Source organism: Vicugna pacos, unplaced genomic scaffold (genome assembly GCF_048564905.1).
Source record: "Vicugna pacos unplaced genomic scaffold, VicPac4 scaffold_140, whole genome shotgun sequence".
Lineage (NCBI taxonomy): Eukaryota > Metazoa > Chordata > Mammalia > Artiodactyla > Camelidae > Vicugna > Vicugna pacos.
Window position 1 is genome coordinate 434 of NW_027328820.1, and position 144179 is coordinate 144612.

Here is a 144179-nt window from a genome sequence, read left to right on the forward strand (position 1 = left end):
TCACGAGGTGTGGGGGTTTCATGCACAGATTAGAAGTAGGTACACACCCCACAGACAGAAGGTCTGTCTTCTCCAAAGAGGGACAGAGAGTGGTGACCGCGAGGTGGCGCTGTGTTGCTTGTTTTCTTGGGCTTGGTGGTTTCATATGCTAATAAGTAGAAGGACCAGCCTTAGGGCAAGGGGCTAGGATTCCCAGGGAGTTGGCCATTTCCCACCCTTTGACCTTTTGTGGCTATCATTGGGACTGCCATGGTGCCTGGGGCATGTTATTCACCAGGTTACTATTACAATGGATGTTTACTGAATCTCAAGATCTGCTAGAAGTTAAATCTCTTCATCCTGAGCCTCAAGGCCTATTGGGGGTTGAATCCTTCACCATTTTGATGTCAATTGCTGCGGCCTTCCTTGAATGGCTGTGCTCTTCCCCCTTCCATCCTGTATCACTGTGATGACACAAAGACAGCAAAGGCCGGGCCCTAACCGTGCTCCTGCATTTAACGGCAGGAGGTGTGGTGTGGGCTTATGATGACTCTGAGTGGTGAGAAGGATGTTTCAGATTTTCCCACGTGAGACATGGCGACTTACCAGCAGCCTCCCCAGATTTATCTCACGGGCATTATCGCTTGTGTTGTTATGGAAACAAAAGGCCAGCCAAGAAATAAGAATCACACAGAGGGTTGGAGTACTGAGATTTATTACGCTGGCGGGCTCAGAGGGGTTTCTTTTCCAAAGCTCTGAGCACCTCCAAGACGTGCACATGAGGTTTTATAGGGTTAATTACAAGTATGGGGCTAATACCCAATAAGGCTCAAACAACAAAAAGCAAGGAATCAGTACACTGAAGCTTATCAATTTGGAACAGATCACGTTACTGACAACTGTTGACCTTGGATTTTCGGGTTAGCTTATTAGCCCAGTAAACTGACACTAAACTTCATATATACCAGGTAGCCCAGCAAAACTTAGATCAGGAAACCGACACTTATCACACTTTGATTTGTGACTTAGCTTGTTAGGCCAGCTGTGGTTTTCCTTCAGTGTCACTTATCTTTTGAATTTTTCTTTTTTTCTTTTTTTTAATATTTAATCCAAATTTAATATCAGGGTTCTTTGGGAAAGAAATTTCTCTTTTTCTTTTCTTTGGTGATCTTTTAGGGGGGCAGTTAATTAGATGTATTTACCTGTTAGTGGAAGCCCTGGGGCTTCAACCCAGGACCCCGTGCACGCTAAGCACACGCTCTACCACCCGCCCCATCATCTTTTCTTTTTGGTTTCGCTGCCAAGAATCCTACAGCTGAATTTCTAGTCAGCCTTAACACTTGCCCTGACTTCATGGAATCCATTTTTATGAGTTTACTTCCCCCTGGTTTCATTTAAGTATTGAATCTCCATTTTCTCTTCACTCTCCGTTTTGCCTTTTGTTGTTATGGTTGTTAAGCTGTGTTTAACAGAATTGTTTAAATTCTCTTTTAGCAAGAGGCTGAATGTAAATAAATATGTAAGCAAACAGCACAATTAAATGCTTTTATACATTCTGAGCTGTTTAGTAGTAACTTAAAAACCGAATAGAATAGTAAAGTGATAGTATTTTAAAAATATTTTTTAATTTTTCATAAAAATATAGCTGATTTAAAATATGATATTAGTTTCAGGTGTACAATAGATGCTCCATTTATAGTTACTGTAAAGCATTGTCTGTATTCCCTGTGTTGTAAGATACATCCCTCTAGCGTGTTTACATTACACGTTGCAGTTTGTATAAGAAAGTTGGGTAACGCAGACTCTGGAACGTGGCTGTGTATGACTCAGGTTCACGCTCACCCTGCCTGTCAGAGCTCAGGCCTTCACTCCTTTCTGCAGGGGAGCGAGTGGAGGCAGCTCTCATCAGCGCTGTCACCACCCTCTGAGTGGCAGTGACAGCAGTGACTGTGTGTGGACGTGCAAATTGTTTTTCCAAGAGCTTTATATGCGTTTCTGCATTTAATAATTAAAGCCCTCCTGTGAGGAAGCGTTTTAAGTTTTTAATGCATAATACATTTTATTTTGATATTGATAGATTTCAAACCTCTGGAAAATTTACAGGAGTAGTACAATAAACGCTTAGATACAGTTCACTTTAAAGGGCACTATTTGGCTTTCTGTGTCTGGCTTATTTTAGCATAAAGTTTAAAGGTTCATCCATAATTGTAGCCTGAATCAGTACTTTATTCTTTTTGCTTGATAATATCCTTTTCCTTTGTTTTCGTTTTTGGTCTATTTAAAAATATTTTCATTGAAGTCTTGTTAGTTTATAATTTTGTGTTAGTTTCTTGTGTACAGCAAAACACTTCAGCTAAATAGGAACCTACCTGTATTCATTTTCATCCTCTTTTTAAACATAAGTTACTATAAGATATTAAATATATTCTCCTGTGCTATACAGTATAAACTTGCTGTTTATTCTTTACATACTCAGTATCTGCAAATCTTGAACTCCCAGTTTATTCCTTCCCACACCCTCTCCCCACTGGTAACCATAGTTTGGTTTCTATGTCTCTGTGTCTGTTTCTGTTCTGTAGATAAGTTTATTTTTTTGTTTCTTTCTATTTTTTTTTTTTTAGGGTCCACATGTGAGCAATCTCATATGGTATTTTCCTTTCTCTTTCTGGCTTACTTCACTTAGAATGACATTCTCCAGGTCCATTGATGTTGCTGCCAATGTCATTATTTTATTATTATTTTATGGCTGAATAGTAGTCTATTGGACAAATATGCTACAACCTCTTTATCCAGTCATCTCTCAGTGGACATTTCGGTTGCTTCCATGTCTTGATATTGTAAATAGTGCTGCTGTGTACATTGGGGTGTAGGTGTCTTTTTCAATTAGGGTTCCTTCTGGATATATGCCCAGGAGTGGGATTGCTGGGTCATCTGGGAGGTCAATTTTATGTCTTTAGAGGAACATCTATACACTTTTCCACAATGGCTCCACCAAACTGTATCCCCACCACAGTGCAGGTGTGTTCCCAATTCTCCGCAGACTTTCCAGTATTTATTGTCAGTGAACTTCTGAATGATGGCTATTCTGACTGGTGAGAGGTGATACTTGATTGCAGTTTTGATTTGCATTTCTCTGATAATGATATTGAATATTTTTTTATGTGGCTACTGGCCATTTGTACGTCTTCATTGGAGAAAGGTTTCTTTAGGACTTCTGCCAATTTTTGAATTGAATTGTTTGTTTTTCTTTCTTATTAAGTGTAAAAACTGTTTACATATTCTGGGAATTAAGCCCCTAGCAGTTTCATTTATTGTAAATATTTTCTCCCATTCCATAGGTTGGTTGTCTTTTTGTTTTGCTTACTGTTTCCATAGCTGTGCAAAAGCTTGTAAGTTTAATTAGATCCCTCTTGTATATTTTTGGTTGTTTTTCTATTGCTTGAGTAGACTGCTCTAGGAAAACATTGCTGAGATGTATGTCAGATGTTTTGCCTATGGTTGCTTCTAAGAGGTTTATAGTGTCTTGTCTACATGTTTAAGTCTTTAACACATTTTGTATTCATTTTTGTATATTCTGTGAGGGAGTAGTCTAACTTCAATGATTTACATGCAGCTGTTAAGTTTTCCCTACACCATTTGCTGAAGAGGCTGTCTTTACTCCATTGTATGTTCTCACCTCCTTTGTCAAAGTTTCAATGACCAAAAGTTTGTGGGCCTATTCTTGGTAAATGTGTTTATCCGTTCATTGATGGATGGATATTGTTAGTAACTTTTGGCTACTCTGAATGATACTGCTATGAATATTGATGTGAAATTTTTTATGAGAATATGTTTTCATTCTTTTGGCTGTACACTTGCCCCGCCATATCTGTAGTTTCCACTACATGAATCCAGATGGTTGATTGTAAAGGGACTCGAACATCCTTGGATTATGGTATCCAGGGTGTGGGGTTCCTGAAACCAACCCCCCAAGGATATTGAGAGATGACTCTATATGTAGGAGTGGAATTGCTGAGACATATAACTCTAAGCTTTTGAGGAAATACCAGACTTCTCCAAAGAAGCTGCAACATTGTTCCTTTCCCCTGGCCGCATATGAGGTTTCTCTGCCTCCTGAACGACATTTGTTATTGTCCATGTTTTGGTTATAACCATCCTAGTGGGTGTAAAATGAGATCTCATTTTGTTTTTGACTTCCCTAGTGATGCTGAGCATCTTTTCATATGATTATTGGCCATTTGTATATCTATTTAAATTCGTGGTAAATTTAAAAATTGGGTGTATTTTTTTGTATTGTTCAGTTGTAAGCATTCGTTATATATCCTGGATACTACTCTCTTATTAGATACATGCTTTGCAAAATTTTTCTTCTATTCTGCACATTGTCCTTTAACTATATTTTTTTAAACATTAAAACAATTTCTTTACAAGGGAGGTAGTTTGATGTAAAGATTTATTTTATTTTTTTGCAAAGCACGCACTCTCTGACTTGAGATACCCTTTTCCCCTGTCATTTCACTTTCTTGATGATGTCCTTTGTAAGAAAAAGGTTTTAGTTTTGATGAAGTCCAGTTTATCTGCTTTTTCCTTCTATCACTTGTGCTCTTGGTTTTGTATCTAGGAAACCAAAGCCTATCCTAGGCCCACAAAGATTTATACTGTGTCTTCTTTTAGAAAGTTTATAGGTTTAATTTTTACATTTCTGTCTGTGATCTATTTTCAATTAATTTTATTTGTTATATAAAATATGGGTGTTCAGATTCCAGATTGATTCTTTTGCCTGCAGATACCCAGCTGTCCCTGAACCATTAGTTGAATAGACTATTCTTTCAATGGAGTGTTTTTGGCCCCCTAGTGGAAAAGTGTCTGTAAATGTAAGTTTTTCCCCGTGGGTTTTTATTGTGTCTCTTAGACTTATTTATCCAAACTTATGCCAGTATCATACTGACTTAGTACTATAGCATTTTAGTACACTTTATAGTGAGTCCTCCAACTTTACTCTTCTTTTTCAAGGTTGTTTTTGCTGTCCTGGGCCCCTTGCACGTCCATGTGAATTTTGGGATCAGTTTTTCAATTTTGCATAGAAGTCAGCTGGAATTTTGATAGGGATTCCACTGAATATATAGTTCACTTTGAGGATTCTTAACATTTTTAATAATATTGTCAATCATTCCATGAAAATGGGATGTCTTCCATATATGTAGATCTTTTAAAATTTATTCTGGTGATACTTCAAAAAGTTCAATGTACAAATCTTGTAAATTTTTGTTAAATGTATCTCTCACTTTATTTTCAATGCTGTTGTAAATGGAAAGGCTGAATTTCTTATGGGTGGGACTATGTATCAATCTTCTTATTTGTAGAATTCCTTCACAACAAATACCCTTGGTATATATTTGCTACATAAATCTATCCACAACTATTCCCCGCCCCGTGTTATAAGAAACCAAGACCCAAGGTAAGCTACTTGAAAACACCTATGTGGAAGTGAGAAATGAGACCCTTGGGTGGGTCTTTGTGCAGATGATACTGAGAGCTTATTCTGAATGGCTTCTTCTTAATTACTTTTAAACAACCCTTTCAGTGTATTTAGTCAGATACATTAAGATTATGCCCTTTTGATGTGCGGAGTAGCTAAGACTATAATTTTCAAATAAATTCTAGTGAGAGTGTTGTACTTGAAACCTAATTTGCATCAATCTTTGAAGATTTATGTTTCAGGAGCTTTGACTAAAGAACAACTGTCTTTATTCTATAATGAGAACTAAATGCTCAAGCAACATGTAAGAGTTTGAGCAAACTGCCCCCGCCCCGTAGTGCTGGGTGGCTGCAGCTGTAACTGGAGTCAGCACTTACCTCTCCCAGTATGCTTGTGCTGATCTGCTCAAAGTGGTTCGTCCAACAGTTTGTCAGTAGTCTGTTGGACAAAGTCATAAAACATTGATTGAAGGTTGCTAGAATGCAATATATTCTTATTAATATTAAGTAAGCACATATTGAATGCTTACTGTATGATGGAATTGTCCCTCAGCCTCACATGAATATTATTTCTCTTGAAACCTCACATATTTCCTTGTTATTCTCACTTTACAGATAAGGAGACTGAGAATTAGGTCTTCTCTCTTTTGGGAGGAGCTCATTATTAATGATGGGCAGTTGTAAGGAAAAAGATATTGATTCATCATGAGAAAACATTTTTGTGAGAGTCAGCAATGAAGAAGATGAACACTGAAGAAGGTGATCATTGTTCGAGTGAGACAAGCCCTGGGTTGTGCGGAGTCAGCATCCCTGTCCTAGACACGGCACGTGTAGAGCTGCGTGGTGGGTGAGGCGGCGCGGCCGTGCAGGGAAAGCGGATGCTGGGGCCTTAGGCTGTGCTCAGGCCTGGTTGGGCTTTCTCCTAAGGGGAGTGAACCATCATTGACAGATTTTAAGTAGGAGAGTGGGGTGCTCTCATAGTTCATATTTGTCTTCTAGAATCTTTGGAAACATTTAGAAGGCTTGGCAGGAGATGATGTGATGAGTCAGAGTAGGGTGGCTGCGAGGTGTAGCAGTGTCCAATTTTCAAGTGGTTTTCAGGCCCAGGCTTGTGGCTTAGTAGCCGTGTCAGTTTGAAGGACGCACGCAAGGAAGTGAAACAATTTATCTAATCAATTGAAGCAGTGATGTACCCAACTCCCAGGACTATTGTGGAGATCCAGTGAGATACACTGTGCAGTGTGCAGTGTGGTCTGCAGCAGAGAGTCAGTGCTGAGTGAGTGCCAGTGAGTATCTGGTAGGTCAGTTGAGGGTAGTGGGACTCGGAGTCTGAGGATATCTGGTCCCTGAAGGAGGGGTCCATTCACATCTGTGAGTGATGGGCCTGAGTTGGGAGACGCAAGGAGACCTTACCCCCCGACCAGGGGCCCTGGTAAGGACGGCTATGGGAGGAACACCGTGAAGTCAACTCTTTGCATGTGGAGTTGGAGCTGCCTTTGAGACAACTAACTGCAGTGTCACGAGCTTAAAGAGGAGATCTGGGCCCAGGTTGTGCATTTTCCTAAAATCTCAACTCCTAAGGACGCTGAATTATTGATCACTGAACGTGAAGTCATACTTTAAAGGACAAACGAAAAGTAGTATTATCCCTGTCATCAAAGCTCACGTCTATTTATTCATCACTCACTTTGCTAATTGTGTACTTACAGAGCTCACTTCACCGTCCTCCCGTGGGCTCAGGCTCCACAGAAAAGAGCTGGTGAGACTCCCTCTTTTCTAGAATAAGACACATTTAGCTTGTAGCCTTCTGTACCTCGCCAGACTTAGGATATTAGTTTGTTGGTTTAATTGTATTTTCTGTTGGCCATGTCCTGACAGGAGAGAAATTTTACCTCATGGTCATGTTTCAATTAGCTGTTACTGAGAATTGCTGATCTGATACATAGTGTATGTATTATATTAACTTTGTAGAGTAGTTATCATTTTTCTGTCTTTGCCCGTTAATTTGTTTGCCCCTTCAGTGTTCTATTCTTTTTGGGGCCTTATTTTTTTTTTAATTAAAAAATGTCTGTTAGCAGTTAAAAAAAAAAGCAAAGAAAAAATGCACATGAGAACTAAATTTAGAAAATGTCTAGTGTGTTTTCTGTCTTGGCAATGGAGGGTTCTAGAAACTCCTGAAAACCTTCATTACACAAGTTCCTTAAAACGCTGATTGAGAAATAAAACCTTCCTTCCTCATCTTTCAAGCTGCACAACTCATTGTCAAGAAAGTGAGGGAAAATTCTCAGAAGCCAAGACAAACGAGAAAGCAGGGTTTCTGAGAGATACGTGAGCGTTAGAAGCCGTGGTGTGCTGGTGGGCTCCTGAACTGATTTTCAGTTGCCTTGACAGGAGGGAAGCAGGTGAGCCCCAGACCTCTCACACTAGGAGTTGGATGGGTGATCATAAAATGGGCCAAGCCCATCCTGAGAATCTTGGTTTACTAAAGGGTGAAATAGGAAAAAAAATTCCTCAAGACAAGAAAGTAAGAAAAGTCAATTTTGGTGGAAGAGGGGAAAAATAACAAATCCAAATTAAGGATATAGTTTAAAGCTGTTCTGGCATGAGAGTGACCACAAACTCCTGGCAGAAAACCACAGCTACTCCTTGATTGATAAGTTGTGTTTTGAATGAATCAGTGAACAGCAATTCCGAAAAAGGCCTCCAGAGTCTTGTGGATCAAGATACTGGACAGCAAACACCTCTCTTCCAAGGTCTCATTCAAATAACCAGAAAGGTTTTAAAGGAAACTAACAATAATCTGAGTTGTATTTATTGACATTACTATATGCTAAGAATTCAGAGGTGACTATGGAGTTGTCTCCTCTTTTATGGACCTTATTTTCTCTTTGGGGAGAAAAATGACATAGTTGGGTATCTTGGTGGAGGGAGGTGTTAGTCTGTTGCAATTAGCCAGGAGAGGAGATTAAGAAAACAGTGAAGGGTGGGTGAACTTTTTAGCTGAGGACAGTCTTGTTCACTTGGCTTTTAATTGCAGGCTCAATGAGCTGTCACTGGAGGGAATAGATCTTACGGAAGATGGACATAGCTCAAGCCTCTTTGGAATGGACAAGTGAACCTGGAAAAAGACAGTCAAATCTGTGCAGACATTAAAGTTCACTTGAACGTGCTCCATCCCTGAGCCAAAGATAGGACAAATATGCAGCAATTCTTGAGGACAGAAGAGTGGTTTTTAAGGTTCTCCAAGAATGAATCCCATGGAACCGAGATGGCCAGTTGTCAAACTGAGACTTTGTTCTTTGGACGGTGTACCCAGCAAGGGTATTGGCCTTTTATATGTTTCCATTTGTCTTTAATACATGTCTGTTGATGAGGGCATGGGCACAAATGTTTGACACCTTGTCGAGGCGATTTTGGATACCTGCCTAGAAGCACGGGCACAGTTGCGGCTGCTTCATACATCTTGCAGCCCATCCCTTTCCCCGGCTCCGGGATCACGGCAGAGTGATTCCTTGTTGACCTGTCCGTTTCCTCTGTGACATCATAACCCATGAAAAGACCGGAGGATATTAACTTGGCTTTGTTAAATTCAAAGAAACAGATCAAATATGAAGTCAGATTTGTTCTTTCCTATTTCAGTAGTACCATGGAGACGGCAGTTTGGGCAGCTTTTTGTAGTGTCCTGGAGGCTTTCTCTCTCAGCTTCTGGGCGCCTCTGTTGAAAACACTTCATAGCTCTCTGGCCTGCTGGAAAAGCACTCTGCCTGTTTTGCCCTGAAGATGTGTTCTGTTTATAAACTCATCTCTACTCCTTGGAAAACAACTCAAGAAAAACTCGGTTGGTTTTCCACCAGCCATGGGCAGGGGTGAGGTAAACCGTGTTATTATTTCATAAAATAATAGTAATAATAGTAATAGTAATATTAGTAGTAGTTGTAGTAATAGTAATAATAATAATAATAATAATAATAATATTAATAGAAGTCTTAAAACAGGACAGAGCACATTGGAGAGAGTCAAAAAATGCTTTCTGGCTTAAATCAAAAGTGATGACTAGTGATTCCATGGCTGCTGTATTTGCTAAGCTAATTACTCCTTTGCTCCATTACACATTTGTTTTATCTGAAAAAGAAATACAAGGAAATGGTTTAAAAAAAACTCAGAGAACAAAAATACACAAGTGAAAGATGTTTTCCCTCATCCTCTGTTCTTTCAGCCCTCTCTGGAGATGCCTCTGTTTACTATCCTTTGGGTGCTTTTCCAGATATGCTTTGCACATTCCCACCTATGTATGTAAATTCCTTTAAAATTTTAGTTATTTTTAACTTAAAGGGGTTTAAATCCTCAAGTGGCATCTGGCCGGGTAATATAACAGAACAAATCTGACTCCATATTAGATTTGTTCCTTTGAATTTAACCCTATGCTCTGTCACCTAGGCTTCATCTTGCTTGTAAAACAATGTTGCCTAGAGCCTGAAATAAACAGGAGACCCTATTCTGAAGGCTCTGACCTTTAAGGATATTTAACACTTTTTCATTCATTAAAAGATAGCAAATTGCAGAATAGAAAATAACGTTTCTTTTGTTGGAGGTTTACAGGGATCTGACCCACGCAGATAGCTGCAAGAAGAAAGGATTCTAACAAGAAGGAATTCCTACACTAAGAAGTTTGCACTAACCAAGCACATAGGAAAGGAGCCTGAATTGTGACTTGGGGAGATGGTTTTCCAGGACATTAGTTTGCCATCTAGGTCTACAGAAACTTGCTATTCCATGCCCCAACATCTGGTCTCCCAACTTATTGGCCTGTCCTGCACTGAGGAGAATTAATTTCGACTTGGTAACACTCCTATCTACCTAGAAAGCTGGGCACTGGAGCTGAGTGTTATGGAAACAGGCCAGCCAAGACAAAAGCACCAATCGGAGTGTTGGAGTACTCAGAATTATTATGCCGGTGGGCTCAGAGGGGCTTCGGCTCCGAAGTTTTGAGTACCTCCAAGACGTGCACATGAGGTTTTAAAGGCTTAGTTACAAGTAAGGGGGGATTAGCCAATAAGGCTCAAAGAACAAAAAGCAAGGAATAAGTACACTGGAGCTTATCAATTTGTAACAGATCACATTACTGACACTTGTTGAGCTTGGAATTACGAGTTAGGTTGTTAGGCCAATAAACTGACACTAAACTTCAGATTTACGAGATAGCCCAGCAGAATTTAGATCAGTAAACTGACACTTATCACACTTAGATTTGTGACTTAGCTTGTTAGCCCAGCTGGACTTTTCCTTCACATGAGGACAGCTCTCCCACACCCAGGGAACTACTGTGAGCCCTTGATGTTTCCACTAGGGTGGGGTATGGTTTACCCAGGAGGGATGGGGACTATGCACCAACACTCAGGCAGTCTGCTCTGTCTGGGGCTCTGATCTTGTACCATCCCGCTCCCCGCCAGCCCAACACCTGGGACAGTGGAGCTAAGGCAGAGATCCTGCCTGCCTGTTTCCCAGCGTGTAAAAGGGGAATATGTGCTCTTCCCAAGGTAGTTCTGAGCGACAACACCTGCGGGTGCTTGGTTCTCAGAGCAACAGAAAACCCAGCTCCGCGTGGGGGCAACGGGTGTGATCTCCCTAGGGTTTCTGCAGAAGCATCGGACGGAGGGTTGGATCACGGTGGTAAAATTGAGCTGCGGGGCTTGAAGGGTAACAGAAGGGTACAGAGGCAGGTCTGCCGCCTAGGGGTGCCCCAGAGGTAAAGCTTTTTTTCTCCAACTCCTCTAAGACCCTCCCTTCTCCAGATCCCTTCCTTCTCTCTGCTCATCCTGTCCATCTGTATCCCTCCAATTTTCCCGTCCTCTCCACCCGCTCCCATCTTCTCCCTCCCTCGCTGTCCCACCTTCTCTCACAGAACCCAGAGAGGATCGCTGGCCCTCCTGCGCATGCGCAGTCAGTGCCAAGTGGTCCGCTGGTTGGGAGCTCCATATCCGAGCCGGGGATCGGGCCCAAAGGCTTCTCAACTACGTCGCCCGGTAGGCCTTTGGTTCCTGCCTGGGGTCGGGGCCTCTGACTGTGGAAGTGCAAGGTGGGGGGCTCCTGGGAAAGGGGTCAGGCGGCTGCGGGAGGGCGGTCCGCCTGTCACAGACCCCAAGGGCGCTAGTCAGCCCGTGTTCAGATGAATTGCTCAGGCCAGACCCCTCTGCCAGCGCCACCTGCCCCGGCGTCCCGGCCACAGTGTCCAGGGCCTGGTGTACACCTGCCATCTCTCACCCAGCCGGGATCCCCTCAGTCCGCGGCTGGCGTCCCCTTCCCCTCTCCCTCCCGCTAGTCCTCTCCTCCCGGGCTTCCTCTTCTCGTCCGGCGGCCCGTCCCCGCCCCTGGGCGGGCTGTGTCCCGGGCGGGCGGGGTCTGCGGACCCGGACGGGGGCGGGCGCCTGGGACTGTGGCTGGGGCTGTCCTCCGAGCGAGGCTGCAGCCCGCGTCCCCCTCCCCGCTTTCCCTGCCCCGCGACCCCGGGGCTGCCCTGCTCTCCCTTTCCCGCTCCCTGAGGACCAGCTCTGTGGCGTGGGCGCTGCTACCTGGGCTGAAAGCCTCCGGCTCTAACGCCCAGCTTCTCCTGGTGGAGTCGGGAAAAGGGAGCGTCACTGCTAAGCGAGGTTCTGTCTCCCCCCTCCATGTTTCTGCCTCAGGTAAGTACCTTGAACACTTTCAGGTGTTATGATGGCGGTGCTTGTTGATGTCACGTGTTTTTATAGTGAGAGGGATTGCAGTGGTGAAAGCAGGGCTTGGTTCTGTTAAAAATGTGCTGAAGGCATGAGGCTGTGACATCCTCCTTCCTTCCCTCTCCCAGGGTGAAAGGAGTGATCCTCGATTTTCAAAAGATAGTTACAGTCCCTAACTAGCCCAGCCCAGCTATTGTGTGTTAACAGGAACAGCACCACCAGAGGCCTTGGAGACCCAGGCATATTGCAGTCCTAAAGTGCTCCTGGCATAGTTTGGCTTGTTTAGGTTTTTTGTTTTTCTTAAATTGTGGGACAGACTAGTGTATAAACTGAAAAATAATTGTCAAGAAATAATTTTCATAGGACAGTTTTATTGTGATATAGTTCACAAACCATGAATTCCATCCATTTAAATGGTACAATTCAGCAGCTTTTTGCATATTCACAGTGGTGCATCCATTATTATTCCAGAACGTTTTCATCACTTCAGAAAGAGCAGTGGAAATGAATGACCTATCCACCCCTCCCAAGTGGTGGTTCTAAAGAAATTTCTTGGCTATTCCTGACCATAAATTAACTTGTTATATTCCAAGAAAAATCTGGTAGGAATTCTAACCAGAATTGAAATGAATCTGTCTATCAAAACAGGAAGAATTTATAACTTTATGGCATAAACTTCTTCTACCCATGAATATATCTGGGACCCTATCTTTTCATCTGACCAGAGCCTGGCCCATGTGAAGTTCTCACTACTTTTTGGGCTTGTGAATGATGAGATTCTATACATCGTTAGTTGCAACTGTAGCCTTTCACAGAAGAGAAAAGTAACCTCAGTGAAGCAAGTGACTCTCTGATGGTCAGAAAGAATGACAGCCAGTGCTGGAGTGATCCAGTGGACTTGGTGTTTGCAGCTAGATTTCTCGACCACCTACAGTTAAGGGGATTAGAGAGTTCTTTTATTTTTTCTTAATGGCGTTGCATTTATTTTTACTTATTTTTTAAAATTATTTTTTATTTAAGTGTAGTCAATTTACAATGTTATTTTCAAGTGTGCAGCAGAGATTCAGTTATAAACATATGCATATGTATATATATATGTTTTAGATTGTTTTTAGTATAAATCACTACAAGAAATTGAATATAGTTCCCTGTGTTATATAGCAGGTCCTTGTCATTTATTTTATATTTACTAATTTGTATCTGTTAATCCCCCCTTTCCTGCCTGCTAAACACAGTTTGCATTCTATGTCCATGTGTCCATTACTAGGAGCACCGTTTTTCCTAGTAATATATGCTCTTTTGCTGCTTTCAGTTTCAGTAATTCCATCTTATCTGTGGGCGCTTTTCTTCTGGTGGCCTTAATGTGGTTTGCACACGTGGTAATAGAGATCTGTATTTGGGAGAACCCCAGGCCTCGTGTAGTCCCTGGTACAGAGTGCCCACTGAATTGATGCTTGAACTGGGAAAAAAGCACAGTAAATGTTGGAATTTCCACTATGGTTGAGAATTCTATAACCTCTTTTGACAAACTTAATATTGGCTGCACCCATTCTGGGTAATTTGGTGGAAATTCATGTTATGGTGGTGAAGAGACGGGGCCTTGTATGCTTCTTCTCTTTCTGTTTTCTAACACTCATTCTCCTGGGCCTTCCAGATCCTCCCCTAGAAGTGCCAGGTCTGGCTTGGTGCTGCACTGAGGCAATATTTGTTAATAAGGCCCTTTCCTCATCTCTTCTGAGCCTCCGGTTTTTTCTCTGCACAATGAGGGCTTAGACTAGATAACTACTTTTCAGTTTCTTTTAAAGCCATGTTTCCTTTGAGAAACAGAAAATGCAAATCTCTCCTCTCAAACCAACCCTTTAGATTTTGAAAAGTCCTCCAAGGAGTGACATAGCTCTTTGTGGAAAATGAATGTGATTGTGATTCCAGGTGACACAGAAAAGACTCTTCAGAGATTGATTGCAGGGAGAGGGCAGGAAAGGGGCAGTATGTCACACTTTCTAGTGTGAGCACTGGAGCAGGGGCTTGGATTTAAATACGGTGTCTGACGTGGCCTCTCTCTAATCTTGTAGAATGTGATAAACTTCTCTACCTCAGTTTCTTGATGTGTCAAGTTGGGGTGATAATATTTTAAGGCTTTTGTGAAACATTATGCACATAAGCCATTTGTGTATGGGTAGAAACAAGACCTGCTAGGGATTCAGGGATTTGTTTAAAAAAAAAAATCTTGTCCATAGCACTCTGTCTGTATGTATTTAGTAGTTCCTGAAGGGTGAGGGTGAGTCTAAAGTCCATCGTGGGACAGGTGGCCCATGGTAATCTGTGCCCCTGAATGCCCCCTCCTCCCCAGTCCTCTTCCTCAGTCCAGGATGAAGTTCCCTAGTAGATTTACTCAGAGGTCTTGTGAAAATGGCTATTCATTTTATTGTTTCACCAAGAAGGGCTGCCATCATGACCTCAGCCCTCCCCGGCCGCCACACCTACCCGGATCCCACCCCGGTCCATGTCCACTGGCCCCGCCAACGGCGCTGCCGTACGTTTACCGTCTGTGAGACGCCGCCCCAGAAAGGATGTCGGCCGCCGACTGACGCGGCCAGAACTAGTGGCCCGGCCAAGCAGGCCGCCATCCCCAGCAGCAAACACCGCCATGGTCCCGGGCAGCTGCACACTTCCGGAGCCCGCTGCCTGCCCCAGAAGCGCACGCCAGCCCTCGAGGAGCGCGGCGTCTTTATCCATGGCAACGCCGCGGGGCCCTCCCCTAGCGCTTGCGTCTGCGTCCTCCCGAGGCTAGACGTGCAAGGGCAGAACTTTCGGAGCCAATGGGAGCAAGGGCGCGGCCAGGACGGGGGTGGGGGGAGGCTTATGGGGCAGCTGGGCGGGGCCGGGGCGGGCGGGGCTGCGCGGAGGTCCTCAGCTGCAGGTGGCACCGGCCGGAGGCTGGGGCAATGCTGCCAACAGTGGGCGCGGCGGCGGGGCAGCGGGGCGGGGGCACCCTCACCTGTCTGTGTGCGGGGCTCAGCCTGGGCTCCGCGGCCTCCGCTTGCACCGGAAGTGGACCCAGGCTACCTGTGGGCAAGATAGAGGACTGAGCCCAGGCAGGCACGGCTGGCCAGGTAGGGCACCTGAAGTGCAGATCCGCCAGGCCGGCTGCCGGCCTTGAATACGCGCTGCTAGGCAGTTTCCAAGAAGACGGGATCTGTCCCAAGAGGGGAGGTAGGGCAGGGTGCCAGATGCCTGGTTGGGTGCGGTCTTACAGGAGAGCCACGTTGAGAGGGTGCAGAGCAGCCCCTGTGTTGGCGGGGCTAGGAATTTGGGGTATAGGGTGGGGATGATGTGTGCCATTCCCTGTGGTCTCCCAAAGAACTCGCACCCCCAAGCAAAGGACCCTGCTCCCTCCACCCTTCACTGCATCCCCTGCCTTCCCCAGCACCACCGCCCCTGCCCCCGGAGTGTCCCATGACCTCTCCCCACACCAGGCACCGTCCCTGTTACAGGTACTTATCTCCTGGTGGTTCCAGCCCAAGGGTGGGGGCTGTATCTAACCAGTTAGGATGCCTGGAGCCTTTGTATGAAACCTCAGACTATAATGCAGGCGTGCACAGAGGCCCCTCAAACAGGATTCCCTGCATTCCCTCCCCACCACGCACCCACAGCGCAGCTGCCACACCAGGCCAAGCCTGCAGGAGGACCGCTGTTCCCTCTCCTCCTGTCCCTGATCAAGAGTGCACCGCCCACACTGCTGGGTATTTAGTGGGCCTTAGAAGAGCAGCTGGTATTTTCATGGACAAATATTTGCTCTTTTGGGAAGAGTTGAGTGCAAAGGGATGTAGGGTATGCCTTTTCTGTTGTCCTGGAACTGGTGACTAGGATGCAAACTTAAGTCAAAGCAGTTTTTAGAGAGAGCCGCAATATATCTTACCCAAAGATCACTGTTCCCCTACAAAGGCAACACCACCTGGCGGGTGGGGTCCTGGTCCCTCTTTCTGGAGGTTGGGCTTTGCACCCTCCAGCTGGGACAGAGCCCGAAACAGCTCTGAACACGCTCCAACAGGCTTTCCCAGCACAAACTGCCTTTATTTTGAATCTGGCTGAAGGAAGAGGCTGAGAAATCTGGGTAAATCTTCCTGGGTGTAACCATGCCTTTTGTGCTGAATGAAAGAGCGGCTCTCCACATGCTAACAGCTTAGAACTGAATGTGTGTCGAAGCCTTCATGCATGTAGCATGTTGGGAACAGCGTTTCATGGTGAGGGGAACTCTATAACTTACATGTGTATGGGGAAGCCCTCACTCCAACAGGGTTTTCCTGCACAAACTGCCTTTATTTCGAAATTGGCTCTTGCTGAGAAATCTTGGTAAGTGTTCTTAAGTGTAGCCATGCCCATTATGCAGGATGAAAGAGCGGCTCTGCACTTTTTCACATCTCAGAAATGAATGTGTGTTGAAGCCGTCATTCATGTAGCGTGTTGGGAACACAGAATTTAGTGGTGAGAACTATGTAAATTACATGTCTATGATGAAGCACTCTCTCGAGCCGGGTATTCCAGTGCATACTGCCTTTATTTCGAAACTGGCTTCTCAGAAGCCTGTGGTCTCCACTGCAGGTCTGTCTCCAAACCCAGGGCCAGCATGGTAACTCTGCTCCCCCTGTCTATTCTGGAAGTTCTAGGTGTCCTCCATGGCCCTTCCACCATTATGTTTTTGGAAAACCCCGCAGATGGAATGGGCCTGAGAACAGGAGAGCTGGATGCCAGAAGCCACTGCCCAGTGTGAGGCTCCTGGGAGGGGCATCTCCTCTCCGTGGGCTCTAATCTAACCTCCCCTCTCCCCCACCCCCACCCCTCTCCTCCTGCATTTCCTGATTGATCCCTGGATAATGGTCCATACCAGGAATGACCTGGGAGAGGTTTTATGAGTCTTTAAGTGGAAAAAAAAAAGAAATCTTTAGACAAGTTACTGAAAGTAACTTCCAGCTTTACCGGGAAAGACCTCATTCCAATGTTTAAGGCTAGTTGACAGGGTGTCAAATTGCTTAACCACTCACATCTGAGCAAGTGCTACCTCTCTCTCCAGCTGCCCGCAGCATCCACCTGTGGCAACTTGGCCAAAAGAAGGCAAGAAAGCTCTTTCCCCTCGCCAGCACCAGCGTGGCTTTGGAGTCAGTGGAGGCTGAGAGAAAGAGCCCCGCCCTGAGGTTTGAGGGGCCTCCAGCCACAGCCAGAGGAGCGGGGGTTTTCAGAGTGGCCCAGCAGGGAAACCAGGCAAGGCCACCTGGCCCAAGTCTTCCCTGCCCAGAGAGCCCCATGAACTGCTTTGGGCCACACTCCCCGTTTGGGCCCCCTGCAAAAAGATACCACGGGAGCCACACCTGAGAATGCAGAAGGACAGCCCTTTAGCCTGGGGTCCCAGCAGGTGTGTCCTGTGAGACCTGTGGCCACATAAGTTCCTTGTCTCTCCAGGTCACTGAAGGGACTGTGCTGGGCATCTTGGTGGTCAGGGACATGGGAACACCTCTAAACTCTGAAGAAGGACAGAGAGACTCTTCCTGGAAGCAAGGATTCCAGGGAGACACCTTGCCCAGAACTGGGGGACTGTGTCCTGAGTAGACCCCTGGGAGGCAATGTGGGGCTGTGGGGTCCTCTTCTGAGAAGGGAGCAGGTGAGTTTTCCGGGGGTGGGGTCCTGCTTTGTCCAGATATGTCCTTGTGTAAGACTCATTTACAAACACCTCCAAGTCCACCTAGGGGTGGCCCCAGAGGTGGGGGTAGAGGAGGAGAGTGAAGGGTGCAGACTTAGGGCCCCCTGAGCCACCCAGGGAGCCAAGGGTCAGTGGGAACATCTTGGGAGTCTAGTGCAGGGGTGGAGGACGAGCACTAAGAACATGCCAAGTCATGCAATAAAGTGACCCGTGACCACGAGACACAGGTGGCCGTACACCAAAAGAGGCAGATAGAAATTTAGACCCAGGATCTGAGAACCTTGAGAGGGGCTGGAGGGTCCCAGGAACCCTCAGGAACAGCTCTTCTAGGGGCACAGACATCCCAATACACACATTTCTCATGGAAGCTTTTTGGGGTGCAGAGTGAGTTACCAGGATCCTGAACTTAGTATGGAATCACGGTTCCTGGCAATAAATTGCTGTCATTTGTCCCTGGACATGCACAGGGGAGCTGACTGCTGTGGGGGTCACTGCAGGACTAGAATCTTCTGGTGTCTGCTCTGTGACCACAGAAACCCAGGGGGATTTCTCAACAGGAGAACCTGGAGACCATGCCTGCAAGGACCACCCTCATGGGATGGCCAAGGAGCTCGTGGTACCCAGGTCACCAAGTGACGAAGTTGTGAGGTTGCCTGGGGAATCGTGGGGGCATGTAGATTTCTGAGGTCAGCACGTGGGCCCAGCACTGCTGGATGGTCTGCACAAAGAGGGGCCTGCCCTCCTGATGATGGCTCTTAACACCTGCAGGGAAACTGCTCCCAGGGCTCCTGGAGGTCCATATTGAGAGTGTCCTGCCAGCCTTGTGGGGTCACCTTCCCCTGATGCAGAAGCAGACCTCTCTCCCTTGAGGCCCAGGGGACACCTGGCTCAGGTGCCACCTGTGTGCCCTGGACACGCAGAGCCCCAGAGCTCTGGCACAGCCTGGGGTGTGGTGGTGTCCGGGCAAGAAAGGCCCTGGGAAGGGGGTCATTCAAGGGCAGAGGCCACTCTGCAGGGATGCTGGACCTGGCAGCAATGCACTGCTTCAGTACTCCCTTGGGTTGTGTCTCCAACCTGTGGGATGGAAGGACCACTCCTTCCTGCGGTGCAGTCGGGGGAACTAGATCCATCGTCAAGGTCAGCCCTGAAAATGGAGGCTGCGCTACCTCCATTCCTGGAAAGAAAATCAGTCCCCTCCAGTCCAGGTGATTCAGAAAGTCATTCAGCAATGTTCGGGGCCCCCACTTTAGGCTTTGAATTAGAGCTGAGCGGCTTAGGAGGCCAGATCCCTGACCGTGGCTCCAGGAGCAGGTTTTCTGCTGGGGGACAGGATCCTCACAAACACCTGTGTCTTTGTGGGACACTCCCCTCTGACAAGCTGGGAGGCAGGGTGCAGTTGTGGGAAATCGTGTTTACATGAGCAGAGGGCCACCATGTGGTGGGGGCACAGGAGACTGTGAGAATGAGTCCCACAGCCTTTCTGGAATCAAAAAACTGGCAAATGTGAAAAAGTGCATAATTTGTTTTATTGAACAGGCTGCTTATGTACGTTTGGAGGACCAGGTTCAATGACTCAGCATCCCTCCAGGACAATAGCCTCAAGAGAAGAACAGACAGAGCAGGAGGAGATCTGGAGTTTCTCCCAGGAATGAGGTGGAACAGGGATTTCTGCAGATTTGCAAGGAGTCCCCGACCACTGAGCATGGGGTTACAGCCCCACGAGCCCCTGTCATGTTTGGCTTGGGCTCTGGTTCTGGCCTGCTCATGTATTCTTCCAGCAGAGTTCCAGAAACTCAGAGGGTGGACTTAGAGGGGCTGCGTTTGGAACCTAGTGAGGAGTTGGAGGGTCCTTTATATTGAGTCCCTTCATCCTAATCACCGTAGCTGAAGCCCAACACCCCCCAGGCCCCCATGGTTGCCGTGGAGGGAGAACAAGCCTGGCAGGCGACCTAGGGGTCCCACTACTGTGTCCTTCCCTTGTCTTCTTTCCCTTTCACCCCGGAAGGTGTGATTGTCTCGTGTCATGGTGGCCTCCACAATGTCCCTCCCAGTAATCTCTCTTCTCCATCAGGTGGGGTTCCCAACCCCGCTCAGCCTTCTCTGCATGGATGCTGAAGGACCAGGCCCACCTGAAGTTCTGAGCTCGAGCAGTAAGGTGGAAACAAAGAAACCAATGGAAAAAAGAAGCAAGTGTTTGTGGCAAAGCTCCCCACCACAGAGAAGCTGCCCTGAGTGGAAGGGAGAGTGTGGGCATGCCCGTTTGTTTCCTATCTCCCAGTGCTCTTAGCTTTCTTATTGCCTACCTGCATGGTTACAACAAAATGATCTGCAAAACTGAAAATATTTACTCTCTTGCTTTTACAGAAAAGGCTGGCCAGCCTCTGGTCCGGTACCAGGCAAGAGATTGGAGTTCCTTTCCAGTTTGGAAACATCTTGGCAGGCCCAGGTTTGCAAAGGTCTTTAAGAGTAGTTACGGAGTTTTGCTTTTAAACTTTTTTACGGCTGTATATACTTGTGAGATGTGGTTGTGATGTATAATTCTGAGCCGGGATTTTCTCAAACTGTTTCTCACTTCTTATACCAGACATTCCTAAATTCCAAGTGGAACTGCATATTAAGGAAGCCATGGAATTTAGCAAAAGGATACAGATCTCATTTCCTTTTAAGCATCGGTGTACCTCCATCATGGCAGTATTTGTTATGTGTTATTGATAGGGGAACTAAGTAGTAAACAGATTAATAGAAAATAGGGGATTTTAGGTACACAGGTTCATCTTTTCAACATTGTTTGTAATATTTGCAGTTTAAGATGACCATTCCTGAGAAACAGGCAGCCTCTTAGAATGAAATAGCATTTCCTCTGAACCATAATTAATTTTTATTTTGTAGACAGCAGGAAGGGTAATAACACGTCACACATTTGGGGACGTCAAAGAGAAAATGTAACTTTCTGGGAGCGCACTCCCCCGCCTCCCCCTGCCCTTTTTACTGTCCCATTCTCCCTGGAAGGCTCTTTCTTATCTTCTGCTCATGGCTCCAGTAACTCTTTCTTCCTCCTTGTTCCTCAGCTGGTAAGGTTAGTTTTCTACTTTGAACAAGCAAACAAGCCAACAGAAGAGAAATTTCACAAGCAACTCCCAGCACATCCGCTCGCCTTCTGATGTCTGTGACCTCACTCTCGGTGCCCCACCGCTTATTAAAAGTGGCATCGAAAGCCAGTTCCTCCAAAAGTCCCCGAGGCCCCATCCCTCCCATCTTCTCTGGGTTGTCACTCCCAAAACCATCCTCTCTTTCACTGCCTCATCTATTTTGTTCTCCTGCTAGTTGGCACCATCAGTATATAAACGTCCATCCTCTTAAACCAACAGCACTCCTTGACCCTAATTCACCCCCACCAATTGCCACCCTGTGTCTTTGCAGCAAATCTTTAAGGAGTTGTTTAAACTCACTGTCTGCATCTTCTCTTGAGCCATCCCCTTTTACACCCATTCTGGCTTTTCGCCTGATCCCTCGCTCTATGGAAACTGCCCTGTCAAGGCCATCAGTGACCCCATGTTGCTAAGTATAGTGGTCAATTTTGACTCCTCATCATGTTTGGCCCCTCGGCAGCATTTGACCCAGCTCTTCCATCCCTCCTACCCCGTGTTCCTGCTTCACTCAACCCCCAGCCCATCTCTCTGTCTGTTTCTGCTTTTGGCCTGCTGGCTGGTCCTTTGCCAATGTCTCCTGTTTTTTCCAAACATATACTGTGGGTGTTCCCCAGGGTGGGCTCCTGGGCCTCTCCTCTCTCTCTCTGCTATTCCTTTGGTGGAAGCAACCCAGCCTTGGAAATTGGCATGCCATCAATTTCTCGATTTCTCCAAAATTCCCTGATTTCCCCTTTCCATCTGAGCCTTTATCCCTGAGACTCACATCACATTCTTTTCCTTTCATTCATCTTGCTTTCACATTCATACATATGTTCTACTATGAAATTACTTTTCCAAATTTTGAATCAGTACATATATATCATGTAAAATGCTCAAATATGTATTATTTCCACTAAGATGCTAATTCTACCTTAGAACATTTCTGCACTTCTGTATTTATGTGAATAAAGCGAATAGTATTTCTGCAAGCCTCATAGTTAAACACTGTTAGTTTGGGGCTATTATGTAACATGAAATAATGGTACATCAACATAGTCGTTTTTCATTTATTTTTATGTAACACCGAGATGACGTTTTTGCCCTGAAGACTGGTTTTATTGAAATTTTACCTACGTTACGGACAGTCAGTTTATGTGAAAGCCCTCATTTCTCCCCTTTTTGATATATGCTCCATTTGGCTATATATAACATATAACTTGGCATGAAACAAAATTCCCAAATCATTCACATAATACAATTAATATGTTTAATTATATTTTTTAAATGTTAAAAAGAAAAAGAAAACAGATTCCTCTACCTATTAGGCACTTCTGTGGCAATATGTAACACACCCCTTAACCATGACATTGAAGAACTGAGCTGATACCAGCCCCTTTCCACCTGCTCAGCCCCACCTTTTCCCATCCCCTTTCCCATCCGGAGAGGACATCCCTCCCATTGTCCAGGCCCAGATGTTGGAACCATGTCCTTTCTCTCTCTTTCTTTTACACTCACAGACAGCGAATCCAGCTTGTTAGAAAATTCTGGATATTCTGTCTTAATTAAATACCTGCTCTCTGCTCCCCGCCCTCCTAAGAGCCACCTTCAGCCTTTCCTGGATACCAATAGCCTTCTGTTTCCATCTTTGCTTTCCTACAATCTCTCATCCACACAGAGTCAGAGGGAGCCTGTAAAAACATACATTGGGGGTGGTGGGTGTTGCTCAGTGGTAGGGCGCATGCTTAGCATGCTTGAGATCCTGGGTTCAATCACCAGCACATTCATTAAAATAAATAAATTACTTCCCCCCAAAAAACACAAACACAAAAGCATAAGTTGGACTACATCACCCCTCCCCTCAAAACTCACTAAACGGGTCACCATGTCATTAGGAGCCAAAGTCGTCACAAAGGCCTCAGGACCCGGCGTGCTCTGCCTCTCTGCCCACACTCTCCCCCTCACTCTGGGGGCCTCTGGCTCCGGCTCTTCCTTCTTCCTCCGGATCTATTCTGCTTCAAGTTCATTACTCCGTGAGATCTGCCAGGATTGCCTTATTCTCTCCTGCCTGCCTCCCACCCCACCGCCATCACCCGAGTTTGCTCATATCACTCTTTTTTAAAAATTTATCCAAACTCTTGCTACCCCAACATGCTGCCTGTTTCCTCTGCTAAAATTCTGAGCCCCCAGTGATGGGGAGTCATGTCTATTTTGTTGACTGATAAAGCCCGAGAGCCTTGGGAACGGTCTAGTTAGGAGATTCCCGTATGTAGTAGGAGCTTATACACATTTGCTGAATGAATGTAGATGCCCTGGTCCAATCCAATGGAGCACTTCTGTGACGTGCTCAAAGAATAACTCTTCTTTCCACCTGAGAGGGGGTGACAACTTCCCTGGTGATTAAAGGCAAGAACTTTTTGCTTTATGCTGTTAACCTTAGGCGGGGAGACTGGGGGATCTTCATATATATTTTTAAATTTGGTTCACTCTGCAGTTGGTCTTTGGTCTCTGTATAATTTTGAGAAACTCTTTATAAGTGATCATTCTTTGATCAGATTGAACAGGTTCCAGGGGGAAGGACCAAGCCTGTCCCATCAGCCATCCTATGTGTCTTGTCCTGGGACCCAGTGGATGCTCAGCATGTAAGTGAACCGACAGGAGTGAGTGAAGAGATGGGAGCATCTCATTATTGTGGCGGATCTCTGTCCAATGCCTTGAGATTTGGGGAAGGGTTTACGAGTGCAGAAGGGAGAGGTCAGGTCCTCTGTGCTTTTCCTGAGTGCCCTGGCCTTACCCATTCCCCCAGCCCCCTCTGGGCAGCCAAGCCAAGGAGCTGGGCCACCAGGGGTTGTGCTGATCAATAATCCACCTTCACCCCAATTCCGGGGGTAGGTACACATGGTTGTAGACACTGGAGTCAGGTCCTTGGAGGAATTCCTCACCGAACTATGTTTTGGACCTTTTATTTTTCTCTAGAACCTCCAGCTGAAGAAGATTGTCTTAGACACATGAAAGTTGAGGACACCTTCTGTCCCCTCGCAACCCAGGTGGGCCTGGGAGTCTGCTTTTTCTATAGCCGATGGGCTCGTGTTGATTTGGGCATCCCTGTGCCTGAATTCCTGCAGTACACTCGGTGGTAAGGATGGGGGGTGCCTGGCAGGGAGGGAAGCGGGTTGGGAGACTGTACAGCTGGGCTGATGTTAACCTGGGGTGAGCGGGAGCTTGCTGATGCATGGCATCTCGGGGCAGGGAACTCTCCACACTCAAGAGGGGTTCCCACTCCCGCAGGGTCCCTTTGATCAGGGTGCTGGGCTGTCAGGGGACCACAGGGGTCCCAGTGAGGATTAGGGTGCCTTCAGGCAATGGGAAGTGTGGGGTCCAGTGGCAATTGAATTAACTGTGCACCCAAACCCAGCCCCCACCTCTTTCAGCCTGTTTCCTAATCTGCAAAACTGGAATGTTATTAAACATCTCGCGGGGTCATTGATGGGCTGGGACAGACTACACAGTCAGGAGCTGGAATTCTTCTGTCCCCTGATTGTTTGCCTTCTTTCTGACTATTTGCTCTCACAAGCTCAGTCTCTCTGTCTCTCGCTCTTTCACTTCTAAGTTTCTCTCATGCTCTGGTTTCATTTGATTTCCAACCACCGCCCCTCCCCTCCGCCAAACTCCAGATGAGTGAACTTGATTTCTATGTGTCAGTTCCAAATTCCCAGGAAAGATGCTCTGTCACCCTCTGGATCTGCTGTCCAACCCATGAGTTGTGGCCAGATGAGCGAGTCCCTCTGGGACCAGCAGAGTGTCTCTGCCCAGCCCCCAGCCACCACTGTGGGAGCACATAGCTCTCCGTGGAGGAAGTACTGGCTGTGACCTTGTGTCACTAAGTGTGAATTTATGTCTTCTCTTGAACCACCTTCATCCTCCTAAACAAAGATAAAAATTAAACACTCCCGGGATTTGTGTCATGGAACACTCAGGGTGGGGGCTAATGGGGCTGGAATTTCTGCTGTATTTAAGGGGCTACAGTGAATCCCCAACGAGAGCCTGCAAAGGGAACAGCACCAGCCCCACCCGGCACTTAGGGCGCTGAGTCTGCGTGACGGTGAGCCAGGCTTCTGACCACAGCTCAGGGGTCTGGTCTGACCAGTTAGCCTTTGAAACCAACCAGCTTTGGATTCCTCAATCCCACCCTGAGGTTTTACCTGAACCATCAGCTTCTGTATCTCTGAAGACAGATGCTGAGGACCCTTCACGTAAGCCGTTCGCACAGCCCTGTTCAGGCCTTTGTGCTGCACGGTCTGCCCGGCGAGCTGACCGAGGTTGGTATTTTACTGATGTTAGAAGTAGTCTGGTTTCCCGATGTACTGTTTCACTGAACAAGCAACAGAAGCCACTTCTCGCTGATAAAAGCAGAAAAGGGACATAATGAAAAGATACTGGGAGGGTGTGTGGAGTGGCCAGGACCGGAGCCAACCCAGGAGCTGTAGGAGGTGTTAGGGAGCCCCAGGCACCAGGCTGGGAGGGGTGCTACCGGGCCCCCTGCCACCCCAGAAGGGACCCCCCTCCACCCGACCCTCCACCTCACTCACTGCAGGTTCATGTCCCGGCAGGGCCAGGTCACACTGAAGCCACCAGCACACACCTCAGTTGGGGAGCTGGCCCCGTCTGAGCTGCGGGCCTGCCTGGTGTGGGGAGAGGCCCAGTTAGAGGAAGGCAGTTCTCCTACTGTTCCGAGTTAAGGTGCAAGTCAGTGCCCATCACTCAGGAGAGCCAGGCTGGACGGACCTCATTGTGGTGACTAGGCTGTCTGAGTTCACTTATTACTTTCTACGTTTGAAGGCCCTGGAGGGAGAAAAAGTGAAGGTTCTAGTACTTATTTTGTGTTTCCCACGTACCAGGTGTGGTAAGCAAGCCACTTCAGACAAGGCCCAGAGCAACCACGTAAATAGGCCATGGAGCAAGTCGTGCAGTCAGGCCTCTGTGGTCCCGAAACCCGGGTCCCCATCCGCTCCATAGTTACCAGTGGAAACTAGGGGGATTTATGGGACTGTGTGCTCCTGTGGGGGCTGGGATATGTGTGTTTAAGTCCACATCTTCAGAAACTCGGCTAGAACCACAGCCACTGATTGCACGGTGGCAGAGGAAGGAAGGATTCCAGCCTCTGGTCCAGCTCGTGTGGAGCTCAGAAGTTCTTCCTCCTGTCCTGAAAATAACACCAGATCTGAGGGAGCTGCAAACCCACTGCTCTTCTTAGATCCCAGAAGACTGAGAGGGAAAGCTGCTCCCAACTCAGAGAGGTTGCAAAGGGAACAGCGGGCAGGCTTGGAGAGTCACAGCTCCCAAGGCAGAACCTGCTTTTGTAAGAACCCTGGGGGCAGGCAGATTTAACAGGTCCCTGAGGCCAGCAGGAGGCTCAGTTTGGGGAAATCAGAGTGTGACAAGTCCAGGGGGCCAGTCAGAGGGGCCCCATGCTCTTTTTCATGTATTTTACATCCAGGACCATGTCCTGTTCTCAGAATGAAGGTCAGAGGATAACTCCTCATGCTTCCTGCCTGGAGAGGAGAAAATAACTGTATTGAAATACACCCAGAACATTCTGTTTCATTGGGGGAAGTTGTTTTTTGTTTGTTTTTTTAATGAGAAATTATTTTACCAGAGCCTAACCAACCTGGGAGAAGGGAAATCCCTTCTGTGTCACCCAAATTGGGGTGGGGGGAAAGAGACACACTTGTGGAGGTCACAGCTCAGGGCACAGGCTCAATGAGAACTAATCACAGGACTGCAGATGCCCTGCTCTGTCCCGCTCCCCCAACACCTTACCTCCATGTCAGTAGGGCCCGTGTGTAATAACAGGAATAATACTAACAGAAGTAAATGTCTCAGGAGTGTCTAGGGAAAACCCAAAGACAGCGGGGAGATGAAAACAAGGACACACAGGCTGTTTTAGCCTCTCACACCAATAGCTGTAGCAAACTACACACAGCCCAGCCCCAGTAGATAAACAGACAACCTCACAGAAGAAATTATTTATTTTGGTTCTCTTACCCAGTGCATTCCATGGTGCATCCTCGCCTAGAATTGAGTGGAAGCAAGTCCATCTCAGAAGGGACATAACTGAAGAGGGATGGCTTCCCAGACTCTGAGGGGCAGAGAGAGCACCAGCCTGGGTTAGAGAAAGGTGAGGGGTGGGGTAGGGTGTGGGCTGCCTTCTTCCCCATATAAGGAACCTTCCTGAGGCCAGCACAGTAGGAGGGAGGGCCATGGGGTGGAAGCAGCCAGACTTCATCCTGAGAACTGTTGGGATGCCTCAAAGGGACCATTCAGGTGCCCAAACTGGGCCCTGATTGAGGGAGCCAGTCGGTCTGACTCAGAGCCCAGGACTGAGGTGGGCTCACAGCAGGCCGGTATTACTTGGCCGGATCCATTTCACTTCTCCGAAGCCCTGTGTAAAACATGAAGCGTGGACGGCCTGGTGAGCACAGCTCTGCCCTCAAGACCGGTTTCAACTCCTCTCTTCCCAGAGAACAGCATCTCTGAACCCGTCCTGGGTGACCTCACAGAGATCACCCTAGTGGCCCAGGCTAGTGACCAGGAACATGTACCTTCCTGCAGGCAACCCCTGACGTCCACTGATGCATCATATACTGGCAAAGAGTGAGTCACTGTGCATTGGTCTAACAGCAGAGACTCTGCCAAAGGCCCAAGAGGTGGTGTGTGGGACATGCAGGGGTGCAGGAGTGTAAGCAGTGCAAAAGTGTAACTGGTGACAGGGGTGCAGGGGCTGTGGAGGGCGCAGGCATTTCAGGGGATGTGGGGGTGGAGGGATGCAGAATTGCAGAGAGTAGCAGGGGTGCAGAGGTGCAGGGAGTGTAGGGATGCAGGGAGGTGCTCAGGGACCTGGCCAGGATAAGAAGGCAAGTGCACATCCTTGCAGTCAGCCTGACCCCGGTAGGCTATTGCAATGCTTTTGGGCGGCGGCGGCGGCGGTGGCGGTTGGGAGGCTGCCCGGGCAAGCCGATCGATTTCTTCTCTTCCCTGCAGCCTGGCCTGGGGTGGGGCTTAGCCGCCGGAGATTCACCAGATGTTGCACTCCAGGTAAGCTTGCTCCTGGTAGGTGGGGCGGTTAGGTCAGAAGGCAGTGGCAGCGGCAGAGGGGCGGAGCGGGTCTACCCCTGGTGAACGGGTGGAATAGCTGCCTTGTCCCGGCTGCTGGGCCTGGGAGCGGCCTCTTCTTCCCCAGGTCGCCGGACACTCCTGTCCCACTCAGCTTGCTGAGTGCGGAGTGGGGGCGGGGCCGTTAAGGTGCGGGACCCACGGGGGGAGGGAGGCTGCCGCGGGGGAGCCGATCAATTCGCTCCGCTCTCCCCAGAGGCGGAGCCAGGGGCGGCTTCTGCTGCCCTAGAGGCGGGACGCGGGTCTCCAGATGAGCTTGCTCCTGGGAGGCGGCGGCGGAGGCGGCAGGGGCAGGGGATGTGTTCCAGGGAGTTGCTCCATTTCTTCTCTCCCCCACGGCCTGGCTTGGGGGCGACGCCTGCCGCCGGAGATTTGCCTGAGGTCCGACTCCAGGTGAGCTTGCTCCTGGGAGATGGGTGCGGTGCGGTCAGGGGGCTGGTAAGGTGGTGGCTGCAGGCATAGGGAGGCTGCCCCGGAGGAGATTGTGGATTAGCTCCATGTCTGCACCGCGTGGCCTGAAGGCGGCCTCTGCTGCTCCAGGTCCCGGGACACCCCTGTCCCACTTTGCCTGCTGGGGGCGGGAGGCAGGGTAGTCAGGGTGCAGGGGTGGCGGTGGTCGGGGGCCTGCAGCGGGGGAGCGGACCATTTGCTCCCATCTTCCCCGCGTCTTGTTCTGGGGGCGGTCGCTGTTGCCCTGTGTTAAGAGACGCGTGTATCCTAGTCGGCCTGACCCCGGGAGTTGGACTTGGTACTTTGGGGGTGGTGGCAGCAGCGGCAGGTTTTCCCATGGAACTTGTCCATTTGCTCCCACTTCCCCCCATGGTTTGCCCTGGGGGCGGTCCCTGTTGTCCCAAGTTCGTCGGACGTCCATCTCCAGGTCAGCCTGCTCCCTAGAGAAGGCCACTGTGAGGTCATGGGCAAGAGTGGTGGCTGCTGCGGGGGTAGGGGCTGCCTTGGGGAGCTGGTGGATTGGCTCCCGTCTCCCCGATGGCCTGGTGTGGGAGTGGCCTCTCCTGCCCCAGGTCACCAGACTCACGTGTCCTACTCAGCCTGCTGGGGGAGGGGCGCCCTGGGCGGTGCCTTTAAGGTGCGGGGGTGGCGATGGCGGGGGTAGAAGACCTGCAGCGCGGAGCCTGTCAATTTGCTCTCCTTTTCCCCGCGAACAATCCTGGGGGCGTCCTCTGCTGCCCAAGAAGCCGGATGCCCGTCTCCAGGTCAGCTTGCTCCTGGGAGACGGGCCCGATGCGGTCAAGGGGCAGAGGCAGTTGCGACGGCCGGCTGCCCCGCCTAATGGGGCCACTTCTTCTCCTCTCCCCTGACCTGGCCTGGGGACGTCCTCTCTGGCGCAAGATTCGCCTGACACCCCACACCGGGTCTGATTGCTCCTGGAAGGTAGGCGCGGTGAGATCAGGAGGTGGAGAGGACAGGGGCTGCCCCTGGAGAGCTGGAGGATAAGCTCCAATCTCTCTGCAGGCCTGACGTGGGGGCGGCCTCTGCTGCCCCTCGTTCCCAGGTCACACTTCTTCGGGTCATATTTCCCCGGGGTTGCGGTAGGGTGCGGGGGCGTCGGGGTGTTGGCGGGGGTATGGAGCCTGTCACTCGGGAGCTGGGGGTTTAGCGCCCATCTTTTCCGCAGATTGGCCTGTGGGCAGCCTCTGTTGCTCCAGATCGCAAAGCAATTTCCCTGACAGCTTAGCCACCAGAGGTGGGCAGGATGGGCTGAGAGGGCTGAGGCAGCCGCCAAGGCAGCGACGGAGGGGGCTGTCCCTGGCCAGCTGGTCAATTTGTTCCCATCTCAACCTTTGCTGCCCCAGTTTCGCAGAACGCCCTTCTCCAGTTTATTCTTCTCCAGGGAGGTGGGCGCAGTGCATGCAGCCCGAGGTCTGGGCTCTCCCTTGGGAGGGGCAGAACTCTCTTGTTCTCCTTTGTCTTTATTCTTCAGCGAAGTGGTTACTGGACGCAATTCTTAATTCTGAGAAAGTGTAGCCTGTGTTATGGAAGAGCTGCTGGACAGTGAGGTTTCTGGGTGGATTTTCACATCAGCTGATGCCCCAGGCAGGCAGGAAAGCTATTACTCAGAGCTTCTTAGTCTGGGGTTGGGGATGGCCCCGCCATCCTCGCCATGCTTTTTAAAAATGTGTTACTCCCCTCTTTTTCCTAGGTGAAATTTTAGGTTATTGGGTCTCAGATTGCTGGCACACTCATCCCTGTTCTCAGACATCTTTTAAACTTGGGTGAAGTGATAAGTAGGGGAAGATGCTTTACTGAAAGGTAAGAATACTTAAATTCGCATTAAAGCTACATTCTGTCAATCTTTCTAAAATGATTTTCCTCTGATTCTAAATCCACGACCTAGTGAATGTTGTACTCCTGTGTAAAATCATTGATCTTCACATCACATTTGTTGAGTGGTCAACGAGATTTGTTAATTAGATTATTCCTGAAAGGAAAAGTTCAGGCTTTTCAGAATTCCTTGTCTGATGTCACCCAGGCAGTCACAGTAGAAGACAGAGCTGATATAAAAATCCCTCAGCTGCCTGAACTGCAAAGCTTCTGGGATTACTGATCCCTGAAATGCAGGTGACTCTTGATGATAATCTGGGGGATGGTTTAAATGATCAGATTCTTCCAGTCCTATAAATGGGTTCCGTGGCCCCAGCCCCGGGAGAACTGGACATAAGGGCCATATCGTGTGTGGTGGGATGGGAAGGCAAGGTGTAAGAGCTGGAATCACTGAGATTCCACACTCGCTAAACACAGACTCCAGAGCCTAATTGTTGTCAGGTTCTGTTCTGGATTTGAGAGTGTGTTCATACATGATTCTTGCCCTTCTGGAGTCACTGCCTGGGTGGAAGTAACCTTTACATAGATCTGTGGAGGATGACATTTAAGTAGATGGGCTGTTATGGTTCTCAATGTGCCCAGGCTTGCTCTTCCAGGCACTCGTGGGACTAACGCGAGTCATGTTATTCACTCATTCACTGATTTATTACCCTTGAATTGATCACTCGTCCCACAGTAAGTGAAACAAGGTAACAGGAAGCTGAGTTTTGTCCCCTCTCCTATCACTGATTGTTTTTCAGTCGGGCGCCCTGCGTATGCATTGTGAAACGGTGGTATTTCGTGCCCAATGGGGCAGCACTGTCAGTTCTGAGAATCAGGGGAGACACATGGGTAGGACAGCACCCTGACACACATGGCACCCCCCATCCCGTGAGACAGAAATGTCGATGCTCAGGTGACCCGATGTAGACTGCGGTGCTAAACCTGAGCATGTTTAGTTATCCTGGTGGCTATGAAAATACAGACTACCAGTCGCTACCTCTGGAGACTCTGAGGGTGTGCACCCCAGGATTCTGCATTTTAAGAAGCACTTTAACGAATCCTGATGAAGAGATCTGAGTGTCCCACGGAGAAACACTGGTGTGCGAGGCACCAATATTGAGGATTCTCAGGGAACGATGTCTTTTTAGGATGGTCCATGGGCCCTCACTTTAGACTTTTGCCTTGAGTTTAATTTTATGTGTTCAGAAGTGATGTCTTTCAATTCCAGTGCATGTCAGCATGCTCTGTGCAGGGATTTACTCTCAGTAGATGGCAAAAACTATGATTCTTCAGGTCACCGAGCTACACTGTGAACGATATTTTATTTTGGTTTTCTTTGTAGCAATGCAGAGTCTCCCGAGAAGAGATTTAGACTCAACAGCTTTGTGTCAGACTTTGGAAGACCGCTGCTGCCCAAGGTGTTCTCTGGCAGTGCAATGATGAATCTAGGTCCCTCTTTCACTGCTACATCAATGAAGTGGACCACTTGGACAAGGCCAAAGCTGGTATCCCTACCATAGCCCTTTACAGTGTTATTCGGCTCCAGGAAGCCATCAGATGCAGCAGGTGGCCAGAGGAGGAGCCGAACAGACTCATGAAATGTGACATCCCCAACTTTATCAACACGGACCAGAACTCTGCCTTTGTGGAAGATGATTTCCTGATTTTGTAACTACCGATTGTTCTAGAAAATAAGCCAGTTGCCCAGAACTCCCACAAAGACTTGAATTGAGAAACGTGCTTTCTCAGGTATCTTTCTGAAGATGTGAAGTCTGTCTTTGTATGGAAGGAAGTCCCCTTTCACAAAACTGAATGTGTTTGTGTCTGAGAGAGGGAAATGGAGACAGAAAGACGAAGAAGCAGAAGAGAGCCCCCTCAGAAGAGATCTAGTTAAGGTGAGTTTTTGTGCCTTTAAAAAACATTTGGGGTTTTAGGGGGAACAAAGTATTTACACTGTCTTATTCTCCTCATTGGAAACCTTGGCCCCGTCGTCAGAGTCAGCGGCCTTGAACGGGGGTTGCACGCTGCGTTTCATCTGGCACTGCCACTTCCACGCTCTGCCTTTAGCACGTTGCTTTGCCTGTCAGGGTTGCCACCCTTTTAACTGTAAGGTGAGGAGTCTGGAGTAGATGATCCACCCCAGCTCTGCTGTTTTGCAAATTTCTGATTTCGTATTCGGATGAGTCTGGGATACACCCAGAGCAGTATAAACCAGGCCCTACCTCCTGCCTATTGCTGGGGCATCCCTCAGGTCTGTGCCTTCTACTCAACCCTTTACTGAGCCCAGCTTTTGTCAGGAGCCCAAGTGCCTACCGGGATGGCAGGGGACTTGTCTTTCGTGGTCACGGTGGCCAAGAATTCTATTGGTGTGCTGAAACAACTCTTCTGAGATCCTCCACCCACCCCTGCTCAAACCTAATGACAGCACTACGGTTCCTTTCCTAGGAGGAGGATCAATCCATGGTGCATTTTATGACAATCCTGTCCCCAGGGATGCACGGAAGTTTATCAGCTGAGTGAGGGGAGGTGCCTCTGTGTCCCTGTATCTCTGTCTGCTGACAGTTCACTGCCACCGGCTACTGAACAAGAAAAGTGCTATTCACCATGTTGTGTGTTTTCCAAATGTGTAGGTGATGGTCTTGTGGCTCGTGCGTGGGCTTTGATTTGGGATGGTGAAGGGCTTATAAATACCTCATCAACATGTATTCGAGGTGGCCTGGTGCCACACAGATTTGATTCATGAAGGCATCAAGCCTGCACACTGGTTTGGAAACAACTTGGTTTTGATCATTCACACTGCGTGCATGACTCGCTGCTAATCTCTGGGTGGTTTTTTCATTTCAGATTTATTCACCCCATGTCTTGCTTAAGCTGAAAAATACATTTATTTCACCAGAATTTTCTCTGATTCTTTGTTTACACACATCCAGTTTTTTTAATTCCTTTAAAAATGATTCTGTGTTTATAATGCCTCCTAATTTCTATCATCTCTATGTTGCCAGTGGCCTGAGACATGCACCAGATTTGATGCCGGAACAGTTCCACCAAAAGAAATCCCTTTGCCGTAATATCTTTTGAGGAAAATATTATTCTTTAAGGCTCTAACAGTAAATCGTAGAAGAAAGCATGGAACATTTCTTGTAGTTAATACATGTTCATGCGAAAAGAAATGATATTTTCATTAAACAATGTTGATTTTAATAACTTTTACAAATGTGAACATTATTATTCATAATTTAAGTAACCAGATAAAACCACAGTTATTTATTATGAAGATTGAAAACTATTTACATGGTCTCTTAATTAGAAGTAGCTTTATTAGAAGACTGAAGGGTATTTAAAAGATGGAAAAATACCCATGATGACACCATCATTTTTATTAACTAAATATCAAGAACTGTGCAGGGATAAGATTTAACCCTCTGCAAACTGCCAAGTTAGCATGAGGTAGTTTGTGGATGCTGCCAGAGGACAGGACACTCCCCCAGGATCAGAGACAAAGGACTCCCTGCCAGCACAGCAGGCAGCCTGTGGTTCAAGTTCATATTGGTTCCTGAGTTCCTTTCCTATTGCTGTTGTAACAAAGGACCACAGACTCAGTGGCTTAAAGCAATACACATTCATCTTCTCACTGTTCTAGGGTGCAGTAGTGCAAAGTCAATGTCAGTGGGCTAAAACCAAGGAGTGGCCAAGGCTAAGTTCCACACCTAGGCTCTTGGGAGGGATTCATCATCCTACCTTTCCCAGCTTGCAGAGGTGCTCACACTCCTTGGCCCAGGGCCCTGTGTCACTGTGACCTCTGCTGCCACTTTACATCTCTGTCTCTGACTATATAGATATAGAGGAAGAGTCTTCTACATCTGGTATGGACCCTTTTTCCTACATGGACATTGTATCCTTATTTATGTGCAGATGAAAACCCCTTCCCTCCAGGGTGCGGTGGCATCAGCTCACAAGATGACCACTCTGGGCTTTAAGTGTCCTCTTTGTATTGTCATCAGGGAACTTCTCTTTCCATAGTTAGCTCTGTGTTACTTTGTTGTTATATTTTACCCAGAATTACTGAAAGTTTTACTTAAAAGGGATCCTAATTAGCTCTGTTTACCTGTTTCCAGAGCTGAAAGCTTCAGTTCTAGAGTATCAGTTTGATTTTTCCTAAAAATACATTCCAGTATATTTCTCTGGTGAAAGTCTCTACCCTGTTATCTATTGTCCCATCATTTCCTTATTTTCTTGAATATATTAAAAGTATTTTATAGCCTTTATTGGTAACTCTGATGCCTACATCACCTGGGGTTTGCATCCTTTGTCTAATGCTCCTTATTCTCATGTTATCTGTCATATAGTCTGGACATGTTGCATGTCTAGAAATTCTTTATTACATGGCAGACATTGCAAATGAAAAATCCATGTTATCTTCTGTGAGAGCTTTTCTACCTTCCCGTTAGGCAGACAGTGTGAGGGACTGATCATGTCACTCCAATCAGGCGCTGAGGTGGATCAGGACTAAAGTGCCTTTTTTCTTAAAACAGCTTTGAGGTATACTTGGCAAAATAATTTTCACACGTTTAAAGTGTACAGCTTAATATGTTTTGACGTAAGAATATCCCCAAGGAACCATGACCACACTCAAGACAGTGAACATACCCATCACCCACAAAGCTTCTCTCCTGACTTTTTTTGTCCCTCCCTCCCTCCCCGTCTCTTCCCCTGGGAACCATTGATCTGCTTTCTATCACAACATATTGGTTTGCATTTTCAAGATCCTTATATGAATGGATTCATGCAGTATCTACTCTATGTTGTCTGACTTCTTTCATTCAGTGTAATTATTTTGAGAATCATCTGTGTTGCTGTATTAATAGCTTATTTGTCTTATAGTAGAGTATTGTTTAGTGCTGAGTTTTTACTGAAGAGTTTATTGTGAGCAGTGTTTGTATAGACCATCATTTCTTTCTGCATTTACTTCTTGATGGATGCATGGGTTATTTACAACTTGTGCTATTATAAATAAAATAGCAGTGAATATTTGGTTATAAGTCTTTGTATGGACATATGCTTTTCCTTTCTAAAGCACCAGATGAGGAATGTCTGGATTATATGGTACATAGGTGTTTACCTTTTTAAAAGAATCTGTTAAAGACTTTTCCAAAATGGTTGTACTATTGTAAATTCCTCGTGGTGTGTATCAGTTCTGGTTGCTCTACTTCCTTGCCAGCACCTTGTAAGGTCAGTCTTTCTAACTGTATTCATTCTAGTATGTATGTGAACTAGTATCTCACTGTGGTTTTTAAAAGTATTTCTCTAATCATTAATGACACCTTTAAACAGCATCTTTTCATATGCTTATTATCCATCTGGATATCTTTACTGAAGTGTGTTTTCTGGCCTCATTCACTCAGGTGTTTGAATTATTATTGAATTTTGAGACCTCTTTATTCTGGATCAGATACAAAGAGAGACCATTATCAGATATATGATCTGCAAATAGCTTCTGTCTATGGCTTGTCTTTTCATTTGCTTAGCAGTGTTTAGAAGAGCATTGAAGAGTCTTCATGTTCATAAAGTTCACTCTATCAGTTTCTTTTTAAAATAGATGATAGAAAAATTTGCCAAACCCAAGGCCATAAAGCTTAAGCCTATGCTTGTTCTCCTAGCTGTTTTATAGTTTTAGATTTCCTATTAAGATCTATGATCCATTTTGAGGTAAATTTTGTATATTTTGTGAGGTGTGAATCAAAGTTCATTTTTTTTTTTTTGCGTATCACTATCTAATTGTTCCAGCACTACATGCTGAAAAGATCCTTTCTCCACAGCATCCTTTTTGAGAATCAATTGTCTGTATAAGTCTTGGTTTAGTTCTGAACATTCTATTGTGTTCCATTATTCTATTTTCCTGTTTTACACCAACACCATAATTTCTGATTACTGTAGCTTTATAAAAAAAAAGTTTGAAAATCAGATAGTGCAAGTCTTCCAACATTGTTTTTCTTGTTCAAAGTTGTTTTGGATTTTTGGGATCCTTTGAATTTTTATATGAATTATAGAATAAGTTTTTAAATTCCTTACATCCTGTTCTGCCAAAATTCCACCCATGTCTTTGGCCGTCTCCAGAGCCACATTTTCTGAAGAAGTCTCTCTAGATCCCAGGTGAAAGGAATTTCTCTTTCGTCTGTGCTCAAATCACATTTGATATTATTTGATTCCATTTAATCATATTTGCCTGTATGTACTTGTCTGATCTTTCCAGCCATTTAGTAAATCTCAAAAGATTAGGACTCTTGACTTGGTTCCCTCTGTGTGCTGAGAAACTAGTTCTATGCTTTGCAGGAGTGAGCCCTGCAGTAAGAGGTATCTGCAGCACACATCTAGCTCATTGCTTGAATATTGTCAAGGAATTCTGCAGATTTAGAATTGTTTATTGATTGTTGTCTCCAAGACGGCTCAGTCTTTTTTATTTCTATTGCTACTGCTGCAGTTTCAAAGAACAATGGGCTAGTTATTTTGCAAATATCAAATCATACTCTAATTGTGTTGTCACGCAAATTATGTGCTGCTGTGTCTTAACAACCTGCTTAGTGTTCACAGGCTCCTTCACTCATGGAAAATTTGGGAGAATGTCATATCCTTAGAGATAGCAATGCTGTCTTTGGCGACCTGAGCAGCAGTATCTGAATTCACTCCTGCTATTTTTCCAGTGTCCCCTCTAGACCTCCTCCAGCCCTCCATGGGGGGCCCTGCAGTTCTGCCCTAGAAAAGCCTGTTGCTTCTCAGGAAGACTTCCCTATGAAACATAATCATGTCCTTCTTGTGGGGACATTCAGTCCAGAGACCTGAAAGCAGGGGAAAATGTTCAGCCTGCTTTTGGTAGAACCTAAATTCTTCCATACTTGTTAGAAGCAATTTCAATGAGGAAACTGTTTTGGCATCTAACAAATCAGCATAAATGACTGATGAGGAAGATCAGCTTCCCCATCCCACTCAGTCGTCATGTTGATGTGACACACACATTGGCAAACATTTTCCCCTGTGAGCAACGTAAAGTTCAAGACGTTATGAATGGCTTTTTATTTTTATTTCTTAGTCTTTCCACATTCACTGTGTCTCGTGAGATTATATGAATCCTGCTTATTTTCAGCCCAGCACTAAACTTTTTAAAAGGATCACGTGTTTAAAAGGCTAGTGGACAATTTTTTAGAAGACAGAAATCCTTAGATTTTGGTCCCAGAGTTGAATCTTGGTTAGTGGTGAATGAAAATTCCCGTTAAAATTTTAAATTCAGTGATATAAAGTCTTAAAAATAGTTAAATATTAGTCAATTTCATTAAACACTATAAGAGTTATTTACCTTTAAGCCTGTTTCTGGGGCAATTTTGCAATGATTCCCTCCCTTTATCGATTCCCTCTTTATCAGAATCCTTGAGAGGCCCCTGTCATCATTGTCAGTATCATCATTATCATCATGGAACTGATTCTTCTGGAAGATTCTAGGAAAATAAAGAGATGGACGGGATTATGTGTAGGTCAGTGCGTGCATGTACAATAAGAACAGCTGTCAGGCATTAGATGCAAGATACCCATTTCATTTAGGGGAGAATGTGGTCATGAAATCCTGATGTGGTGAATGAAGGAAGCGGTGGGAACAGGATAGTCAATGCAAAGGAGGAGGAAGTGAGTGAGTTGGAGAGCATAGATCCTTGGTTAGTTGATCAGCACATTGGTAAGAATGAGGGGAGTGTGATGGCAGAATCATGTCCCTCCCCGGCCACAGGGTAGCCACCTGTGACATGTTACTGTACATGGCAAAAGGGATGACAGATATTTTAGGATTAAAAATCTTAGAGGATTTCTGTCTCCTAAATTGTCTATTAGTTAGCCTTTAAACCCATGATACATTATTATAGATTAGTGCAGGGGCACAAATAAAAAGGATTCATATAATCTCACCAGACAAACTGAATGTAGAAAGGATAAGGAAGAAAAACAAAAAGTCACTTATAAGTGCCTTGAACCATAAATTGCTCATGAGGAAATGTTACACAAGGTGAATGTCACAGCCACATACATACTGCCTGAGTGGGATGGGACAAGGGGATCCTGAGATGAGACAATAGGGTGAGTAGTCTGGATTGTCCAGGTGGGCTGAATGTAATCACAGGGGTCCTTAAAATGGAGGATATTTCCCAGCTGAGTTTAAAATCAGAGGGAGGTGTAGCGATGGAGCAATGTTCAGAAAGGCTGCTGACCATGAAAATGGAGGAAGTTGAGGGGCACAAGCTAAGGAAGGTGGGTGACCTCTGTAAACTGGAAAAAAAAAAGGAAACATTCTCTTCTAGACCCTCTAGAAGGAAGGAACCCTGCTGGTATCTTGAATTTATCCCAATGAGAACTGTGTTGGATCTCTGACATCCACAGCCATAAGCTGATAAGTCTGTGCTGGTTTAAGCTATTAAGCTTAATGGAATTTGTTACAGTGGTAATAGGAAAATAACATAGTGAGTGGTAGTGTAAGGGATTAAAGGTCTAGGATGGGGTGTGGAGAGAATTCTGACATTTACACCTAAAAAACAACCAGGTGAAGTGGGAAGGTGTTTTAAGGAAGTCCTACCTGGCAGGGCTGTCAAGCAGACTGGAGTGAGCGAATCCTTGGAGTTAGAGGAATCAATTAAACCTCTACAAGGAAAATAAGAAATAAAATGTAGCAGGGCTTCAGTGTTAGTAGATGTAGGAATGGAAATGGGCAGAGAGATATAAACATTATTTTGAAATTAGCTACAGGTTTGATGACTGCATGTTTGGGAGAGTTAGCCGATGTGTGGACTGAATGCATCCCCTCAAAATCCATATGTCGAAACCTCATCTCCCAGGTTGATGATATAAGGATGCGGGGCCTTTGGGAGGTGATTAGTAGGATAAAATGAGGTCATGAGAGTATTGCCCTCATGAATGGTATTAGTGTTCTTATACAGGGCCCCAAAGTGCTTGCTTCTCTCTCCTCTCTGGGCCATGAAGATAGTGGGAAGACAGCCATCTTCGAGCTGGCAATCCTCTCCCAGATACATTGACCTTGAAAGCCTCAGCCTCCAAACCATAAGGAATATGCTGGTTGTTTAAGCCACCCGACACACGGTAATTTGTTACAGAATCCCAGACTGACGAAGACAGTGGAGAATGCCACTGCGTTTGGCACTGATTGCCTGGAGAATGCTGAAACCCAGGGAAGTGGGCAGCACAGACGTTTACTCATTTAATCCTGCCAACACTGTAGGGGATAGAGTCTACATTTTCCTCGCTATTTAAAAGGTAAGGAAAAAGAGGCACAAATAATAACAATGACAATGACAACAACAACAACAACAGCAACAATAATTTGTCCAAGATTCACACAGAACTCCCTGGAGGGAGAGTGAGAATTAATACTTATGCAGGCTGGCCCCAGAGCCCCTGCTCATAACTACTAAGTCAGATCACCTTGCTTATTTAGATCAGTTTTTTTTCAACTGTGATATGAGTGTACTGTGTCCAGTAACTTATAATTTCAAAATACCTCACTGTAAGGGAAACATTAGTTGCAGGCATTACAACCCACAGAAAGCTAGACATACAAAAATAACTTGTTAGGGCAAGATAACCAATAATGTTTTTAAATATTATACCTGCTGACCCTTTGCAATAAAGTGTTTATTTATAATTCTGTCTGGCTACAGAATAACATCATAATCCTGCATGTGGCTGGTGGCTCCCGTGTTGGACAGCAAGGGTCTAGAGAATTTAAATGACTTGCCCAGCCTTGCCCAGGAAGCTCGTGGTGGGATCAGAGCTATAGTCTGGGACTGTTCCTTCCTATCCACCAATTCCCTCATGGAAGTTTAGAAGCTTCTCCTTTGGTGCCCAGCTGTCTATCCGTACTTATGACATCTTGTCAGGTGCCCCGGCCTGCTCCTGAACATCAGCCAGAACCCACTTCTGCTCTTTTTTGGCCAGGTAATACCTTCTAGCAACTTCCATTGCCTTCTTGGCATCAGTTTTTACATGGAAGGGTAGTGGCTAGAGAAGGAAATGTGTCCACATGACAGGTTTTTCATAAATATAGTAGGAGTGGTCAAGAGAAGAAAACCTCAGGAATACGAGTGGAAGCAGGTCATTTAATATACCAAATGCGTACTTTCAATGTATGTTTGTGTTTCCGAGTCCACGCTTGTTCTACTCGTGCATTATAGTCCAACACATCAGGAGACAAGGATTTGGGGCAAGAAATAGCGGCTTTAATTTGTAAAGCCAGCGGAGAAGATGGTAGACCAATGTCCTGGAGAACCATCATCCCAAGTCAGAATTCAGGCTCTTCTTATATTAAAAAGGGGAAGCGGGAATGCTTGGTTGTTGCAAACTTGGTGTATGAATTCTTTGTTGTTAGAATCCTTTGTTCTTGCAGCTCTTCACCTGGGTCAGATCCGTGTAAACCTCCAACAAGCAAATGTTATTTTCTATTCTGTATCTTGTTATCTTTATATGAATGGAAAAGTGATAATATCCTTCAAAGTCAGAGCCTTGAGAATAGGGTCTCCTGTATATTTCAGGATCTAGGCAACATTGTTTCACAAAAGGTGCAGAAACAGCAAGACTAAGCCTAGGAAACAGGGCACATGTTTAAAGTCAAAGGAACAGATCTAATATGGAGTCAGATTTGTTCTTTCCTATTTCAGTAGTGCCATGGAGAAGGCACTGTGGGCAGCTTTCTGTAGGGTCCTGGAGGCTTTCTCTCTCAGCCTCTGTGCGCCTCTATTGAAAACCCGTCATCGCTATCTGGCCTGCTGGAAAACCAGTCCGCCTGTTTTGCCCTGAAGTTGTGTTCTGTTTATAACTCATCTCTACTCCTTGGAAAACAACTCAATAAAAACTCAGTTGGTTTCCCACCAGCCCTGAGCAGGGGTGAGGGATAGCATGTTATTATTTTATTAAAAAAATATATAAAAGAGTTTTAAAACAGCACTGGGCACATAGGAGAGAGACAATCAATGCTTCCTGGCTTAAATCGAAAATGATGACTCAGTGAGTCTATGGCTGCTGTATTTGCTGAGCTAGTTACTCCTTTGCTCCATTACACATTTATTTTAACTGAAAAAGAAATATATGCATATGGTTAAAAAAATTCAAACAGAGCAAAAAATACTCAAGTGAAAGAAGTTTTCCCTCATCCTCTGTTCTTACATGCCTCCCTGGAGATGCCAATGTTTACAATCCTTTGTGTGCTTTTCCAGATATGCTATGCAAGTTCCCACCAATGTATGTAAATTCCTTTAAAGTTTTACTTATTTTTAACTTAAAGGGATTTAAATCCTCAAGTGGCTTCTGCCACAGTAATAGAAAAGAAGAAATCTGACTCCATATTAGATCTGTTCCTTTGACTTTAACCCTGTGCTCTGTCTCCTAGGCTTCTTCTTGCTTGTAAAACAATGTTGCCTAGAGCCTAAAATATACAGGAGAGCCTATTCTGAAGGCTCTGACCTTTAAGGGTATTTAACACTTTTCCAATCATATAAAGATAACACGTTGCAGAATAGAAAACAACGTTTGTTTTGTTGGAGGTTTACAGGGATCTGACCCAGGGAGATAGCTGCAAGAACAAAGGATTCTAACAAGAAGGAATTCCTACACCAAGAAGTTTGCAAAAACCAAGCACATAGGAAAGCAGCCTGAATTCTGACTTGGGGAGATGGTTTTCCAGGACATTAGTTTGCCATCTAGGTCTACAGAAACTTGCTATTCCATGCCCCAACACTTGGTCTCCCAACTTACTGGCCTGTCCTGCACTGAGGAGAATGAATTTGGACTCAATAACACTTCTACCTACCTAGCAATTTGGACACTGGGACTGAGGGCAGCTCTCCCACACACAGGGGCCTACGGTGAGCCCTTGATTATTCCCCGAGGTTGGGGTGTGGTTTACCCAGGAGGGATGGGGACTCTACACCAACACTCAGGCAGTCTGCTCCTTCTGGGGCTCTGACATTTTACCTCCCGCTCCCTGCCAGCCCAACATTTGGGACAGTGGAGCTAAGGCAGAGATCGTGCCTGCCTGTTTCCCAGCGTGTAAAAGGGGAATATGTACTCTTCCCAAGGTAGTTCTGAGAAACAACACCTGCGGGTGCTTGGTTCCCTGAGCAACAGTAAACCTAGCTCCTTGTGGGGGCAACGGGTATGATACCCGTAGGGTTTCTGCAGAGACCTTAGCTGGAGGGCTGGGCCAGGGACGTAAAATATGAGCTGTGGGCAATGACGGGTAAGAGAAGGGTGTATAGGCAGGACTGCTGCCTCCTTCGGGGTGCCACAAGAGGTAAAACGCTTTCTCCCCATCTCTGTTACTCCCCTCCCAATTCCAGATAACTGCCTTCCCTCTGCTCCTCCTGTCCATGTGTCTCCCTCCACTTTTCCCCGCCTCCCCTCCTCCTCCCCTATTCTCCCTCCCTCGGTTCCCCTTCTCTCTCAGGACCCAGAGCGGATCGCTGGCCCTCCTGCGCATGCGCAGTTGCTGCCAGCTGGACCGCGGGTTGGAAGCTCCAGCTCCGAGCCGGGGATCGGCCCCAATGGCTTCTCAGCTCTGTCGCCCTGTAGGCCTTTGGCTACTGCCTGGGGCCGGGGCCTCTGGCTGTGGAAGTGCAAGGTGAGGGGATATCGGGAAAGGGGTGAGGCGGCTGCGGGAGGGCGGTCGGCGTGTCACAGCCCCCCAGGGCGCCAGTCAGCGTGTGTTCAGCTGGATTGCTCGGGCCAGACCCCTCTGCCCGCGCCACCTGCCCCGGCGCCCCGGCCACAGCTGCCCAGGGCCAGGTGTGCCCCTGCCGCCTCTTGGCCCAGCCGGGCTCCCCTCAGTCCGCGGCTGGCGTCCGCTTCCCCTCTTCCGCCCGCGAGTCCTCCCCTCCCGGGCTTCCTCTCCTAGGCCGCCGACCCGTCCCCACCACTGGGCGGGCTGTGTCCCGGGCGGGCAGGGTCTGCACACCCGGACGGGGCGGGCGGCTTGGGCTGGGGCTGGGGCTGGCCTCCGAGCGGGGCTGCAGCCCGCACCCCCCCTTTCCCTCCCCCCTAGGGCTGCCCTCCTTTCCCTTTCACCCTCCCTCAGGACCAGCTCAGTGGCGTGTGTGCTGCTCCCCGGACTGAGAGCCCCTGGCTGTAGCGCCCAGCTTCACCTGGTGGAGTCGGGAAAAGGGAGCATCAGTGCTGAGCAAGCTTCTGTCTCCTCCCTCAGTGTTTCTGCCGCAGGTAAGTATCTTGAACACTTTTAGGTGTTATGATGGCGGTGCTTGTTGATGTCACGTGTTTTTATAGTGAGAGGGATTAACAGTGGTGAAAGCAGGGCTTGGTTCTGTTAAAAATGAGCTGAAGGCATGAAGCTGTGATATCCTCCTTCCTTCCCTCTCCAAGGGTGAAACGTGTGACAGTCAATTTTAAAAAGATAGTTACAGTCCCTAGCTAGCCCAGCCCAGCTAGTGTGTGTTAACAGGAACAGCATCACCAGAGGCCTTGGAGACCCAGGGATATTGCAGTCCTAAAGAACTCCTGGCACAGTTTGGTTTGTATTGGTTTTTTGTTTTTCTTAAATTGTGGGACAGACTAGTGGTATAAAAAGAAAAATATTTGTCAAGAAATATTTTTTCATATAACAGCGTTATTGTGATATAGTTCACACACCATGAAGTACATCCATTTAAATGGTAAAATTCAGCAGCTTTTAGCATATTCACAGTTGTGCAACCATTATTATTCCAGAACGTTTTTATCACTTCAGAAAGAGCAGTGGAAATTAATGACCTATCCACCCCTCCCCAGTGGTGGTTCTAAAGAAATTTCTTGGCTAATCTTGACCATAAATTCACTTGTTACATTCCAAGAAAAATCTGGTAGGAATTCTAATCAGAATTGCAATGAATCTGTCTATCAAAACAGGAAGAATTAACGTCTTTATGGCACAAACTTCTTCTACCCATGAATATATTTCGGACCCTATATTTTCCTCTGTCCAGAGCCTGGCCCATGGGAAGTCCTCACTACTTGTTGGGCTTGTGAATGATGAGATTCTATACATCGTTAGTTGCAGCTGTAGCCTTTCACAGAAGAGAAAAGAAACCTCAGTGAAGCAAGTGACTCTCTGATGGTCAGAAAGAGTGACAGCCATTGCTGGAGTGATCCAGTGGACTTGGTGTTTACAACCAGAATTCTCCACCACCTACAGCTAAGGGGATTAGAGTGTTCTTTTATTTTTTCTTAATGGCGTTGCTTTTATTTTTACTTATTTTTTAAATTATTTTTTATTTAAGTGTAGTCAATTTACAATGTTAGTTTCAGGTGTACAGCAGAGATTCAGTTATAAACATATGCATATGTATATACATATGTTTTAGATTGTTTGTAGTATAACTCATTACAAGAAATTGAATATAGTTCCCTGTGTTATATAGCAGGTCCTTGTCATTCATTTTATATTTACTAATTTGTATCTGTTAATCCCTCCTTTCCTGCCTGCTAAATACAGTTTGCTTTCTATGTCCATGAGTCCATTTATAGGAGCACCATTTTTCCTAGTAATATATGCTCTTTGGCTGCTTTCAGTTTCAGTAATTCCATCTTATCTGTGGGCGCTTTTCTTCTGGTTGCCTTTATGTGGTTTGCACACGTGGTAATAGAGATCTTTATTTGGGAGAACTCCAGGTCTCGTGTAGTCCCTGGTACAGAATGCCCACTGAATTGATGATTGAACTGGGAAAAAAGCACAGTAAATGCTGGAATTTCCACTATGGTTGAGAATTCCAGGTTTCAATAACCTGTTTAGACAACCTTACTATTGGCTGCACCCATACTGGGTAATTTGGTGGAAATTCATGGTATGGTGGTGTAGAGACGGGACCTTATATTCTTCTTCTCTTTCTATTTTCTAACACTCATTTTCCTGGGCCTTCCAGATCCTCCCCCAGAAGTGCCCAGGGCTGGCTTAGTGCTGCACTGAGGCAATATTTGTTAATAACGCCCTTTCCTCTTCTCCTCTGAGCCTCCGTTTCTTTCTGTGCACAATGAGCGCTTAGACTAGATAAATACTTTTCAGTTTCTTTTAAAGCCATGTTTCCTTTGAGAAACAGAAAATGCAAATATCTCCTCTCAACCCAACCCTTTAGATTTTGGTATGTCCTCCAAGGAGTGACATAGCTCTTTGTGAAAAATTGATGTGATTTTGATTGCAGGTGACACAGAAAAGACTCTTCAGAGATTTATTGCAGGGAGAGGGCAGGAAAGAGGCAGTATGTGACACTTTCTAGTGTGAGCAACGGAGCAGGGACTTGGATTTAAATACGGTGTCTGACGTGGCCTCTCTCTAATCTTGTAGAATGTGATAAACTTCTCTACCTCAGTTTCTTGATGTGTCAAGTTGGGGTGATAATATTTTAAGGCTTCTGTGAAACATTATACAAATAAGACATTTGTGTCTCGGTAGAAACAAGATCTGCTAGGGATTCAGGGATTTGTTTAAAAAAAATTCTTGTCCATAGCACTCTGTCTGTGTGTATTTAGAAGTTCCTGGAGGGTGAGGGTGAGTCTAAAGTCCATTGTGGGACATGTGGCCCATATTTCTCCATGTCCCAGTTTACCCCCTACTCCCCAGTCCTCTTCCTCAGTCCAGGATGAAGTTCCCTAGTAGATTTACACAGAGGTCTTGTGGAAATGGCTTTTCATTTTATTGTTTCACCAAGAAGGGCTGCCATCATGATCTCTGTGGTCAGGTTTTGAAGGGCTGCCATCATGATATCTGGTAAGAATTCTATGCAATTTGGAGTTCCAATTTAATGAAAAGAAAAAAATTACAAATAGAAAATTAGAACAAGGGTGGTGACAGGGGCTCTTTTAAGTGGACACCATTAGCTTTGTTAGCTTCAGGTGCTGTGGCCTGTTGCCACGAGGACCCATCCTCTTGCTCTGAAGTTGGAGGGACTAGTGGGCTCAGTGGGAATGTTAACTGAGTGTATCTCATGGGCTGGGCATTGTCCTATTTGTACTGTGTGTTCCTTATTTGAGACAGTGAGCTCACCTAACCTCGATAACCTCTTTAAAATATTAGACTTTTAATTTTGAGATGTAATGTAGATTCCCATGTGGTAGTAAGAGATTATATGGAGAGGGCCTATGGGCCTTTTGCCCAGTTTTCTTAATGGTTCCATCTTGCAGTGTTGGGGTACAATTCATTACTGACTCACTAACAATTTGAGGTTTGTGTTATTGCCCTTATTTCTATTCACGATTAAACTGGGGCTTCGAGAAGCACGCAGGCCTGTCCAGGTCACCCACATTGTTAATGCAGAGTCGGGTGAACGTGGGCTTGGGATTTCCAGGCAGTACCATTATGATGGTTTGTGGCAGGGAGCAGCATTCACTTTGCTTGTTTATTCATTCATTCAACAAACATTTATTGAGTAAACTCTGTGGGTCAGATGCTTTCATAGAGTTATCTGATTCTTCAGCAGTACTGAGAATCAGGTAATGTTTATATTTTTTAATCTGAGAAAATTAGCTCTGAGAGGTTATAACCCCCCCAAAGGAAGTATAACTCATAAAGGAGGGATAGAACATGTGTACAGTCACCTCCTTTTATGCAGGTGGTACCCTATGCATTTTACATTTTCAAACATCCGTAATCCAGATATATTCTTGTAAGGCAAGGCTTTTTTTTTAATTGAAGTATAGTCAAGTTTACAATGTTGTGTCAATTGCAAGGTGTTTTTTGACTTTTGAATTAAAAAATACTTTTTCAGGAGGGAAATTAGGTGTATTTATTTGTTTGATTTTTTAAAATGAGGTACTGGGTTTTGAACCCAGGACCTCGTACATGCTAAGCATGTGCTCCACCAATGAACAGTACCCTCTACCCCAAGGCAAGTTTTCTTATCCATTATTATGAAGCTTAGGAGTTCAAATAAATTGAATAGGAATCCAGATCTTTTGATCCTACTGTGGTCCTTCTCTTTATATTCTGCTGAAGGGGGTTGGGGAAGCATTTCCTTTGTTCATTTCTTTATTCAGCATTTTTGAGCAGTGACTTTGCATCAGGGCCTTGCTAGGTGCTTGGAAATAGAAAATAAGAAATGACCTTTCTCTGCAGAGGCAGGAAGCCTAGACCAAAAGCTGGGTAATGTGATCCGAGCTACAGTAGCCATATGCAGACTCTGAGCACAAACTGTACCCTTGGATTTGCTTTGGCTTCCCTTGTCTTCTGGCTGGTACACACCAGGTCACCGCAACCCAGATGGGCCCGTAGCACACAGCAGAGAATGTACCTCGATCTCCTCTCCCCTCTCGGCAGGGCCTGCAACATGAGCATCCCTGACTACGTGCAGTGTGCTGAGGACCACCAGACTCGTCCCGTTGTGGTCCAATCCATAGAGATCATCTCAGAGGAGAATTTCTTTTGCATCTATCAGCTACTCACCTCGGTTAGCCATATCAGCCCTTGTGGCTCCCAGTGGACACTCTGTATCCACTACAGGCACCGCTATGTGCCCGAGAATCGGTGGAGCGTCTTCCAGAAACACCCCAAGGTCGTGGGCCTTGTCACCATTACCGAATGTCTCTCTGCCAAGGCCTTCGAGAAGCTCCACATGCAGAGGAGCTGTATGGTGCATCGCTTAATGACTCTCAGCTTTTTGTCTTTGTGCAGCATGGGGAGGTAGCCGAGCAGACACGCACCGACGTTGCCTTCAATCTAAGAGTACTGCAGGGTGGTGGAGAAGAGGATCGAGGACTTCACTGAGTCACTCTTCATCTTGCTCAAGTCCAAGTGGCTGGATGGTGGCCCCAAGAATTCTGGGGACAAGATCCCCCTCCCCTGCATCCCGTTTGAGAAGGAGGACTTCATGGGACTGGACACAGACAGCAGGTAAGTTTACCTGGAAGCCAGTCCACCTTGGCTGTGTGCTGGATTGCTTCCCTACATCCAGAAAGGGATCAGCAAGGAAGAAGTCAATCTTGTAGCCAAGGGGGGAGGGAGGTGCAGCCCGCCGGTTTCCAGACATTTCAAAGTGAATCCGCCTTTATTTCAGAGAGATCCTTTTAGGGTTAGTGTGGACACTTACTCCCGCTTTACAGCCAGGAACATGGTGGGACCCCTGGAGTTGCTGTCCAATAAAGTAGCCAAAGCCACATGCTAGGAGCACTGGGGAGGAGGCTGGACTCAGCTGAGATGTACTGTAGGTCAAATGCACATCAGACGCTGAGGCTTGTCTAGTAAAAGTACATAAACTATCTCTCTACTTCCTATATTGATTACATGTCAAAATAATAGTATTTTACATACAGTAGATTAAGTAAGATCTGTTCTTAAAATCACATTCTAGTATTTGTTTTTTGTTTGTTGGTTTGTTTCTTTGTTTCAAATTTTAAACGTGGCAACTGGGAAACTTTCTTTACATGGCTCTCATTTCATTTCTGTTGGGCAGCCTGTCCTGGTACATGCTCATCCCTTTGCTTATAGATGAGATGCTGAGCCCCGAGAGGCAGAACGAGGCGCTGGTTGAGCTGCGGCTGGAGCCGCTGTCACCTGCCTCCCAGGCCCAGCACCTTTTCAGCTCAGGCCGTCTCTTCCTGCCCGACAGCCACCATGCCAAGTTAGGACATCAGAAACACCGCCAGGGACTTCCTAATGAACTCCTTATGCAGGGAAAGGCGTATCACGGTGTATGGGACAGAGCAGGGAAATGTTCATTCCCACTTTGTCCCTGTGATTAAGTCAATGGCCCCACTTTGCCTCGGAAGTACAGATGAGCTCTTCTGGGCTGCCTACCCCCCACCTTCTGCTCTGTTTCCCCGTATATCTATCATGTTTTCCCTCGGGCTGAAGAGGGTGAGATGCCTTTGCCGAGACGTGGTCCCCCTTTGCTGGGGTGAGTGAGGGAAGCTGTGTCCCCCCGGCCTACGGCCTCGGTCCTTGAGTCTGGAGAGGGCTCATGGTGGTCCCACAGGTGGCGGTCAGAAGACCTGGCATGTGCTACCGGGCCCGCTTTGGAGGTGGTGCTCTGTGATTCTTGAACTTACCTAAGATCAGATCCTACTTTCTGGTTGTTGGTAAGTTGGAGGAGAAGATGCTAGGGAATTAATAAAAAGAATGTCTAGACCAGCCCTGTGAGTGAGAAGCACAGGGGACACTAGTCCCACCTGCGAGAGCCCACCTAGCAGGCTCTGGATGAATTTTCTGTTCCTCCCCAGAAATACCTCTATGGCTTAAGGAAGAGGAGAGGCATGTCGTGGCCATGATCTGTACTTGTCCTCACAGGGCCCTGTGATCTACATGCCCGCACTCCCCATCTGCTTCTTGGAGATGAGCTGGCATGTTTAGGAGCCTGGGCACTGCTGAGGGCATAGCTCCCAGCACCGTGCTACACAGAGTCTCGCTCCGTTCACCTCATCTGTCAACTCCTGCTGAGGCCCCAGACATTAGTCAAGGTAGGTGCATCAGCGAAACCTAAGCAGGGACCACCTTCTCCCCCTGGACAGACTGGTGAGTGAGCAGTGGAAGCCTGGAGCCCTGCCCCAGCCCCCACGCCAGTGCCACTTCTTTTGTCATAGGAGGCACTGGTGACATTTTTGCTCAACAAATGCTTGTCTCTGAGTCTGCAGACCCACCAGAGAATGCCAGCTTGTTTTTGCCTTTTGAAGTCTGCCCTTGGGACTTGGCGGAGTAGCCGGATGTGTACTTAGCCCACAGTGGTTCAGCGCATTAAACCTGCCTCGTTGTGGGTCTGTCTATTCTGGTACCATAAGGGCTCAGCCAGCATCTGAACGTCATTGAGATAACGCGGCCAGTGAGCTCGGGTCAAGCACATTCTCCTCCAGTCACTTTTACTCCATTGTTTCTTTTACTATTCCACAGTCATTAATTTTTTAAACAATGCTTTGGTGCAGGAGCAGAGCCTCATTCTCTCCTGCTACTCTTGGTGGAAGTGAGTAAAACGGTCCAGACTGAAATGCGACAATAATTTGTAGCTCAAAAGCTGCCTAGTCGCTTGTAGGTCGAATTTTGGTTAGGGGAGCTGAACACGTTGTGGTCCCCCGGCAGCGCCGCTCCCCTCAGGCCCCTGCTTTCCCTTGAGCAGGAGGTGAGGTTGGGCCTCACCATCCCCGCGTCCCTGGCCTCACACACTCACATAAATTCTTGTACATGCAGTCAAAATTATTTTTGTTCTTGTGTGATTCTAATTTTCTCTTGTTCCTCTTTTCCTTTTTCTTTACTCCTTTTTCACTTGTACTGCCCAGTGAGCATGTTGTTGCTTCTGAAAATGTGGGCTGTGCACACCCTGCATTGGAAATAGCCAGATTGCCCTCCGTACAGTCTCCATCGCTTTAAAAAGCAACAACTTAACAGCTGTTTTGATCCATCTATTATCTTAGTCATTTTTTATTTTCTAATTTTTTGGAATATTTGCTTTGTTAGCTCATCACCCACTGGTGTTTGATACCTGTTGAAATCCTTGCTTTTGAGGAACATGTTTGGTCCTCCTTTTATTTAATGACAAATGCGCCCTTATTAAATTTGTTTCATTGTTTTGAAGAAGTAAGATGTGAATTGATTTAGTCGGCTGCTCAGGGATTCTTTTCATGGAGTATTTAAACTTGTAAGGTCAAACTCTGCAGCATTTTGCTCGATTCCTGCTTTTACACAAACGTGCTCAGCACGCGGTTCCTGGCTGTCGCTGTGTGACGTGCGTGACGTCGCTTCCTGGCCGGCGGTCACTGGTGAGGATGTGGCCGCCACGGAGGTGACAGCTGCAGGGGACGCTGTTGGAGGAAGAGGTCACCGTTTGGTTCTTTAATTTTTTTTTTTGCATTCAACTTCCCCGTGCCATTTACTTTACTTTGCCTTCATAAAGGGGCAGAATTGGGTCTAAAATCCATGCCACTATTTTTTCCCTTTACGAGGCTGGTTTTTCTGAGTATCAGGACAACATGGCCTTCTCCTAAGTAGCTGGCTCACCTGGATCTGTTGGGCAAAGGGACTGCTAAAAGGGCCGTAGCTTCCTCTCTGCTCCAGCCAGTGGGCATTCAGAGCTGGGTCTGTGGTTTGCCTCAGCAGCCGTGCAGACCTTCCTGCCTCGGCCTTTACTTTTAACCCATGTTGGCAGTAAAGAGCTGAATCCGTTTCTGTTGCAGCTGACGCCCACCACGTGGGCCCCCTAACGTGTCGTTAGTTTGTGGTAGTCAGTCCCCAACACCCCAGTCAACAATGAAGGAAGATGATTTGTCCAACCCAGGACCTTGGATTCTCAACCCTACCCTGGTTCATCTCACCTGGTGGAATTGTTTGGCCACCACCATCATGCTGACCATGAGGCCTTGTTTCTCCTTTCATGCTCTGGTCCAAATGTGGACACTTCATTTTTCACTGAATTTGTCTCGCTTGAGACAGGCCAGAATATCTGAATGAGTCCATCACATTCTGGGTGGGGAACAGAACAGAAGTAAGTGTCGCAAGTAGATGGAGTCTAGGCTGTCCGGGTTGGCAAATGCAGGCTGGGATCTGTGATGGCTGGGCTGTACACTGGACACAGGCCTTTCCCATGGCTCCTGAGAGCCCATGAGTTGAAGTGATAACAGCCTTGCGTGGGTTCCCCCATCCTCATCTGCTAATTGGCAAGTGTGTCTGCTAATTAGGAGCTCCCCCAGACCTCGGGCCCTTCAAAGCTCAGACCATGGGAGAACCTTGAGTCCCTTCTCCTGGGCCTCCTGTGTGAGAATCCACTGCCTTCTGAGGTGAACAGCGGCAGGAGATGCCTCCCCCTCCAGGGAGCACCCTACGGAGGACTGTTAGTGCACCATGCTGTGAGCTTGTGTGTTTCCGGCCATGGTCCCTACAGAACTACACTTGAGATGGGCTTATTGATGGAGATAACAGGACTGATTCCAGGGCAGGGCCTGGGGGAGGGAACAGTGGAAATTGAATGTGACCTCAGACACCTCGGTGGGTGCTGGGGCTGTTACTAAAATGGGGAGTCTGGGAGATACCTGCCAGGAATGGAATTCCAGAGTAAATGGTGGACATGAGGCATTTTTAAGATGCCATTTGTCATCCAAATTAGGACTTCAAAGAGGCACTCGGGTCGATGAGCCTGGGGCTCAGGAGAAGGAGCCGGAATAGAGATACACGTTGGGAGTCGTCATTCTTAGCTGGTGTTCACAGCCTTGCATGTGAATTAGATCGTCTCGAGAGCTGCAGACTGAGACTGAGGGGGGCAGGGCTGTGTCTTGGTTGGAGGAAAGCCCAGACCATACAGCTCTGGTGTGTCAGTCAGTGGCGTTTGCCATTTTCAAAGCAATGCCAGTTATCCTTAAGGGGCCAGGGGCTGGGCAGGGCCAGCCAGGAAGAAATCTGAAGGGAGGGTCGTGGCCACGTGTGCGTCTTGGGAAGGTGCAGAGGCTGCAGTGTACGGGAGGGTAGACTCCTCAGAAGCTAGAGTTGCAGTGAGGAGTGGGGAGAAGTTAGTCACAATCACCTGTGAGGGAGGGAGGGAGGCCTAGGGAGCCCCACCTTACCGGACTCGCTTTCCCATGAACAGAAGGCAGTCAGACAGAGGATCTGAGGTGAGAAGGGATGGGCACTGGGAGGGGAGCCAACCTGGAGAATGGTGCTTGCAAAATTCTGGAATAGTCTCCCTGAAAAATAGAGTTAAAAATACCCAGACTCTTAAGAACATTGTTAGTGACTTGGGAGGAGGCAGTTGTTTTTCTGGCCTCCTAAGGGTAAGGCATGTATCCAGGGATACACAGAAGATACGGGCAGTCTGTTCCGGGGGCTTGATCGTTACCGGGGGAACAGTGCAAATTTAAAGGGGGAGAAGGGCAGCGGAGGGAAACTAGCCAGGCCCCGTGTCAGGTACCAGTCGGCCGCCCTACTTGCGTGTTTCATTCACATCCATGCCTCCCAGGTGGGCGGTGGCAGCCCCCTTTTGGGGATTGGGAAGCCTTCTCAGAGGGGTTACAGAATTGGTCCATTTAGCGACTAGTAAATGCTGTAGCAGGATTCAAGCAGGGCCTTGTCAGAATTCAAGGGCATGTTCTCTCTACTGTTTCCAGTACTTCCCTGTTATACCTGGAATGGTGAAGTGGGTCAGTTTTGGAGCCTTTCAGAAAAAGTATGATTTAAGCGCCTCTGGACTGTTTCACAAAGCTCAGCATTCTTTGATGGTTCTGAAGCACGCAGTGATTTTCGTCCCAGAGAGGTAACGTCTAACTCCTTTGATGATGACGTGGTTGCAAATGGTGTACAGGTGCAAAACCAGACTTTGCAGCTTCTGAAGGGAAACTCTCCAGTTCTCCCTTGGTCGGCTTTCTTCCACGGGATGTAACTGTGCTGCAGCGTAGGCCTGAGCTTTCCATATGGAGTGAGAGTTTAATATCCGATGTTAGCATAAAACGGTCAGATGAAGAAAATCGAAGTTGACAATTTATTTTTGGGTTTCATTAGTCAAGATATACTATCAGTTAATGGCCCATATAGCAAATGAAATTGAGTACAGGACATTGCATTTCTTACTTTCTATTTAGAGTTCTCTTACAGAATAATGTTGCCTGCTTTGGAACATCAGCTCCACCACTCACGGCACCTATCAGTGTGTTGGTGTGATTGCATTTACAGAGTGAATGTAATCTGGGCTTCCTCAGCCCCAAACACTTCAGTGCAGAATCACGGGCTGTAGACGTCTGTTAGTCACGCAAATACTTCTAAAATTATATGATTCCAGAAAAGAAAGAAGAGAGAGAGATTGCCTTTATCAAATTTCCTTTCAGTTCTAAATGAAAACTGTTGTTGAGCAGCTCTGGTTTCCTTTGGATAAGAATATATACATTTCTTTGCATGTAACCTGGGTTTTGGGCTAGAACACCAAGTTCTTGCTGTCCACAAGCCACAAAAATAGTAGCCAAATGGCACACGTGTGAAATAGTTTATACTTTTTTCTGAGAAAGTATCCTTGAATTTGGGACTTGGGCTGTGATTTCTGCTTTTTGATTCCCCCACCTGTCTTGTAATCTCTCACTCCTTCCCACGTGGTTCCCAAGTGTTCGTGGTCTCAAAGGAGCGGGCAAACACCCAGTTGGTCACCATGTACTGCTGCTATAGATAGAGCCCAGACAAGACTTAAAGGACATTATCAGAGAGAACTTCCTGGAAGAAATGGGCTGTACATTCAGTTGTGAGGACAGAGTAAGAGTCAGCCAAGAGAAGGAGTCAAGAATGTGGCTCAGGTCGCAGGTGCAGCCCGGGCAGAGGCCTGGAGGCTTTTGGCGTGGGGACCCGGGGAGAGTGCCCTGTGCGGTCCAGGGTGGAGGGAGCCCCTGCTGGGGAGGACACTGGAGAGAGTCCGGGGTGTAGGGCTTTGGAAGAAGTTGAGTTTTACTAGAACTGACACAGTAGGCAGTGAAGGGTGTCAACAGAAGTGACCCTCAGGGAAGGTACTTCTGGTTTTGCTTCTGATATACTACAGACAAAAGGGTCGGGACGGGTGAGAGCAGGTATGTCTGTCCCTTTGAGATCCAACCCGTCATTCATTTATTCATAACACGTGCACTTCAGTGAGTCTAGGGGAGAGAGAGTGTAGCCACATAAATAAGCAAAATGTATTTGCTTCTTGAGAGCTTAGCGTTGTCAGTTAGCCTAGAATGTTCTAGGAAGAGAGGAACAAATTGTGGAGGTTGGAGGGAGGGAAGGCTTCCTTGGGAAACAGTCAAAATGAACCTGGAGGCAAGTGGGAAGTAGGAGCAGGTCAGGGGGCTCCTGAGGTCACTGGGGACCTATGTACTGAGATGAGGCTGGGCGAGCAGGGTCTGGGGTGGGGCTAGAACTCTACCAGGGAGCCTCTGAACTGTTTGAAGTGGGGTTGATGTAATCAAATTTGTGCTTTGGGAAGGCTGTCGTGGCTTTGTGTGTGTGTGTAGCGGGGAAGAGGTGGAGGGTGCCACCAACTGGGGGATCATTTGAAGACCATTCACAGGCTGGGATATGGGCTTCGGGGCTACTTGGGGACGGCAGGGGCAGTGTGGATGCCGGCTTTTCTTATGGGGGACTTGTTAGCGGGGCTGCCCTAGAGGCACCTTGTGGCTGGAAGAAAACTGATGGAGGCTGCCAGGGGGACATTCCTCTTCTCTCTTTCCATGCCTAGTGTGATTATCTTAGCTCAGCCAACATTTGGAACAAAAGAGCTAATCTCCAGGGTTGCCCAGGCCTTTGTAGAGCTCCTTCGAGTGAGATCTGATAGGATTTAGGTTTGTGTTCAGATCTGGATGTTCACTTAGCTAGAAACGTCCTGTCATTTCGATTTCCATAGGGGTTTTTATTCCTGATAAAGATTGCTTTCTTGGTGAGAGGAAAATTATTACAGCTGTTGTCTTTTTCAAAAAAAATCATATGTTTTAAGAGCTTTAATATTCAAAAGAATAGGAATATATAAAATATTTAAGGAAGTCTTTGGTGTGGTTTCTTTGCTTTCTGAGCTAATGTGGACTTAGAGCCTTTGTATTACTTAATAGCACATCCTTGTCAGTATTTAAAGAGCTGTTAGTGAGCACCCCAGGCCCCACCTCTCAAAGAATCGTTAAAGTTTGCTCTGAAATAGTGAGGTCATAAACGTCTTGTTTTCAGAAATCAAAAGGTTTTAAATACGCACCATAGCTCCATTTATAAAATAATAATAAGTTCAAAATTAAGAAAATGGAGGATAATTGATTTTTTTTAAAGCCTAAACATAAACTTTCTTGTGCTAATTTTGCAACTGGAAATTTTGAAAAGAAAAATCCTACTGCAATATCATCTACGTGGTATATATATATGAGTTTCACGTTTGAAATGTAACTGCGCAGTGGTTTTCAAAGTCAGGAGCATTCCAGCTCAAATACTGGCAGTGGTGGCTGCTGGTTTTCAATGGAAGAGCCTAAATTTGCCTTCTTAGCTTTTTTTTTTTTTTGTACTGAGAAGGTTGAGTACTGCTTTGCCAGCATGATTTTCGGGCAATTTGAGGGCAGCTGTCGTGTTCCAGCAGTGAGATATTTCCATGCATTTTATTTTCTGGACATCACCAGGGCACATGTGGGGTTTGTGCCTGCAGGCTGGAATGCTGCAGGACTCCCTAATCCATCACCATTATGTCCTGGTGCTGCTCCGGTCAGTGAATGATTTTCTGTGACTTGGAGGTAATGTGGTCTGATGGTGATGATCAGACGTGCAGTTAAATGCTATTAATTGAAATAAGAGTAACCTAGAAACATTGCTCTAACAATACAGGATGAGGGAGGAGGATTGGCTGAGCTGCTTGCAGTGGGATGTCTTCTCAGGTGACTCCCTCACCGTGATTCCTGCCAATATCCGCCCCAGCCCTGCACGGTAGTCCTGCCGAAGCAAGCAAGCACTTTGCTCAGAAACGCACTGAATTTCCTTGCGCCTCTGTTTGTTGGCTTTTTTTTGAAAACACATTTTGCCCTTTGCTTAAATGCCATCCATGCTAGTCACCCCTTACACTCATTCTTCTGGACCTCGTCCATACATAGCTGCTGAATGGATGAACAGAATGTAGTATCTCCATGTAGTGGAACATTATTCACACGTAAGAGTGAATAAAAAAGAAAAAAAAAAGAGGAAAATGAAAAATGCCACCTGTTTTGGGAAGTCCACCCTGACTGTTCAACCCACACTTTTCCCTTTGAAACACAATCACTTATGCTCCACTCTACTCTTTTTGATAGTACTTACCACCTTCTAATAATCTTTAACGTTTCTAAAAAAAATAAAAAATAAAGAGATGCTGATGCCACTTCAAAATATACAAGCCTTGCTAACAGCATGCTAATTGAAAGGAAGCAGACACAAACGGCCAGATATTGTTGATTTCAGTGATCTGAGAAGCCCAGAAAAGGCACATGCAGAGGCAGAGAGCAGGTGATGGTTGGAAGGGGCTGGGTGGAGGGGGATTACGGAGTGAATGCTAGTGATAGGGGGATTCTTTTGGGCTGATGAAGTGTTCTGGAAATAGAAGGTGTTGAGGGCTGCACAACTGTGATTGTGCAGAAGACTGCTGAGCGCTGTGTCTGGGAGTGCCTGTTGTTGGGGCATCTTTATTTTGTTCACATCCTGCAATGTGAAGGGCCATCTTCTGCTGTGGTCATTCTACTCCTGTGAGTGGTGAGGGTCAGGACTTTGTAGAGTCCTGTTTCTTTTCTCCCTCTGGCTGAGTGTAGGCAAAAAAATTTAAGCCTGAGAAAGTGCTCCATCTACAGAAATGTCTTTCAGTTTTGCCTGGTGTAAAAATCTTGAGAGCTTTTAACCGTTGAGGCTAGTCTGTGGGGGTAAATAGCCTATGAAGCCTGGGTGAGCCCGGGAAGAGCCGCGCTTCCCTCCCAGACACGGGTGGGGATTTCACCCCCTTTCAGGCAGTGAAGGGCCCAGACCCGTGGACAGACTTGACAGTCGTGAATATTTACGTGTATCCGCTGCTTCATCTTGGATATTAATTTCAAGCTGAGTCAGTTTGTGACGGCAGCCTCATCCTACATCAGGAATTTATAGTATCTGCTCTTTGAGGTGAAGACCTGACAGACTTGATTATTTAACAGTCTGCTTTGAATTGATATCTCAGATTCCTTTGTCAAAAGCAAAACAGCAGAAATACAGACGTCCTTTAATTCCAATGTGACCTGGAACGGGTTTAGTGTCTGTGCCTCAGTGGCCTTATCTGCGGGTGGGGAAGATGATAACAGTGCTTCCCTCAGAGGAGCTGGTGAGGGGAGAGTGAGAAGCACAAATGGAGGACTTACACGAGATGCTCATAAATGACCGAATTTAGTGCTCTCCGCCTGGTGAGGCCTTAGGGGTAGAGATGTCAGAACAGAGCAGTCCTAGCCGGAGCTCGATACGTGATGGTAGCTGTTATGATCAGTATCACCACTGTGGGTTATCAGGTAGTTTTAAGACTTGGTAATATGATTTCATGAATAATGTTAAAAGACTAGACATCTCAGATCCAGTTTACATAGTCCTCAAGATTTCTTCTGAGAATTGGATGGTTTCTTCCCTATCTTAAATCTGAGATGAGTCTCTAAAAATTTCCGTATTCCTCCATCCTTTTGCTTTAATTCTCTATTTCTTAAAAAACAAAGTTTTTAGATGGAGTTACTGGGGACTGAATTGAGGGCCTCATGCATGCTAAGCACATACTCTCCCAAATGAGGTATAATCTCTTCCCTGATTTTTTTTTAAATTTACATCTTAATTTTCAGAGGTTAGAGGCCTCTAATTATTTTTCTGGAGACTTGTCCATGAACCTGTAAATCTACAATTAATGGACAAAATTTGGTTTATTAAAAAAAAATCTATAGAATATTCTACAGTCCACCCAAAAGGAAATACTCATGGACTTAAAATGTTTCTCCTTTAAGGTGATTTCTCCTGTTTGGTCGAGCTTAATTTGTTAACAGCCATCCTCATCATCATAATGACCAAACTCGCTGTGAGTGGACGCCTAACTGAGGCTAAAATGCTTTGCTCATATTTTACTTCATAGCAAGTGTTTGATTGTAGGTATCAGTGTCTCCTTTTTTGTAGCTGAGGGATTGAGAGATGGGTCAGCTTGCCCCAAATGACACGCAGCTTGCGGTGGCTAGCTCGATGCTGGAATCCAGGCTGCACAGGATGAATTCTCAATTGCTCCTCTAATCAGCTTCCCGTTGAGTGTTTTCCCGAACTCCTGTGAGCCCATAAATGACCGATTTTAGCTATCTCAGCCTGATGAGGTCTTCAAAGGAGAGACACCAGTGAGAATGAGAGGCAGAGTGGCATAAATTAAAATTGTACATTTTCACAAATGTTTTATTCTCAGGTAATGACTGTAAAGGAAATAGTTTTTTAATTTAGTGCTTTGTGAGAACTAAAAACAAAACATTTAAAATAACGATTGTGCAAGAGAGAAGTGGTCTTTGAAAGTCCAACTGTTGCTAATGATGTTACTTGTTTTTTCTAGTGGTGCTTATTTACTGAAAAATTTCCAAACACTGAATTTGTTTTATGTAGTCTTAGTATGAAAGAAAACTTTGTCAGTGAGTATTGTAAGTAAAATCCTTACTCTTTTCTTTCCTGATGATGAATATCTTAGTTGTTTACATGGCTTAAGTATATTTCGTCATTTGTGAAATTTGAGTAATATGGTTTACCTTGTCTGACTGTGAGAGCTGGACGCCTTGTATACAAAGCACCGTAGAGGTGCTTAATAAAAATGTGCTTTCACAGTGACTGATAGTTTAGAAGTATCAACTCTGAATACTAAAAAGGGTAGCTTATTTCTGATGCATATTCAATATGTGTATATATGATATACATTAATGTGGCTTAAAGTAACTAGGATTGTTTTTTTTAAGTGCAGTATGAAGCTTTAATGAAATCTGTGTCATTCTAGTGAGACAGGGACTACTTAAATTGCCTTAAGCAGACGACCTTGAAGATTATTTACACAGAATGTAAGCTCAGAATTCATGTTGCCGTGTAACCATCCATCAGACATTTAATTTCTCGGGATCCTGACCAGAACCATTAAGTTTAGAAAAATCCACATTGATTATTATCAGGGAATAAGCTTCTCTCTTTTGTGACTAAAGAAAATTTTGATTTTTTTCTGCACTCTTTTCAGGTTTTAAAATTTCAAAATTTTGATTTGACATGTCACTTTTTTAATAGAGAGAATAAAGCTCATGCTGTTTTAATATGTAAATAAATGTTTTTGTATTTCAATACCCTTCTATGATTTCCTGGCTCTTTGAGAAGTATTTTGCAAGATACTTAGATTACCTACTGTTGGAAAAATACAGACGTGACTTTTATGAATATAGGCGTAGTACAGTTCTGTTGGTTTTTACTACAGTGCAAGACATGAGACCTAGGAGAGCTTTGCTGCTGATTGCCAGGAGGACAGATCTCAGGTCTCAGTCTCCCCTCGTGTAAAATGAAGTGGCTGGACTGGATTCTTTCCTCTTCTAAGATGAGCTTCCATGAGCCTATGTCTTTTGTTTATATTTAGGAGTATTAGCAATATCAGATTAAATACTGAATACCCCTCCATCCCCCCGAAGCAAAGTGCAGTATATGCTACATAAGCTTCTAGTTATCTGATTCTCGTTTCTCATCTTACAGTCAATTTTTGTGTTGCATGTTTCCCGGCAACCTGGAAGGTCTTTTTAGCCATAGGTGGCGCTGTTGCAACTTTTTACAGTCTTAATTTTTCTGTTTGTAAAATAAGGCTTAAACAATGTGATTTTATTTTGATTCCTTTGCTTAATGCTTCAGAATAGCACAACGTCCATTATGTCTTTCTACCTGGAAAATTTTTTCTGCTTATATCATAGTTTTATTCTTTTATCTCGCTGTGAACATTTCAGACTTGCTGTGCAAACAATGGCAAAATCGGGCTTTTCTTCTAGTGTTAGAAACCAGTGAGCCGGGATATTATAAAACAGCTAGAAGCTGCCTCTGGAGCACCATAAAGCTGAAAGGTGTGTTGAGTTCCCTGAGTATTGACCCCGCCGCTGTGTGTTAATTGGTGGGAGTTGATTTGGTACATATATGATGGGGTGTAGTTTCTTGACTTGGGTTTGCCTGCACGTGCTGACACTGAACCATGTGATCCTGAGTCAGCTCGTTCTGAGTTTTCCCCTCGTCTGTGAGAAGGGGACACTCATATCTGCTTTGTAGAATTGTGAGAATTAGTAATTATGTAACATGTTCACCACAGTGGGTATGTCAAGAGAGCTCATAAACTTTAGCTGCTGTTTTGTGTGCAGCCATCATTTTATAGTCTTTGGTAATTACAAAGAAACAAGAAAATAAGAAAAGCTGATTTTATGATGAAAGATATTTGAGGACGTTCCATAATTCCTACACCCATAATTTAGCATCAGCAGAGTCAGAACTGTTACACAGTCGCCCTGGACCAACGTTAAGCCACAGAAATTTTTGTTACTTCATATATGTTGGGGCCTAAGGGGAACCAATACTTATACACATGTTGTCTCCAGCAGCCAACTGAGAGATGACACAAAAGAGTAGGCAGGCGATAAATATCTTCTTTGTTACTGATGAAGCCACGTTCTCCATGAACTTCAGGGCTGTGGATAAATGAGTGTCATGATACTGTGTCCCAGAAGTAGAGACTCACCCTGTCCCAGGTATCTCTGGGCCACAGCAAGCCTTCCCTTGAGAGAATGAGCCCCATCATGCACAGGGCTGTTCTGCAATGGAGCTGAGCATCCAGGGTGCTTCCCTAGGGTAGTCAACACTGGAGGGAAAGGAAGGGTTTCACATGCCCTGCTTGTCTCCCCGGAATCACAACTCAATCTGTTAATGTGAGGAGGGCTAGCTGTGGGCCAGGGGTCAGGGCTGTGAAGGGAGTAGCACTCTGCATGGCCCAGAGGAGTGGGGAGGAGGTATCCCTTCCATCAGTTTAAACAGGTGGTGGGATGGAACAGAAGGGTTCATCCCATGAGTTTATAAAAGGAGAAATAAGAATTTCCTTTGGGTATTAGTCTAGCCAGGAAACACAGAAGATGATTAGGAAGGAGACTTGTAAACCACTGTAATATTAATTTGACATTTGTTGAGCACCCAAAATGTGCTACATTCTTTTCTGAGCGTTTTACAGAAATGAATCCTTCAATCTTCTCAACAAGCGAGTAAGGAAGGTTTGATTGTTATCCCAGTTTCACAGTGTGGAAATTGAGGCACACAGAGGGTAAGTTGACCAAGGTCACAGAACTAGTAAGTGGCAGAGCAAGTATTTTAACCCTGGCTGTATGGTATTGTGGCTCCCAGAATGGGCTTTGGGTGTTTAGATGTATCTGCATCCCTCGATTTCTGTACGTCTGTGCATCAATTAGCCCAGAAAGGACAGGGAAAGGAGAGTTACACAGGTGCTCACAGTCGTGTCTCGGCAACTGTCCACGAAGAGTGCACCGTGATTAGAATTAATTGTTTTCCAGGCAGCAGATCTGTTGGTATAACAGAAATTTAGTCCATTGAATTCATCTAGAAATCCTTCCTGCTCTGCTTCTGTCCACACTTGCCATGTGACTGCCTGCCCGTGTTTGGGCCGTGGAGGAGAACATATACTCATGGTTGAACTCTGATATTGCAGTCTGGTTCATAGTTTCACATCTTCTGTTACATTAATAAGTTAAATTTCTGGTTTTCTTGCATCAGTGTCTCATGAGTTTGGTTAATGTGAAACCAGTCCATGGGAGCCCAGGGGTTATGATGGTATAAATTTTTAGCACGTTGTGGCACTTCTAGCCATGCAGACATGACTGGGGGATGTACGCCTTTCTCACTGATTTCTCCCAACAGCAGGGTCCTCTCACGGATGTGAGGCTGGGAGCTCTCTGAGTAGCTCAGTCAGAGGCCAAGTCCACCAATCCGAAAATGATGAAGTACCTGGAAGTGGGTTTAATAAAAGTAAAGGGCTTCCAGGTAGTCCGATGGGCTGTTCAAGAAATTTGGTGAAAAGCTGTCCACTGTCTGTGGTTTAGCTGCTTCTTTGCTATTGAAAAGTCTGGAGTAGATGAAGGGATTTTAAAAAGCAGAAAGGAGTGATTTCAGGTGGTACATCCACACCGGTGAGAAGTGATGGATGACCGCCTGTGTGAGGCACAGACAGAGTCTTACAAACTTCATAAAACAGCTTCAAATGCTCTGCCATCTGAGTGCGCTTCATATGGGGTCCAGTTCATCACTGGTCATGCTGTGAGGGCAAGTAACTGACGATGGCAGAAAGGACACGGAGGCATCAAAAAGGTCTCACTCATGTTCCCTGTTTAAAGAATGTGGCACAGTGTATTATATTTGAGCTGGTTTTTCACTGAACAGCTTTTAGTGTTTTCTGGGACTCCCCAGTGCCCCAAGGTTCCATGCAGCTGGGTGTCCCCTCATTGCAGCTCCGTCAGCGCTTGCCCTGGGCTGATGTGGTGTCACGGGAAGCAGGACGGTCAGCGTCCCCGGCTCCTCTGAGCTCCGTCTCCTCATCTGCAGAGCCTGGTTTCCCATCCGTGTCTACTTAGTAGGGTTGCTGAGAATCACACGTGATGGTTATCAGGTGTGATTTCTGGTTGTCTCTGCGATTGGCCAATAGCCAATAATTGATAGAAACTCTTGTTTTCTTTTATTGTAATTGTGTCTCCTAGATTGCAGTGGTTTTTAGTCTGCATTTTTTTATAACTTTACTCATTTTTAAATATGCCCTTATTTTATTTATTTTTTTTTTTTGAGGTACTGGGGACTGAAGCCAGGACATTGTGCATGCTATGCAGGTGCTCTACAACTGAGTAATACCCACCCTCCTTTTCTGCACTTAAAAATAAATATTGCAATACACAAAATAGCTCTTAAACTCCATCATGGGACCTGGTCTCTGTATAGGCAAATGAACACGTATACTATTTAGATAAGAATAAATGCTGTTGAGACATAAGTTTCTGAATCTGTTAATGTGCTTAAAAACGATCATAGCTAGTGATAAACACGAGACTTAGATCCAGGACTTTTTAGGGTATGTTTTGCCATCATGGGAAATTACATTCTACCGAGAAGGCTAATTGGGTCTCTTTGATATTTGGATGGTTTAGCAGGTGATCAAGGCTTTCCAAAGCTGACAGTTTTGTATTTTAAACTAACTACAAAGTTATCTTCTAGAAGATGGAAATCCTAAGTTTGTGAATTTCCCAGTAATCCAGGGGGTATGTGTCTGTGTCTGTGTCTGTGTGAACGTTTGTGTGTGTGATTTCAGGAATGTAGAAATAAGTTCCATATAGACTTCTGATATCTTTCTCTTCCAGTTCAAGGTTTAAGCATATACTTACACAAATAAATTGATTTTCTTTTGTCATTTGGCATATTGGCGGGAATAAGAGGTTCTCATACTTGTTTCAGAAGGGTTGGGAAGCATGAGCTTAGAAAACGGGAGGAGAAAGAGGCAGGGAGACACTTCACACTTTGTGCAGTATATGAGAAACGGTAGCTTTTCTTTTCTCTTTTCTTCTAAAGCAAACTGGCTCTGAATTGTAACACACTATTACTCAGAATTGCTTTTCTAATCAGATACAAGTGCCTCAGATTTTTCAAGGCAACATGAATGATGAAATGTGTTTTAGCATTTATCTTTAAAAGTAGTTTTATTTCTCAAGTAAAAGACTATAGCCTGTTTCTTCCAGCATCTCAAGAAATTCTCATTGATCTATGTACATGTTCTATGTGCTTATTTTCTTTTCTTTTTTTTTAAGTGCTTGTTTCATTGTGGTGTGAATCAATGTTTAAAATTTCTGGATTTTGATCTTTAGAAAATGCTGATATATCAGAACTGTTAAAAATCTGATTGTTCTTTGGTCCTTGTTTGGTGGGGCACCCTATTGATTACTCTTGTCTGTTAAAGAGAGAAATTCTTCCTCTAGCCTGCAGATCATTAAGTGTATGGTTTGCAGTATGCCTTTAAATTTCATTGAATGCATTGAACATGATTGTCCAGTGAATTTTGAGTTGACTCATAGTAATGACTTTGCTTTGATTCTGTGGCTTTTGCTCCTCTCCACAAGAGCTTGAATTCTCTGTTGCATTTTGTATACGTGTTCTTCACAGTGGAAGAAATTTTGCATTTTTTACAGAGGTGGTTTTTCCTAACACCTCTGAATGCCTTCTGTAATTGATACAACAAAAATCTGTTATTTCAATGCTTAATTATTTCATAAACTAGTTTTTGGCTTAATCAGAAACAATGACAGAGTGATAATAAAAAATAGGAAAACTTTCCTTCCTTTGAAGAATAGAAATCAGGTGGTCAGGCTCACCCATGCTTTGGGCCTGACACACTTAATCTCATGTCATTGTGTATCATGATTCGGAGATGGAGTTGCTTCAGGTTTATTGATTTTTGTTTTAACATTTGTGTTGAATTCTTTCTCCAGGCTTATGTATCCTGTTGGGTTTGTTGAAACTGTAGAAGGGAAACAAAAGCTTTTTTTGGTTTCCGGAGGCCTGAGTTGCTGATGATAAGGGTTGAGGGTGGGCTGAGGAACAGAGTGACACTCCCTCTGCTCCCAGCTGAAATTGATGAACAATGAAATCAATTAAGTGTATCGGTATTTGACCAATAGAAGTTAGCGAGCCCAAACTGGCTAGTTATGCCCAAAGAAAGTACTGAATTCACCTGCAGAATTAGGTGCTTTACCAAGAAGAAGCAGCTTAGAGCAATCAGAAAAATCAGTCCTATGATGAGATATAAAGTAAATATAATATCTTTTATTTCTGAAACTTTTCTACGTTAAGTTGTGTAGAGCTAAAATTAAGTTTCAAGCACCAGGAGTTAACAGTGTGGGTGGTTCTGTATGATCATTATTCAGGAATGTGCCTAGACACTGCTAGAGTGGCTGAAGCTGGCAGGAAAAGACCCAGAGCCAGGATTTGTCACCTTAGGGTGTCCTCCATAATGGTTCCATGTGGGAGCCCATGATTGGGTTAACAAATTGTAACAGACCCCAGCCGCCTGTCAAATTTAAGAAGAAAACGTATGCTTAGTAACTGCTTTGCAAGCAAGTGCCTGTGCATCCTCACTCCTGTCTCCTTGCCTTAAAAAGCAGAGATAATGCTTTGCTTGCGTAGATGATGTTTTAGATAGCACTCTGCTCATCGCAAAGCAATGACCCAGGCCCACAGCTATAAAGGCTGGGCTTGTGTGCAGTTAGATACTCTATTATCCCCCAAGCAAGGACCTAGCTGGTCTGGTGGTCTGCTTTGTAATTCACATGTCTAAAGGATGTATCTTATTCCCCTCACCCCATGACTTACCTAAAGATACACTAAGCCTTTGTACTCATGGTGGATTCTACAATCTCTGTCTCATCCTTCTTTCCCCAAGTTCCTGCTTACTATCACACAACTGTTAATGACGTTTTCCTTTGATTATACACAATAAATATGGGATCATTTGAGAGGCTCGTGGAGTTGGGTCCCTACGCCCTCTCTCTTTCGTGACTTTTTCCACAGAGTCTTGAGTATTCATTCCCTGTACGTAAGACTTCTGCCAGCCAGAACCCACAGTTCCAGGTGAGAAGGATGCAGGCTTTATCTCTCCTACCTCTAGGGAGAGAGAGTAGAAAATTGAGATCTGCTCTTCCGTGGTCCCTTCCTGCCCCAGGTCTGCTCCAGTTCACCTGCAGCCTTCTGGCCTCTGCTCACACTGCCTCTGTCCCAGGACTGACAGCAGCCTTTTCTTCCCTGGTAAACATTTCCTGTGCCTTTTAGAAGTTGGTCTCTTCTCTGCAATACAACCCTGGCAGATGTGATGGTGGTAAACGTGCTGGAGGGCAGTCACTTGGGGACTGCCAGGAGCCATGCTGATTCTCCTGAGTCTCTCATTCGGGGTTACAGAACTGTCGAGCAGCAGAGGAAGCCCTTTAACGTGAGGCCAGCTCAGCATTGCATCACTTTCATTTTATTTTTGAATTTTCAGTGGAGAAATTATTTGTAGCAAACTGTTCCAGATTTTTGGCTGCCTGCTTTCCTCACCACCATTTCCTTGTTGGCTCTGGTGCTTGTTGTAAGAACCAGGTTTCTTCTCTGGTTATTTCTAGCAGCTGGGCTTGCCGAATCCTTGATCTGCATTTGAAGCAGAATGCTTCTTCGTGATGTCAAGCTGATTTTCCTATTTCTGAATATTTCGTGTACACTCAGCAACTCTTTCAAGTGAAATGCTCTTGTCCAATTCTGTTAACCCATATTTGCCGATCTCCTGCTTTCATGCTGAGGGCAGTTTCTTCTTCCTGTAATAAAAGTTAGCAATTTGCATTTACTATTTGAAGGTTCTGGCCCTAGGTGCTTTTGTCCTTAACAGTTTTAATACAATTCACCCATTACAATGTGCAGCGGTTTTTACTCAAAGCCCAGAATTGTGCATCGCAGTCAATCTTAGAATATTTTCATCCCCCAACAGGAAGCCCTGTATGCACAAGCAGTCATTCCCATCTTCCTCATCCTCCCCCAGCCCCAGGCAGCCATTGTTCTCTCTCTATGGATTTGCCTGTGCTGGACATTTCATGTAAAACAAGTTATTTCATGTAAATGGAACTGTCTATTGTGACTGACTTCTTTCACACTGAGTAACTTTTTCAATGTATTTCCAGGTTGTGGCCTGGGTCAGTACTCTATGCTTTGCTATTGCTGAATTATATTCTACTGTATATCTGGGCCCTACTGTTTACCCATTCATCAGGTGATAGTCGTTTGTGTTGTGTCTGCTTTTTGTTTGTGAAGAGTAATGGCGCCGTGAATACTCCTGTAGGAATTTTTATGTGGACATTTGTTTTCAGTTCTCTTACTTGTGTGACCAGAGAGCAGAAATGCTGGGTCATTCATAAACCAAATGTTCAACTCTCTGAGGACCTGCCAGGCTGTTTTCTAAAGTGGCCACCCTGTGTTACATCCTGAAAAGCAAGGGCTGCGTGCTCCGCTTCCTCTGTGTCTTCATTAGTGCTTGTTACACATTTTTTTTATTATAACCTATTGTAGTAAGTGTGAAGCGGTTTCTCCTAGTGGTTTTGACTTGATTTCTTTTACAGCTAATGATATTGAACATCGTTTGATTGTGCTTATTGGCCATTTGTATATTTTCTTTGAAAAATACATTTTCAGATACTTTATACACATTTTAATTGAGTTCTCTTTTTCTTGTTGAGTTGTAGGAGTTTTTTCTTTTATTTGAAGATACAAATACTTAATCAGATAAATAATTTGAAAAAATTTTCTCCTCTCTGTTGTTTTTTCACCTTCTGGATGGTGTCCTTTGAAGCAAATTTTTAACATTTGATGAACTCCAATTTATCACTGTTTTCTTTGTTCCTTGAGCTTTTGGGGTAATATTTAAAATCTGAGGTATTTTATTTAAACTTTTATATAAAAAATAACTTAATTCTTAAGACTGTTCTAGGAGATGGGTGCTGTGGCTGTCCCCAGTCTATGGATAGGAGACTGAGGTGCAGAAAATTTCACTGAAATATCAGTGTCACAGCTACCCAGTGCTGTGGGATTTCAGACCCTCATGTTTGTCCCCAGCATTTGTGATCTTCACCACCATGCTCCACTACTGCCTGGAATCATTAATGAAAAAGTTTTCCTTTTTTGATTTCTTGATTGTTTGTTTTCTCATTGGGGAACTCACCTCTTCATTTTCCTTGCAGAGATCTGTGTAGGTTTATTTTAGATCTCATGTACTTATTTATTACACAGGCTCCAGCGATGATTGTGCCTAGTTGATCTAATCAATTCATACTCAAGTCTTTCCTGCTCATGACACTAAAAAGAGAGTCATGATTTACATAATGCTCAAAGAAGAATGTACTTGAGTGATTTTATTTTTCTAACCAATCAAACAAATCAAATAAAAACCCGGTGTTGGAACAGATTATAAGCCCTGCAGAATAGGGTCACTGTCTTCCTTGTGTTTCATTTGATTTGTCACAGTGTCTGGATAGTGCCTTGCTGTCCAGCAGTTTTGTGAGTATACGGTGCTCGTGAATCATTGTAAGGAAAGAATTTTGACAACAGACTGTGTTGTTCATTTCACAAGGGAAAAGATCATATAGAAATACTGCTCAGATTTATTTTAAAATTAAGCTTGGTGTTTTGAGAAGGGTTCAAGAAACCATACAAAAATCTTTTTCACTAATTTTAAATCTATCTTAGACACATTATGCATACATAGCAGAGTAACTTATCAACTAGTTTTGACAAGAGGAGTGTATTATTGATTATCTATTTTAGTTGAAATATTCTACCTGGGATAAAGTAATCAGTGCCCATAAATGAACAAATATGTTTGTATTTCTATGCAACATGGGGGCAGACTTCATATGTTTTTATATAATATATATGACTGTGTGTTTTAATCTGTCTGTCAGTGTTTTTATAGTTTTTCATCAATGTTGTAACTTTAGAATTCTTCTATGGAAATCACCCCCAATTCTAGTGCAGTTTGTGCTGTGTATCCTGTCTTATGCATGGGATTCCACTGTCCCCTCACTGAGGAATTTCCTCTCCTATTGAGTTAGTAGCAGAGTTAAAGGAACTGTGATTTCTAGGCCTTTGCTCTCCATGTGTTTGCAGTTGGCTGTCAATCAAGATTTTCTCTTTCTTGAGTTTTCATTGTTCAATTAGAATTTTGGAAATAACAATTAATATGTTGCAACACTCTCCCTAGAAACTTGATGTGTTTGTGCTTTTCAGTTTCCAATTTACAAAAAATGTAAATGCACTCTTGTTTTTAAATAGTCCTTTTTCACTAGATATTTGTTTACTTCTTTATAGTCAAAATATTTTTTTCCCAATGAATGAATAGGTTTGCATGTTTTAAAAGATACCTTACTTTTTAAATTTCTTATTCTAACAGGTATATTCGTTGTACAGAATTTAGAAAATAAGGATAAACACAATTATAACTTAAAAATGGCCTCTAATCTCACCTGGAGATACAGTTGTAAGGTTTGAAATTGAGAATTACAAGTCCTCTCAAACTCTTCTTCTATTTCAAGTACGGTTTGGTTACTGAGATCCTCGAATTCCCATATGAATTGTAGCAGCAGATAGTCAGTTTCTGCAGAGGAACCCACTGGGATTGTGATCGAGTCCACGTTGAATATATGGATCGCTCTGGGGAGCACTGCCATCCCAAGAATGCTGTCATTTGATTCAGGAATGTGCGTGGTGTGTCTGTCCAGGTATTTAGGTATTCTTTAATTTTTTTCAGCATTGCATAGAGTTTACATTGGATTATTTTACTATATATTTTGCCTTTATACTGAGGACAAGTGTGCAAGGTACCGGGATCAGAAGTGTATTGGAGCTCCGCAGCTTGCTGCCACCATGGACGCTGTGCTCTTGCTTCGCCCACTGTACAGTGTTGCACAAAATAGGACCTAAGTAACTCTCTCTTGAAAGAATGATTATATGATTGCTGGATGATGCTTGAGAGTCCTTGTGATGATGTCTTTTTCCCAGAATTTCCCCTCTTCTTTACTATGCCCTTTCCCTTCCTTTCCTCCAGCCTGTGTTTCAGCCTGCCTGTGGCATTGATTTTCCTTGTCTGTGGACTCTTCCTTTCACTAGTTCGTGATAATGTTACATGTGAGATGTGGAAACTTGCTAGATGTCAAGAAAGAGGAAATCCATTGCATTCTAGTTTTTTTAGAGTGTGCTATTGTATTATCGATTGAAATGAAATCAGGCTGACCCATTGAGCCATCCCCTGAGCTCTTTTTGCCTTCCTACAGGTGATACTGCTCTCGTTGCTGCATGTGCCCTTCCCCCAGACTTGGTTTTGGGGTTGAGTAAGTCACCGTCACTGGAGCCCTCTCTTTAAATGATGAAGAGAACATTTGCTCTTTCTCCCTGTTTGGGGACTTGGATGAGATGAGGCAACAGATAAAGAATGGAGCCCCACCTCATTCTGACCCCCGCTCTTTCCGTTCCTTTCTCCAGGGGAAGAGTACAATTCAAAAATATAAAGATTGTGAACTAATGAGATAGACAAGACAACCGATCATTTATTAAATACCCTTTCATGCCAGAAACAAATGTATTATACACACAAAAAGCACATAAAATACGGTAGTACTGTGGTTACAAACGTGGGTCCGAGTTCGAGTCCTGGTCTGGAGTGACAAGTCCTGTGAGATGGAGAATTGGTAGGTCGGCTTAGCCTCTCTTGGACTTGTTTTCTGTCCTGCAGAGATGGGGCTCGCTAGGCGTCCCTCCCCCGTAGAGGTGCTGAGGGGTGTAAAAGACATGTGTAGGCAGACCGAGCACAGCTGCTCTTTCCTCGTAAGTGCAGGATAGCATCGCTTTTGCGGTGATGGCTTTATGACTGCACCGTGTAGACTCTCAGTGCTCCAAAGGGATGCCTTGCAGATTGGAGATGGGATTCTCACTTCTGTATATACCCAAGGATTGTGTTATTGGGCCTTGCTAATTTGACTCTATTCTTTAGAAAGTACATAATGTAGATATATTTTTCAAACATGCATGATTTTTTCTTTTATTATTTATAGTTCTACCCTCTCATCTCTTGGTGTGACTTTTCATGGAATCCAGGAAACAGTCCTAAGCAACCTGCCTCTTCACACTTTTCCGTGGTGGTTTCCTTCCCTGACTAGAAGAGGGTTTTGCATAGGTAATTTTGATTGCTCCCCTTCTCTTGGAGACTCTCTGTTTTTCTGCCCATCTCTCACCTGTCCATCTGTCCATTTCTCTACCCACTCATTCTTCTGACTTGTTTCAATAAGCATTTCAGGCAGCTTACAGAAGAACAGGTACCAAATAAACAGGTGAGAAAATGGGGCCAAGTTCATACAGTGAGGCTAGGAGTTGAGCCTGTGTGAGAGTTGCCAGCGTGAGACACACGCCTCTGCCTTGTGACTTATAAGATAGACAACATCAATGTGCCTGAAGCTCCCAGCTGACACAGGGAAACAGGGTTTGTGGGAGATGCTCATTGGCTGTGAAATAAATAAGTGGCTTAGTAGAAGCCCAGCCTTTCCAAGTACTAAGGCTTAGGAGAATATTTTAGTGTCTTCCAAAATCAGATTATTGCATCTTTTCTTTTTCAGAGTTTTATGTATAGTTGGTTTACATTCTATACCTGGAAATTTCTCCAAAACTTCTGCCCACGTGAGTCCCATGACTCGGGAATGGGCTGGTTCTGCTCATTGACGGGTGTTGGCCAGAAACGGAAAATGACAGCCTCAAAGGAGCCTGGGATTTATCAGTTATGTTTTGTCAGTGCTGTAGATTTCAGAAAATGCTTTCACCTTTTCTTTCCATCTGAGGCAGCAGCGCGCTCTCTTACCAGCATCAGGAGCTCAGGGCCACGGGATGGTGGGGGCTGACTGCACTGCCGTCAAGACAGCTGAGCTAGTCACTGCAGGTGTGGTTCTTTTACATACTGCAGTTCATGCTCTTTACTAGAATGTTTCAACAGGGAGTTAATTAACTGAGTTAATTAACATTTTATAAATATGATGCTTTGTTGAAAAGACAGTCATAGGCAGAATATAAGTTGGGATCACTTTAAAAATGGTTTCATTACTGAAATTTCAGTAGGAAAGATCCAGTTTATCTTATTTCCGCCTCTCTTTAAAAGTAACAAAGAAACAAGACAGAAAAAGCAGAGGATGATTTCTGTTCTTCCTCTCGGCTTGCAGGTGCCCTCACCTCCAGTGGCATCCATCCAGACACCAGCACTGACACTGGCCGTGCTCAGAACTGCCTCAGCCCTGAAGACACATCTGACAAATGGAAGGGGGCCGCGCCCTGTTACAGCAGGTGCTCTCACTTTGTGGGTCCTTATGTAACTGCGCGGTGTTATTCAGGATCGCCCTTTCTACACTTTGTGACGCTGCTGCGGTGTCTCCTAGTTATTTGTTTCTGTAAGTACTCGTGTAATTTTCCAATGTGTGGTACTAGACATCTAAAAATGCATTTTTCAGATGAGAAATAGTGTGTATTTAATATAAATGTCTGAAAAAAGGGTCAAAAGGATCTATCCTGGTGCCAGTACTCAGAGATAATAATTAACACATTAACATCTATTTTCTGTTCTTTTCATCAGTGTGTATTACCTCTGTCATAAAAACCAGCGAGCAATGTGTGCCTGTATACTGTGTGGAGACCTCCATTTTCCATTCGGCTTATTACACATTTTTCTACAATATTCTATCTCCCCTGGCATGATTTTTAATGACTAGTATAGCATTCTGTCTTGTGGAGTCCTCGTCCATTTTACTTTGGACTTAAATAAACTTTTAAATTCCAAGTATACTTAACTGAAATTCTGAAAAGAGATCTGTTGTGGTACCGAAAGTCCCCTACATCCCTTCCCCTTTTTTCCTGAGAGTAAAAACTGCTGACAATGTGGAGTATATATTTCATGACCTTTATGCCTATGTCATATAAATAAACACATACATACACGTATATGAGAAATCTATGTCTATGTGTGTGTATATATGCTTTATTGAAAAATAAGGCCATACTATATGTTTTCTGCAGCTCGGTTTATTCACTCAGGTATATATCACAGACGTCCTCTCTCTCCAGACTCACCCGGTCCTTTCAGATAGAGTAGAGGGTTTTCCTGATATGCAGGTTTGGTCTCTTGTGTAAGGACACCTTTCGTGGGAGCGTACTGTGGACAAGGCCTTGGACCACGCCGAAACACCGGAACTTTAGTGCCCACAGCTCACCGTGATTTACCGCATCATTGTCTTGATGGTGGACACTTAAGTTTTCTCCATTTTCCACTGTCAGAAAGGGTGTTTGACTGGCATACTTCTTATACAAACATTCCTGTGATCTTGTATGAGTATTATTTTCGTTAAGGTTTCTGGAAATTTAGTCCTTGGATGTGACAACTACATAAATCACAGGCTCCTTTCAAGTGAATCAAGAAATTCCTTCTCCTGTGGGGCATGAAAAGATGTAGAATAACTTATGTAACCAATTCTCTATCGCTGGATATGATTTCACTTCAGCTTTTCTTCTCACCATTGTAAACAGTGCTGTGTAAATGCTCTGATAAGTACATCTTTTTGAACTGAATTTTTCTAAATGAAACGATTCCAAAATGTGGAGTTCAGCCTGTGTGTACACACGTTTTTCAGAGTTTACATATCCATTGACATGTCATCCTCCAAAAGATCGCTCACAGTTTGTTCTCTCAAAGATGGACACTAGCTAGAATATCTTTTAAAAATATGTGCCAATATGATGAGCAAAAGTACTTTTTCATTGTTTTAATTTGCACTTGATGACCAGTGAGGTATTGAGCATTTTTCACTCATTAGCCATCTGACTTTTAAAAAGTGAATGATCTCTTTTGTCCTTTGCACACATTTAAGTGAGGCAGCTTCTTGTTGCTTTGTGACAGCTCTATGTATATTATGAACATTAACCCCTTGTCTTCATCAACATGTATCAGAGAGCTTTTCCTTGTCATATTTTGCCTTTCATTTTGTTCAGTAGGTTCATTTTTGTTGTGGCCCAAAATAATCTTAAGATTGTAAATGTCTTCTTTTTGGGTTTTATTCCTGATATTATTCTTAGAAATACTTTCTTATAATGGTATAAATTTCTTCTGTAGGTTTTTTTAATCTCTAAGATGGAGATGATGATGGTACTTGTTATAGTGAAGAGAAGTTGAATTAATATGAGCAAAGAATTATATTCGCTGTTATTAGTACTTTCTAATATTCACATCACATTCTGTAATTTTTCTTGCGGTCATTATGACTGGAATAGAATTTGTTTTTTCCAGGGGATTCTCTGATTGTCCCAAGACAATTATTGAATTCCTACTTTGCTTTTTAACTTGAAATCCCACCTGTAAAGAATACTTGTGTACACTAGAGTCTCTTTTTGAGCTCATGGTTTATTTTTATCAATCTTACTTTCTTACACTAGCACTATATCTTACATATTGTAAACATTTATTTAATATCTGACAGTGCGATTTTTTGATTCTCTTTTCGATCCCAAATTTTCTTGGTTAGTATTATGACTTTATTATTCCTGAAGAATTCTAATATAATTTTTCAAGTTAAAAAAAAAAAGAAGTGCTGTCGTGGGATTTTTTAGTACTTTTGAATTATCTTTAGGAGAACGTACATTTTTACAAAACTGCTTTCCTCCATACAAAATGTTGATGTCTCTACTTTCACACCTCTTACTTTACCCCACAGTACAGTCCTGTACTTCCACCATGTACAACATGGGCATTATTTTTGAGTTTATTCCAGATTATTGTTGATGTTTTTGTTAATTATTTAAGTCAGAATTTTTTGCTATTGTATATTTTAACTGTTAAAACTGACACCTAGGAAGGCAGATTCGGTTTGTAAATACTCACTTTGTAACTTCTCATTTAAAATTGTAAGTATTAAGTGCTTGTTACAGAATCCTTTCTTTTCTGTTTTTAAAATTTGTTTCCAAGATTCTCAAAATGGTCATAGCAAAGTAGTATAGGTGGGGACAGAGATGGAGAGAGGTAGTGTGGCTCATGTACAAACTGTGAGCACTTTCATGGCTGCGTTTACGCTGGAAAAGCCGCTGAAGAGTCCAGGATAAAACGGGTGGCTTTGTATGCAGTTGAAAGCCAGCTTTCTTGCCTGGTGAAGCCTGGTGGGCGTGACAGGTAGATGATCAAGGTCGAATGGAGGTTATTGGCTGCACAGAGCGCTGTGTCTGAGAACTGGAGAATATCGCCATGGGAAATGCTTGGTGCCAGGAACAAAGCAGAGGAGCTGGGGACCCTGTGTGTTAAGGAATTTCCAGCCCTCGGAGTGGGAAGATCAGACTCTGCATTCAGATCTGAGTTTGAATTCATCTTCTTTAGTTTACTTGTCCTCTGACTTTGGTCAAGCTATATACCCTCTTTCACTCCCTGTTTTCTTATCTCTCAAAATAGGAGAATTACAGCCTGCTGCCAGATTGTTTGATCAGGTTAAATAATTAGTGTCTATAAGATGCCACGTACAGTCACAAGCTCAGTGAGAAATGGGCTGTCACCTGTTCTTCTGCAACTCAGTGCTTGACAAGACATGTGGGAAAGCCAGTCCCTAATTTGTGTGTGATGCAAGTAGGAACAAAATTAATGTCTTGACTTTCCCTAGCAGTATACTTACAGCTTTGCTTCATTTACTTCTTTCCTCCTTTCCTTTCCCCTTTCCCATCCTCCACCAAAAGATCCTGAGACTCTCTCAGAATAGTAGATTCAAATTACTTTAAAGGTTGGCTCATCCTCATGAAATGATAGTAACATAAAAAAAATCTGTGCACATCCCACAATACATTGTATTTGATTTACACACACACGTGCGCACACATACACACACACAATCAGGCTACCTTCCACTTGCAGAGGGATAAGGACCACTTTTTCTGAGTTTTCACTCACTGAGCTTGAGAACAATGTCTCTTACACAGACTTTCACCAGGCTTCGTGCATGGTGTTTTTAATTGAATTTCGGCTTTGTGGCCATAGATATAGTCTCCTAATAGAAGAGAGAAAGTGGAGACATAGACATTCCGCTGAGATATTGGTGTCATCATATTTTAGTTGGAAAGGACTTAAGACAGCATAGAGTCGTAATATTATATGGGTGAGAATCCATGATGTTGTAACTTGGACAAGAACATGGACTTTCTGCCGTCTTGTCCACAAAGGTGAAGAGGCAACTGGGCAGGGGATGGTAGGGATCCTTCTTGCTTGAGTTCCATGTTCTTGCTAGTTTTCATTGCTCAGTTGCCTTTAGTTTATGTCCATGAGGCCTCTCATGGGAAGGTCACTCTGTCCTGATAGATTGAGTTTCTTATCAGCAAAAAGCTCTGGACCCACTCATATTTCCCAGAGTTTTCTGCTGACCTGCTGACACTTTATATAATTGAGACCTAAGAAACTACTGAATATAAAATCCTTATTGTTATTGTTTGCCCTCGAGTTCCATAGGAAGGGGTGCTGTCTCAGGCTGTCTAAAGCCAGATCTGAACAAAGATAGGGTGACAGGCTGTGCTGCTGGTCCTCCACAGTTGAAGGGGATTTCCAACTTAGCTTTATATTCAAGGCAGATGAGTTCAAATCTTGCCTTTACCAGTTATTATCTTTGTGAATTTGGGGAGAAACTGTACTTTTTTGTGTCCAAATTTGTTTATCTGTAAGTAAGTTCAGTATTTATTTTAAGGTTTCTGTTTTAGAATTGAATGAGCTAATACTCTCATTTATACCTAAAATAGTGATCTCATGGTTCTATGCTGGTGCCTTGGTAGTTGATTACTAAGGGACTCCGCAGTGAGATTGGGGGTGGGGGACCCTGGATAATAGAGCTTATATTCCAGGATATGCTTGTAAAAGACTGGATGTGCAGTGGATTTTTAGTAAATATCTACTCCTTTCCTAATCTGCATTGATTGTGTATATATCTTTATACTAATATATGAACAATTTTTATTGCAATTTAAATATCTTTGTAGTATTTACAATATCTAGTTATAAAAATACGTGAAATAAAAAGATTTGAATTTATTTTCTTTTCAATAAGCAAAACAAAATAAAATAGAAAAGAAAAAAGTTTTGAAGGAGTAGAAATAATTTTATTTCTGTGGAATCAATTCCTTGTAATAGGTTTTTTGTTCATGTTGTTAAAAAGCATATAAAATTGATAGGTGGTGAAATACTGGAAATGAGGAAACAGTGGAGACATACTACCTCTAAGGCAGTCAATTTGTTACCAAGTCCAAACTCGTTCTGCTTGCTGCATGACAGGCCGATTAATCGGGAGATGAGATGTTGGAGTAAGGAAAAGAGACTTTATTTGTAAAGCTGGCAGACCCAGAAAATGGCATATTGTTATCCAGTAGAACTCTCTTCCCCAGGGCAGAATTCAGTCTCCTTTTATACTAAAAAGCGGCGGGGATGTGGCTGGTTGTTGCAAACTTCTTGCTGTATGAATTGTTTGTCCTTGAAATCCTTTGTTCCTGCAGCTGTCCATGTGGGTCAAATTATGGTGCCCCTGTAAAACCTCCAAAAAAAAAGAAAGGTTATTCACTATTTTACAACTTGCCATCTATACATAAGTGTAGAAGAGCAAATATCCTTAAAGATCAGAGCCCGGAGAATAGGCCCTCCTGGATATTTCAGGCTAAAGGCAACTTTCTTTTACAAAAGGTGCAGAGATAGCAAGTCTGAGCCTAGAAAACAAGGTACAAGATTAAAGCCAAATGAACACATCTAACATGGAGTGAAATTTGTTCTTTCTATTACAATTTCTTTTTCTCCCTCATAAATAATTTTAGTAAGAAACATGAGCAATTTTTTTATTTTTGCTTCTTAATAAAGGACTACAACTACAATTTAGTGAGCAGGGATGCTGTGCGTGCCTTGGTGTCACAGCAAACTCTTGTTGGTGGTGGTCAACCCTGCAACATGCCTGATGCCCCGTGAGTGTTGGTGAGGGTCCCCCTAACCAGGGGCTCTATTCAGGAACCACCATATGCGCGTTGACCTCTGGCACCTCTTTTTCAGCTGCAGGAAATTTTTTCAGATTCTATGATAGAAAAATCACTCCAGCTAGGGATAATCAGGGAGTAAAGGAAGAGGAAAAGGGCTTGAAGTAGAGTAGAAGAGAAAGACAGAAGCTCAGGGAGCCTGGGGGCTTGGCAGCGCTGCCTCAGGAGAGAGAGGAGCAGAGGTGTGGATGGGAACGGCTACAGAACCAGCTCCTGCAGCTTTCCCTGCACCCAAGCCACACAGCTTTTAATAGGGCCCAGGACTCTCTCCTGGCTGGATGTCACCCTGGGCAGAACCTTGAGAATCGAAGGTAAGGGGTGGGCAGCACTCACCTAGGGGGTCACTGAGGACTTTGGTCAAGTCCACATTGACTTTTCCAGTCATGTGCCTTCACCTGTTCTTTATCTCAGGATCTGAGAAGCAGGAGCAAGGAACTCAGGGAGAGATGCAGGAAGATATCTGACTGTGTTAAGAGACGACAGTCACAGTGACACTGGGAGCGAAGACACTTGCAGCAAAGTAAAATAACTTCACAACCATTGCATCAGAGCTGCATGTGTGAGAGAGCCTAAGCCTGTCTCAGAGTGCAGGGGACAAGCGGAATGGAATGGTAAAATTAACACTGACAATTGAAATTTTGTTAAATAGCCTGCTACTTTTAATTTTATCACTTCAATGTATGCAGGTGTATTTCTATGAGCATTTATAGGTTCACACAACCCCACCAGCCCCTCTTGCCCCCATGGGGGATGGGATTTCTCAAGCACAGTGCCCCTCCTGCTTGCTTGGGCCACGCTGCGGGTCCTCACCTGGGGCCGGACTGCTACAGTACACTGAGTCCCCGAGGCACGGCCTGGGATACATGACAGGAACAACTGTGCTCTTGACTGAGGGCCTCCATTTCCCCCTGCAGTGTAAGAATGCCGGTGACTCAGTTAGAAGCATGCATCCAAGCCGTCCTTCCGTGTCATCACCATCTAGAAGCGGTGCCTGAATCTTCTGAATTTCTGCAGAATGTGGTTTACAATCACCTTGAACAAGTGAGTGTGTGTCCTCTTTCAAGTGGAGGAGTTACTGCCATTTTCCTGGAACTTACTCACCACTAGTCCATCTGATTTTTCTGTGCTAGGATTCAGTATGGCCTGCTAATAACTCTGCAGTCAGATCTAGAAACCCTGATGAAGAGGATTATTTATTTTCTTTCTTTATATGATAGTATTTTACTTTCAAATTTCTGAGTTTTCAGTTCTTGGAGGAATGTTTTGGGGGTTGGAGAAACAATTTTGCTCTTACCATCTTTGTGACCTGTTGCTATATGCGTCTCACCTGTCTTCTGTCACTTGTGAGGCGGTTCTATTTTTGACCCTGTCCGGGTTGTTCATATTTTAAAACATAAAATCTGTAAAAGTACAGTCTCTTTTACTCTGAAGACATTCCACAAATACTCCTTTAATCTGGGTATGGTTTTAAGAAGACACAATAATTGGAATATATACTTGCAGGTTGCCAGTGCAAAATCCCCAAATTAATAGTCGAGCTCAACATCTAAAATCTTTCTAATCTACCATGGATTTGTATGGATAAGTGAAGTAGTTTGCTAAGAACTCAATCCTCCCAAGCTGATGCTCTGCCAGATGGTGGAGCCGAGGGACGAGGGTGTGTCCTGCCCTTCCTGAGCTGACAGTTTCATGGCAAGGACCTTCACCAGGTGAAGAAATTGAAGTTTCTTCTAAGAACAGTGGGTCTGAAATGAGTCCAAAAGCGTGGGAGAGACACAATCACATTTGTCTCAAGTAGGGGAGAGTGGCTGTGGGGCCACCTGGGAGACTCATGAGTCCAGGTGGGCAGTGTTGTTGGCTTCCAATTGAGCGGTGGGACGGTCAGTGGGTAAAAGCGAACAGATTGAAGGCATGTTTAGATGGTAAAGAGGAAAGGATCAATGCTGTCTGTGAAGGTAGGATGGAGTAAGGCCCAGGTTTCTGGGTGGATTAATGAGTTAAATGATGGTCCTGCTGTGTTCTGAGGAGGGAAAGCAGCAGAGGGAGTTCTGGGGGAAAACTGATGAGTTCAGCTGTGGGTAAAGTGAAAGGCTGTTAGATGTGTGGTCTGGGAGCTCTGGTGAGAGCCAGTAGTGAGTAGGGGCCGGGGAGAGAGACTTTCAAATCATTTTGTCTTGTGAAAATACATACAAGAGTGAGTAATGACACAACCCCTGTATATTCTGGATTTAAAACCCAGTAACATTTTGCTATATTGACTGCAGGGGTTCTTAATTTTTTAATAGAAATAAAATAAATAGAAACAAAATAGTGGAGTTAATGAATATCTTAGAGTTGATGTGTGTCCTTGTATGTATTTTCATACCTCATCTGTTTATAAACATAATCTACAAAAAGTTAACTTGCTTAGCATTAGAGTTAAACAGAGGGACGTGACACACTCTGTTGGTGGTTCAAGGTGATTTCTTGGGCAAATTATGTAGCCTCTCTGTGCCTTAGTTGCATCTTCTGTGACTGCCCCCATGCCCCTCATCACAGCTGATTTCCTAGACTAGAAGTTGGGAGGGAGGCTGCTGAAGGGAGTAAGAGGTGGCAACTGCTAGGGTCACTGAAGAGAGAGACAAAAACAGATTAAAGCCGAGAAACTGAGTGCTAATACCCTCAAAGGAGAAAGAATCCCTTAGTTTTTTGAGCCACTTAGCCTAAGAGAAAGAAAATCATGTGGATCCAAAGCTCTTGAGCATATGAGTATTGTGGGTGGGAGGGTTTCATCAGAAAAGGGTTGAGAAAAGGCCTTTTGGTTTCCCTTTACGTTTCCAGTAAGGATGAGGTGCAGAAGAAAAACCACCCGTTTCACAGTTGAAGGTGCTGTTTTGTGCGAAACTGACCGAAGGTTGGAAACCATTCATCAGTGGTGCTGGCAAAAGAAGAGACTTCTGGATTGGGTGGGGCACTTGCTGTGACTTCCAGGTGACCTGCTGGCTGGGGGCTGTGAGGCGGGCAGTAGGTTTGCAGTGTGACCTGGGTATAATCCCTGGCATTGAGGCTGCTGATCTGACTAGCAGAGCTGGGCAGACACCGTCCTAACGGGGCTGCTCGGGATGAGGCCTGGGACACCTGCCATGCTGAGGGCGAGAGGAGAGCTCCCCTGAAGTTGTGTCCCTGTGAAGATTAGAAACGTCCTCCTGCAGGGGAGGAAGAGCCTCTGAGCAGCGGGCCGGATGCACAGGCAAGACCAGCCTGAGCACGGAGATTTCAGGAAGCCAGAATTCATACAGGCCCGAACAGCCTTGTTCCTGAGAAACTGGAGGGAAAAGATGCTGCAAATGCAGGCTAAGTTCAGACATTATTGTGTGTCATGAGTGATAGGAAAAGACTGTTCAGGCAGCCACGAGAGAACCCTGTGGTTGTCCCAGTTGGGCGTCACACAGGAGGGAGGAGCAGAGTTATATACTTTGCCACTTATTAGCTGTGTGACTTTGAGCAATATCACCCCACTTCTCTCTATATATATCTACATCTGTAAAGAGACACAGTGACAAGCTCGTGTCATCAGAATGCTTTGTTTAGCTCTGATCCCCTTTGTCCAGTCCTGTCAGTGCTGCCCTGCAAGGTTCTGCAGCGGCTGCTCTTGCCCTGTGATGGGAGGGCATAAAAGGGCATTGTAGCACCCGAGGGCAGAAAGGGGTTGCTTTAAAAGCAGACATGTAGCCTCCTGCAGCTGCAGACCTGCAGGCAGTTTGGTTCATGGTCGTGGAGAGGACTTTGGAGGCCTTAGCGTCGTCTTAAGACTTGTTTTCCCTTGGGGACCTGATTTGCCTTTGCAGATTAATGTTGAAGATTTGGGCTTCTGGCAAAGCTGTTTTCAGAGATGGGTATATACGTAAAATATCATATAAAATAAAATGATTTATTTAACGTGTGCGACTTTGCAGCTGTTGGGAAGAGCTGTGTTGGCCTGGTCTCCACGGGGGACACCAAGGGTCAGCAGAGCTTGCGGGAGGGAAGGCAGCCTGCAGTGCTTCTGCGGGGTGTTCTCCCCAGCAGGGCACTCTGCTGAGTTGTCTCTTCTCTGAGTTTGGTTGCCAGAGGAGCAGACAGCAAAGTAATGAGTTCTGGAGGGATTGTATAATGACAGGAAGAAATAGGAACCTGGAGATTTTCTGGACTAAAACACGCTTTTGGTTCCTGATTCAGTGTGTTCCATTACAGAATTGATGAGTTGTGTCTATTCTGGAACGTCATTGAAATAAACGTTCAGCCTAAATGTTAAGGGCTTTGATTTATTTGGCTGGAGGACTCGAGCCGGGATGACAGCCTCTCAGATCACTCTGAGGGACTGCTCCCAAGAGGTAGTGGAGGAGCTAGGATAAATAGAATCTTTACAACAAAGATCAGGTAATTGGAACAATAAAATATTGCTTGTTATCTAAAGAAAACCAGATATCTCAAGTTCAAGTATTTAGTGGTTTTCTATGTATGGTGGGAAGCAAACATTTGGGTCATTGAATTCATTCCTTTGGCAAGCACCTGGCTATCTAGGGCCAGTATCCTGTCCTTTCTTGCACTGAGTCTGCTCAGAGGGCACCACTGTGAGTGGCTGAGAGGCCGGGCTGTAGGCATGAACTCGCTGGGGGTTGGCAGCAGCCGCTGATGATTTGGATTCAGCATTCTTTGTTTACTGACATGGTTGCAGTATTTTCATGCACATTGTAGTATTTTCATTCACAGTGTTCCCCCTTGGTCCTAAATTCGACCAATATTTTGAGAGACATTTCATGACCAATTTTGTCCCACGGTGCTAGGATGGCTCATTCCTAGTTCAGGTGAAGAATCTTCTGAGTTGCCATTCAAGGTGTTAGTTTTTTTTATCAGGCCCTGTTGATACTAAAAGTTCTCTGGATCACCTGTCTTACTACTCTATTATGATCCAGGAAGTGTTTACCCATCTTTGCTCATTCCCATACCTAGAATCACACTATTATATTTATTTTATTCAGGGTTATAAATTTTATCTGTTTCTTCAAGATGTTTAGCCATCATCCATCTTGTGGGCCTAGTTACACATTGGGAAATGTAACAGACAACAATTTTATAAAATAGACAGGATATAAGTAATACAGCTAGTAACGTTAATAAAGTCACGAGTAAGAATTTAATAGTCGAGAAGTTGTATTTTTGGGTTAAAATTTTGCTTGTGTTTCTGAGTTTGATCCTATGAGAAAGTTCATATTTATGGTCAGGGTCAGAGCAGGTATTAATTGGCCAGTTGAAATCTCCCACCTTGTAAGATCAACAGTGGCCTAAACAGAACTATAAATTCTTTTTAGAATAACGTTTCTGAGGGCTATCTAGTTAGAGCCTTGGAGTAGGGAAACCCACCAAGGTAACACAGAAGTACTAGACATAGGTAATTTATCATAAACTTAACAATTGGAGTAGTTCATAATCAAAGGTTGGAGAAATTATCAAAGTAATTGGTATACAGTCCTGGTCCGGTGTCTTGGGTCAGCAGTCTAGCTCAGATGTCGTCTTCTTCTCATCCTGGTATGGAAGCTTTTTCTCCATTTGGGCATTGTTTTAAGGTGAGCAGTGCTCTATAGGCCAGTGCACTGCAGGGGCTGTTTCAGATAGGAAATGAATCCGAGACTCCGTTTCCTTCAGCTTTGGTGTGTATGGTCTAGTTAAGAGTATCTGAAAAAGGGTCTTTCCATTCAGGTTGGAGACAGTTCTTTAAGTCATGCCTGTTGCAGTATGTATAATCCCCTGGCTGCAGGTCATGGGGCATTGGAATTTTACCCAAGGATAGATTACTGAGCTTCAGAATCAAACCTAGAGTATTCTTTTCATAATTCAATTAAACTGTACAGCAGTGTGACATAACAGCAAGGAATGATCTGGGAAGTGTCTTAGTAAATATGGACCTCAATTAACAAAACTAGAATTTAATATCGACTAAAATATAATTTTTTTCTCTCTAAAGTTACCCTCAGTTTTCTCAAATATAGCCAAATCAAGATTAATTTCTTTACAAATTAAATCTGATTATTTGATCATATAGGCTTTTTAAATTGACTGTGTTGGAAGTTTTAATACGGAGTCTCAGGGTAGAATGTTAATAAGGTTTTCTAAGGCCAAGAAAGCCACGTCAAGGCTTTTCATGGATTTTTGCCTTACAGATTTAGGTAAATTCTTTTCTCTTTAAAATCCTTAAAATACCTTTATACTCCTATATCTCTTAGGAGATGATCTCCCTAATTTGTCTGATAGAGCCACTGGGGACCTAAGTATTTTTAGTCTTTTGAGGGATCAGATAGAGAGAAAAGATAACTGTTCCAAGTCTGTATACATAGTTATAATTTATCAAATTGCTGTGAACCATAACTAGCTTAAGGAGAAGAGATTCTTTATGTCTGGGAAACAGGTTAAAAGGCAGTAGTATTTCAAACAATATCAAAAATTATAACCATATTCAGCTGGTTAATCAGTCCCATGTAACTAATTCTTTTAATGAGAGTTTTCATTAGAACTTTAAAATGTCTTACCCAGTTTAGTTCAGTGCTGTAGTTTGAAATTTATTAGAAATCAGTAAATCTCCTTGAAGAGAAAGCATTTTGCAAAACCATCAGAAGAAAACAATTAACTGTCTATAAATGACAAAAGATTTAAAAGCATGGTTAAACACCGTTACACTATAATCAATAAAGAAACCTGTTCACTATACCCATAATTATCACTGGTAACATTTCAGATAAACCAGAATTTTAGGGAGTCCATATAATTTCTACAATACCTATATTAATAATATTTCTCATTCAATATAACCTTAGAAGTTTTATGATTCATTTGACAATTCCATGTTATTTAAAATGCCAAATGAAACTTTATAGTTAAAAATCTCTCTTTGGGATGTTTCAGGGGCCTTCTGTAGCATCCCAAACTTAACTGGAGATTAAAAGAATTTTAATTAATTAAATTAATTTTTATTTAATTAATTAGAATTTTATATTTGGGGAGCTTTTTGAAAGATTTCAGAACACTTGATCAGATAAACATATAGATCACTGTAATGTAGTACTAATTCATTAACAAGAAAATATGTCAAATGTAAAGGCAGAACAGATCAGCTAAGTGGTATAAGAAGTTTTACAATCTGTTACTGAAGGTGGATTAATATTTTAAGAAAATTTTTTCCTCTTAACAGAGAGAAAACCAAATCTAATCTTGTTCCAGCTAACTTCTAAGATTCATTTATGTTGCCCAATTTGATTCTAAACTTAGCCAATTCTGACCACGTACAAAACTTTCCTCAGGGTTCCTTTTCCACAAGCCTTCCACAGCTTTCTATACTTATATTAGTGTGTCCCTTATTTTGTCTTCCATTCAGAGGTAACCAGCTTCAGGAGAAAGTCACTATTTTTCATTAACAAAGTATTATTCCATTCTTACATCTTCCTTTACGCATTTATATTACTTTCCTAGGATACTGAGATCATTCCCTTACTAATAGAGACTATTTCTGTGTGACACCAACCATTTATTAATATTTCTAAACACCTTAATTTCACTGTAAGAGGAAGTTAAATGTTAAGTAATTCATATTTCAATCTTATTTTATCTGAAAATGGCATAGATATTTAATAAAATCTTGTCATTTAACTTAATTTAGCACAACTCTAGAATTTAAAGATATCAAACATTTAGAGATTATTTTAAGCATACATTTTAAAAATATATTTTAAATATTTACCCAAAGCTCTCATCTCATTTGCATTTAATTTACTTAAAATTTTACCACAGCACATTACTGTTATTTTTTTTTTTGACAAATCTGCAACAGATATAACAGGATCTTATTTGACTTTCATTAAACCTAGGTACAGTAAAGGTATTATAGTTAAGATGGATGATTTTAAAGATGTCTACATTTATTAGAACATACTTAAACTAAACAATATCAAATATTACCTTAATATTGAATATTTTCCAATTCACATGACACTGAAAGTCAATTTGTTAAGTTTTTATTTTAAAAATACTTAATTTTTAAGCTCTTATATTTTTACATCAATTAAGCAGAGCTCTTTGTCTTCGAAATTTTTTTTTTTTAGCAGTAGAAATATCTCACTTCTATAATCTGTATGCAGGCTTATAAACAGACAAAAGCTAGAGATCTCATAGCTTCACTTTAAAACTTACTTATATTTATAATAATAGTTGGAGTAAGCTGAATTTGCTTGCTCAAATCACTAAGGCTTACTATTTATGAAACAGATAATTAAGATTTCCTCACAAAGTCTGAAGGACCCGTCAGAGTTCTGAGTTCTAAAATGCCAAAAATTTCATGGCCTCAAGTTTTATTTCGTTGAGCTAATTAGGCTCAGTCCTAGGTCACTGTTTGTTGTATTTATATTTCTGATCTGCAAGACAAAGACACTCTCTTCCAGGTCCCCAGATAAATGCTCTGTCACCCAGACCCAATTTTATCTCCTTAATTGGCATTTTTGTATCAGTGAGAAGAGCTGTAAACAAAGAATTCCATGTTTTAAAACTAAGGTTTTCTTTATTTTGTCTTCCAAAGCTTGCATAAGACATTTATTAAGGTCTCTTTTCCTTGAGTTATAAGTTAAACCCAGGGTAAACCTATATTTTTTTTTTTAGCTACTCAAATTACTTTTTAGATTTACGCTATATTGGACGTCTCAAGTAACTATATTGGTTTCCTTTAATTTGTTCAATTAATATTTTCAGAGGGATAGACATGTGCCCAGCCTTATAATACCAAGAAGGGGAAGCGTTTTTCCACTGAAACATATCTATCCCACAACATAAGCAAAAGGTTTATATAAAGACCATCTAAATATACCAATTTCACAAACTTTTATCTCAATTTTATTAAATCTTATACCTTTAATTTTTATATTTATTAAGTTTAATCAATAATTCTTATTTCTAGAAGGAGTGACAGAAACCTATTTTTTGTGGGTGTACATTGTATATAATTTTATAGAAGTCTCTAGGATGCCCAAGTTTCAGCCAAAGAGCTTAGGCCCTTCTCGATTTTTAATTTCATTAATTGGTCTGTTGTCCCAATCCTTGATCAAGTATTTCAGTCTACATATAAATATATGTTAAACTGTGGTAAATAAAACGGACTTGTTTGAACTTTAATGTTGGGGGGGAGTAGGTGAACTCTTTGGCCCTTTTTTTTTAACTTTACGTAGTGTAGTATCAAAACCCTGTATGTAAATCCAAAAATGTCCATTTTATTTATCTCATTCAAAATAACCATATAAAAATATTTATCCTTTTGGGATAAGCCACTTATCTGTTTTTTTGACATTTTTACAATCCTTTTTCCAGTTATTCAACCTAATTAACATTAATTATACTAAGTTTTTATTAGCATCTCTAGAAACATTTATCAGAAAGGAAAAACAAAAATGTAGCTTTTCAAACCAGTTATATTTTTATATCTGAGTTCTTAGGTTAACCATTAGATATATTTTTCTGCATTTAAACTTTATTTTAATAGGTACCAATAAAACAGCCGTTTATAATGAGATCTCTTTAAACTTTCACCAATTAAAAAGTTTTTCCAAATTAAAAAATCCATCATATGGCCATCAATTTATATATATATAAATAAATATATATATATATATATATATATATAGTGATTTTAAACCAATAAGATGAAGAGGCCCTTCCACATGAGAGTCGGGGTGTTGCCTAAATAAAATTCAAAGGTTTACTCTCCAAAAGCTTAAAGCCTTCGTGGTCCAGGCTGATGCAACAAAGTTTAAGATGGCAAAATATCTGAAAATTGGTACAATCAAAGAATTGCTTAGAATCCCAATTTATTTGCGTGGCCACCATATGTACACAATACTTGAACTTTTGTATGGCAGAGACCAAGGTTTCCTTTAAAAACTAAACTAAACATATATATACTTACATGCACACACTTAAAACATCCAGAGAAAGATAAAACGTTTACATTTCAAGGACACAGGAAGAGAAATCCAAGTTCCCACTAAAGGGGATTTTGTTTTTACAAGTTCAGAATGCCAAAAAATGTTTTTATCAGGCCTGGTTATTTCCAGAGTGAGTTTTTTTTTTTTCTTATTCCCGATTAATGTTGTAAGTTTTGTATGTACATAAATCTGGCTGGGGTTTTACTTGGAGACTGGCAATCTGTCATTTCTTTTTCTTTTCTTTTCTGTTCTTTATTTTTTTTTTGAAAGTTCTATTTCCCATTGTAAGGTCGGGTTCTCAGAATAAATTTGCTAGTAAGATTTCCCAGAGGGACAACTCTGTGGCATGAAGTCTTTGTGTCTACCACTCCTGGAAGATTCCCTGTCACCCGAGAATGCTGTTACCAGCCAGGAGGATGGTCCAAAATTTGGAGTTGAAAGTTTCCTCATAAGAGTTTTACTTTTATCCTGAAAAATTCAATGGAGGTAACCAAATTGAGGAAAACATTAGACCAGCCTCTTACCTAACCACTCAGTCCTGAACCCAGTGTCTTTCAACTTGGACCCACTCGGGATGTCTCCACTGGGTGGGTAATTCACCTCAGTTTCTTTCAACTGGAGGGCCACGTACCTGGATACACCGCCAGATAAAACTTAGGATCATCAACCAATATGTGAGATCTGAGAACCAGGAGAGACTCAGCCAAATTCATCTGGACCCCCCGAGGAGGCGGATGAGCACAAAGGGCCACTGCTGGTACCAAGGCTCTGGTTACTTGGAGAGTTCAGGTGGAGAGAAATCTGCTGTGGTGCTTCATGGTGTCCAAAACTGTTGACTGAAATAAACGTGCAGCCTAAAAGTTAAGAGTTATGTTTCATTTGGCGGGAGGACTCGAGCCAGGATGACCGTCTCTCAGAACTCTCTGAGGGACTGCTCCCAAGAGGTTGAGGAAGAGCTAGGATATATAGGAGCTTTACAACAAAGACCAGGTTGTTGGAACAATAAAAGATTACTTGTTATCTAAAGAAAGCCAGGTATCTCAAGTTCAAGAATTTAGTGATTTTGTATGAATGGGAGGAAGCAAATATTAGGACTCACTGAATTCATTTTTTAGACAAGCACCTAGCTATCTCGGGCCAGTAGCCCGTCCTTTCTTATTCTGAGTCTGCTCAGAGGGCACCATTGTGAGTTGCTGCAGTGGCTGGGCTGCAGGCCTGTCCTCGCCGGGGAGTGGCGGAAGCCTTTAATGACTTGGTATCAGTATTCTTTGTTTACTGACATGGTTGCAGTATTCTCATTCACATTGTAGTATTTTCGTTCACAGACCGAATATGGATAATCTGCGAACTTGGAAAGCAACCGAGATGGAATTACTGCAGATACCTTCTGCTTTAATAAGCCGTGTGCAAACATAAACACGGAGGAAGCATACACTTGGATTTGGAGGTGTAGGAAAGGGATCCTGCACATTGCAGGAGAACGCAATGCAGAATTCCTTAAGTCCAACTTTCTTTACTGTAGTGGTTTCTGAGAACAGTTTATGGTAATTAAACAACATTGACAAACGGTGGCACACATTGCTTTTAAGAGATGGCCGGCTGCAAACTTTTATATTGGACAGGTGGAATTCATAGGCAAGTGGTCAGGTGGATGGGAGAGAGATGGAGCCAAGGCCTGGGCCCAGATTCCGGTTTAAATTGCCATTTCTTCACCATAGGGCCTTGGAATAGAATGCATACTCTCAACCTGTTGGTGAATCTGTGAAATGGGCATGATAATATTCATTTCTTCCTGGGATTGTTGTAAGATCTAAAGAGTATTATAGCACACATGAAGCATTTAACACCCTGGCACTTAGCAGTGTTCACTGTGTGGGGCCGCCCCGCTTAGCGTGCGTCAGAGCCGTAAAGGCAGCATTTGTCTGTTGAGGATGCACTTGTAGCCCCTTGGCTAGGTTGTGAATTTGTTGATTTCCTTTAATACTTGTAACTCTGTGTGACATGGGCAGTTATTTTCATGGACAGATGAGGAATCTCAGGGTAAAGAAGACTGTGTAATTTGCCCAAGGTCAGACCATAATTTTGGGTGCAGGGGCCTCAGTTCAGCATGGGCCCCTGGGCCTTCTGCTCTCTCCGTTCAGCACCAGAGCCAGATATGGAGTTGGCTGTTTCCCTGCCCAGAATATCCGGCAGGACCCAAGACACACCTGGCCCTGTGCTGCTTGAGCAAAAACTCCGGAGGAGAGGGAGTTACAAAAGGGATAAACATAAAAACAGACGACAGCAAACTGTGATCAGCTCTGAGAAGGAAAGGAACACGTCTCGCCGTGCAGAGCTGGGAGCTTTCCCGTCTGGGCTGCTCTGGGGGTGTTCATCTCAGCTAAACAAGTTCTGCTGTTGCAGCAAGGCAGGAAGGCAGGGCGCATGTGGGCAGGTAGACAGGGCCTCATTGATCGTACTCATTCCCCATTAAGCGGCAGCTTTCACGGGCACTTACCTAGTAAACATTGGCCATAATCTTCACGCAATTTGCTTGGTAGTTTTATTGACCCCAGCTTTGAGATGAGGTCATTGAAGCTGGGGAGTTTGTTGCATGCCCGTGATTACCTTGCAAATACCCCCACTGGTCTTTCAACCCAGACTGGTGTGGCTGTCATGCCCCATCCCTGTGAATGGCATCGTGTAGCTTCTCCCAAGTGGCCCAAATGACTGACATTGATATGCTTAATTCGTAGGAAATGGTATGTGGCAATAAGAGAAAAAGATAGTAAGAAATTGTTTGGAAAACAAGAAAAAAACCTATTCTTCCCCAGCTGGGGGAGCGTAACCTGTATCACCCACCCTAATCACTGCCTGTCACCTCCTCCCTGAGGATTCTGTGTTCAGAAGCCACTCTGAGCCTTGGGAGAACATTTTTCCTCATGACACTTTTGACTAGGACCCGCGACATCTCTGTCCCTGGTTAACACTCTCTTCAAAGCCGTTTAAATTTTTTGCAGGTTCCTCCACTCTGATGTAAGAATACCCTGTATAACTTCTTGATGCAGCTCCTTAATGAAGATCTTGTGATGGAAACCTAGCCAAAACTGGGATGTATGCACATAGTGACTGCAACTTCAGCACATTGTGAGTTCATAATCAGAGGGGTGGGTGACTCAGGAAAGGCTTTTTTAAGGTAACAAGGGGAAAGTGAAAGGACGCTTGCTGTGTGAGAAAGAAACATCTCGGTCACAGCCAGCAAGACACCTGTGTTCATGATGGGGTGTGGCGAGTGCAGAGTTCTCACAAAGAAAGAAGTGATGTGATGGGAGGGAGGACAGTTGGGTAATTTATTGGGGAGGAAAAAAGTGGGCTGAACATTTCCTGGTTGAACAAGAGGATTGTGACATGACGTGCTTGTATTTTGGAGAGAAGGGTTTTGTGGGGACAGGCCTAGGAGTACGCTGTATGGCTGGGGAGTCAGCACAACAGAGAAACACAGAGAACCGGGCAGACCCCAAGGCCCAAGCTGGGGGAGAGGCTGCCCGCAAATTGGAACCCTGGAAGCTGGTTCTGTCCCTTAGCTGGGGCCTCAGACGTCACTTCACAGCCCAGTCCTGTTGATACAAGAATAAAAAACGTTGGGCATGAGAAGGGCTGTGTCCCAGGCTTTCGTTGAGCCCCTGGGATGTGCCCCACCAGATTTTGTTCTTTGACTTCATGCAGTAAAGAATTCAAGAGCAAGCCAGTGTTGAGTAAAGGTATATATATTCAGACAGATACATTGAAATGCAAGAGAAACGTCACGAGGTGTGGGGGTTTCATGCACAGATTAGAAGTAGGTACACACCCCACAGACAGAAGGTCTGTCTTCTCCAAAGAGGGACAGAGAGTGGTGACCGCGAGGTGGCGCTGTGTTGCTTGTTTTCTTGGGCTTGGTGGTTTCATATGCTAATAAGTAGAAGGACCAGCCTTAGGGCAAGGGGCTAGGATTCCCAGGGAGTTGGCCATTTCCCACCCTTTGACCTTTTGTGGCTATCATTGGGACTGCCATGGTGCCTGGGGCATGTTATTCACCAGGTTACTATTACAATGGATGTTTACTGAATCTCAAGATCTGCTAGAAGTTAAATCTCTTCATCCTGAGCCTCAAGGCCTATTGGGGGTTGAATCCTTCACCATTTTGATGTCAATTGCTGCGGCCTTCCTTGAATGGCTGTGCTCTTCCCCCTTCCATCCTGTATCACTGTGATGACACAAAGACAGCAAAGGCCGGGCCCTAACCGTGCTCCTGCATTTAACGGCAGGAGGTGTGGTGTGGGCTTATGATGACTCTGAGTGGTGAGAAGGATGTTTCAGATTTTCCCACGTGAGACATGGCGACTTACCAGCAGCCTCCCCAGATTTATCTCACGGGCATTATCGCTTGTGTTGTTATGGAAACAAAAGGCCAGCCAAGAAATAAGAATCACACAGAGGGTTGGAGTACTGAGATTTATTACGCTGGCGGGCTCAGAGGGGTTTCTTTTCCAAAGCTCTGAGCACCTCCAAGACGTGCACATGAGGTTTTATAGGGTTAATTACAAGTATGGGGCTAATACCCAATAAGGCTCAAACAACAAAAAGCAAGGAATCAGTACACTGAAGCTTATCAATTTGGAACAGATCACGTTACTGACAACTGTTGACCTTGGATTTTCGGGTTAGCTTATTAGCCCAGTAAACTGACACTAAACTTCATATATACCAGGTAGCCCAGCAAAACTTAGATCAGGAAACCGACACTTATCACACTTTGATTTGTGACTTAGCTTGTTAGGCCAGCTGTGGTTTTCCTTCAGTGTCACTTATCTTTTGAATTTTTCTTTTTTTCTTTTTTTTAATATTTAATCCAAATTTAATATCAGGGTTCTTTGGGAAAGAAATTTCTCTTTTTCTTTTCTTTGGTGATCTTTTAGGGGGGCAGTTAATTAGATGTATTTACCTGTTAGTGGAAGCCCTGGGGCTTCAACCCAGGACCCCGTGCACGCTAAGCACACGCTCTACCACCCGCCCCATCATCTTTTCTTTTTGGTTTCGCTGCCAAGAATCCTACAGCTGAATTTCTAGTCAGCCTTAACACTTGCCCTGACTTCATGGAATCCATTTTTATGAGTTTACTTCCCCCTGGTTTCATTTAAGTATTGAATCTCCATTTTCTCTTCACTCTCCGTTTTGCCTTTTGTTGTTATGGTTGTTAAGCTGTGTTTAACAGAATTGTTTAAATTCTCTTTTAGCAAGAGGCTGAATGTAAATAAATATGTAAGCAAACAGCACAATTAAATGCTTTTATACATTCTGAGCTGTTTAGTAGTAACTTAAAAACCGAATAGAATAGTAAAGTGATAGTATTTTAAAAATATTTTTTAATTTTTCATAAAAATATAGCTGATTTAAAATATGATATTAGTTTCAGGTGTACAATAGATGCTCCATTTATAGTTACTGTAAAGCATTGTCTGTATTCCCTGTGTTGTAAGATACATCCCTCTAGCGTGTTTACATTACACGTTGCAGTTTGTATAAGAAAGTTGGGTAACGCAGACTCTGGAACGTGGCTGTGTATGACTCAGGTTCACGCTCACCCTGCCTGTCAGAGCTCAGGCCTTCACTCCTTTCTGCAGGGGAGCGAGTGGAGGCAGCTCTCATCAGCGCTGTCACCACCCTCTGAGTGGCAGTGACAGCAGTGACTGTGTGTGGACGTGCAAATTGTTTTTCCAAGAGCTTTATATGCGTTTCTGCATTTAATAATTAAAGCCCTCCTGTGAGGAAGCGTTTTAAGTTTTTAATGCATAATACATTTTATTTTGATATTGATAGATTTCAAACCTCTGGAAAATTTACAGGAGTAGTACAATAAACGCTTAGATACAGTTCACTTTAAAGGGCACTATTTGGCTTTCTGTGTCTGGCTTATTTTAGCATAAAGTTTAAAGGTTCATCCATAATTGTAGCCTGAATCAGTACTTTATTCTTTTTGCTTGATAATATCCTTTTCCTTTGTTTTCGTTTTTGGTCTATTTAAAAATATTTTCATTGAAGTCTTGTTAGTTTATAATTTTGTGTTAGTTTCTTGTGTACAGCAAAACACTTCAGCTAAATAGGAACCTACCTGTATTCATTTTCATCCTCTTTTTAAACATAAGTTACTATAAGATATTAAATATATTCTCCTGTGCTATACAGTATAAACTTGCTGTTTATTCTTTACATACTCAGTATCTGCAAATCTTGAACTCCCAGTTTATTCCTTCCCACACCCTCTCCCCACTGGTAACCATAGTTTGGTTTCTATGTCTCTGTGTCTGTTTCTGTTCTGTAGATAAGTTTATTTTTTTGTTTCTTTCTATTTTTTTTTTTTTAGGGTCCACATGTGAGCAATCTCATATGGTATTTTCCTTTCTCTTTCTGGCTTACTTCACTTAGAATGACATTCTCCAGGTCCATTGATGTTGCTGCCAATGTCATTATTTTATTATTATTTTATGGCTGAATAGTAGTCTATTGGACAAATATGCTACAACCTCTTTATCCAGTCATCTCTCAGTGGACATTTCGGTTGCTTCCATGTCTTGATATTGTAAATAGTGCTGCTGTGTACATTGGGGTGTAGGTGTCTTTTTCAATTAGGGTTCCTTCTGGATATATGCCCAGGAGTGGGATTGCTGGGTCATCTGGGAGGTCAATTTTATGTCTTTAGAGGAACATCTATACACTTTTCCACAATGGCTCCACCAAACTGTATCCCCACCACAGTGCAGGTGTGTTCCCAATTCTCCGCAGACTTTCCAGTATTTATTGTCAGTGAACTTCTGAATGATGGCTATTCTGACTGGTGAGAGGTGATACTTGATTGCAGTTTTGATTTGCATTTCTCTGATAATGATATTGAATATTTTTTTATGTGGCTACTGGCCATTTGTACGTCTTCATTGGAGAAAGGTTTCTTTAGGACTTCTGCCAATTTTTGAATTGAATTGTTTGTTTTTCTTTCTTATTAAGTGTAAAAACTGTTTACATATTCTGGGAATTAAGCCCCTAGCAGTTTCATTTATTGTAAATATTTTCTCCCATTCCATAGGTTGGTTGTCTTTTTGTTTTGCTTACTGTTTCCATAGCTGTGCAAAAGCTTGTAAGTTTAATTAGATCCCTCTTGTATATTTTTGGTTGTTTTTCTATTGCTTGAGTAGACTGCTCTAGGAAAACATTGCTGAGATGTATGTCAGATGTTTTGCCTATGGTTGCTTCTAAGAGGTTTATAGTGTCTTGTCTACATGTTTAAGTCTTTAACACATTTTGTATTCATTTTTGTATATTCTGTGAGGGAGTAGTCTAACTTCAATGATTTACATGCAGCTGTTAAGTTTTCCCTACACCATTTGCTGAAGAGGCTGTCTTTACTCCATTGTATGTTCTCACCTCCTTTGTCAAAGTTTCAATGACCAAAAGTTTGTGGGCCTATTCTTGGTAAATGTGTTTATCCGTTCATTGATGGATGGATATTGTTAGTAACTTTTGGCTACTCTGAATGATACTGCTATGAATATTGATGTGAAATTTTTTATGAGAATATGTTTTCATTCTTTTGGCTGTACACTTGCCCCGCCATATCTGTAGTTTCCACTACATGAATCCAGATGGTTGATTGTAAAGGGACTCGAACATCCTTGGATTATGGTATCCAGGGTGTGGGGTTCCTGAAACCAACCCCCCAAGGATATTGAGAGATGACTCTATATGTAGGAGTGGAATTGCTGAGACATATAACTCTAAGCTTTTGAGGAAATACCAGACTTCTCCAAAGAAGCTGCAACATTGTTCCTTTCCCCTGGCCGCATATGAGGTTTCTCTGCCTACTGAACGACATTTGTTATTGTCCATGTTTTGGTTATAACCATCCTAGTGGGTGTAAAATGAGATCTCATTTTGTTTTTGACTTCCCTAGTGATGCTGAGCATCTTTTCATATGATTATTGGCCATTTGTATATCTATTTAAATTCGTGGTAAATTTAAAAATTGGGTGTATTTTTTTGTATTGTTCAGTTGTAAGCATTCGTTATATATCCTGGATACTACTCTCTTATTAGATACATGCTTTGCAAAATTTTTCTTCTATTCTGCACATTGTCCTTTAACTATATTTTTTTAAACATTAAAACAATTTCTTTACAAGGGAGGTAGTTTGATGTAAAGATTTATTTTATTTTTTTGCAAAGCACGCACTCTCTGACTTGAGATACCCTTTTCCCCTGTCATTTCACTTTCTTGATGATGTCCTTTGTAAGAAAAAGGTTTTAGTTTTGATGAAGTCCAGTTTATCTGCTTTTTCCTTCTATCACTTGTGCTCTTGGTTTTGTATCTAGGAAACCAAAGCCTATCCTAGGCCCACAAAGATTTATACTGTGTCTTCTTTTAGAAAGTTTATAGGTTTAATTTTTACATTTCTGTCTGTGATCTATTTTCAATTAATTTTATTTGTTATATAAAATATGGGTGTTCAGATTCCAGATTGATTCTTTTGCCTGCAGATACCCAGCTGTCCCTGAACCATTAGTTGAATAGACTATTCTTTCAATGGAGTGTTTTTGGCCCCCTAGTGGAAAAGTGTCTGTAAATGTAAGTTTTTCCCCGTGGGTTTTTATTGTGTCTCTTAGACTTATTTATCCAAACTTATGCCAGTATCATACTGACTTAGTACTATAGCATTTTAGTACACTTTATAGTGAGTCCTCCAACTTTACTCTTCTTTTTCAAGGTTGTTTTTGCTGTCCTGGGCCCCTTGCACGTCCATGTGAATTTTGGGATCAGTTTTTCAATTTTGCATAGAAGTCAGCTGGAATTTTGATAGGGATTCCACTGAATATATAGTTCACTTTGAGGATTCTTAACATTTTTAATAATATTGTCAATCATTCCATGAAAATGGGATGTCTTCCATATATGTAGATCTTTTAAAATTTATTCTGGTGATACTTCAAAAAGTTCAATGTACAAATCTTGTAAATTTTTGTTAAATGTATCTCTCACTTTATTTTCAATGCTGTTGTAAATGGAAAGGCTGAATTTCTTATGGGTGGGACTATGTATCAATCTTCTTATTTGTAGAATTCCTTCACAACAAATACCCTTGGTATATATTTGCTACATAAATCTATCCACAACTATTCCCCGCCCCGTGTTATAAGAAACCAAGACCCAAGGTAAGCTACTTGAAAACACCTATGTGGAAGTGAGAAATGAGACCCTTGGGTGGGTCTTTGTGCAGATGATACTGAGAGCTTATTCTGAATGGCTTCTTCTTAATTACTTTTAAACAACCCTTTCAGTGTATTTAGTCAGATACATTAAGATTATGCCCTTTTGATGTGCGGAGTAGCTAAGACTATAATTTTCAAATAAATTCTAGTGAGAGTGTTGTACTTGAAACCTAATTTGCATCAATCTTTGAAGATTTATGTTTCAGGAGCTTTGACTAAAGAACAACTGTCTTTATTCTATAATGAGAACTAAATGCTCAAGCAACATGTAAGAGTTTGAGCAAACTGCCCCCGCCCCGTAGTGCTGGGTGGCTGCAGCTGTAACTGGAGTCAGCACTTACCTCTCCCAGTATGCTTGTGCTGATCTGCTCAAAGTGGTTCGTCCAACAGTTTGTCAGTAGTCTGTTGGACAAAGTCATAAAACATTGATTGAAGGTTGCTAGAATGCAATATATTCTTATTAATATTAAGTAAGCACATATTGAATGCTTACTGTATGATGGAATTGTCCCTCAGCCTCACATGAATATTATTTCTCTTGAAACCTCACATATTTCCTTGTTATTCTCACTTTACAGATAAGGAGACTGAGAATTAGGTCTTCTCTCTTTTGGGAGGAGCTCATTATTAATGATGGGCAGTTGTAAGGAAAAAGATATTGATTCATCATGAGAAAACATTTTTGTGAGAGTCAGCAATGAAGAAGATGAACACTGAAGAAGGTGATCATTGTTCGAGTGAGACAAGCCCTGGGTTGTGCGGAGTCAGCATCCCTGTCCTAGACACGGCACGTGTAGAGCTGCGTGGTGGGTGAGGCGGCGCGGCCGTGCAGGGAAAGCGGATGCTGGGGCCTTAGGCTGTGCTCAGGCCTGGTTGGGCTTTCTCCTAAGGGGAGTGAACCATCATTGACAGATTTTAAGTAGGAGAGTGGGGTGCTCTCATAGTTCATATTTGTCTTCTAGAATCTTTGGAAACATTTAGAAGGCTTGGCAGGAGATGATGTGATGAGTCAGAGTAGGGTGGCTGCGAGGTGTAGCAGTGTCCAATTTTCAAGTGGTTTTCAGGCCCAGGCTTGTGGCTTAGTAGCCGTGTCAGTTTGAAGGACGCACGCAAGGAAGTGAAACAATTTATCTAATCAATTGAAGCAGTGATGTACCCAACTCCCAGGACTATTGTGGAGATCCAGTGAGATACACTGTGCAGTGTGCAGTGTGGTCTGCAGCAGAGAGTCAGTGCTGAGTGAGTGCCAGTGAGTATCTGGTAGGTCAGTTGAGGGTAGTGGGACTCGGAGTCTGAGGATATCTGGTCCCTGAAGGAGGGGTCCATTCACATCTGTGAGTGATGGGCCTGAGTTGGGAGACGCAAGGAGACCTTACCCCCCGACCAGGGGCCCTGGTAAGGACGGCTATGGGAGGAACACCGTGAAGTCAACTCTTTGCATGTGGAGTTGGAGCTGCCTTTGAGACAACTAACTGCAGTGTCACGAGCTTAAAGAGGAGATCTGGGCCCAGGTTGTGCATTTTCCTAAAATCTCAACTCCTAAGGACGCTGAATTATTGATCACTGAACGTGAAGTCATACTTTAAAGGACAAACGAAAAGTAGTATTATCCCTGTCATCAAAGCTCACGTCTATTTATTCATCACTCACTTTGCTAATTGTGTACTTACAGAGCTCACTTCACCGTCCTCCCGTGGGCTCAGGCTCCACAGAAAAGAGCTGGTGAGACTCCCTCTTTTCTAGAATAAGACACATTTAGCTTGTAGCCTTCTGTACCTCGCCAGACTTAGGATATTAGTTTGTTGGTTTAATTGTATTTTCTGTTGGCCATGTCCTGACAGGAGAGAAATTTTACCTCATGGTCATGTTTCAATTAGCTGTTACTGAGAATTGCTGATCTGATACATAGTGTATGTATTATATTAACTTTGTAGAGTAGTTATCATTTTTCTGTCTTTGCCCGTTAATTTGTTTGCCCCTTCAGTGTTCTATTCTTTTTGGGGCCTTATTTTTTTTTTAATTAAAAAATGTCTGTTAGCAGTTAAAAAAAAAAGCAAAGAAAAAATGCACATGAGAACTAAATTTAGAAAATGTCTAGTGTGTTTTCTGTCTTGGCAATGGAGGGTTCTAGAAACTCCTGAAAACCTTCATTACACAAGTTCCTTAAAACGCTGATTGAGAAATAAAACCTTCCTTCCTCATCTTTCAAGCTGCACAACTCATTGTCAAGAAAGTGAGGGAAAATTCTCAGAAGCCAAGACAAACGAGAAAGCAGGGTTTCTGAGAGATACGTGAGCGTTAGAAGCCGTGGTGTGCTGGTGGGCTCCTGAACTGATTTTCAGTTGCCTTGACAGGAGGGAAGCAGGTGAGCCCCAGACCTCTCACACTAGGAGTTGGATGGGTGATCATAAAATGGGCCAAGCCCATCCTGAGAATCTTGGTTTACTAAAGGGTGAAATAGGAAAAAAAATTCCTCAAGACAAGAAAGTAAGAAAAGTCAATTTTGGTGGAAGAGGGGAAAAATAACAAATCCAAATTAAGGATATAGTTTAAAGCTGTTCTGGCATGAGAGTGACCACAAACTCCTGGCAGAAAACCACAGCTACTCCTTGATTGATAAGTTGTGTTTTGAATGAATCAGTGAACAGCAATTCCGAAAAAGGCCTCCAGAGTCTTGTGGATCAAGATACTGGACAGCAAACACCTCTCTTCCAAGGTCTCATTCAAATAACCAGAAAGGTTTTAAAGGAAACTAACAATAATCTGAGTTGTATTTATTGACATTACTATATGCTAAGAATTCAGAGGTGACTATGGAGTTGTCTCCTCTTTTATGGACCTTATTTTCTCTTTGGGGAGAAAAATGACATAGTTGGGTATCTTGGTGGAGGGAGGTGTTAGTCTGTTGCAATTAGCCAGGAGAGGAGATTAAGAAAACAGTGAAGGGTGGGTGAACTTTTTAGCTGAGGACAGTCTTGTTCACTTGGCTTTTAATTGCAGGCTCAATGAGCTGTCACTGGAGGGAATAGATCTTACGGAAGATGGACATAGCTCAAGCCTCTTTGGAATGGACAAGTGAACCTGGAAAAAGACAGTCAAATCTGTGCAGACATTAAAGTTCACTTGAACGTGCTCCATCCCTGAGCCAAAGATAGGACAAATATGCAGCAATTCTTGAGGACAGAAGAGTGGTTTTTAAGGTTCTCCAAGAATGAATCCCATGGAACCGAGATGGCCAGTTGTCAAACTGAGACTTTGTTCTTTGGACGGTGTACCCAGCAAGGGTATTGGCCTTTTATATGTTTCCATTTGTCTTTAATACATGTCTGTTGATGAGGGCATGGGCACAAATGTTTGACACCTTGTCGAGGCGATTTTGGATACCTGCCTAGAAGCACGGGCACAGTTGCGGCTGCTTCATACATCTTGCAGCCCATCCCTTTCCCCGGCTCCGGGATCACGGCAGAGTGATTCCTTGTTGACCTGTCCGTTTCCTCTGTGACATCATAACCCATGAAAAGACCGGAGGATATTAACTTGGCTTTGTTAAATTCAAAGAAACAGATCAAATATGAAGTCAGATTTGTTCTTTCCTATTTCAGTAGTACCATGGAGACGGCAGTTTGGGCAGCTTTTTGTAGTGTCCTGGAGGCTTTCTCTCTCAGCTTCTGGGCGCCTCTGTTGAAAACACTTCATAGCTCTCTGGCCTGCTGGAAAAGCACTCTGCCTGTTTTGCCCTGAAGATGTGTTCTGTTTATAAACTCATCTCTACTCCTTGGAAAACAACTCAAGAAAAACTCGGTTGGTTTTCCACCAGCCATGGGCAGGGGTGAGGTAAACCGTGTTATTATTTCATAAAATAATAGTAATAATAGTAATAGTAATATTAGTAGTAGTTGTAGTAATAGTAATAATAATAATAATAATAATAATAATATTAATAGAAGTCTTAAAACAGGACAGAGCACATTGGAGAGAGTCAAAAAATGCTTTCTGGCTTAAATCAAAAGTGATGACTAGTGATTCCATGGCTGCTGTATTTGCTAAGCTAATTACTCCTTTGCTCCATTACACATTTGTTTTATCTGAAAAAGAAATACAAGGAAATGGTTTAAAAAAAACTCAGAGAACAAAAATACACAAGTGAAAGATGTTTTCCCTCATCCTCTGTTCTTTCAGCCCTCTCTGGAGATGCCTCTGTTTACTATCCTTTGGGTGCTTTTCCAGATATGCTTTGCACATTCCCACCTATGTATGTAAATTCCTTTAAAATTTTAGTTATTTTTAACTTAAAGGGGTTTAAATCCTCAAGTGGCATCTGGCCGGGTAATATAACAGAACAAATCTGACTCCATATTAGATTTGTTCCTTTGAATTTAACCCTATGCTCTGTCACCTAGGCTTCATCTTGCTTGTAAAACAATGTTGCCTAGAGCCTGAAATAAACAGGAGACCCTATTCTGAAGGCTCTGACCTTTAAGGATATTTAACACTTTTTCATTCATTAAAAGATAGCAAATTGCAGAATAGAAAATAACGTTTCTTTTGTTGGAGGTTTACAGGGATCTGACCCACGCAGATAGCTGCAAGAAGAAAGGATTCTAACAAGAAGGAATTCCTACACTAAGAAGTTTGCACTAACCAAGCACATAGGAAAGGAGCCTGAATTGTGACTTGGGGAGATGGTTTTCCAGGACATTAGTTTGCCATCTAGGTCTACAGAAACTTGCTATTCCATGCCCCAACATCTGGTCTCCCAACTTATTGGCCTGTCCTGCACTGAGGAGAATTAATTTCGACTTGGTAACACTCCTATCTACCTAGAAAGCTGGGCACTGGAGCTGAGTGTTATGGAAACAGGCCAGCCAAGACAAAAGCACCAATCGGAGTGTTGGAGTACTCAGAATTATTATGCCGGTGGGCTCAGAGGGGCTTCGGCTCCGAAGTTTTGAGTACCTCCAAGACGTGCACATGAGGTTTTAAAGGCTTAGTTACAAGTAAGGGGGGATTAGCCAATAAGGCTCAAAGAACAAAAAGCAAGGAATAAGTACACTGGAGCTTATCAATTTGTAACAGATCACATTACTGACACTTGTTGAGCTTGGAATTACGAGTTAGGTTGTTAGGCCAATAAACTGACACTAAACTTCAGATTTACGAGATAGCCCAGCAGAATTTAGATCAGTAAACTGACACTTATCACACTTAGATTTGTGACTTAGCTTGTTAGCCCAGCTGGACTTTTCCTTCACATGAGGACAGCTCTCCCACACCCAGGGAACTACTGTGAGCCCTTGATGTTTCCACTAGGGTGGGGTATGGTTTACCCAGGAGGGATGGGGACTATGCACCAACACTCAGGCAGTCTGCTCTGTCTGGGGCTCTGATCTTGTACCATCCCGCTCCCCGCCAGCCCAACACCTGGGACAGTGGAGCTAAGGCAGAGATCCTGCCTGCCTGTTTCCCAGCGTGTAAAAGGGGAATATGTGCTCTTCCCAAGGTAGTTCTGAGCGACAACACCTGCGGGTGCTTGGTTCTCAGAGCAACAGAAAACCCAGCTCCGCGTGGGGGCAACGGGTGTGATCTCCCTAGGGTTTCTGCAGAAGCATCGGACGGAGGGTTGGATCACGGTGGTAAAATTGAGCTGCGGGGCTTGAAGGGTAACAGAAGGGTACAGAGGCAGGTCTGCCGCCTAGGGGTGCCCCAGAGGTAAAGCTTTTTTTCTCCAACTCCTCTAAGACCCTCCCTTCTCCAGATCCCTTCCTTCTCTCTGCTCATCCTGTCCATCTGTATCCCTCCAATTTTCCCGTCCTCTCCACCCGCTCCCATCTTCTCCCTCCCTCGCTGTCCCACCTTCTCTCACAGAACCCAGAGAGGATCGCTGGCCCTCCTGCGCATGCGCAGTCAGTGCCAAGTGGTCCGCTGGTTGGGAGCTCCATATCCGAGCCGGGGATCGGGCCCAAAGGCTTCTCAACTACGTCGCCCGGTAGGCCTTTGGTTCCTGCCTGGGGTCGGGGCCTCTGACTGTGGAAGTGCAAGGTGGGGGGCTCCTGGGAAAGGGGTCAGGCGGCTGCGGGAGGGCGGTCCGCCTGTCACAGACCCCAAGGGCGCTAGTCAGCCCGTGTTCAGATGAATTGCTCAGGCCAGACCCCTCTGCCAGCGCCACCTGCCCCGGCGTCCCGGCCACAGTGTCCAGGGCCTGGTGTACACCTGCCATCTCTCACCCAGCCGGGATCCCCTCAGTCCGCGGCTGGCGTCCCCTTCCCCTCTCCCTCCCGCTAGTCCTCTCCTCCCGGGCTTCCTCTTCTCGTCCGGCGGCCCGTCCCCGCCCCTGGGCGGGCTGTGTCCCGGGCGGGCGGGGTCTGCGGACCCGGACGGGGGCGGGCGCCTGGGACTGTGGCTGGGGCTGTCCTCCGAGCGAGGCTGCAGCCCGCGTCCCCCTCCCCGCATTCCCTGCCCCGCGACCCCGGGGCTGCCCTGCTCTCCCTTTCCCGCTCCCTGAGGACCAGCTCTGTGGCGTGGGCGCTGCTACCTGGGCTGAAAGCCTCCGGCTCTAACGCCCAGCTTCTCCTGGTGGAGTCGGGAAAAGGGAGCGTCACTGCTAAGCGAGGTTCTGTCTCCCCCCTCCATGTTTCTGCCTCAGGTAAGTACCTTGAACACTTTCAGGTGTTATGATGGCGGTGCTTGTTGATGTCACGTGTTTTTATAGTGAGAGGGATTGCAGTGGTGAAAGCAGGGCTTGGTTCTGTTAAAAATGTGCTGAAGGCATGAGGCTGTGACATCCTCCTTCCTTCCCTCTCCCAGGGTGAAAGGAGTGATCCTCGATTTTCAAAAGATAGTTACAGTCCCTAACTAGCCCAGCCCAGCTATTGTGTGTTAACAGGAACAGCACCACCAGAGGCCTTGGAGACCCAGGCATATTGCAGTCCTAAAGTGCTCCTGGCATAGTTTGGCTTGTTTAGGTTTTTTGTTTTTCTTAAATTGTGGGACAGACTAGTGTATAAACTGAAAAATAATTGTCAAGAAATAATTTTCATAGGACAGTTTTATTGTGATATAGTTCACAAACCATGAATTCCATCCATTTAAATGGTACAATTCAGCAGCTTTTTGCATATTCACAGTGGTGCATCCATTATTATTCCAGAACGTTTTCATCACTTCAGAAAGAGCAGTGGAAATGAATGACCTATCCACCCCTCCCAAGTGGTGGTTCTAAAGAAATTTCTTGGCTATTCCTGACCATAAATTAACTTGTTATATTCCAAGAAAAATCTGGTAGGAATTCTAACCAGAATTGAAATGAATCTGTCTATCAAAACAGGAAGAATTTATAACTTTATGGCATAAACTTCTTCTACCCATGAATATATCTGGGACCCTATCTTTTCATCTGACCAGAGCCTGGCCCATGTGAAGTTCTCACTACTTTTTGGGCTTGTGAATGATGAGATTCTATACATCGTTAGTTGCAACTGTAGCCTTTCACAGAAGAGAAAAGTAACCTCAGTGAAGCAAGTGACTCTCTGATGGTCAGAAAGAATGACAGCCAGTGCTGGAGTGATCCAGTGGACTTGGTGTTTGCAGCTAGATTTCTCGACCACCTACAGTTAAGGGGATTAGAGAGTTCTTTTATTTTTTCTTAATGGCGTTGCATTTATTTTTACTTATTTTTTAAAATTATTTTTTATTTAAGTGTAGTCAATTTACAATGTTATTTTCAAGTGTGCAGCAGAGATTCAGTTATAAACATATGCATATGTATATATATATGTTTTAGATTGTTTTTAGTATAAATCACTACAAGAAATTGAATATAGTTCCCTGTGTTATATAGCAGGTCCTTGTCATTTATTTTATATTTACTAATTTGTATCTGTTAATCCCCCCTTTCCTGCCTGCTAAACACAGTTTGCATTCTATGTCCATGTGTCCATTACTAGGAGCACCGTTTTTCCTAGTAATATATGCTCTTTTGCTGCTTTCAGTTTCAGTAATTCCATCTTATCTGTGGGCGCTTTTCTTCTGGTGGCCTTAATGTGGTTTGCACACGTGGTAATAGAGATCTGTATTTGGGAGAACCCCAGGCCTCGTGTAGTCCCTGGTACAGAGTGCCCACTGAATTGATGCTTGAACTGGGAAAAAAGCACAGTAAATGTTGGAATTTCCACTATGGTTGAGAATTCTATAACCTCTTTTGACAAACTTAATATTGGCTGCACCCATTCTGGGTAATTTGGTGGAAATTCATGTTATGGTGGTGAAGAGACGGGGCCTTGTATGCTTCTTCTCTTTCTGTTTTCTAACACTCATTCTCCTGGGCCTTCCAGATCCTCCCCTAGAAGTGCCAGGTCTGGCTTGGTGCTGCACTGAGGCAATATTTGTTAATAAGGCCCTTTCCTCATCTCTTCTGAGCCTCCGGTTTTTTCTCTGCACAATGAGGGCTTAGACTAGATAACTACTTTTCAGTTTCTTTTAAAGCCATGTTTCCTTTGAGAAACAGAAAATGCAAATCTCTCCTCTCAAACCAACCCTTTAGATTTTGAAAAGTCCTCCAAGGAGTGACATAGCTCTTTGTGGAAAATGAATGTGATTGTGATTCCAGGTGACACAGAAAAGACTCTTCAGAGATTGATTGCAGGGAGAGGGCAGGAAAGGGGCAGTATGTCACACTTTCTAGTGTGAGCACTGGAGCAGGGGCTTGGATTTAAATACGGTGTCTGACGTGGCCTCTCTCTAATCTTGTAGAATGTGATAAACTTCTCTACCTCAGTTTCTTGATGTGTCAAGTTGGGGTGATAATATTTTAAGGCTTTTGTGAAACATTATGCACATAAGCCATTTGTGTATGGGTAGAAACAAGACCTGCTAGGGATTCAGGGATTTGTTTAAAAAAAAAAATCTTGTCCATAGCACTCTGTCTGTATGTATTTAGTAGTTCCTGAAGGGTGAGGGTGAGTCTAAAGTCCATCGTGGGACAGGTGGCCCATGGTAATCTGTGCCCCTGAATGCCCCCTCCTCCCCAGTCCTCTTCCTCAGTCCAGGATGAAGTTCCCTAGTAGATTTACTCAGAGGTCTTGTGAAAATGGCTATTCATTTTATTGTTTCACCAAGAAGGGCTGCCATCATGACCTCAGCCCTCCCCGGCCGCCACACCTACCCGGATCCCACCCCGGTCCATGTCCACTGGCCCCGCCAACGGCGCTGCCGTACGTTTACCGTCTGTGAGACGCCGCCCCAGAAAGGATGTCGGCCGCCGACTGACGCGGCCAGAACTAGTGGCCCGGCCAAGCAGGCCGCCATCCCCAGCAGCAAACACCGCCATGGTCCCGGGCAGCTGCACACTTCCGGAGCCCGCTGCCTGCCCCAGAAGCGCACGCCAGCCCTCGAGGAGCGCGGCGTCTTTATCCATGGCAACGCCGCGGGGCCCTCCCCTAGCGCTTGCGTCTGCGTCCTCCCGAGGCTAGACGTGCAAGGGCAGAACTTTCGGAGCCAATGGGAGCAAGGGCGCGGCCAGGACGGGGGTGGGGGGAGGCTTATGGGGCAGCTGGGCGGGGCCGGGGCGGGCGGGGCTGCGCGGAGGTCCTCAGCTGCAGGTGGCACCGGCCGGAGGCTGGGGCAATGCTGCCAACAGTGGGCGCGGCGGCGGGGCAGCGGGGCGGGGGCACCCTCACCTGTCTGTGTGCGGGGCTCAGCCTGGGCTCCGCGGCCTCCGCTTGCACCGGAAGTGGACCCAGGCTACCTGTGGGCAAGATAGAGGACTGAGCCCAGGCAGGCACGGCTGGCCAGGTAGGGCACCTGAAGTGCAGATCCGCCAGGCCGGCTGCCGGCCTTGAATACGCGCTGCTAGGCAGTTTCCAAGAAGACGGGATCTGTCCCAAGAGGGGAGGTAGGGCAGGGTACCAGATGCCTGGTTGGGTGCGGTCTTACAGGAGAGCCACGTTGAGAGGGTGCAGAGCAGCCCCTGTGTTGGCGGGGCTAGGAATTTGGGGTATAGGGTGGGGATGATGTGTGCCATTCCCTGTGGTCTCCCAAAGAACTCGCACCCCCAAGCAAAGGACCCTGCTCCCTCCACCCTTCACTGCATCCCCTGCCTTCCCCATCACCACCGCCCCTGCCCCCGGAGTGTCCCATGACCTCTCCCCACACCAGGCACCGTCCCTGTTACAGGTACTTATCTCCTGGTGGTTCCAGCCCAAGGGTGGGGGCTGTATCTAACCAGTTAGGATGCCTGGAGCCTTTGTATGAAACCTCAGACTATAATGCAGGCGTGCACAGAGGCCCCTCAAACAGGATTCCCTGCATTCCCTCCCCACCACGCACCCACAGCGCAGCTGCCACACCAGGCCAAGCCTGCAGGAGGACCGCTGTTCCCTCTCCTCCTGTCCCTGATCAAGAGTGCACCGCCCACACTGCTGGGTATTTAGTGGGCCTTAGAAGAGCAGCTGGTATTTTCATGGACAAATATTTGCTCTTTTGGGAAGAGTTGAGTGCAAAGGGATGTAGGGTATGCCTTTTCTGTTGTCCTGGAACTGGTGACTAGGATGCAAACTTAAGTCAAAGCAGTTTTTAGAGAGAGCCGCAATATATCTTACCCAAAGATCACTGTTCCCCTACAAAGGCAACACCACCTGGCGGGTGGGGTCCTGGTCCCTCTTTCTGGAGGTTGGGCTTTGCACCCTCCAGCTGGGACACAGCCCGAAACAGCTCTGAACACGCTCCAACAGGCTTTCCCAGCACAAACTGCCTTTATTTTGAATCTGGCTGAAGGAAGAGGCTGAGAAATCTGGGTAAATCTTCCTGGGTGTAACCATGCCTTTTGTGCTGAATGAAAGAGCGGCTCTCCACATGCTAACAGCTTAGAACTGAATGTGTGTCGAAGCCTTCATGCATGTAGCATGTTGGGAACAGCGTTTCATGGTGAGGGGAACTCTATAACTTACATGTGTATGGGGAAGCCCTCACTCCAACAGGGTTTTCCTGCACAAACTGCCTTTATTTCGAAATTGGCTCTTGCTGAGAAATCTTGGTAAGTGTTCTTAAGTGTAGCCATGCCCATTATGCAGGATGAAAGAGCGGCTCTACACTTTTTCACATCTCAGAAATGAATGTGTGTTGAAGCCGTCATTCATGTAGCGTGTTGGGAACACAGAATTTAGTGGTGAGAACTATGTAAATTACATGTCTATGATGAAGCACTCTCTCGAGCCGGGTATTCCAGTGCATACTGCCTTTATTTCGAAACTGGCTTCTCAGAAGCCTGTGGTCTCCACTGCAGGTCTGTCTCCAAACCCAGGGCCAGCATGGTAACTCTGCTCCCCCTGTCTATTCTGGAAGTTCTAGGTGTCCTCCATGGCCCTTCCACCATTATGTTTTTGGAAAACCCCGCAGATGGAATGGGCCTGAGAACAGGAGAGCTGGATGCCAGAAGCCACTGCCCAGTGTGAGGCTCCTGGGAGGGGCATCTCCTCTCCGTGGGCTCTGATCTAACCTCCCCTCTCCCCCACCCCCACCCCTCTCCTCCTGCATTTCCTGATTGATCCCTGGATAATGGTCCATACCAGGAATGACCTGGGAGAGGTTTTATGAGTCTTTAAGTGGAAAAAAAAAAGAAATCTTTAGACAAGTTACTGAAAGTAACTTCCAGCTTTACCGGGAAAGACCTCATTCCAATGTTTAAGGCTAGTTGACAGGGTGTCAAATTGCTTAACCACTCACATCTGAGCAAGTGCTACCTCTCTCTCCAGCTGCCCGCAGCATCCACCTGTGGCAACTTGGCCAAAAGAAGGCAAGAAAGCTCTTTCCCCTCGCCAGCACCAGCGTGGCTTTGGAGTCAGTGGAGGCTGAGAGAAAGAGCCCCGCCCTGAGGTTTGAGGGGCCTCCAGCCACAGCCAGAGGAGCGGGGGTTTTCAGAGTGGCCCAGCAGGGAAACCAGGCAAGGCCACCTGGCCCAAGTCTTCCCTGCCCAGAGAGCCCCATGAACTGCTTTGGGCCACACTCCCCGTTTGGGCCCCCTGCAAAAAGATACCACGGGAGCCACACCTGAGAATGCAGAAGGACAGCCCTTTAGCCTGGGGTCCCAGCAGGTGTGTCCTGTGAGACCTGTGGCCACATAAGTTCCTTGTCTCTCCAGGTCACTGAAGGGACTGTGCTGGGCATCTTGGTGGTCAGGGACATGGGAACACCTCTAAACTCTGAAGAAGGACAGAGAGACTCTTCCTGGAAGCAAGGATTCCAGGGAGACACCTTGCCCAGAACTGGGGGACTGTGTCCTGAGTAGACCCCTGGGAGGCAATGTGGGGCTGTGGGGTCCTCTTCTGAGAAGGGAGCAGGTGAGTTTTCCGGGGGTGGGGTCCTGCTTTGTCCAGATATGTCCTTGTGTAAGACTCATTTACAAACACCTCCAAGTCCACCTAGGGGTGGCCCCAGAGGTGGGGGTAGAGGAGGAGAGTGAAGGGTGCAGACTTAGGGCCCCCTGAGCCACCCAGGGAGCCAAGGGTCAGTGGGAACATCTTGGGAGTCTAGTGCAGGGGTGGAGGACGAGCACTAAGAACATGCCAAGTCATGCAATAAAGTGACCCGTGACCACGAGACACAGGTGGCCGTACACCAAAAGAGGCAGATAGAAATTTAGACCCAGGATCTGAGAACCTTGAGAGGGGCTGGAGGGTCCCAGGAACCCTCAGGAACAGCTCTTCTAGGGGCACAGACATCCCAATACACACATTTCTCATGGAAGCTTTTTGGGGTGCAGAGTGAGTTACCAGGATCCTGAACTTAGTATGGAATCACGGTTCCTGGCAATAAATTGCTGTCATTTGTCCCTGGACATGCACAGGGGAGCTGACTGCTGTGGGGGTCACTGCAGGACTAGAATCTTCTGGTGTCTGCTCTGTGACCACAGAAACCCAGGGGGATTTCTCAACAGGAGAACCTGGAGACCATGCCTGCAAGGACCACCCTCATGGGATGGCCAAGGAGCTCGTGGTACCCAGGTCACCAAGTGACGAAGTTGTGAGGTTGCCTGGGGAATCGTGGGGGCATGTAGATTTCTGAGGTCAGCACGTGGGCCCAGCACTGCTGGATGGTCTGCACAAAGAGGGGCCTGCCCTCCTGATGATGGCTCTTAACACCTGCAGGGAAACTGCTCCCAGGGCTCCTGGAGGTCCATATTGAGAGTGTCCTGCCAGCCTTGTGGGGTCACCTTCCCCTGATGCAGAAGCAGACCTCTCTCCCTTGAGGCCCAGGGGACACCTGGCTCAGGTGCCACCTGTGTGCCCTGGACACGCAGAGCCCCAGAGCTCTGGCACAGCCTGGGGTGTGGTGGTGTCCGGGCAAGAAAGGCCCTGGGAAGGGGGTCATTCAAGGGCAGAGGCCACTCTGCAGGGATGCTGGACCTGGCAGCAATGCACTGCTTCAGTACTCCCTTGGGTTGGGTCTCCAACCTGTGGGATGGAAGGGCCACTCCTTCCTGTGTTGCAGTCGGGGGAACTAGATCCATCGTCAAGGTCAGCCCTGAAAATGGAGGCTGCGCTACCTCCATTCCTGGAAAGAAAATCAGTCCCCTCCAGTCCAGGTGATTCAGAAAGTCATTCAGCAATGTTCGGGGCCCCCACTTTAGGCTTTGAATTAGAGCTGAGCGGCTTAGGAGGCCAGATCCCTGACCGTGGCTCCAGGAGCAGGTTTTCTGCTGGGGGACAGGATCCTCACAAACACCTGTGTCTTTGTGGGACACTCCCCTCTGACAAGCTGGGAGGCAGGGTGCAGTTGTGGGAAATCGTGTTTACATGAGCAGAGGGCCACCATGTGGTGGGGGCACAGGAGACTGTGAGAATGAGTCCCACAGCCTTTCTGGAATCAAAAAACTGGCAAATGTGAAAAAGTGCATAATTTGTTTTATTGAACAGGCTGCTTATGTACGTTTGGAGGACCAGGTTCAATGACTCAGCATCCCTCCAGGACAATAGCCTCAAGAGAAGAACAGACAGAGCAGGAGGAGATCTGGAGTTTCTCCCAGGAATGAGGTGGAACAGGGATTTCTGCAGATTTGCAAGGAGTCCCCGACCACTGAGCATGGGGTTACAGCCCCACGAGCCCCTGTCATGTTTGGCTTGGGCTCTGGTTCTGGCCTGCTCATGTATTCTTCCAGCAGAGTTCCAGAAACTCAGAGGGTGGACTTAGAGGGGCTGCGTTTGGAACCTAGTGAGGAGTTGGAGGGTCCTTTATATTGAGTCCCTTCATCCTAATCACCGTAGCTGAAGCCCAACACCCCCCAGGCCCCCATGGTTGCCGTGGAGGGAGAACAAGCCTGGCAGGCGACCTAGGGGTCCCACTACTGTGTCCTTCCCTTGTCTTCTTTCCCTTTCACCCCGGAAGGTGTGATTGTCTCGTGTCATGGTGGCCTCCACAATGTCCCTCCCAGTAATCTCTCTTCTCCATCAGGTGGGGTTCCCAACCCCGCTCAGCCTTCTCTGCATGGATGCTGAAGGACCAGGCCCACCTGAAGTTCTGAGCTCGAGCAGTAAGGTGGAAACAAAGAAACCAATGGAAAAAAGAAGCAAGTGTTTGTGGCAAAGCTCCCCACCACAGAGAAGCTGCCCTGAGTGGAAGGGAGAGTGTGGGCATGCCCGTTTGTTTCCTATCTCCCAGTGCTCTTAGCTTTCTTATTGCCTACCTGCATGGTTACAACAAAATGATCTGCAAAACTGAAAATATTTACTCTCTTGCTTTTACAGAAAAGGCTGGCCAGCCTCTGGTCCGGTACCAGGCAAGAGATTGGAGTTCCTTTCCAGTTTGGAAACATCTTGGCAGGCCCAGGTTTGCAAAGGTCTTTAAGAGTAGTTACGGAGTTTTGCTTTTAAACTTTTTTACGGCTGTATATACTTGTGAGATGTGGTTGTGATGTATAATTCTGAGCCGGGATTTTCTCAAACTGTTTCTCACTTCTTATACCAGACATTCCTAAATTCCAAGTGGAACTGCATATTAAGGAAGCCATGGAATTTAGCAAAAGGATACAGATCTCATTTCCTTTTAAGCATCGGTGTACCTCCATCATGGCAGTATTTGTTATGTGTTATTGATAGGGGAACTAAGTAGTAAACAGATTAATAGAAAATAGGGGATTTTAGGTACACAGGTTCATCTTTTCAACATTGTTTGTAATATTTGCAGTTTAAGATGACCATTCCTGAGAAACAGGCAGCCTCTTAGAATGAAATAGCATTTCCTCTGAACCATAATTAATTTTTATTTTGTAGACAGCAGGAAGGGTAATAACACGTCACACATTTGGGGACGTCAAAGAGAAAATGTAACTTTCTGGGAGCGCACTCCCCCGCCTCCCCCTGCCCTTTTTACTGTCCCATTCTCCCTGGAAGGCTCTTTCTTATCTTCTGCTCATGGCTCCAGTAACTCTTTCTTCCTCCTTGTTCCTCAGCTGGTAAGGTTAGTTTTCTACTTTGAACAAGCAAACAAGCCAACAGAAGAGAAATTTCACAAGCAACTCCCAGCACATCCGCTCGCCTTCTGATGTCTGTGACCTCACTCTCGGTGCCCCACCGCTTATTAAAAGTGGCATCGAAAGCCAGTTCCTCCAAAAGTCCCCGAGGCCCCATCCCTCCCATCTTCTCTGGGTTGTCACTCCCAAAACCATCCTCTCTTTCACTGCCTCATCTATTTTGTTCTCCTGCTAGTTGGCACCATCAGTATATAAACGTCCATCCTCTTAAACCAACAGCACTCCTTGACCCTAATTCACCCCCACCAATTGCCACCCTGTGTCTTTGCAGCAAATCTTTAAGGAGTTGTTTAAACTCACTGTCTGCATCTTCTCTTGAGCCATCCCCTTTTACACCCATTCTGGCTTTTCGCCTGATCCCTCGCTCTATGGAAACTGCCCTGTCAAGGCCATCAGTGACCCCATGTTGCTAAGTATAGTGGTCAATTTTGACTCCTCATCATGTTTGGCCCCTCGGCAGCATTTGACCCAGCTCTTCCATCCCTCCTACCCCGTGTTCCTGCTTCACTCAACCCCCAGCCCATCTCTCTGTCTGTTTCTGCTTTTGGCCTGCTGGCTGGTCCTTTGCCAATGTCTCCTGTTTTTTCCAAACATATACTGTGGGTGTTCCCCAGGGTGGGCTCCTGGGCCTCTCCTCTCTCTCTCTGCTATTCCTTTGGTGGAAGCAACCCAGCCTTGGAAATTGGCATGCCATCAATTTCTCGATTTCTCCAAAATTCCCTGATTTCCCCTTTCCATCTGAGCCTTTATCCCTGAGACTCACATCACATTCTTTTCCTTTCATTCATCTTGCTTTCACATTCATACATATGTTCTACTATGAAATTACTTTTCCAAATTTTGAATCAGTACATATATATCATGTAAAATGCTCAAATATGTATTATTTCCACTAAGATGCTAATTCTACCTTAGAACATTTCTGCACTTCTGTATTTATGTGAATAAAGCGAATAGTATTTCTGCAAGCCTCATAGTTAAACACTGTTAGTTTGGGGCTATTATGTAACATGAAATAATGGTACATCAACATAGTCGTTTTTCATTTATTTTTATGTAACACCGAGATGAGGTTTTTGCCCTGAAGACTGGTTTTATTGAAATTTTACCTACGTTACGGACAGTCAGTTTATGTGAAAGCCCTCATTTCTCCCCTTTTTGATATATGCTCCATTTGGCTATATATAACATATAACTTGGCATGAAACAAAATTCCCAAATCATTCACATAATACAATTAATATGTTTAATTATATTTTTTAAATGTTAAAAAGAAAAAGAAAACAGATTCCTCTACCTATTAGGCACTTCTGTGGCAATATGTAACACACCCCTTAACCATGACATTGAAGAACTGAGCTGATACCAGCCCCTTTCCACCTGCTCAGCCCCACCTTTTCCCATCCCCTTTCCCATCCGGAGAGGACATCCCTCCCATTGTCCAGGCCCAGATGTTGGAACCATGTCCTTTCTCTCTCTTTCTTTTACACTCACAGACAGCGAATCCAGCTTGTTAGAAAATTCTGGATATTCTGTCTTAATTAAATACCTGCTCTCTGCTCCCCGCCCTCCTAAGAGCCACCTTCAGCCTTTCCTGGATACCAATAGCCTTCTGTTTCCATCTTTGCTTTCCTACAATCTCTCATCCACACAGAGTCAGAGGGAGCCTGTAAAAACATACATTGGGGGTGGTGGGTGTTGCTCAGTGGTAGGGCGCATGCTTAGCATGCTTGAGATCCTGGGTTCAATCACCAGCACATTCATTAAAATAAATAAATTACTTCCCCCCAAAAAACACAAACACAAAAGCATAAGTTGGACTACATCACCCCTCCCCTCAAAACTCACTAAACGGGTCACCATGTCATTAGGAGCCAAAGTCGTCACAAAGGCCTCAGGACCCGGCGTGCTCTGCCTCTCTGCCCACACTCTCCCCCTCACTCTGGGGGCCTCTGGCTCCGGCTCTTCCTTCTTCCTCCGGATCTATTCTGCTTCAAGTTCATTACTCCGTGAGATCTGCCAGGATTGCCTTATTCTCTCCTGCCTGCCTCCCACCCCACCGCCATCACCCGAGTTTGCTCATATCACTCTTTTTTAAAAATTTATCCAAACTCTTGCTACCCCAACATGCTGCCTGTTTCCTCTGCTAAAATTCTGAGCCCCCAGTGATGGGGAGTCATGTCTATTTTGTTGACTGATAAAGCCCGAGAGCCTTGGGAACGGTCTAGTTAGGAGATTCCCGTATGTAGTAGGAGCTTATACACATTTGCTGAATGAATGTAGATGCCCTGGTCCAATCCAATGGAGCACTTCTGTGACGTGCTCAAAGAATAACTCTTCTTTCCACCTGAGAGGGGGTGACAACTTCCCTGGTGATTAAAGGCAAGAACTTTTTGCTTTATGCTGTTAACCTTAGGCGGGGAGACTGGGGGATCTTCATATATATTTTTAAATTTGGTTCACTCTGCAGTTGGTCTTTGGTCTCTGTATAATTTTGAGAAACTCTTTATAAGTGATCATTCTTTGATCAGATTGAACAGGTTCCAGGGGGAAGGACCAAGCCTGTCCCATCAGCCATCCTATGTGTCTTGTCCTGGGACCCAGTGGATGCTCAGCATGTAAGTGAACCGACAGGAGTGAGTGAAGAGATGGGAGCATCTCATTATTGTGGCGGATCTCTGTCCAATGCCTTGAGATTTGGGGAAGGGTTTACGAGTGCAGAAGGGAGAGGTCAGGTCCTCTGTGCTTTTCCTGAGTGCCCTGGCCTTACCCATTCCCCCAGCCCCCTCTGGGCAGCCAAGCCAAGGAGCTGGGCCACCAGGGGTTGTGCTGATCAATAATCCACCTTCACCCCAATTCCGGGGGTAGGTACACATGGTTGTAGACACTGGAGTCAGGTCCTTGGAGGAATTCCTCACCGAACTATGTTTTGGACCTTTTATTTTTCTCTAGAACCTCCAGCTGAAGAAGATTGTCTTAGACACATGAAAGTTGAGGACACCTTCTGTCCCCTCGCAACCCAGGTGGGCCTGGGAGTCTGCTTTTTCTATAGCCGATGGGCTCGTGTTGATTTGGGCATCCCTGTGCCTGAATTCCTGCAGTACACTCGGTGGTAAGGATGGGGGGTGCCTGGCAGGGAGGGAAGCGGGTTGGGAGACTGTACAGCTGGGCTGATGTTAACCTGGGGTGAGCGGGAGCTTGCTGATGCATGGCATCTCGGGGCAGGGAACTCTCCACACTCAAGAGGGGTTCCCACTCCCGCAGGGTCCCTTTGATCAGGGTGCTGGGCTGTCAGGGGACCACAGGGGTCCCAGTGAGGATTAGGGTACCTTCAGGCAATGGGAAGTGTGGGGTCCAGTGGCAATTGAATTAACTGTGCACCCAAACCCAGCCCCCACCTCTTTCAGCCTGTTTCCTAATCTGCAAAACTGGAATGTTATTAAACATCTCGCGGGGTCATTGATGGGCTGGGACAGACTACACAGTCAGGAGCTGGAATTCTTCTGTCCCCTGATTGTTTGCCTTCTTTCTGACTATTTGCTCTCACAAGCTCAGTCTCTCTGTCTCTCGCTCTTTCACTTCTAAGTTTCTCTCATGCTCTGGTTTCATTTGATTTCCAACCACCGCCCCTCCCCTCCGCCAAACTCCAGATGAGTGAACTTGATTTCTATGTGTCAGTTCCAAATTCTCAGGAAAGATGCTCTGTCACCCTCTGGATCTGCTGTCCAACCCATGAGTTGTGGCCAGATGAGCGAGTCCCTCTGGGACCAGCAGAGTGTCTCTGCCCAGCCCCCAGCCACCACTGTGGGAGCACATAGCTCTCCGTGGAGGAAGTACTGGCTGTGACCTTGTGTCACTAAGTGTGAATTTATGTCTTCTCTTGAACCACCTTCATCCTCCTAAACAAAGATAAAAATTAAACACTCCCGGGATTTGTGTCATGGAACACTCAGGGTGGGGGCTAATGGGGCTGGAATTTCTGCTGTATTTAAGGGGCTACAGTGAATCCCCAACGAGAGCCTGCAAAGGGAACAGCACCAGCCCCACCCGGCACTTAGGGCGCTGAGTCTGCGTGACGGTGAGCCAGGCTTCTGACCACAGCTCAGGGGTCTGGTCTGACCAGTTAGCCTTTGAAACCAACCAGCTTTGGATTCCTCAATCCCACCCTGAGGTTTTACCTGAACCATCAGCTTCTGTATCTCTGAAGACAGATGCTGAGGACCCTTCACGTAAGCCGTTCGCACAGCCCTGTTCAGGCCTTTGTGCTGCACGGTCTGCCCGGCGAGCTGACCGAGGTTGGTATTTTACTGATGTTAGAAGTAGTCTGGTTTCCCGATGTACTGTTTCACTGAACAAGCAACAGAAGCCACTTCTCGCTGATAAAAGCAGAAAAGGGACATAATGAAAAGATACTGGGAGGGTGTGTGGAGTGGCCAGGACCGGAGCCAACCCAGGAGCTGTAGGAGGTGTTAGGGAGCCCCAGGCACCAGGCTGGGAGGGGTGCTACCGGGCCCCCTGCCACCCCAGAAGGGACCCCCCTCCACCCGACCCTCCACCTCACTCACTGCAGGTTCATGTCCCGGCAGGGCCAGGTCACACTGAAGCCACCAGCACACACCTCAGTTGGGGAGCTGGCCCCGTCTGAGCTGCGGGCCTGCCTGGTGTGGGGAGAGGCCCAGTTAGAGGAAGGCAGTTCTCCTACTGTTCCGAGTTAAGGTGCAAGTCAGTGCCCATCACTCAGGAGAGCCAGGCTGGACGGACCTCATTGTGGTGACTAGGCTGTCTGAGTTCACTTATTACTTTCTACGTTTGAAGGCCCTGGAGGGAGAAAAAGTGAAGGTTCTAGTACTTATTTTGTGTTTCCCACGTACCAGGTGTGGTAAGCAAGCCACTTCAGACAAGGCCCAGAGCAACCACGTAAATAGGCCATGGAGCAAGTCGTGCAGTCAGGCCTCTGTGGTCCCGAAACCCGGGTCCCCATCCGCTCCATAGTTACCAGTGGAAACTAGGGGGATTTATGGGACTGTGTGCTCCTGTGGGGGCTGGGATATGTGTGTTTAAGTCCACATCTTCAGAAACTCGGCTAGAACCACAGCCACTGATTGCACGGTGGCAGAGGAAGGAAGGATTCCAGCCTCTGGTCCAGCTCGTGTGGAGCTCAGAAGTTCTTCCTCCTGTCCTGAAAATAACACCAGATCTGAGGGAGCTGCAAACCCACTGCTCTTCTTAGATCCCAGAAGACTGAGAGGGAAAGCTGCTCCCAACTCAGAGAGGTTGCAAAGGGAACAGCGGGCAGGCTTGGAGAGTCACAGCTCCCAAGGCAGAACCTGCTTTTGTAAGAACCCTGGGGGCAGGCAGATTTAACAGGTCCCTGAGGCCAGCAGGAGGCTCAGTTTGGGGAAATCAGAGTGTGACAAGTCCAGGGGGCCAGTCAGAGGGGCCCCATGCTCTTTTTCATGTATTTTACATCCAGGACCATGTCCTGTTCTCAGAATGAAGGTCAGAGGATAACTCCTCATGCTTCCTGCCTGGAGAGGAGAAAATAACTGTATTGAAATACACCCAGAACATTCTGTTTCATTGGGGGAAGTTGTTTTTTGTTTGTTTTTTTAATGAGAAATTATTTTACCAGAGCCTAACCAACCTGGGAGAAGGGAAATCCCTTCTGTGTCACCCAAATTGGGGTGGGGGGAAAGAGACACACTTGTGGAGGTCACAGCTCAGGGCACAGGCTCAATGAGAACTAATCACAGGACTGCAGATGCCCTGCTCTGTCCCGCTCCCCCAACACCTTACCTCCATGTCAGTAGGGCCCGTGTGTAATAACAGGAATAATACTAACAGAAGTAAATGTCTCAGGAGTGTCTAGGGAAAACCCAAAGACAGCGGGGAGATGAAAACAAGGACACACAGGCTGTTTTAGCCTCTCACACCAATAGCTGTAGCAAACTACACACAGCCCAGCCCCAGTAGATAAACAGACAACCTCACAGAAGAAATTATTTATTTTGGTTCTCTTACCCAGTGCATTCCATGGTGCATCCTCGCCTAGAATTGAGTGGAAGCAAGTCCATCTCAGAAGGGACATAACTGAAGAGGGATGGCTTCCCAGACTCTGAGGGGCAGAGAGAGCACCAGCCTGGGTTAGAGAAAGGTGAGGGGTGGGGTAGGGTGTGGGCTGCCTTCTTCCCCATATAAGGAACCTTCCTGAGGCCAGCACAGTAGGAGGGAGGGCCATGGGGTGGAAGCAGCCAGACTTCATCCTGAGAACTGTTGGGATGCCTCAAAGGGACCATTCAGGTGCCCAAACTGGGCCCTGATTGAGGGAGCCAGTCGGTCTGACTCAGAGCCCAGGACTGAGGTGGGCTCACAGCAGGCCGGTATTACTTGGCCGGATCCATTTCACTTCTCCGAAGCCCTGTGTAAAACATGAAGCGTGGACGGCCTGGTGAGCACAGCTCTGCCCTCAAGACCGGTTTCAACTCCTCTCTTCCCAGAGAACAGCATCTCTGAACCCGTCCTGGGTGACCTCACAGAGATCACCCTAGTGGCCCAGGCTAGTGACCAGGAACATGTACCTTCCTGCAGGCAACCCCTGACGTCCACTGATGCATCATATACTGGCAAAGAGTGAGTCACTGTGCATTGGTCTAACAGCAGAGACTCTGCCAAAGGCCCAAGAGGTGGTGTGTGGGACATGCAGGGGTGCAGGAGTGTAAGCAGTGCAAAAGTGTAACTGGTGACAGGGGTGCAGGGGCTGTGGAGGGCGCAGGCATTTCAGGGGATGTGGGGGTGGAGGGATGCAGAATTGCAGAGAGTAGCAGGGGTGCAGAGGTGCAGGGAGTGTAGGGATGCAGGGAGGTGCTCAGGGACCTGGCCAGGATAAGAAGGCAAGTGCACATCCTTGCAGTCAGCCTGACCCCGGTAGGCTATTGCAATGCTTTTGGGCGGCGGCGGCGGCGGTGGCGGTTGGGAGGCTGCCCGGGCAAGCCGATCGATTTCTTCTCTTCCCTGCAGCCTGGCCTGGGGTGGGGCTTAGCCGCCGGAGATTCACCAGATGTTGCACTCCAGGTAAGCTTGCTCCTGGTAGGTGGGGCGGTTAGGTCAGAAGGCAGTGGCAGCGGCAGAGGGGCGGAGCGGGTCTACCCCTGGTGAACGGGTGGAATAGCTGCCTTGTCCCGGCTGCTGGGCCTGGGAGCGGCCTCTTCTTCCCCAGGTCGCCGGACACTCCTGTCCCACTCAGCTTGCTGAGTGCGGAGTGGGGGCGGGGCCGTTAAGGTGCGGGACCCACGGGGGGAGGGAGGCTGCCGCGGGGGAGCCGATCAATTCGCTCCGCTCTCCCCAGAGGCGGAGCCAGGGGCGGCTTCTGCTGCCCTAGAGGCGGGACGCGGGTCTCCAGATGAGCTTGCTCCTGGGAGGCGGCGGCGGAGGCGGCAGGGGCAGGGGATGTGTTCCAGGGAGTTGCTCCATTTCTTCTCTCCCCCACGGCCTGGCTTGGGGGCGACGCCTGCCGCCGGAGATTTGCCTGAGGTCCGACTCCAGGTGAGCTTGCTCCTGGGAGATGGGTGCGGTGCGGTCAGGGGGCTGGTAAGGTGGTGGCTGCAGGCATAGGGAGGCTGCCCCGGAGGAGATTGTGGATTAGCTCCATGTCTGCACCGCGTGGCCTGAAGGCGGCCTCTGCTGCTCCAGGTCCCGGGACACCCCTGTCCCACTTTGCCTGCTGGGGGCGGGAGGCAGGGTAGTCAGGGTGCAGGGGTGGCGGTGGTCGGGGGCCTGCAGCGGGGGAGCGGACCATTTGCTCCCATCTTCCCCGCGTCTTGTTCTGGGGGCGGTCGCTGTTGCCCTGTGTTAAGAGACGCGTGTATCCTAGTCGGCCTGACCCCGGGAGTTGGACTTGGTACTTTGGGGGTGGTGGCAGCAGCGGCAGGTTTTCCCATGGAACTTGTCCATTTGCTCCCACTTCCCCCCATGGTTTGCCCTGGGGGCGGTCCCTGTTGTCCCAAGTTCGTCGGACGTCCATCTCCAGGTCAGCCTGCTCCCTAGAGAAGGCCACTGTGAGGTCATGGGCAAGAGTGGTGGCTGCTGCGGGGGTAGGGGCTGCCTTGGGGAGCTGGTGGATTGGCTCCCGTCTCCCCGATGGCCTGGTGTGGGAGTGGCCTCTCCTGCCCCAGGTCACCAGACTCACGTGTCCTACTCAGCCTGCTGGGGGAGGGGCGCCCTGGGCGGTGCCTTTAAGGTGCGGGGGTGGCGATGGCGGGGGTAGAAGACCTGCAGCGCGGAGCCTGTCAATTTGCTCTCCTTTTCCCCGCGAACAATCCTGGGGGCGTCCTCTGCTGCCCAAGAAGCCGGATGCCCGTCTCCAGGTCAGCTTGCTCCTGGGAGACGGGCCCGATGCGGTCAAGGGGCAGAGGCAGTTGCGACGGCCGGCTGCCCCGCCTAATGGGGCCACTTCTTCTCCTCTCCCCTGACCTGGCCTGGGGACGTCCTCTCTGGCGCAAGATTCGCCTGACACCCCACACCGGGTCTGATTGCTCCTGGAAGGTAGGCGCGGTGAGATCAGGAGGTGGAGAGGACAGGGGCTGCCCCTGGAGAGCTGGAGGATAAGCTCCAATCTCTCTGCAGGCCTGACGTGGGGGCGGCCTCTGCTGCCCCTCGTTCCCAGGTCACACTTCTTCGGGTCATATTTCCCCGGGGTTGCGGTAGGGTGCGGGGGCGTCGGGGTGTTGGCGGGGGTATGGAGCCTGTCACTCGGGAGCTGGGGGTTTAGCGCCCATCTTTTCCGCAGATTGGCCTGTGGGCAGCCTCTGTTGCTCCAGATCGCAAAGCAATTTCCCTGACAGCTTAGCCACCAGAGGTGGGCAGGATGGGCTGAGAGGGCTGAGGCAGCCGCCAAGGCAGCGACGGAGGGGGCTGTCCCTGGCCAGCTGGTCAATTTGTTCCCATCTCAACCTTTGCTGCCCCAGTTTCGCAGAACGCCCTTCTCCAGTTTATTCTTCTCCAGGGAGGTGGGCGCAGTGCATGCAGCCCGAGGTCTGGGCTCTCCCTTGGGAGGGGCAGAACTCTCTTGTTCTCCTTTGTCTTTATTCTTCAGCGAAGTGGTTACTGGACGCAATTCTTAATTCTGAGAAAGTGTAGCCTGTGTTATGGAAGAGCTGCTGGACAGTGAGGTTTCTGGGTGGATTTTCACATCAGCTGATGCCCCAGGCAGGCAGGAAAGCTATTACTCAGAGCTTCTTAGTCTGGGGTTGGGGATGGCCCCGCCATCCTCGCCATGCTTTTTAAAAATGTGTTACTCCCCTCTTTTTCCTAGGTGAAATTTTAGGTTATTGGGTCTCAGATTGCTGGCACACTCATCCCTGTTCTCAGACATCTTTTAAACTTGGGTGAAGTGATAAGTAGGGGAAGATGCTTTACTGAAAGGTAAGAATACTTAAATTCGCATTAAAGCTACATTCTGTCAATCTTTCTAAAATGATTTTCCTCTGATTCTAAATCCACGACCTAGTGAATGTTGTACTCCTGTGTAAAATCATTGATCTTCACATCACATTTGTTGAGTGGTCAACGAGATTTGTTAATTAGATTATTCCTGAAAGGAAAAGTTCAGGCTTTTCAGAATTCCTTGTCTGATGTCACCCAGGCAGTCACAGTAGAAGACAGAGCTGATATAAAAATCCCTCAGCTGCCTGAACTGCAAAGCTTCTGGGATTACTGATCCCTGAAATGCAGGTGACTCTTGATGATAATCTGGGGGATGGTTTAAATGATCAGATTCTTCCAGTCCTATAAATGGGTTCCGTGGCCCCAGCCCCGGGAGAACTGGACATAAGGGCCATATCGTGTGTGGTGGGATGGGAAGGCAAGGTGTAAGAGCTGGAATCACTGAGATTCCACACTCGCTAAACACAGACTCCAGAGCCTAATTGTTGTCAGGTTCTGTTCTGGATTTGAGAGTGTGTTCATACATGATTCTTGCCCTTCTGGAGTCACTGCCTGGGTGGAAGTAACCTTTACATAGATCTGTGGAGGATGACATTTAAGTAGATGGGCTGTTATGGTTCTCAATGTGCCCAGGCTTGCTCTTCCAGGCACTCGTGGGACTAACGCGAGTCATGTTATTCACTCATTCACTGATTTATTACCCTTGAATTGATCACTCGTCCCACAGTAAGTGAAACAAGGTAACAGGAAGCTGAGTTTTGTCCCCTCTCCTATCACTGATTGTTTTTCAGTCGGGCGCCCTGCGTATGCATTGTGAAACGGTGGTATTTCGTGCCCAATGGGGCAGCACTGTCAGTTCTGAGAATCAGGGGAGACACATGGGTAGGACAGCACCCTGACACACATGGCACCCCCCATCCCGTGAGACAGAAATGTCGATGCTCAGGTGACCCGATGTAGACTGCGGTGCTAAACCTGAGCATGTTTAGTTATCCTGGTGGCTATGAAAATACAGACTACCAGTCGCTACCTCTGGAGACTCTGAGGGTGTGCACCCCAGGATTCTGCATTTTAAGAAGCACTTTAACGAATCCTGATGAAGAGATCTGAGTGTCCCACGGAGAAACACTGGTGTGCGAGGCACCAATATTGAGGATTCTCAGGGAACGATGTCTTTTTAGGATGGTCCATGGGCCCTCACTTTAGACTTTTGCCTTGAGTTTAATTTTATGTGTTCAGAAGTGATGTCTTTCAATTCCAGTGCATGTCAGCATGCTCTGTGCAGGGATTTACTCTCAGTAGATGGCAAAAACTATGATTCTTCAGGTCACCGAGCTACACTGTGAACGATATTTTATTTTGGTTTTCTTTGTAGCAATGCAGAGTCTCCCGAGAAGAGATTTAGACTCAACAGCTTTGTGTCAGACTTTGGAAGACCGCTGCTGCCCAAGGTGTTCTCTGGCAGTGCAATGATGAATCTAGGTCCCTCTTTCACTGCTACATCAATGAAGTGGACCACTTGGACAAGGCCAAAGCTGGTATCCCTACCATAGCCCTTTACAGTGTTATTCGGCTCCAGGAAGCCATCAGATGCAGCAGGTGGCCAGAGGAGGAGCCGAACAGACTCATGAAATGTGACATCCCCAACTTTATCAACACGGACCAGAACTCTGCCTTTGTGGAAGATGATTTCCTGATTTTGTAACTACCGATTGTTCTAGAAAATAAGCCAGTTGCCCAGAACTCACACAAAGACTTGAATTGAGAAACGTGCTTTCTCAGGTATCTTTCTGAAGATGTGAAGTCTGTCTTTGTATGGAAGGAAGTCCCCTTTCACAAAACTGAATGTGTTTGTGTCTGAGAGAGGGAAATGGAGACAGAAAGACGAAGAAGCAGAAGAGAGCCCCCTCAGAAGAGATCTAGTTAAGGTGAGTTTTTGTGCCTTTAAAAAACATTTGGGGTTTTAGGGGGAACAAAGTATTTACACTGTCTTATTCTCCTCATTGGAAACCTTGGCCCCGTCGTCAGAGTCAGCGGCCTTGAACGGGGGTTGCACGCTGCGTTTCATCTGGCACTGCCACTTCCACGCTCTGCCTTTAGCACGTTGCTTTGCCTGTCAGGGTTGCCACCCTTTTAACTGTAAGGTGAGGAGTCTGGAGTAGATGATCCACCCCAGCTCTGCTGTTTTGCAAATTTCTGATTTCGTATTCGGATGAGTCTGGGATACACCCAGAGCAGTATAAACCAGGCCCTACCTCCTGCCTATTGCTGGGGCATCCCTCAGGTCTGTGCCTTCTACTCAACCCTTTACTGAGCCCAGCTTTTGTCAGGAGCCCAAGTGCCTACCGGGATGGCAGGGGACTTGTCTTTCGTGGTCACGGTGGCCAAGAATTCTATTGGTGTGCTGAAACAACTCTTCTGAGATCCTCCACCCACCCCTGCTCAAACCTAATGACAGCACTACGGTTCCTTTCCTAGGAGGAGGATCAATCCATGGTGCATTTTATGACAATCCTGTCCCCAGGGATGCACGGAAGTTTATCAGCTGAGTGAGGGGAGGTGCCTCTGTGTCCCTGTATCTCTGTCTGCTGACAGTTCGCTGCCACCGGCTACTGAACAAGAAAAGTGCTATTCACCATGTTGTGTGTTTTCCAAATGTGTAGGTGATGGTCTTGTGGCTCGTGCGTGGGCTTTGATTTGGGATGGTGAAGGGCTTATAAATACCTCATCAACATGTATTCGAGGTGGCCTGGTGCCACACAGATTTGATTCATGAAGGCATCAAGCCTGCACACTGGTTTGGAAACAACTTGGTTTTGATCATTCACACTGCGTGCATGACTCGCTGCTAATCTCTGGGTGGTTTTTTCATTTCAGATTTATTCACCCCATGTCTTGCTTAAGCTGAAAAATACATTTATTTCACCAGAATTTTCTCTGATTCTTTGTTTACACACATCCAGTTTTTTTAATTCCTTTAAAAATGATTCTGTGTTTATAATGCCTCCTAATTTCTATCATCTCTATGTTGCCAGTGGCCTGAGACATGCACCAGATTTGATGCCGGAACAGTTCCACCAAAAGAAATCCCTTTGCCGTAATATCTTTTGAGGAAAATATTATTCTTTAAGGCTCTAACAGTAAATCGTAGAAGAAAGCATGGAACATTTCTTGTAGTTAATACATGTTCATGCGAAAAGAAATGATATTTTCATTAAACAATGTTGATTTTAATAACTTTTACAAATGTGAACATTATTATTCATAATTTAAGTAACCAGATAAAACCACAGTTATTTATTATGAAGATTGAAAACTATTTACATGGTCTCTTAATTAGAAGTAGCTTTATTAGAAGACTGAAGGGTATTTAAAAGATGGAAAAATACCCATGATGACACCATCATTTTTATTAACTAAATATCAAGAACTGTGCAGGGATAAGATTTAACCCTCTGCAAACTGCCAAGTTAGCATGAGGTAGTTTGTGGATGCTGCCAGAGGACAGGACACTCCCCCAGGATCAGAGACAAAGGACTCCCTGCCAGCACAGCAGGCAGCCTGTGGTTCAAGTTCATATTGGTTCCTGAGTTCCTTTCCTATTGCTGTTGTAACAAAGGACCACAGACTCAGTGGCTTAAAGCAATACACATTCATCTTCTCACTGTTCTAGGGTGCAGTAGTGCAAAGTCAATGTCAGTGGGCTAAAACCAAGGAGTGGCCAAGGCTAAGTTCCACACCTAGGCTCTTGGGAGGGATTCATCATCCTACCTTTCCCAGCTTGCAGAGGTGCTCACACTCCTTGGCCCAGGGCCCTGTGTCACTGTGACCTCTGCTGCCACTTTACATCTCTGTCTCTGACTATATAGATATAGAGGAAGAGTCTTCTACATCTGGTATGGACCCTTTTTCCTACATGGACATTGTATCCTTATTTATGTGCAGATGAAAACCCCTTCCCTCCAGGGTGCGGTGGCATCAGCTCACAAGATGACCACTCTGGGCTTTAAGTGTCCTCTTTGTATTGTCATCAGGGAACTTCTCTTTCCATAGTTAGCTCTGTGTTACTTTGTTGTTATATTTTACCCAGAATTACTGAAAGTTTTACTTAAAAGGGATCCTAATTAGCTCTGTTTACCTGTTTCCAGAGCTGAAAGCTTCAGTTCTAGAGTATCAGTTTGATTTTTCCTAAAAATACATTCCAGTATATTTCTCTGGTGAAAGTCTCTACCCTGTTATCTATTGTCCCATCATTTCCTTATTTTCTTGAATATATTAAAAGTATTTTATAGCCTTTATTGGTAACTCTGATGCCTACATCACCTGGGGTTTGCATCCTTTGTCTAATGCTCCTTATTCTCATGTTATCTGTCATATAGTCTGGACATGTTGCATGTCTAGAAATTCTTTATTACATGGCAGACATTGCAAATGAAAAATCCATGTTATCTTCTGTGAGAGCTTTTCTACCTTCCCGTTAGGCAGACAGTGTGAGGGACTGATCATGTCACTCCAATCAGGCGCTGAGGTGGATCAGGACTAAAGTGCCTTTTTTCTTAAAACAGCTTTGAGGTATACTTGGCAAAATAATTTTCACACGTTTAAAGTGTACAGCTTAATATGTTTTGACGTAAGAATATCCCCAAGGAACCATGACCACACTCAAGACAGTGAACATACCCATCACCCACAAAGCTTCTCTCCTGACTTTTTTTGTCCCTCCCTCCCTCCCCGTCTCTTCCCCTGGGAACCATTGATCTGCTTTCTATCACAACATATTGGTTTGCATTTTCAAGATCCTTATATGAATGGATTCATGCAGTATCTACTCTATGTTGTCTGACTTCTTTCATTCAGTGTAATTATTTTGAGAATCATCTGTGTTGCTGTATTAATAGCTTATTTGTCTTATAGTAGAGTATTGTTTAGTGCTGAGTTTTTACTGAAGAGTTTATTGTGAGCAGTGTTTGTATAGACCATCATTTCTTTCTGCATTTACTTCTTGATGGATGCATGGGTTATTTACAACTTGTGCTATTATAAATAAAATAGCAGTGAATATTTGGTTATAAGTCTTTGTATGGACATATGCTTTTCCTTTCTAAAGCACCAGATGAGGAATGTCTGGATTATATGGTACATAGGTGTTTACCTTTTTAAAAGAATCTGTTAAAGACTTTTCCAAAATGGTTGTACTATTGTAAATTCCTCGTGGTGTGTATCAGTTCTGGTTGCTCTACTTCCTTGCCAGCACCTTGTAAGGTCAGTCTTTCTAACTGTATTCATTCTAGTATGTATGTGAACTAGTATCTCACTGTGGTTTTTAAAAGTATTTCTCTAATCATTAATGACACCTTTAAACAGCATCTTTTCATATGCTTATTATCCATCTGGATATCTTTACTGAAGTGTGTTTTCTGGCCTCATTCACTCAGGTGTTTGAATTATTATTGAATTTTGAGACCTCTTTATTCTGGATCAGATACAAAGAGAGACCATTATCAGATATATGATCTGCAAATAGCTTCTGTCTATGGCTTGTCTTTTCATTTGCTTAGCAGTGTTTAGAAGAGCATTGAAGAGTCTTCATGTTCATAAAGTTCACTCTATCAGTTTCTTTTTAAAATAGATGATAGAAAAATTTGCCAAACCCAAGGCCATAAAGCTTAAGCCTATGCTTGTTCTCCTAGCTGTTTTATAGTTTTAGATTTCCTATTAAGATCTATGATCCATTTTGAGGTAAATTTTGTATATTTTGTGAGGTGTGAATCAAAGTTCATTTTTTTTTTTTTGCGTATCACTATCTAATTGTTCCAGCACTACATGCTGAAAAGATCCTTTCTCCACAGCATCCTTTTTGAGAATCAATTGTCTGTATAAGTCTTGGTTTAGTTCTGAACATTCTATTGTGTTCCATTATTCTATTTTCCTGTTTTACACCAACACCATAATTTCTGATTACTGTAGCTTTATAAAAAAAAAGTTTGAAAATCAGATAGTGCAAGTCTTCCAACATTGTTTTTCTTGTTCAAAGTTGTTTTGGATTTTTGGGATCCTTTGAATTTTTATATGAATTATAGAATAAGTTTTTAAATTCCTTACATCCTGTTCTGCCAAAATTCCACCCATGTCTTTGGCCGTCTCCAGAGCCACATTTTCTGAAGAAGTCTCTCTAGATCCCAGGTGAAAGGAATTTCTCTTTCGTCTGTGCTCAAATCACATTTGATATTATTTGATTCCATTTAATCATATTTGCCTGTATGTACTTGTCTGATCTTTCCAGCCATTTAGTAAATCTCAAAAGATTAGGAATCTTGACTTGGTTCCCTCTGTGTGCTGAGAAACTAGTTCTATGCTTTGCAGGAGTGAGCCCTGCAGTAAGAGGTATCTGCAGCACACATCTAGCTCATTGCTTGAATATTGTCAAGGAATTCTGCAGATTTAGAATTGTTTATTGATTGTTGTCTCCAAGACGGCTCAGTCTTTTTTATTTCTATTGCTACTGCTGCAGTTTCAAAGAACAATGGGCTAGTTATTTTGCAAATATCAAATCATACTCTAATTGTGTTGTCACGCAAATTATGTGCTGCTGTGTCTTAACAACCTGCTTAGTGTTCACAGGCTCCTTCACTCATGGAAAATTTGGGAGAATGTCATATCCTTAGAGATAGCAATGCTGTCTTTGGCGACCTGAGCAGCAGTATCTGAATTCACTCCTGCTATTTTTCCAGTGTCCCCTCTAGACCTCCTCCAGCCCTCCATGGGGGGCCCTGCAGTTCTGCCCTAGAAAAGCCTGTTGCTTCTCAGGAAGACTTCCCTATGAAACATAATCATGTCCTTCTTGTGGGGACATTCAGTCCAGAGACCTGAAAGCAGGGGAAAATGTTCAGCCTGCTTTTGGTAGAACCTAAATTCTTCCATACTTGTTAGAAGCAATTTCAATGAGGAAACTGTTTTGGCATCTAACAAATCAGCATAAATGACTGATGAGGAAGATCAGCTTCCCCATCCCACTCAGTCGTCATGTTGATGTGACACACACATTGGCAAACATTTTCCCCTGTGAGCAACGTAAAGTTCAAGACGTTATGAATGGCTTTTTATTTTTATTTCTTAGTCTTTCCACATTCACTGTGTCTCGTGAGATTATATGAATCCTGCTTATTTTCAGCCCAGCACTAAACTTTTTAAAAGGATCACGTGTTTAAAAGGCTAGTGGACAATTTTTTAGAAGACAGAAATCCTTAGATTTTGGTCCCAGAGTTGAATCTTGGTTAGTGGTGAATGAAAATTCCCGTTAAAATTTTAAATTCAGTGATATAAAGTCTTAAAAATAGTTAAATATTAGTCAATTTCATTAAACACTATAAGAGTTATTTACCTTTAAGCCTGTTTCTGGGGCAATTTTGCAATGATTCCCTCCCTTTATCGATTCCCTCTTTATCAGAATCCTTGAGAGGCCCCTGTCATCATTGTCAGTATCATCATTATCATCATGGAACTGATTCTTCTGGAAGATTCTAGGAAAATAAAGAGATGGACGGGATTATGTGTAGGTCAGTGCGTGCATGTACAATAAGAACAGCTGTCAGGCATTAGATGCAAGATACCCATTTCATTTAGGGGAGAATGTGGTCATGAAATCCTGATGTGGTGAATGAAGGAAGCGGTGGGAACAGGATAGTCAATGCAAAGGAGGAGGAAGTGAGTGAGTTGGAGAGCATAGATCCTTGGTTAGTTGATCAGCACATTGGTAAGAATGAGGGGAGTGTGATGGCAGAATCATGTCCCTCCCCGGCCACAGGGTAGCCACCTGTGACATGTTACTGTACATGGCAAAAGGGATGACAGATATTTTAGGATTAAAAATCTTAGAGGATTTCTGTCTCCTAAATTGTCTATTAGTTAGCCTTTAAACCCATGATACATTATTATAGATTAGTGCAGGGGCACAAATAAAAAGGATTCATATAATCTCACCAGACAAACTGAATGTAGAAAGGATAAGGAAGAAAAACAAAAAGTCACTTATAAGTGCCTTGAACCATAAATTGCTCATGAGGAAATGTTACACAAGGTGAATGTCACAGCCACATACATACTGCCTGAGTGGGATGGGACAAGGGGATCCTGAGATGAGACAATAGGGTGAGTAGTCTGGATTGTCCAGGTGGGCTGAATGTAATCACAGGGGTCCTTAAAATGGAGGATATTTCCCAGCTGAGTTTAAAATCAGAGGGAGGTGTAGCGATGGAGCAATGTTCAGAAAGGCTGCTGACCATGAAAATGGAGGAAGTTGAGGGGCACAAGCTAAGGAAGGTGGGTGACCTCTGTAAACTGGAAAAAAAAAAAGGAAACATTCTCTTCTAGACCCTCTAGAAGGAAGGAACCCTGCTGGTATCTTGAATTTATCCCAATGAGAACTGTGTTGGATCTCTGACATCCACAGCCATAAGCTGATAAGTCTGTGCTGGTTTAAGCTATTAAGCTTAATGGAATTTGTTACAGTGGTAATAGGAAAATAACATAGTGAGTGGTAGTGTAAGGGATTAAAGGTCTAGGATGGGGTGTGGAGAGAATTCTGACATTTACACCTAAAAAACAACCAGGTGAAGTGGGAAGGTGTTTTAAGGAAGTCCTACCTGGCAGGGCTGTCAAGCAGACTGGAGTGAGCGAATCCTTGGAGTTAGAGGAATCAATTAAACCTCTACAAGGAAAATAAGAAATAAAATGTAGCAGGGCTTCAGTGTTAGTAGATGTAGGAATGGAAATGGGCAGAGAGATATAAACATTATTTTGAAATTAGCTACAGGTTTGATGACTGCATGTTTGGGAGAGTTAGCCGATGTGTGGACTGAATGCATCCCCTCAAAATCCATATGTCGAAACCTCATCTCCCAGGTTGATGATATAAGGATGCGGGGCCTTTGGGAGGTGATTAGTAGGATAAAATGAGGTCATGAGAGTATTGCCCTCATGAATGGTATTAGTGTTCTTATACAGGGCCCCAAAGTGCTTGCTTCTCTCTCCTCTCTGGGCCATGAAGATAGTGGGAAGACAGCCATCTTCGAGCTGGCAATCCTCTCCCAGATACATTGACCTTGAAAGCCTCAGCCTCCAAACCATAAGGAATATGCTGGTTGTTTAAGCCACCCGACACACGGTAATTTGTTACAGAATCCCAGACTGACGAAGACAGTGGAGAATGCCACTGCGTTTGGCACTGATTGCCTGGAGAATGCTGAAACCCAGGGAAGTGGGCAGCACAGACGTTTACTCATTTAATCCTGCCAACACTGTAGGGGATAGAGTCTACATTTTCCTCGCTATTTAAAAGGTAAGGAAAAAGAGGCACAAATAATAACAATGACAATGACAACAACAACAACAACAGCAACAATAATTTGTCCAAGATTCACACAGAACTCCCTGGAGGGAGAGTGAGAATTAATACTTATGCAGGCTGGCCCCAGAGCCCCTGCTCATAACTACTAAGTCAGATCACCTTGCTTATTTAGATCAGTTTTTTTTCAACTGTGATATGAGTGTACTGTGTCCAGTAACTTATAATTTCAAAATACCTCACTGTAAGGGAAACATTAGTTGCAGGCATTACAACCCACAGAAAGCTAGACATACAAAAATAACTTGTTAGGGCAAGATAACCAATAATGTTTTTAAATATTATACCTGCTGACCCTTTGCAATAAAGTGTTTATTTATAATTCTGTCTGGCTACAGAATAACATCATAATCCTGCATGTGGCTGGTGGCTCCCGTGTTGGACAGCAAGGGTCTAGAGAATTTAAATGACTTGCCCAGCCTTGCCCAGGAAGCTCGTGGTGGGATCAGAGCTATAGTCTGGGACTGTTCCTTCCTATCCACCAATTCCCTCATGGAAGTTTAGAAGCTTCTCCTTTGGTGCCCAGCTGTCTATCCGTACTTATGACATCTTGTCAGGTGCCCCGGCCTGCTCCTGAACATCAGCCAGAACCCACTTCTGCTCTTTTTTGGCCAGGTAATACCTTCTAGCAACTTCCATTGCCTTCTTGGCATCAGTTTTTACATGGAAGGGTAGTGGCTAGAGAAGGAAATGTGTCCACATGACAGGTTTTTCATAAATATAGTAGGAGTGGTCAAGAGAAGAAAACCTCAGGAATACGAGTGGAAGCAGGTCATTTAATATACCAAATGCGTACTTTCAATGTATGTTTGTGTTTCCGAGTCCACGCTTGTTCTACTCGTGCATTATAGTCCAACACATCAGGAGACAAGGATTTGGGGCAAGAAATAGCGGCTTTAATTTGTAAAGCCAGCGGAGAAGATGGTAGACCAATGTCCTGGAGAACCATCATCCCAAGTCAGAATTCAGGCTCTTCTTATATTAAAAAGGGGAAGCGGGAATGCTTGGTTGTTGCAAACTTGGTGTATGAATTCTTTGTTGTTAGAATCCTTTGTTCTTGCAGCTCTTCACCTGGGTCAGATCCGTGTAAACCTCCAACAAGCAAATGTTATTTTCTATTCTGTATCTTGTTATCTTTATATGAATGGAAAAGTGATAATATCCTTCAAAGTCAGAGCCTTGAGAATAGGGTCTCCTGTATATTTCAGGATCTAGGCAACATTGTTTCACAAAAGGTGCAGAAACAGCAAGACTAAGCCTAGGAAACAGGGCACATGTTTAAAGTCAAAGGAACAGATCTAATATGGAGTCAGATTTGTTCTTTCCTATTTCAGTAGTGCCATGGAGAAGGCACTGTGGGCAGCTTTCTGTAGGGTCCTGGAGGCTTTCTCTCTCAGCCTCTGTGCGCCTCTATTGAAAACCCGTCATCGCTATCTGGCCTGCTGGAAAACCAGTCCGCCTGTTTTGCCCTGAAGTTGTGTTCTGTTTATAACTCATCTCTACTCCTTGGAAAACAACTCAATAAAAACTCAGTTGGTTTCCCACCAGCCCTGAGCAGGGGTGAGGGATAGCATGTTATTATTTTATTAAAAAAATATATAAAAGAGTTTTAAAACAGCACTGGGCACATAGGAGAGAGACAATCAATGCTTCCTGGCTTAAATCGAAAATGATGACTCAGTGAGTCTATGGCTGCTGTATTTGCTGAGCTAGTTACTCCTTTGCTCCATTACACATTTATTTTAACTGAAAAAGAAATATATGCATATGGTTAAAAAAATTCAAACAGAGCAAAAAATACTCAAGTGAAAGAAGTTTTCCCTCATCCTCTGTTCTTACATGCCTCCCTGGAGATGCCAATGTTTACAATCCTTTGTGTGCTTTTCCAGATATGCTATGCAAGTTCCCACCAATGTATGTAAATTCCTTTAAAGTTTTACTTATTTTTAACTTAAAGGGATTTAAATCCTCAAGTGGCTTCTGCCACAGTAATAGAAAAGAAGAAATCTGACTCCATATTAGATCTGTTCCTTTGACTTTAACCCTGTGCTCTGTCTCCTAGGCTTCTTCTTGCTTGTAAAACAATGTTGCCTAGAGCCTAAAATATACAGGAGAGCCTATTCTGAAGGCTCTGACCTTTAAGGGTATTTAACACTTTTCCAATCATATAAAGATAACACGTTGCAGAATAGAAAATAACGTTTGTTTTGTTGGAGGTTTACAGGGATCTGACCCAGGGAGATAGCTGCAAGAACAAAGGATTCTAACAAGAAGGAATTCCTACACCAAGAAGTTTGCAAAAACCAAGCACATAGGAAAGCAGCCTGAATTCTGACTTGGGGAGATGGTTTTCCAGGACATTAGTTTGCCATCTAGGTCTACAGAAACTTGCTATTCCATGCCCCAACACTTGGTCTCCCAACTTACTGGCCTGTCCTGCACTGAGGAGAATGAATTTGGACTCAATAACACTTCTACCTACCTAGCAAGTTGGACACTGGGACTGAGGGCAGCTCTCCCACACACAGGGGCCTACGGTGAGCCCTTGATTATTCCCCGAGGTTGGGGTGTGGTTTACCCAGGAGGGATGGGGACTCTACACCAACACTCAGGCAGTCTGCTCCTTCTGGGGCTCTGACATTTTACCTCCCGCTCCCTGCCAGCCCAACATTTGGGACAGTGGAGCTAAGGCAGAGATCGTGCCTGCCTGTTTCCCAGCGTGTAAAAGGGGAATATGTACTCTTCCCAAGGTAGTTCTGAGAAACAACACCTGCGGGTGCTTGGTTCCCTGAGCAACAGTAAACCTAGCTCCTTGTGGGGGCAACGGGTATGATACCCGTAGGGTTTCTGCAGAGACCTTAGCTGGAGGGCTGGGCCAGGGACGTAAAATATGAGCTGTGGGCAATGACGGGTAAGAGAAGGGTGTATAGGCAGGACTGCTGCCTCCTTCGGGGTGCCACAAGAGGTAAAACGCTTTCTCCCCATCTCTGTTACTCCCCTCCCAATTCCAGATAACTGCCTTCCCTCTGCTCCTCCTGTCCATGTGTCTCCCTCCACTTTTCCCCGCCTCCCCTCCTCCTCCCCTATTCTCCCTCCCTCGGTTCCCCTTCTCTCTCAGGACCCAGAGCGGATCGCTGGCCCTCCTGCGCATGCGCAGTTGCTGCCAGCTGGACCGCGGGTTGGAAGCTCCAGCTCCGAGCCGGGGATCGGCCCCAATGGCTTCTCAGCTCTGTCGCCCTGTAGGCCTTTGGCTACTGCCTGGGGCCGGGGCCTCTGGCTGTGGAAGTGCAAGGTGAGGGGATATCGGGAAAGGGGTGAGGCGGCTGCGGGAGGGCGGTCGGCGTGTCACAGCCCCCCAGGGCGCCAGTCAGCGTGTGTTCAGCTGGATTGCTCGGGCCAGACCCCTCTGCCCGCGCCACCTGCCCCGGCGCCCCGGCCACAGCTGCCCAGGGCCAGGTGTGCCCCTGCCGCCTCTTGGCCCAGCCGGGCTCCCCTCAGTCCGCGGCTGGCGTCCGCTTCCCCTCTTCCGCCCGCGAGTCCTCCCCTCCCGGGCTTCCTCTCCTAGGCCGCCGACCCGTCCCCACCACTGGGCGGGCTGTGTCCCGGGCGGGCAGGGTCTGCACACCCGGACGGGGCGGGCGGCTTGGGCTGGGGCTGGGGCTGGCCTCCGAGCGGGGCTGCAGCCCGCACCCCCCCTTTCCCTCCCCCCTAGGGCTGCCCTCCTTTCCCTTTCACCCTCCCTCAGGACCAGCTCAGTGGCGTGTGTGCTGCTCCCCGGACTGAGAGCCCCTGGCTGTAGCGCCCAGCTTCACCTGGTGGAGTCGGGAAAAGGGAGCATCAGTGCTGAGCAAGCTTCTGTCTCCTCCCTCAGTGTTTCTGCCGCAGGTAAGTATCTTGAACACTTTTAGGTGTTATGATGGCGGTGCTTGTTGATGTCACGTGTTTTTATAGTGAGAGGGATTAACAGTGGTGAAAGCAGGGCTTGGTTCTGTTAAAAATGAGCTGAAGGCATGAAGCTGTGATATCCTCCTTCCTTCCCTCTCCAAGGGTGAAACGTGTGACAGTCAATTTTAAAAAGATAGTTACAGTCCCTAGCTAGCCCAGCCCAGCTAGTGTGTGTTAACAGGAACAGCATCACCAGAGGCCTTGGAGACCCAGGGATATTGCAGTCCTAAAGAACTCCTGGCACAGTTTGGTTTGTATTGGTTTTTTGTTTTTCTTAAATTGTGGGACAGACTAGTGGTATAAAAAGAAAAATATTTGTCAAGAAATATTTTTTCATATAACAGCGTTATTGTGATATAGTTCACACACCATGAAGTACATCCATTTAAATGGTAAAATTCAGCAGCTTTTAGCATATTCACAGTTGTGCAACCATTATTATTCCAGAACGTTTTTATCACTTCAGAAAGAGCAGTGGAAATTAATGACCTATCCACCCCTCCCCAGTGGTGGTTCTAAAGAAATTTCTTGGCTAATCTTGACCATAAATTCACTTGTTACATTCCAAGAAAAATCTGGTAGGAATTCTAATCAGAATTGCAATGAATCTGTCTATCAAAACAGGAAGAATTAACGTCTTTATGGCACAAACTTCTTCTACCCATGAATATATTTCGGACCCTATATTTTCCTCTGTCCAGAGCCTGGCCCATGGGAAGTCCTCACTACTTGTTGGGCTTGTGAATGATGAGATTCTATACATCGTTAGTTGCAGCTGTAGCCTTTCACAGAAGAGAAAAGAAACCTCAGTGAAGCAAGTGACTCTCTGATGGTCAGAAAGAGTGACAGCCATTGCTGGAGTGATCCAGTGGACTTGGTGTTTACAACCAGAATTCTCCACCACCTACAGCTAAGGGGATTAGAGTGTTCTTTTATTTTTTCTTAATGGCGTTGCTTTTATTTTTACTTATTTTTTAAATTATTTTTTATTTAAGTGTAGTCAATTTACAATGTTAGTTTCAGGTGTACAGCAGAGATTCAGTTATAAACATATGCATATGTATATACATATGTTTTAGATTGTTTGTAGTATAACTCATTACAAGAAATTGAATATAGTTCCCTGTGTTATATAGCAGGTCCTTGTCATTCATTTTATATTTACTAATTTGTATCTGTTAATCCCTCCTTTCCTGCCTGCTAAATACAGTTTGCTTTCTATGTCCATGAGTCCATTTATAGGAGCACCATTTTTCCTAGTAATATATGCTCTTTGGCTGCTTTCAGTTTCAGTAATTCCATCTTATCTGTGGGCGCTTTTCTTCTGGTTGCCTTTATGTGGTTTGCACACGTGGTAATAGAGATCTTTATTTGGGAGAACTCCAGGTCTCGTGTAGTCCCTGGTACAGAATGCCCACTGAATTGATGATTGAACTGGGAAAAAAGCACAGTAAATGCTGGAATTTCCACTATGGTTGAGAATTCCAGGTTTCAATAACCTGTTTAGACAACCTTACTATTGGCTGCACCCATACTGGGTAATTTGGTGGAAATTCATGGTATGGTGGTGTAGAGACGGGACCTTATATTCTTCTTCTCTTTCTATTTTCTAACACTCATTTTCCTGGGCCTTCCAGATCCTCCCCCAGAAGTGCCCAGGGCTGGCTTAGTGCTGCACTGAGGCAATATTTGTTAATAACGCCCTTTCCTCTTCTCCTCTGAGCCTCCGTTTCTTTCTGTGCACAATGAGCGCTTAGACTAGATAAATACTTTTCAGTTTCTTTTAAAGCCATGTTTCCTTTGAGAAACAGAAAATGCAAATATCTCCTCTCAACCCAACCCTTTAGATTTTGGTATGTCCTCCAAGGAGTGACATAGCTCTTTGTGAAAAATTGATGTGATTTTGATTGCAGGTGACACAGAAAAGACTCTTCAGAGATTTATTGCAGGGAGAGGGCAGGAAAGAGGCAGTATGTGACACTTTCTAGTGTGAGCAACGGAGCAGGGACTTGGATTTAAATACGGTGTCTGACGTGGCCTCTCTCTAATCTTGTAGAATGTGATAAACTTCTCTACCTCAGTTTCTTGATGTGTCAAGTTGGGGTGATAATATTTTAAGGCTTCTGTGAAACATTATACAAATAAGACATTTTTGTCTCGGTAGAAACAAGATCTGCTAGGGATTCAGGGATTTGTTTAAAAAAAATTCTTGTCCATAGCACTCTGTCTGTGTGTATTTAGAAGTTCCTGGAGGGTGAGGGTGAGTCTAAAGTCCATTGTGGAACATGTGGCCCATATTTCTCCATGTCCCAGTTTACCCCCTACTCCCCAGTCCTCTTCCTCAGTCCAGGATGAAGTTCCCTAGTAGATTTACACAGAGGTCTTGTGGAAATGGCTTTTCATTTTATTGTTTCACCAAGAAGGGCTGCCATCATGATCTCTGTGGTCAGGTTTTGAAGGGCTGCCATCATGATATCTGGTAAGAATTCTATGCAATTTGGAGTTCCAATTTAATGAAAAGAAAAAAATTACAAATAGAAAATTAGAACAAGGGTGGTGACAGGGGCTCTTTTAAGTGGACACCATTAGCTTTGTTAGCTTCAGGTGCTGTGGCCTGTTGCCACGAGGACCCATCCTCTTGCTCTGAAGTTGGAGGGACTAGTGGGCTCAGTGGGAATGTTAACTGAGTGTATCTCATGGGCTGGGCATTGTCCTATTTGTACTGTGTGTTCCTTATTTGAGACAGTGAGCTCACCTAACCTCGATAACCTCTTTAAAATATTAGACTTTTAATTTTGAGATGTAATGTAGATTCCCATGTGGTAGTAAGAGATTATATGGAGAGGGCCTATGGGCCTTTTGCCCAGTTTTCTTAATGGTTCCATCTTGCAGTGTTGGGGTACAATTCATTACTGACTCACTAACAATTTGAGGTTTGTGTTATTGCCCTTATTTCTATTCATGATTAAACTGGGGCTTCGAGAAGCACGCAGGCCTGTCCAGGTCACCCACATTGTTAATGCAGAGTCGGGTGAACGTGGGCTTGGGATTTCCAGGCAGTACCATTATGATGGTTTGTGGCAGGGAGCAGCATTCACTTTGCTTGTTTATTCATTCATTCAACAAACATTTATTGAGTAAACTCTGTGGGTCAGATGCTTTCATAGAGTTATCTGATTCTTCAGCAGTACTGAGAATCAGGTAATGTTTATATTTTTTAATCTGAGAAAATTATCTCTGAGAGGTTATAACCCCCCCAAAGGAAGTATAACTCATAAAGGAGGGATAGAACATGTGTACAGTCACCTCCTTTTATGCAGGTGGTACCCTATGCATTTTACATTTTCAAACATCCGTAATCCAGATATATTCTTGTAAGGCAAGGCTTTTTTTTTAATTGAAGTATAGTCAAGTTTACAATGTTGTGTCAATTGCAAGGTGTTTTTTGACTTTTGAATTAAAAAATACTTTTTCAGGAGGGAAATTAGGTGTATTTATTTGTTTGATTTTTTAAAATGAGGTACTGGGTTTTGAACCCAGGACCTCGTACATGCTAAGCATGTGCTCCACCAATGAACAGTACCCTCTACCCCAAGGCAAGTTTTCTTATCCATTATTATGAAGCTTAGGAGTTCAAATAAATTGAATAGGAATCCAGATCTTTTGATCCTACTGTGGTCCTTCTCTTTATATTCTGCTGAAGGGGGTTGGGGAAGCATTTCCTTTGTTCATTTCTTTATTCAGCATTTTTGAGCAGTGACTTTGCATCAGGGCCTTGCTAGGTGCTTGGAAATAGAAAATAAGAAATGACCTTTCTCTGCAGAGGCAGGAAGCCTAGACCAAAAGCTGGGTAATGTGATCCGAGCTACAGTAGCCATATGCAGACTCTGAGCACAAACTGTACCCTTGGATTTGCTTTGGCTTCCCTTGTCTTCTGGCTGGTACACACCAGGTCACCGCAACCCAGATGGGCCCGTAGCACACAGCAGAGAATGTACCTCGATCTCCTCTCCCCTCTCGGCAGGGCCTGCAACATGAGCATCCCTGACTACGTGCAGTGTGCTGAGGACCACCAGACTCGTCCCGTTGTGGTCCAATCCATAGAGATCATCTCAGAGGAGAATTTCTTTTGCATCTATCAGCTACTCACCTCGGTTAGCCATATCAGCCCTTGTGGCTCCCAGTGGACACTCTGTATCCACTACAGGCACCGCTATGTGCCCGAGAATCGGTGGAGCGTCTTCCAGAAACACCCCAAGGTCGTGGGCCTTGTCACCATTACCGAATGTCTCTCTGCCAAGGCCTTCGAGAAGCTCCACATGCAGAGGAGCTGTATGGTGCATCGCTTAATGACTCTCAGCTTTTTGTCTTTGTGCAGCATGGGGAGGTAGCCGAGCAGACACGCACCGACGTTGCCTTCAATCTAAGAGTACTGCAGGGTGGTGGAGAAGAGGATCGAGGACTTCACTGAGTCACTCTTCATCTTGCTCAAGTCCAAGTGGCTGGATGGTGGCCCCAAGAATTCTGGGGACAAGATCCCCCTCCCCTGCATCCCGTTTGAGAAGGAGGACTTCATGGGACTGGACACAGACAGCAGGTAAGTTTACCTGGAAGCCAGTCCACCTTGGCTGTGTGCTGGATTGCTTCCCTACATCCAGAAAGGGATCAGCAAGGAAGAAGTCAATCTTGTAGCCAAGGGGGGAGGGAGGTGCAGCCCGCCGGTTTCCAGACATTTCAAAGTGAATCCGCCTTTATTTCAGAGAGATCCTTTTAGGGTTAGTGTGGACACTTACTCCCGCTTTACAGCCAGGAACATGGTGGGACCCCTGGAGTTGCTGTCCAATAAAGTAGCCAAAGCCACATGCTAGGAGCACTGGGGAGGAGGCTGGACTCAGCTGAGATGTACTGTAGGTCAAATGCACATCAGACGCTGAGGCTTGTCTAGTAAAAGTACATAAACTATCTCTCTACTTCCTATATTGATTACATGTCAAAATAATAGTATTTTACATACAGTAGATTAAGTAAGATCTGTTCTTAAAATCACATTCTAGTATTTGTTTTTTGTTTGTTGGTTTGTTTCTTTGTTTCAAATTTTAAACGTGGCAACTGGGAAACTTTCTTTACATGGCTCTCATTTCATTTCTGTTGGGCAGCCTGTCCTGGTACATGCTCATCCCTTTGCTTATAGATGAGATGCTGAGCCCCGAGAGGCAGAACGAGGCGCTGGTTGAGCTGCGGCTGGAGCCGCTGTCACCTGCCTCCCAGGCCCAGCACCTTTTCAGCTCAGGCCGTCTCTTCCTGCCCGACAGCCACCATGCCAAGTTAGGACATCAGAAACACCGCCAGGGACTTCCTAATGAACTCCTTATGCAGGGAAAGGCGTATCACGGTGTATGGGACAGAGCAGGGAAATGTTCATTCCCACTTTGTCCCTGTGATTAAGTCAATGGCCCCACTTTGCCTCGGAAGTACAGATGAGCTCTTCTGGGCTGCCTACCCCCCACCTTCTGCTCTGTTTCCCCGTATATCTATCATGTTTTCCCTCGGGCTGAAGAGGGTGAGATGCCTTTGCCGAGACGTGGTCCCCCTTTGCTGGGGTGAGTGAGGGAAGCTGTGTCCCCCCGGCCTACGGCCTCGGTCCTTGAGTCTGGAGAGGGCTCATGGTGGTCCCACAGGTGGCGGTCAGAAGACCTGGCATGTGCTACCGGGCCCGCTTTGGAGGTGGTGCTCTGTGATTCTTGAACTTACCTAAGATCAGATCCTACTTTCTGGTTGTTGGTAAGTTGGAGGAGAAGATGCTAGGGAATTAATAAAAAGAATGTCTAGACCAGCCCTGTGAGTGAGAAGCACAGGGGACACTAGTCCCACCTGCGAGAGCCCACCTAGCAGGCTCTGGATGAATTTTCTGTTCCTCCCCAGAAATACCTCTATGGCTTAAGGAAGAGGAGAGGCATGTCGTGGCCATGATCTGTACTTGTCCTCACAGGGCCCTGTGATCTACATGCCCGCACTCCCCATCTGCTTCTTGGAGATGAGCTGGCATGTTTAGGAGCCTGGGCACTGCTGAGGGCATAGCTCCCAGCACCGTGCTACACAGAGTCTCGCTCCGTTCACCTCATCTGTCAACTCCTGCTGAGGCCCCAGACATTAGTCAAGGTAGGTGCATCAGCGAAACCTAAGCAGGGACCACCTTCTCCCCCTGGACAGACTGGTGAGTGAGCAGTGGAAGCCTGGAGCCCTGCCCCAGCCCCCACGCCAGTGCCACTTCTTTTGTCATAGGAGGCACTGGTGACATTTTTGCTCAACAAATGCTTGTCTCTGAGTCTGCAGACCCACCAGAGAATGCCAGCTTGTTTTTGCCTTTTGAAGTCTGCCCTTGGGACTTGGCGGAGTAGCCGGATGTGTACTTAGCCCACAGTGGTTCAGCGCATTAAACCTGCCTCGTTGTGGGTCTGTCTATTCTGGTACCATAAGGGCTCAGCCAGCATCTGAACGTCATTGAGATAACGCGGCCAGTGAGCTCGGGTCAAGCACATTCTCCTCCAGTCACTTTTACTCCATTGTTTCTTTTACTATTCCACAGTCATTAATTTTTTAAACAATGCTTTGGTGCAGGAGCAGAGCCTCATTCTCTCCTGCTACTCTTGGTGGAAGTGAGTAAAACGGTCCAGACTGAAATGCGACAATAATTTGTAGCTCAAAAGCTGCCTAGTCGCTTGTAGGTCGAATTTTGGTTAGGGGAGCTGAACACGTTGTGGTCCCCCGGCAGCGCCGCTCCCCTCAGGCCCCTGCTTTCCCTTGAGCAGGAGGTGAGGTTGGGCCTCACCATCCCCGTGTCCCTGGCCTCACACACTCACATAAATTCTTGTACATGCAGTCAAAATTATTTTTGTTCTTGTGTGATTCTAATTTTCTCTTGTTCCTCTTTTCCTTTTTCTTTACTCCTTTTTCACTTGTACTGCCCAGTGAGCATGTTGTTGCTTCTGAAAATGTGGGCTGTGCACACCCTGCATTGGAAATAGCCAGATTGCCCTCCGTACAGTCTCCATCGCTTTAAAAAGCAACAACTTAACAGCTGTTTTGATCCATCTATTATCTTAGTCATTTTTTATTTTCTAATTTTTTGGAATATTTGCTTTGTTAGCTCATCACCCACTGGTGTTTGATACCTGTTGAAATCCTTGCTTTTGAGGAACATGTTTGGTCCTCCTTTTATTTAATGACAAATGCGCCCTTATTAAATTTGTTTCATTGTTTTGAAGAAGTAAGATGTGAATTGATTTAGTCGGCTGCTCAGGGATTCTTTTCATGGAGTATTTAAACTTGTAAGGTCAAACCCTGCAGCATTTTGCTCGATTCCTGCTTTTACACAAACGTGCTCAGCACGCGGTTCCTGGCTGTCGCTGTGTGACGTGCGTGACGTCGCTTCCTGGCCGGCGGTCACTGGTGAGGATGTGGCCGCCATGGAGGTGACAGCTGCAGGGGACGCTGTTGGAGGAAGAGGTCACCGTTTGGTTCTTTAATTTTTTTTTTTGCATTCAACTTCCCCGTGCCATTTACTTTACTTTGCCTTCATAAAGGGGCAGAATTGGGTCTAAAATCCATGCCACTATTTTTTCCCTTTACGAGGCTGGTTTTTCTGAGTATCAGGACAACATGGCCTTCTCCTAAGTAGCTGGCTCACCTGGATCTGTTGGGCAAAGGGACTGCTAAAAGGGCCGTAGCTTCCTCTCTGCTCCAGCCAGTGGGCATTCAGAGCTGGGTCTGTGGTTTGCCTCAGCAGCCGTGCAGACCTTCCTGCCTCGGCCTTTACTTTTAACCCATGTTGGCAGTAAAGAGCTGAATCCGTTTCTGTTGCAGCTGACGCCCACCACGTGGGCCCCCTAACGTGTCGTTAGTTTGTGGTAGTCAGTCCCCAACACCCCAGTCAACAATGAAGGAAGATGATTTGTCCAACACAGGACCTTGGATTCTCAACCCTACC

At 45.0% G+C, this 144179-nt stretch overlaps 1 protein-coding gene and 2 long non-coding RNA genes across 3 annotated transcripts in view; all 3 read left to right on the top strand.

Annotated features, from left to right (window-relative positions):
* Positions 1–32106: 32106 nt before the first annotated feature.
* LOC140695107 (uncharacterized) lies at positions 32107–110441 on the top strand. Its single transcript, XM_072958016.1, has 8 exons — positions 32107–32383; positions 39632–39791; positions 42976–43149; positions 43570–43742; positions 48181–48399; positions 72774–72894; positions 109641–109818; positions 110017–110441. Exons 3-8 carry the CDS (start codon positions 43007–43009, stop codon positions 110161–110163), a joined length of 981 nt encoding a protein of 326 aa, XP_072814117.1. The 5' UTR covers positions 32107–32383; positions 39632–39791; positions 42976–43006; the 3' UTR covers positions 110164–110441.
* Positions 110442–124495: 14054 nt separating this feature from the next.
* On the top strand, positions 124496–132859 carry LOC140695109 (uncharacterized). Its single transcript, XR_012070795.1, has 3 exons — positions 124496–124772; positions 132022–132181; positions 132586–132859. It is a non-coding gene; the product is annotated as an uncharacterized lncRNA (long non-coding RNA).
* Positions 132860–135264: 2405 nt separating this feature from the next.
* LOC140695108 (uncharacterized) overlaps positions 135265–144179 on the top strand; it is a 10977-nt gene continuing 2062 nt past the window's right edge. The window contains exons 1-3 of the long non-coding RNA XR_012070794.1: positions 135265–135539; positions 135993–136132; positions 140571–140789. This is a non-coding gene — a long non-coding RNA (uncharacterized lncRNA). The remainder of the gene's footprint in view (positions 135540–135992; positions 136133–140570; positions 140790–144179) is intronic.

Bases quoted from the DNA above. Each gene is read 5' to 3' on its own strand.
- LOC140695107 (XM_072958016.1), top strand. From the start codon at position 43,007: ATGCGCAGTTGCTGCCAGCTGGACCGCGGGTTGGAAGCTCCAGCTCCG. The intron at 43,150-43,569 runs GTGAGGGGATAT...CCTCCCCCCTAG, and splicing joins TCTGGCTGTGGAAGTGCAAG to GGCTGCCCTCCTTTCCCTTT. The intron at 72,895-109,640 runs GTGCTCTCACTT...AGCTGCCCGCAG, and splicing joins GCCGCGCCCTGTTACAGCAG to CATCCACCTGTGGCAACTTG.